Source organism: Lacerta agilis, chromosome 11 (assembly GCF_009819535.1).
Source record: "Lacerta agilis isolate rLacAgi1 chromosome 11, rLacAgi1.pri, whole genome shotgun sequence".
Classification (NCBI taxonomy): domain Eukaryota; kingdom Metazoa; phylum Chordata; class Lepidosauria; order Squamata; family Lacertidae; genus Lacerta; species Lacerta agilis.
Window position 1 is genome coordinate 54,609,149 of NC_046322.1, and position 144,179 is coordinate 54,753,327.

At 43.0% G+C, this 144,179-nt stretch overlaps 3 protein-coding genes across 3 annotated transcripts; all 3 read right to left on the bottom strand.

Annotated features, from left to right (window-relative positions):
- Nucleotides 1–5,067: 5,067 nt before the first annotated feature.
- LOC117054750 (protein starmaker-like) lies at nt 5,068–11,124 on the bottom strand. The gene is made up of 3 exons (XM_033163801.1): nt 11,086–11,124; nt 7,498–8,758; nt 5,068–5,385 (listed from the first exon to the last, which is right to left on the bottom strand). The coding sequence occupies exons 1-3, from the start codon at nt 11,122–11,124 to the stop codon at nt 5,126–5,128; spliced, it is 1,560 nt and encodes a 519-aa protein (XP_033019692.1). The 3' UTR covers nt 5,068–5,125.
- A 6,399-nt stretch (nt 11,125–17,523) lies between these two features.
- ISCA1 (iron-sulfur cluster assembly 1) lies at nt 17,524–21,299 on the bottom strand. The gene is made up of 4 exons (XM_033164344.1): nt 21,142–21,299; nt 19,838–19,891; nt 18,545–18,650; nt 17,524–17,881 (listed from the first exon to the last, which is right to left on the bottom strand). The coding sequence occupies exons 1-4, from the start codon at nt 21,220–21,222 to the stop codon at nt 17,733–17,735; spliced, it is 390 nt and encodes a 129-aa protein (XP_033020235.1). The 5' UTR covers nt 21,223–21,299; the 3' UTR covers nt 17,524–17,732.
- A 2,958-nt stretch (nt 21,300–24,257) lies between these two features.
- On the bottom strand, nt 24,258–71,132 carry TUT7 (terminal uridylyl transferase 7). Its single transcript, XM_033164853.1, is given in 44 exon segments — nt 24,258–25,251; nt 26,673–26,736; nt 26,884–26,907; nt 26,909–26,946; nt 27,553; nt 27,675–27,789; nt 27,791–27,835; nt 27,837–27,960; nt 27,963–27,991; nt 28,284–28,327; nt 28,329–28,398; nt 28,727–28,817; nt 28,890–28,958; nt 30,962; nt 31,469–31,560; nt 31,563–31,644; nt 33,831–33,853; nt 33,856–33,900; nt 34,579–34,683; nt 34,686–34,695; nt 34,784–34,873; nt 35,383–35,486; nt 36,747–36,804; nt 38,799–38,899; nt 39,134–39,220; nt 40,162–40,205; nt 40,207–40,273; nt 40,276–40,309; nt 40,869–41,187; nt 41,189–41,296; nt 41,298–41,907; nt 41,910–42,002; nt 44,308–44,488; nt 45,799–45,933; nt 46,995–47,114; nt 53,543–53,669; nt 55,745–55,814; nt 58,551–58,602; nt 59,282–59,370; nt 59,726–59,903; nt 61,372–61,488; nt 63,057–63,235; nt 66,646–67,161; nt 70,950–71,132. Coding segments are annotated over 43 exon segments (4,599 nt in total). The 5' UTR covers nt 67,142–67,161; nt 70,950–71,132; the 3' UTR covers nt 24,258–25,183.
- Nucleotides 71,133–144,179: the final 73,047 nt, after the last annotated feature.

Genomic DNA, 144,179 nt, shown 5'->3' on the forward strand with positions numbered 1-144,179 from the left:
AATATATATTCTTTGCTACCAACCATTAGGGGACAGTGTGCTTGGGTTTACGGGTACTAAACCTGGGGGCAAGGTGTTAGGGAGAAATAGCCCCCAGCAGCTCCACTGAGTGCTCAGTGGGCACATGGCTGACCGACTCTTGAGGTAGGGAAATCAAGATTTTACTATACAGTACAGTACGGAAGGGTGTCTCAATGTGTACATGCCATCTATTTAAAGTGCATGACTCCCCCCAAATATTCTTGGGAACTGTAGCTTAAGGATGCTGGGAATCATAGCTCTGAGATGTAAATTAAAGTTCCCAAGGTTCAAAAAGGTGTACCAGATTGCCTCTTATCGGGTCTGGAATATGCTACAACATTTTAAGATAAGATAAGATTTATTTATTGTCATTGTACAAGTACAATGAAATTGGATGCCAACCCATACAAACAACTTGGGGGGACGGGACAGTTTCAAGCTGCACATACATACATACAAACCCATCAAAACTCTCCAAGGTCATATTATCTAGTTACAGCATTTAAGATGGTTATGGCTTTTGGATAGAAACTGTTTTTTAAAATCTATTTGTTCTTGATTTTATTGTTCTATATCTTTTGCCTGAAGACAGTGTTGCAAAAAGACTATATCCAGGATGAGATGGATCTTGTAAAATATTTTTAACTTTTTTACGGCAATGGGAACAAAGATGGGAGGGAATGACCGATAATATCTTGGGCTTTGTTTATGACTTTCTGGAGCACCTTCTTCTCCATTACTTTACACATGGAAAACCAAGCACAAATACAATATGTAAGAATGCTCTCTATGCAGCTACGGTAAAAGGACACCTGCAGTTTCTCACTTAGATTGCTGTTGTTTTTTTTAAATTCTGAGAAAATAAGTTCTCTGCTGGGCTTTCTTTACCAGAACAGTGGTATTTGCACTCCAAGTTATACCCTGTTCCATAGTCACTCCCAACTTTGCTGCAGTTCCCACTTGTGTATGCATAATACATACCCCCCAACACACACACACAACACAATAACAAAAAATCAACAATGTATCCAGCTGGGCATACAAAACCTAAACATATTAAAGAATGACACCCAATTTAAAATCACAACCATATTTTTGTATAGTGTGATGAGAGATAGTTTAGCCTCAGATTTACAGGTATGTGCTATTTTTCTTCAATAATTAAATTCCAATTAGATTTTTTTTATGCCATAAGGATATAGTCCATATCTTTGTTTAACAATTTCCACTATTTTGCTGTAGGGATCCTGGAGGCACCCATGTCAAAAGTTCCTTTTGGCAAAATGTATTCATGGTGTATGCCCTCATATTTAGTAGGGATAACTGGGGAGAAATTTGAATATGTGTTTTAACAATCTTTCATATTTCCTGAATAACTTCATTCCAGAATAAAGGAACCTGTAGGAATCCCTGTCACCATTCATCCTACAGTTTGGTGAAGTATTGGAAGTAATATTTGGAAGTGCACAGTATTTATAAAGAGGTAGTGGGGCTTTGGGTTTGCTTTGTCATGAAAGGAGTCTTGAAGGAGCTTGAAACAACAACAAAAAGTTGTTGGTATCTCTTTAGCATTTATATAGCAGTGTGGGAGGGACTACAACCCCCCCCCCTCTCCCGCTGGCGAGCAGGGGCCAACGCCCTGCCGCCACTGAGGGCGAAACCTCACGCGGCGCACCTTTAAAACCTCCGGCGATACCCCCGCCCCCCCCAGCCCTCTCCTCCGCTCTGCGATTGGCCCCAAGTCTCAAGCCCCGCCTCTCCTTGTCCCCCTGTGGGCCAAACTTTTTTATTTCACCTGCCTGTCACTCCGAGCCGCGCTCTCTCTCGCGCTCCGGGGAATTGGGAGACCTGTGAGGAGTCGTCAAGGTGCCGCCGCCGCCGCCGCCGCCGCCGCCGTTGGGTTTCCTCCCCCTCCCAACGGTTTCTCCGCGGGCTACACAGTGAGTGTGACGTCGTGGCTGCGACCCTGGAGGGAGGGGTCGGGGTGGGTAGGTGGGGGTCCTGTATGACGAGAAAGAGAGAAGCAGCGGCAGCTTCTCCCCGCTTGTGAGGAAGGCGCTAGTGAAGGGGAAATGCTCTTTTTAAATAGTTTACGGGGGGGGGGAGTGTCGGGCGCTCTGGGGGGAGCTTCCCTTCTTTGGCTGGGGAAACGTTTTAGACTTCGCTGAGTAGTAGAGAGACACACACACACACACAAAATAAATAAATATTTTTTTAAAAAACCCACAGGTTGCCATGTTGGTTTCATTCGAAAACCACCCCCAGATGACGCTCATATAATAGTCCTGCAGGTTTGGATACCGTACATAGCAGCCAACTCCAAGGAGCCAAGGTCCCTTCAACCCTCCCCAAATAAAATATTTGAGGGTCTAGCCCCTGCCCCAAAGTTGATGAACATTGCCATTCAAATTGCATGTGTATTGCACCATGTGACCAACTGTGCCAGCCAGGGCTTATATTGATTGATTGAATTTATATACTGCCCTATACCTGGAGGTCACAGGGCGGGTCACAAATATTTATTGAATTTATATTCAATATTTACCTGCATTCTTCTTCTTATTCTTCTTCTTCTTCTTCTTCTTCTTCTTGCTACTACTACTACTACTAGAATTTATATACTGCCCTATACCCAGAGGTCTCAGGGCGGTTCACAGATATATATTGCGTAAAGGTAAAGGGACCCCTGACCATTAGGTCCAGTCATGTCTAATTTTGAAAAAGATTGTGAGCACTGAGGGAAATCTGTCCTGGAGGTCCAAAGTATAATGTCTGCAGGCATCAGCTTCCGATCCACGCAGCAGTCACGTCTCTTGACATCACCTGTGTTGTCATGTGTGGGGCAGGTGGGTGTGGTTTCATAAAAACAGTCCCACAGGCCAAATTTGAACCACCGGTGGGCCAGGTTTGGTCTGCGATCTTCAGGGTTGGAGATTTCTCATCCCATGATAGGATGAGTCACAATCATGACCCAGAGAGCCACACCTTTTCTCTTATTCCACCCCACCCCGTTCTGCTTGCTACCCCCTCCTCATCACGAACAATACAGGAGAAAGAGGGTCAAGGACTTAAAGCAGGGGTTGGCAAAGTTTTTGTGGCTTGGGCCAGTTCACGGTCCTGCAGACGCGGTGGGCCGGAGTGCGCGTGCATGCATGTGGAAACGCTATTTCCGGCGCTCCTTCCAGCATAGAGGAGGTGTGTGCAGGTTCCCATTGGCTGCAGGAGCTTCCTGCAGCCAATGGGAAGCTGGCCAGCGCTGCGGAAAGCGGTCCCTGCTCTGCTCCCCGCTGGTTTAGCGCGGCGCACGGGAGCTGACAGAGCAGGCAGTGGGGGTCCATGGGCCGCTTGTGGCCCATGGGCCTTAGGTTGCCGACCCCTGACTTAAAGCAAACAAGACTAGACACAGCTGAATCAGATGCACTTTTTTAGATTTGGAGCTCACAGTTTCAAGTCAATGTTCTATGGTGGCACTGGGGCACCCAATGCAATTGATCCATTACTGACCCTTCTCTTGTAGCCTGGCCATGACCCTCCCCCCCATTTCTCCCATCTGAGTGGCAGAAGCCTCTACAGGGTGCAGCTGTTGTAACCTGAGTTGCTGTATCAGCCAGTGCGGCGACATTCCAGATGTTTTGAGATCAGACCAATCTTATTTGGTTTGGCGTGTCTCAAAGGCCACTGACTTTAAGGGCCATAAGTACAGCAAACCACATAGGATTTGGCTGAGCATGGGTGCAATCACAAAAGCTTAAGAGAGCGAAGGTGGTTCTGCATAGGAATGACATGAGGCTGCTGCCATCTTGTGGCCAATTCAAGACACTATTGGTTCTGAGATTTGACTCTAGCCCTTGCAGCATGATGGATGGCTTTATTTAACTATTCTGTGCTAGTCTGGGATTCAGTTACGTTGATTTATTTACACTTTTTATTGCCTTTGCTCTTTGCACCTGCTGCTTTATATATCTGCATCACAAAGCAGATTGTTAGATTGGGCAGCAACACCTTAAAGGAAGATTCTCCATGGTTCTTCAAGTGTAAAAATATACATAATGAAACATCCATTAAATAACTTTTGATCATCAACAGATTATTAATGATAACTCTGGAACTTGATGGTTAAGTTGCAATATGAATTGCTATGTTTCTAGTTTTCCAGGCCATCAGTAACATGACAAAGTTATGACGCCTCTCACTTCCAGGCAATGTACTGCTTCCGTCATGTTCATTACTCAAGGACTTTGAATAATATATTTGGGAGGTCCCTTAGAAGTCATTGAGCCCCAACTCCCTACTCATTGCAAAGGAAACTTGCCTAGGAAGTAGAACTTACGGTACTCCATGAATAAGCTAGCATTGGAACTTCTCTCAATAACAAACTAGTCAACATGTTTGTAAGTGACATGGCTGCTACAGTGTTAAGTTCTTAAAACAAACACCTATATGTAGGGAGTAGGGCGGTATCTGGTTTTCAGTATTGCGATATATCAGCAGCTAAATATGCAATATGCTGATATATCACAGTGTCTCTTCACTCTGCCCTTTTCAGTGCCCTCCTCATATATATGATGCCATATATACATGTGGAGCTGAAGCAAGTCATGGGAGAAACAATGATTCTGTTTGGGGTCAGCTAGGCAGATTTTTGGCAATTTGATTCTCCAGAAGGGAAATGAGGACAGCAAACTCTCCCCTTGGTTGCGCAACTACACTGAAGGTGGCTGCAGCCAGATCCAAAATATTTCTGAATGTAAAAAGGCGAGGTCTTTCAGTGATCAGGTGGCCCTACAGAGAAGTGTTAATAAACCAAACACAAGATTGTCACATGATAGAGGCAGAGGCAGCAGCAAAGGATTATGCTTGGTCTAGCATGGGGGACCTGTGGCCCTCCAGATGTAGCTGGACTGCAACTCTCATCATCCTTGACCACTGGCAATGATGAGAGTTGGAGTCCCACAACATCTGACCCCGTTCCTGGTCATGGCAGATGCCAAAAAGCCCACAGGCACAAATGGCTAAGTAGCACCACACATCTCACCCAAAACCGAAAAGTGTTTAATGCCATTTCAGACAGATTTTCTCCAGACTGTCAGACACTGCTCTCCATTCATGATACCTGTAAGTCTTTGTTTTGTGCAAACAGGACAACCATATTCTCAGAAAACTTGAGAGAGTCATCAACTATCCAGTCCTTAGGGATCAAGGGGAGGACGTACTCCGTAAACTTGGCAAATGTGGTTCCTGTGACTCCGTAGCTGTAAGACGATTTCCTCTCCACGCCAATTGTTTTGGGTTTCTGTTTTGCGATGCCTTTGTATAACTTCCACTGTAGATCCCTCAGGCAATCAAAAGTTACATAGCCTGTTTCTTAAAAGAAAACAACAGATGCAAACATTGCTTTTATTATTCAAAAGGTGTGTGGGGGGGGGGGAGGTATGGCAAAAACAGATTAAAAAGCAACAACAAACAAACCAAGACAAGCCAACCTCAAAACAAAATAAAATAAAAAAATTCCTTCCAGTAGCACCTTTGAGACCCACTAAGTTTGTTCTTGGTATGAGCTTTCATGTGCATGCATACTTCTTCAGATACCTGAACAAACTCATACCAAGAACAAACTTAGTTGGTCTCTAAGGTGCTACTGGAATTTTTATTTTTAATTTTTATTTTTATTTTGTTTTGACTATGGCAGACCAACACGGCTACCTACCTGTAACTAAGCTGACCCCAAGAGTGCCAAACATAGCCCAGTGAGGAGGACTGAGCATGCCCAGTAGGCGTGGAATGTTGAGTACTTGTTGGAAAACAAAAACAGAAAATGGGAGAAAGGGAAAGGAAGGAAAGGAAGTGGCCTGGTTCTGCTGTTTACCGCTTACATTATCCTGGAGGTGGTCATGTCTGGTTAGCTGAACCCCTGGAATAGGACCACTCCTGTTGAGGAGAGATGATATACTACAACATTTTGTTGCAGCTCCCACTTGCACTACTACCTCTGCAACAATTACTGCTACTAATAATATATTTGTAATTTCCCCTGCTGCCCAGTTAAGAAGGGATGCTTTTATAGCTGATTAATTGATCAGTACAGTCATACCTCATGTTACGGCTGCTGCGGGTTATGTCTTTTCGGGTTGCGCTCTGCGCTGAACCCAGAAGTACCGAAACGGGTTACTTCTGGGTTTCGGCGCTCGCACAGAAGCGCTAAATTGCGAACGCTGCGGGTTGCGGATGTGCCTCCATCACGGATTACGTCCGTAACCCGAACATCCACTGTATATGTTTAGTAGGATTGTATGGCATGTTGGGGATGGGGCAGTACCTCTGGTGGGGGACATGTTGTGCTCTTTCTAGGGTAGGCTGTCCCCACCTGTGGCTCCTGGAAGCTGTTGGCACGCGACAGTGGCCACACCCTGGGAACAGCTTCGACTGGCTGGCTAAACCAGATGAGGGTGGCTGATGGGTCTCAGTGGGTTGGAGACTTCCCCTACATGCGAAGACAGGCTCTGGCGGATTGAGCAGACAAGACCAAGAGTGGGTCCAACGGTCGTCAAGAAGGCGGTTACTGCATGTGCTGTAGAGGGAAATGAGGGGCAACCTGTGAAGGTACCCCATCTGGTTGGCATTTGTCTGCTTGAGAGAGACAATGGATTTCGCCTCCGGGAGTGAAGTCAAACTGCGAAGTTAGCAGTAGTGAAGTGACCTCCCTGGGGCGCAAGCCTGTGCAATGTGTATGGAGGTCCTGGGAGACAGGGTTCTGTTTGAGAGATAGGGATGGAGATGGGAAATAGGATTTGTCTGAGGGAGAACTGGTTCTGAGAAGACTATAGCAAGAGGAAAGAGCCTCACAGCTTAGATGGGAAGACTGGGTTGAGTGTCTGGGAAAGTATACGTACAGACAGGAGTTAACTGGAGGGCTGAGTTTGAGTCAGGAGAGGTGGAAGCTGTGAGGATACTGTCTACTTGGGTCTCAATTCAGTCAGGAGGGGAGAGTTCTTCTAAGAAAAGAAGACTCCCAAACCAGTAACAAGGGGTGAGGTGACCCCCTGGGTTTGTAATACTAATTGGAATACCTCAGAAAGTGCTCCTCGCTCATGAAATTGTAAATTGTAGACATTCATTTAGCTGAAGTACCATGAGGTGGGTCTGTTATACTTAACTGGGGGCACTGAGCGGGGTGAATCTGCTACATATTAACTGGTGTTAGTGGTGGATGCTTTCATCCTGGTAGCAATCAGGCCCAAATAGTTTTGAAAGTCCATCTCATGGTCATGTTTATGATCTGAACTAAAGCTTTAACATCCAGTCTCTGCTTGCCTGGAGTCTTCATTTCATGCTTTTTCCATTGCCAACCATAAACTATTTAAATTTCTATACTTTGACTTAATCCTACTCATTTGACTATGCTGTAAATTGTACTGGAGTCTAAGAGCTCCCTTCATTCCTACTTGTACTGTACTTAACTGAATAAAATTTGCTAACCTCGAACTGTTGGTAGCCTATGAGTGGGTTGTTCTGCTAATGCAGGCCGAGAAAGTAGTTTCCTCTTTTGCAGTTTCAGTGTAAAATACTGTATTCTGCACAATATCTCTCCCGAAATACACTGCTTTTGAATGGCGGAAATTGGCAAGGACATGACCCTCTTGATTAAAACCAGGTAAGGAAGCAGATGTGCTGGTGGCAGTTCTATGAGGTAACGTTTCTGTTGCGTTCTAGAAATAACGCTTTTGCTTTTTAATTTAGACTGACTGGGAGGCACAGGTGCAGAAGTATCTCTGGCTTCTCGGGAGTCCTTAGCCAAATCCGGATCCCTTGAGTCTTTTGTCAAATCCGGATCATGTGAATCTTTTGCCGAATCAAGATCCTGCGAGTCTTTAGTTGAATCAGGATCCCATGAATCTGGATCTTGTGAGTCTTTAGTCAAATCAGGATCCTGTGAGTCTTCAGTCAAATCAGGACCCTGGGAATCAGAATCCTGTGAGTCTTTAGCCAAATCAGAATCCTGTGAGTCTTTAGCCAAATCAGTATCCTGTGAGTCTTTAGTTGAACTCGAATCAGAGTCAAGAAAAGTTTTAACCAAATCTGGATCCCAGGAGTCAACTTCCCATGAGCCTCTAGCCAAACCAGGATTCCAGGAGTCAGGATCCCAGGAGTCCTGTGCCAACTCAAGAACCCATGTGTAAGGATCCCAGGAGTCGTATGCCAACTCAGGACCACGCGAGTCTTTGGTCAAATCACGTTCCTGTGAGTCTTTATCCAAATCATGCGAGTCCTTAGTCAACTCAGAATCGCGTGCATCAAGATCCTGTGAGTCCTTAGTCAACTCAGAATCCCGTATGTCAAGATCCTGTGAATCTTTAGCCAAGTCAGATTCCTGTGAGAGAAAATCCTGTGAATCTTTAGTGGAATCAAAATCTTTTGAGTCTTCAGCCAAATCGCGATCCTGTGAATCTGTAACCATAACAGGATTCAATGAGTCTTCATCGAGAACCTGTGAATCTTGAGCCAAATCAAGATCTTCCTTTATAACAACCTCTTCCTGAGATGCGCCAAGGTCAATGTGATGACGTTTTGTGACCTTCAAGGTTATGCCACCTTCATGCTCTCCAAACTGTCTAATAGATTTTGTGATTGAATGGATGGCATGGAAAAGAGATGCATGGTTCTCCATAAAAGGCAGCCTACCAACATGCTTTGCTTGCCCTTGTTTAACACTTCCAGAGGTCATTATCAGTTCTGACACCTGCACAAAAAAAGACACGGTGCCCTTATATCAAGCAATGGCCAGAGGCATGTAGTCATAGATTTAAACATTTCTACCCTACCTTTTGATCTATGGATTCTACAAGCCAGTTAACGGCAGTGCTCAAAAGGAATGAAGACAAAAACCAATAAAACCGAATAAGCACAGGAACGCACAACGCAACAAATCGAGAAACAGCAGCAACAGTAATCTCTCAGTGTGCCCCGGAAGCTCTCCGGGAGAATGCTGCACCTTTGGTTGGAACCTAAAGGAAGAGATGGGAGTTCCACCCTCCTGGTGCCACTGTTAAAAAGTATCTGCCCACTATGGTCACCAACCATACATCTGACCTGGGGGAGATATAGAGCAAGGCTCCCACGTACCCCTGTTCATTTGTCATGCTGGCTGGGGCTCATGGGAGTTGTATTTCAGCATCATCCGGAGAGCTATCCATCCCTGCTCTCCAGGTATTCCAGGCTGGGAGCAATCAGGGTTCAGCTTATCACTTCTTCCAATGGTTTGAATGCAAGGAAAGGAAAAAGGAAACAACAAAGGAGGGCTTGCTACAGTGCAGAGTGTTTTTGTTCAAGGTCCCAGCAGCTCCCTTTATTCCCCCTTACCAATTTCCCACCCCTCAACAGCAATCCATACCCACTGAGCATGGGCCTGTTGGGTTTCTCTCTCCATTTTGGGGGAGGAGGTGGTTTTGTTTGTGTACACTGGTGTCTGTGTTAGGATTCTTGCTCTGTGTTTGCAGTCATGAGGTTGTTGTCTATCACATGATGGTGTATGTTTTCAGACAGGATTGTTTGGATTACTGTGTTTTCATGATGTGGGACTATTGTCCTTCATTCTTTCTCTTTGCTGTCTGGTGAGAAAGAGGAAGGAGCTGAGTCAGAATGCTCCGAGTGTATTTTATGTAAATAAAAGTAGTTTAGCCAGAATGCTGTGCTACTGAGTTTATTACGTGAACTGCTAACATGCTAATGCTACTTGGTATCAATCACTTGGTATCAATCACTGAGATGTTCAGGCTGGAGAAAGCTTTTGAAGTCATTTTATGTTAGAATCAGTATACAATAAGCAGCACAAAAACGGCGTACACAAATCTACCAAAGCATTCCACGTTCTGAATTCTATATTGGTAGTCCAACCAAAGAGAGAGCAATGCAAGAAGTCTAACAAAGAAGCCACAAACAGAAAACTCATTCAAGTTAGTGCAACAGGACAATTTCAGTCTTTAAATTTCTTTAGCCAGGCTCCTGTAGATATTGATGAAAATAAGTCCAGTCAGACATTCATTATATGAATAATCAAGAATTTCTATATCATTACTGAAAAGATAAATGAATACAGGAATCAATATTTACACTTCATATGCTAAGTTCTTGATTGTTCATATAATGAATGTGTAAATATTAACTAGGTTTGGTTTATATCACCAGTGAAAGTGTGTAAATGTACCAAATCCTTGATAAAGAATATTTTGAAGAAGGAGACTAGATGTTCTAGTTAAGATGAGATGTAACATGTAAATTGTAAGTATGGATTTTTGTATTTGTCTGTTCAGACACTATTTACAAACTTTGATACCCTTTGCACTGTATGTTTTAATACTAATAAGGTTTGATTTATCCCACCAGTGTATGTATGAAAATACAGTAAATCTTGGGAAAGAATTTACTGAAGAAGCCCCAAAATGTCCATGGGCGAAACAGGGGACAAACGCTGGCACCCTGCCTAACTTTTGTGTGTAACATCTTCAATATTTCATCTGATTGGACTTGCTTTCATCAATTAACATCTGTGCGTATCATCATTGATATTTCATCTGACTGGACTTATTTTCATCAATATCTACAGGAGCCTGGCTAAAGAAATTTAAAGACTGAAATTGTCCTGTTGCACTAACTTGAATGAGTTTTCTGTTTGTGGCTTCTTTGTTAGACTTCTTGCATTGCTCTCTCTTTGGAATATAGAATTCAGAACGTGGAATGGTTTGGTAGATTTGTGTGCGCCGTTTTTGTGCTGCTTATTGTATACTGATTTACCACGAGTATTGGCAGCATAGGTTTATTTTTTCACATTTTATGTTAGAAAGCTTGTGACAACCGGCTTGTTTGATCATCTGAAAAACACCAGATCGAAGGGGGGAGGGGAATGATGACTCTCCATGGATGCTGCTGAACTACAATTCCCACCATCCCTGACCACTGGTCCTACTGGCAATTCCTTTTTCTGCTTTTATAAATCTTCTTTTTAAAGGAAAAATGTGAGAAGAAAAAACTGCAGAACCGTCTGCTGCTTTTTCATTGTGAATCACTTACATTGCAGCTGCTCTTGGCTGGCTCATCATCTGGACTCATTTCAGCTTCACTTTGCTGAAAAAGAAAACAACTGAGCTCTGGAAGGCAGAAATCTGAAACTATCTCCCTTAGAAAAGGCCTGAAATAGGGCTTCCCACGTTCACCTTTTAATTGAATATATAGCATAGAGAGGTTAGATAACTTGGATTACACCCAAGTATTAAGTTTATATACTGCTTGATTGTAATAAAACCTCAAAGTTTTGCAAAAAGAATAAACAATAAAACTTATCAATAAAAAAACAAAACCAACCCAGTTGAAATCAACTAATTAAAACATTCAAAATATACCGGTAATTAAAAGCAAAATAAGCTAAAACCAGATTTAAAACGGTGACAGCTTCTATAACACAATATGTGGCAATATGAAACTATCAGAATTAATGGTTGGTTTTCTCCTGTGTATTGTTAGGCTCTTGCATGAATGGGTGTTTGCTACAATTTTAGCTATTTAGTTATTTAGTTGTTATTTCTGAGATTTAGATCCCTATTTTCACCATAGATGATCTCATTCCAGTAATAATCTAGAATGCAACAAAATATAAGATGCAGTTAAAACGGTTTTTAAAAAAGTTAGAATGGAAAAATAAAACACAGAAAACACTGATCACTATCTTGCTGTGCAGGCCGTCTGCACACATATTCAAAGCGAGTGGAAGAAGCTGGCACCCAAAGAGAGACAGCATTGGTGCCTGCCAAACCTTGGGGGCAGGAGGGTGTTGAACAACCAAGGGGCCATTACCCAGAAGGCCCTTTGGTGAGTAATGGGTTCTCTGATCTCGTGTGTTGATGTTATTATCAGAAGTGCTTCCTTAGCAGGTCACAAAGGACAGGTAGGACAGGACAGGGGCAGTGGCTCCATTAGGTAACTGGCTCCCAAGCCATTTTAGTCTCTCCAGTTGTGAAATTGACAGGTTTCACACTACAAATGGTGCCATTTAGAATTAAGTTTGATCTGGAATTTGTGATATATATATTTTTAGATTAGCTTTATCATTTTAAGTCACCCAGAGAACTATCCTTACCTGATGACTGAGAAATAGAACTGATGAATAAGAGATTTCCTAAGGAAAGCCCAACAATGGAGATGTTGCCAATTTTATCATTATAATCTGTGTGTGTTTGTGTGTATTAAAACCTCTTTTTCAACAAATCAGTAATAATTCTGTCTCTTAGCCATTAAAGTTACAACCTCTTTTTTGAATTTAGTATCTACATGCTTTGGTTTTCATGTGTTTCCCAGGTAAGTGTTTTGTTTATTTCCCCCCAACTCTGATAAAGAAAAAAATTAAAAAACAAAACAAAAAGGAAAGCTATAGATAAATTTAAAAGATGGATAAAGTGGAAGCGATTGCAGAATTCTCTTTTGCTTTTTCATTATGAATCACTCACTTGGTAGCTGAAGGGAAATACTGGCAACTCATTATTCTCCCCATCCTCTATTCCCTCGCTATCCTCAGCTTGACTCATCACAGCTGAACTTTACTGACAATGCAAAACAACTGTTCTGGGGAGAAAAAGACAAAGAGCGATATGCAGCATGGACTTCTTGAAGTTTAATGTTGCTACAAGGCCAGGGGAAATTCTAGCTGCTGCTTCATATTGTTTTAAACGCAATGTTGGCTTTTCTTGAACATGACACTTCGACTGGATTTAACATGTTGTGAATTGCCAAAAAACAAACCAAATCACAGCTAGAGGGGCAAATAGAAAAAAATATATAATTGAATATATAAATAAATACTGACAGGGTAAGGGCAAAGGACTCTTTCTCCAGCGTTTTACAAAGCCTTGAATCCTTAGACTGGGTGACGGGGCGGAGCCAGAAGAGTCGCGGCTGCAAGAAACAGACGGGGCGAGTCGGCGCTGCAGAAGGCGCCGATCCACTTGATCCGCGCTGGGGTTTTACGGGCCCGAAGGGAGCCCGATCGGAAGCAAATCTTGCTACCCAGAAGAGCAGCAGCAGCAGCGGGTCAGCAAGTGTTGCGAGGCCGGCCGCCGCGCCCCCGTCGGCGCGGGGAGAGGTTTTGCCGGCGTTTTCATAGTGACCCCATTATCACGCCACAACTTTTCCTTGCAGGGCGGCGGGGGGCACGGAGGAATGACGCTCGGATGCGGGGAAGGGAATCGGGCAGGGGCTGCTGCTTATTTCAAGGGTGCATCTGCCGTCGCATCGTTTCCGGGCCGCGAGCAGGGCTGTAGGAAACCGATCCGAGCATTGCCCTTCTCCAAACGGTGCTCCCGGCGGCGCGCCGAGTCCCGCCCGCCAAATGCAAGAGGCGCGGAGCCCGGCGCCTGATATATATGCACCGAGGAGGCAGGAGAAAAGACCCGGGGAGCCGCAGCTGCCTGGACCGGCAAAATCGTTGCGCTGCGAGGGATCTCGGGATTCCCTTAGGGGCCAACCTTCCAGTGGAGAGTGACACTCGGCCTGTCCCTGCCGTCGCTACTCGCTGCGCGGGATCCCGAGCAGTGCCGGATTTACTTATAAGCTAAACAAGCTCTAGCTTAGGGCCCCACTCTCTTGGGGTACCCCCAAAAATTTAAAGGCCCCCAAAAACCTGCATGTACACTTCCAAAATATAAGATAAAAAATAAATAAAATAAAACCTACATACAGCTGCAGTGTTTTGTGTTGTGTTACTTTGATAAACTACATATTTTGTTATGTGCAAATGGCTTTAGATACCTATTAGGTCAATAAATTACCATATAGCATACATTCAGCACAGAAAACAGCGACTATTGTTGACAAAGGACAGTTGGACATGTATTACCTTCAGTAGCTTAGGTCCTCATCAAACCTAAATCCGGCCCTGATCCTGAGCCAGAAGTTTTAGATGCCAAAATACAACCCGGCCCCAAAGTTTTGATGTTTATTTAGCTTTGCGTGTGCCTTACTTGCTCGGCGTTGGAATTAGCTAATGCGCCTTTATTAGAAGCCAGGCTTATGGGGCGTGTGCCTTGAGGTTGATGCGATGTCTTTATTAAATCCCTAGAAACCCCCGAATCTTTACACTGTAATACACAAAGCAACCACGAGAACAAAGCAGCGGGAGATGGGAGTGCAGGGTTTCACAATTGGCTCAGCCGAGAGAGCAGCAACTTTTGGCTCCTCCACTCCTTTTAACTTTTTCGATTCTGACTCATTGTTACAAGAACTCTGTAACTAAGAACTAGTGATTGGGTTTCCTTTTTTTCCTCCTCCCTACCAACCCATTTTCCTTGAGTGTTGCTTTTAGATTATAAAATGGAGGGCAGAGATTGTCTTACAGATACTTGAAAGCCATGCTGGGAGGAGCCTTGCTTTGGTTGAAGTGTAAGGTAAAGATCCTTAAAATAAAGCAGGAATCTAAAAAATTCATTTAGGATTTGATGTAGAAACTACAAAACGTGTTTTCCATGTTTAGCAAAAGGTAATATTTATTACAACATGTCAACATTACATTATTGCACACATGATAGATGATTAATAGTTACAATCTCTTAAGCTACTGCTAACAAAAAGTATTTCCAATTTGCGCATTAGGTATTTAAATACAATGTACTTTCATAGTACTGAAGTGCACACTTTCATAAAACACAGAATATACAACATTTCTAAAAATATTAAGATATAAGAGTACATCAATACCATTTTTACACAGTACTGTCTACATTCAGTGTCCTCTCTTCATTCATTAAGAAGCAGTCAAATACTGGGGCTGTTTCTCCATATGGAATTTTTGATTGCACTAGCCCAAAATTTCCACAGGGTAGAAATGCAGCAGTCCTAAGCAAAGGTTCTAAGAGTCTCAGACATGCTTTTAGTCACTGGCCTGGTTTGCACAATACATTAAGCCATGGTTTAATGTGAGTGAGTTTCACACTGGCTGGTGCACACTCTATGTAGTGTTTATTCTTCAATCCTGTTACTGACACACCAAATGAAACAAGCCAGAGTCTAACTTCTTGTCATCCAAACCCAGCCTCATGTGTTTCCTTCAAACCAACCATGATCACTAAGTGAAAACAAACCTTGGCGACTGCTCTTGGTTTGTTTGGGAGGAAACAAACCCCAAACCTCGATTTGGAAAAATTTGAGTCCTGAATCTTCCAACATACTGTTTCATAAGATGCACATGAGTTCTAGTGCGCCAACATGCCAAAGTTGCACAGAAACGCTTTTCCCTCTTTCAAGCATTTTTTAAGTTGCACATTTGGTAAAAAAGGTAAAGGACCCCTGGATGGTTAAGTCCTGCTTTCAGGTCGAGGGACCCGGTGTTTGTCCAGTGTTTTCCGGCTCATGTGTCCAGCATGACTAAACTGCTACTGGCGCACGGAGGACCATGACGAGTGCCAAGGCACACGGAAACGCCATTTACCTTCCTGCTGCAGAGGTACCTATTTATCTACTTGCAGTGGCGTGCTTTCAAACTGCTAGGTTGGCAGGAGCTGGGACCGAGCAACGGAAGCTCACCCCATTGCGGGGATTCGATCCGTCGACCTTCCAATCAGCAAGCCCAAGAGGATCAGTGGTTTAGACCACAGCGCCACCCACGTTGGGTTTAGTCCTGCTGGCCACATGACCTGGAAAACTGTCTGTGGGCAAATGCAGGCTCCATGGGCCTGAAAGCGAGATGAGTGCCGCAACCCCAGAGTTGCCTTTGACTGGACTAACTGTCCAGGGGTCCTTTACCTAGTTGCACATTTAATTTACTACGTAGGAAAAGCCTGCCTTGAGCTTTTTCAAGGAAGTCTGCAAGGCAGGGATTCCACAGCTTACCAGTTTGATCCACTGCCGAACTGTCCTCACAGTTAAGATTCCTGCACTCCCAATGTTTATCCTAAATGCCAAGGTCTGAATGGGTAGAACTGTGGCAACTGATAAGGTTATTGCACAAGTAATCTTGCACTGAAACACATGTACCACCCTTCAAACACTGTATATCCCTCTCACAACAACCAGTGTGAATGCCTGTCTATATAAGATAACTGCCAGCGTTAGAACGTTAGTTTTTACAAAGCCTTATGAAATACTGGGGTGAAAAAAATGGCTCTGTGTTTTCTCAAACTAATAAAACAGCCACCTTCTTATGTGCAACAGTATGTTAGCTGAAAGATCATATAAACAGGCTTTAAAAAAAATCATTCATAATATGAAACAGAATAAATCTCATTAAAATAAAAACAGTATTTTTTAAAAAAAAGAAATTACTCCGCCCTCCCTACTTGAACAGTCGTTATCAAAATTCGAAGTTGGTTTTACAAGTAAGATGTTTTGTTCTTATTTAGGTTGAAATTTGAAGACTTCTTAAAATTAACTCAGGCCACAAGCTGTTAGGGTAACAAAATCACATCACCCAGAAAAAAATAAGTGTCCTCTGCTGCTTGACAGGAACATAAAAATACAATAAAATATCTAGACCTAGGAAATGTAGGGAGTGGTTTTAGAATTAGCTTCAGAATATTTTTAAACTGATTAAAACAAGCAACGTCAGAGATACACCCACAGGCTTCTGCGTTACCTTTTTTAAAATCACAGTGACTGCATTGTTCCTTAAAATATTAGTGACTTTCCTAGTGGCAACCAAAAATTATTAATGCCTCTTAGAATAACATAGGATAGTGGGAGAGAAGAGGGGGCATATTATCTGCATGTGTATGCTGTCTGAAATGCAGATTAGATTGCAATCCTAGCCCTACTTAAAGGTAAAGGGACCCCTGACCATTAGGTCCAGTCGTGTCCCACTCGGGTTGCGGCGCTTATCTCGCTCTATAGGCCGAGGGAGCCGGCGTACAGCTTCCAGGTCATGTGGCCAGCATGACTAAGCTGCTTCTGGTGAACCAGAGTAGCGCACGGAAACACCGCTTACCTTCCCGCTGGAGCGGTACCTATTTATCTCCTCCACTCTGACGTGCTTTTGAACTGCTAGGTGGGCAGGAGCTGGGACCGAGCAACGGGAGCTCACCCCGTCGCAGGGATTCGAACCGCCAACCTTCTGATCAGCAAGCCCTAGGCTCTGTGGTTTAACCCACAGCGCCACCCGCGTCCCCTATTTACTTGGGAGTAAATCCCATTGAATTCAAGAGTATTTCAAAGTAGATATTGTTAGGATTGCACTGTGACTCACCTCAACTCTATTAGATCATATGCCACTCAAAATTCAGACTAACATTTGAAGAAAAAGTACTAAAAATAAAAAACTTTGTAAAATTCTGGTACGTGCTAGGAATATTTTAGCCTTAAAGCATGCATTAATGTTAAGCCTACAGTACTTGAATTCCTTCCCATCCAAGATTTAAAAAGTAGCCATATGGCCTTAATACAATATTTTTCAGTCTTGCAAAGAACTGACAGGAGCTTTTTGAAGATTGAAATTTGAAGAGGTATCTTACAGTAAACCTAAGTGTTCTGAGCTTCTGCAGACCAATTCCTCTCCACACTCTTAAACCCAAAATATGCAAGGGTTAGAATTTAACACACAGATTACACTTTCAAAACACTGTGCTTTTATTTTCCTGGAAAGGCAGCCGTATATTACAAAGCCTAAAGATATGAAAACACACACACCGAGTGATTACTTCAGAAAGCAGTTTTGTGGTCTTAAAAGTTATAGTCCTGGTGTTTTAAATGTTAAAGCTTTCTCCACAACCACACGTTCCTTTGATGTTTGGGTTATTGAAAACAAATTCACTGGACAGTTTGTCTTCTATATAGTCCATTTCAGTTCCTAGAAGTGTGAGTTGTGCTTTCTTTTCAATAAACACTCTAACACCTTGACAAAAAGAAGAAACAATTATGAGATTTGAAAGAGAGCAAATTCTGGACCCCCCCCCCCCCAATGCAAAATATTTGTGAACACATTATTTCACCCAGACAAGCTACAAACACCTCAGGCCTGTTGCACTACGGTTTAACACCCCCCTCCACAAATTAGATTGCCCCCAGCTCTGGATTACTTGGCTTAACTTTGTAGAATCGTTGCATAGTTTCCCTGCTCTAACTGCAGAAAAAGTGCTTTCTTCATAATTCAGCATAATTCTAGTCAGCTTGAGCTGATGCCATCTATTAGTGATTTATTTTCAATCTCTTGGTGGTCTCAATTCTGATGGACCATTTTTGTCCATTCAGAGCTGTGATTCAAAGCATAAACTTAGAAGTGCTGCTCCAGTATGTGAAACTTACCACATAAGAAGCACATTCAAATACTGGACCTTTAATGGCTAATTACAGAAATCAAGTCTGATTGGCGACAGCACCAAGTTTATTTGAGAGAAAGTCAAGTTATCAATGAAGTGGATTAGGGTTACCTTTTAATTTACAGACACCAAGTTTAGTGAGAAACCTGCACAACTGTGATTATATGGCATTAACAATATTTTAAAAGAGGAGTAAAAAAGGACTTACAATTATCTCTGGGATACCAAAACACACTTACCATCCTGTACTACTTCCTCATCAGAGTCCCCCTTTGATTTTGTGTATTCTAGTGTATAAGAAAGTCCATTACAGCCTCTTGTACGGACACCAACTTTAACGCCTACCTGAAACATAAGTTTAAAAAACCAGTAAGAAAACATTTTTAATTAATCTAAAAATTTCTTAACATCAGCAGAAATAGAAATTGTTTTCAAACATGCATAACCTCACCAAATTATTGCTTTTAATACAAATCAGCTAATATGATTGGGACATTTACACTGCTGCACAGAGTAGAATTATAAAATATAAAAATGTGTTTTTTTTAATGGTACAGAATGTTAATACAGCAAGCCTACAAGGCAACAGTCAATTAATCTACTAAAATTTCATGTCTGCATAGAAACGAAGGCCTGACATACTCTGGTTTCCCAATCAGGAAAAGGTAATTAAGTTTCAGTGACATCAACTGCACAATTTGTGCATGATTCAAGCCCGGTAGATTTCATAAGTTGCATCCAACTGTATCCACCTGCTGATAGGTTTTTTGATCCAGGAGATGCTTGTCTAAGTGTAAAAGGGAAGTGGTGGTTCCCCAAAATATTCTGCAGAAGTTTGAAATACCCTTTGAAACAGCACAGGAGGTGGTGCAGGGGGCTACAGGAACATAGAAAGTTGTCATACAGTCAGAACATGGTCCATCTATTCAATCTTGTCTACACTGAAAGATTGCAGATCTCCAGACAGGGTTCTCTCCCAGCCTTAACTGAAGATGCCAGGGATTGAACATGGAACCTGCATATAAAATGGATTCTCTTCCACTGAACCTCAGCCCTTCCCCAATGGAATCTGCAAGCAAGCAATCCACTCATTTCCTGCTTTCAAATGGAAGCTTTTTCTGGATCTAAGAGCCTTCTAGCAGCAGTGGGACACAACTGGATACATCCCAACAGCACTAACTTTTTGAGGACTGGGACAATGTACTTAATAATGAATGAATCGCATGTTGTTCCAGACATTCTCACATGATATCAAGAAGCTCAGCACGTTTCACTATATTTTTAATACATGTGAAAAAACAACAGTGAGGCTTCATCACTATCAACATGCAGCACTCTAAAACCATTATACCTGGAACAGCATTGCCTTTCTCCACTGTTGAACATGCAGTTGCAAGATTAGTATACAGTAGTTTCAAATTTAAAACACAAAGTCCATCATTCACTCTCCTAGAACTATAACAAACAGCAGCACATGTAAACGAATATTAAACAGATGAGTAATGTCAGGCATACTCTCCATCTCTACTTACATGGTCAGGTTTGTCTTTAAGCAGTTGTTTTATCTTCTGCACAGCAGATGGGGTCTGAAAGGTTTTTAGGAATAGCTTTGGATTAGATGAATACTCAGCTGCGTCTTGTTATCTTTAATCAAAACCTGTTTTTTTCCGACACCTCCAACCAACTGAGCTATCCAAGCTGACATCCTCCATATACAGATTGTGTGGTTGATGTCATGGATGCCAGTCCATGACATCAACGACACAATCTGTATATGCTAACCATAGTTAATGGCTTAGCATGAAGAACACACTGATTTTGACTACTTTGCTCCTTCCTGCTACCAAATAGGAAGAACAAACCGCAATCTTGGGCACAGTGTTATATCTAATCCGGGTGACAAAACAAGCCATATTTGTTCTTGCCTTACTGACTATGGTTGCTGACTACCCAACCAATCTGTGTAAGTTGGCAGGAAGAGAGAAGAGTCAGACACATGGAGGCCAAGGGATGAACCTAGCATCCTGCTCCCCTGCATGCATTCCTCAAAGAAGTTGTCCAGAATACAGTACGAGAAGAGGGTTTATGAAGGAAGGAAGAAAAAACATGCCATGCTACTCATACTGGGTTTGGCCTATGAAAAAAAATAATCCTTTCTCATATTCTTCCCCCACTTTGTAAAAAGAAAGAGAGATTCCAATGATCAGACACTGAGGATGACTAGGCTACATCTTCAATGGTTGCACGTAACATATTCAGTGGCTGGAACTTGTCTGAAGAGCCCTATGTGCTTTGTTTAGGGAAGTTTTAAATATTTGATGTTTTATCGTGTTTTGAATATTCTGTTGGCAGAGTGGCTGAGGAAACTCAGCCAGATGGGCAGCGTATAAATAATAAATTTATTAATAATAATAATAATAATAATAATAAGGTCCACCTTAGCGGAAACAAGTTTCCCAAGTAAAATTCCTTTAAAACAAAGGCTTGGGAACCCACGAGACTGCATGAAAGGGCCCTGCAAGATAACTTGCAGGAGGAGCAGCTCAAAATCTCCCTCCCTCCTGTGGCGAATGGCATCTCAGAGGCGACGAGGGGAAACGCTTCACCCCGCGAACTTCTGCCTGCCACCCACACTTCGTGATGTGGCCTCTAAGATCTGCCCCTCCCCCAGACCCCCTCACAGCCCCTCCGGACGTCGCCTGCAAGAACACGCCGCAACTGCGCCTGCGCAGTCCTCTTGTTTACCGGCCAGCGGAGGGTCGAGAAGCCCCGCCCCCAAGCGAAGGGGAGGCGCGCGCGCACCCCCCTTTCCCCACCCCACCCCTCAAGGACTGACCAGTGTAAGGGCGGCTCTAGTGGCCTGAATCTTCCTCTTGCTCACGGCCCGAACGGTGGCTCTGACCATGGAAGAGGCCATCTCTCCCGCTCCGCCCTTTCAGCCCCGTCCTCCGAGGTTGTCCATGGACACGGCGGACGGAGCGACGCACAGCTCGGCGTCACGGCGCGCGGGTGGCGTCACTGGAGGGGGCGGGAGCTTAAAGGATGGCTCGCTCCTATTGGGTACGCAGCGGGCCATTGGGAAGTCCGCCGTGAAAGAGGCGTCTCGCGTGCTCTCTCCTCCCCCCACGTCTTTCTCAGGATGGCTGACCAATCAGCGGAGAGAGGAGGAGCGGGAGAGGCGGGAAGAATTCGATTACGGCCCTAGAGGAGAGCGGCTCGCCCACTGCGGAGGGATACGAGGCCGAGGGGTCGCCGGGATTAGTCTATGGGCGGAGGTGTAATAGTATAAGCGGAGCAAACATACCCTCAGGGTGACGTAATTGGCACAATAACAATAGCAAAAACAAAACATTTGCTTTGTCTTATTTAAAACTCTTCCCCCCACACGCACTGAGATCAGTCGGAAACCCAGGTTGCATTCTTTTATTTTGGGGTGCATCAATCTTTGGTACACTTTGTTGTTGTTCAGTCGTTCAGTCGCGTCCGACTCTTCGTGACCCCATGGACCAGAGCACGCCAGGCACGCCTATCCTTCACTGCCTCTCGCAGTTTGGCCAAACTCATGTTAGTAGCTTCGAGAACACTGTCCCACCATCTCATCCTCTGTCGTCCCCTTCTCCTTGTGCCCTCCATCTTCCCAACATCAGGGTCTTTTCCAGGGAGTCTTCTCTTCTCATGAGGTGGCCAAAGTACTGGAGCCTCAGCTTCAGGATCTGTCCTTCCAGTGAGCACTCAGGGCTGATTTCCTTCAGAATGGAGAGGTTTGATCTTCTTGCAGTCCATGGGACTCTCAAGAGTCTCCTCCAGCGCCATAATTCAAAGCATCAATTCTTCGGCGATCAGACTTCTTGATGGTCCAGCTCTCACTTCCGTACATTACTACTGGGAAAACCATAGCTTTAACTATACGGACCTTTGTCGGCAAGGTGATGTCTTTGCTTTTAAGATGCTGTCTAGGTTTGTCATTGCTTTTCTCCCAAGAAGCAGGCGTCTTCTGATTTCGTGACTGCTGTCACCATCTGCAGTGATCATGGAACCCAAGAAAGTGAAATCTCTCACTGCCTCCATTTCTTCCCTTCTATTTGCCAGGAGGTGATGGGACCAGTGGCCATGATCTTAGTTTTTTGATGTTGAGCTTCAGACCATATTTACACTTTACTTGGAAATAAATGAGCTTCAGACCATATTTACACTTTACTTGGAAATAAATCCCATTCAATGCAGCGAGACAAGCCTTTGAGTAAAGGTGGAATGAGCTGCACCTCTTTTTTAAAGAGGCCGCCCGACATAATTTGGCGTCTCGTTCAATAGAATTGTTGAATAAATTAACTGGGAGGCCTTTTGACCAATTGCAGTAAAAAGGTAAAGGGCCCCAAAGGCGACTATGGGGTGTGGCGCTCATCTCCTTTTCAGGCTGAGGGAACCAGTGTTTGTCCACAGACAGCTTTCTGGGTCATGTGGCCAGCATGACCTAAACCGCTTCTGGCGCAACAGAACAGTCATGGAAACCAGAGCGCACAGAAACACCGTTCACCTTCCCACTGCAGCAGTACCTATTTATCTACTTGCACTGGTGTGCTTTCGAATTGCTAGGTTGGCAGTAGCTGGGCCAGAGCAACGGGAGCTCACTCCGTCACATGGATTTGAACTGCCGACCTTCTGATCAGCAAGCCCCAAGTTCAGTGGTTTGGACCACAGAGCCACCCACGCTCCACTGCCAATTGCAGTATCATGAATTCAGCATCATTAAGTTTTGGCAGACTGATTCCATTTCCTCAGGTCCGCTGTTGTTTTTTAGTTCCCGCAGCTTTCCAGAAAGCAGTCCCTGTATTAGTTTGCACAATCCATCCAAGATGAGGATATGCAAAAAAAAGTTATTTGACCCAGTTTGCAATACCTGCTAAACTATTCTTGATGTAGGTGGAGCGGGAATCCTTTCTGGGTTCTGGAACTTGGCCTTTCTGAACCTAGTGCCTTGTCTGGGGCTAAAGCTCCATTCTTTCTGATCACCACCTATGCTGGCTGGGGCTAACAGGAGTTGTGATCTAAAATATTTAAAAGACACCAGACTGGGGCAGATTGCTGTTAACAGACATCCTTTATCCTACAGCTATCTTTGAACCATAGATTCCAGAAGAAACCCAGTTTGCTGGGTCATAAAGGAGCTTATATGAACAAGGTTTTACTTGTACCGGTACTACTTTGAGGGCATTGTCAAAGGTGGTGTGAAAACCTATTAAACAGAACCAAGTTCTACTATGATGTAAAGATATTGGGGATGTGTGATTAGAAATGCTTCACAGTACTGGTAATTTTTATACTTCCATCAGTTGACCAGAGATTTCTACATACAGCCCAGTGACTAAACATACTAAACTTACACAAATTATATAACAAGCACCGCAAAGCAGGTCAACTGCTCAGACGCTTACTTAAATGTAGTCTGAGGAATTGTGAGAAAAAAGCCTGAAGTACAACCAAATGCAGAAATTGTCTGTGCTGTAGTACAGCACACACTTGGATGCATGCTGGCAGGAAAGTGATATCCCAAGGGTGAGTAACTTCTGATTTCTGTCCACCTGATTTGCATTGACTAATCTTCTCCAGATCAGAGATTGTCAGTGAAGCCGATTTACTAAACCTTTTACATCCTTTGAAAATCCAAACCAACTGAAAAATTATTAGCTTCAACTGGAATACCTGTACAGTTTACAGTACAAGAGGGGAGCAGGCTGCTCTTACTGGACTTTCCCCTCCCACCACGAGGCCATTCTACCACCAACTGCCCTGTAGGAACGATCCGGATGACTTGTTATATGAGGACATCATTCTCTCTTTTTTAAAAAAAAATGTAAAGTCTAATGTTTGTGTAACCTGCCTTGGAAGGATACATTCAGAGGATGAGTAACTAATAAATAAATCTTCTTTAAGATTCATACAATACAAAAAAGGAACTTTAAAGTTTTCACTTGGTTGGTTTATTTCAAGGTCATAATAACAGTGGCTTAATTTTTTGCTGTATATTGTTCCTGGAAAGGGTATGATGTACCATATCCAGAAAACCTGACATTAAGCCTTGATGACAATAAAAAAAGCAAATCCTTGTCTACTTCATGGTTCTTCTTCACTTTTCAATAAAGCAGAAGTGGATTCATTTAACTGCCAAATATACCTCTTGTTTCCTTATAGGAGTTTTGTGTTTTTGTGTGTGTTGCAGACAATGGGAAATATTACAGCAGCAGCAAACAGAACCAGCCCTCTCAGCCTCTCCGTACAGAAGCACAGCAGCATATCATACCATAAAACAACAAAGGGATTCATTCAATGGCACTGCTTTCTACAGAGATTTTACATAAAAGTTTACTTACGTCCATGTGTTAGCTCCCCACAGATTAAAATATTTGCAAATACGGCAGTAGCAATCCAGAAACATTTCAAAACACTTTACACAAGGATCAGTAAATGATCATAATTAATAAATACCCTTTTAATCCTTCAAATATACTATTTTGAGGAGACACTATATTTGGCTTGCACATCATTTAAAGTGCACTCAAAACATTCTGATCGAATGTAGAAACTCTTAGAAGTGGTTTGAGTTAGGAACCTCCCTGATCTACATGTTTTACCTAGTAAATACAAAAACATGGTTTTCTATTAAAATGCTCATCTATTAAGAGCTGGGATTCATGGTATGAACAAACATTAAAATCCATTGCTTTTTATCTTTAGCAATTTAATTAAAATAAAATGTGTTTTCTTTAAACTTATGTTGAAGATTGTTTGTGCTGCTGTTTTGTGAACCTGGAGGCTATAAAGAAAATAAACATTTAAGGAAATGGACGGTCTGTATTGCAACTTAAGAGTGCTTCAATCCCTCATGAATCTTGATGAGGCCTCTTCTGTGAAGCTTTTCCCTGAGTCATATATTTACTGGAAAGGCTACCTGTATATGGGGAGAAAGAACACAAAAATGAATAAACGGTAGAAAACCAAACTAGTTAACTTTTTAGTAACACACGTTTTTAGTTTACAGTATGCAAACTCAGCAGAGCCAAGAAAAACAGGGCACTTGGACACTTCCAGGTCTATTCCAAGCTACCCACCATGACTTTGACTGGAACCTCCTGTTACACATCTACACTAAAGCACCTTCTTTTTTTCTCTCTAAGCACATCTCTGTCATGATCTCAAGGTATATTTATCACCATCCAATGGCAACAGCATGCCTCCACTTCTGTATTCCTTTCTTGTGTCTGTTATTCAGCCCATACATTCTGACACTAATTTTTCTCTCTTAAAGATTCCAATCTAGCGCTGCATACAAAGCCTCTGTAGATGTCAAATATTACAGCAGCTATTGGAAAGCTGCAAGTGTCCCATTCTTTGTTGAAGTGCTTGAGTGGTGATGGCCGTGCAAATGCAGGCATTCTGGGATAAGGCTTTGTCTGGATCTATTTCAACTGATTTAAGGCCTGTTTTGTTATTTACTAGTGCTGTCTTGATCACTCGGATGGAAGGAGACGGGAACACAACTCTGTTGGTTCTTCTAGACCAGGGTGGGGAAGCTCTGGCCCACAAGACTTCCCCATTTGTCCTGCAGGGCTATTTTTGCCATGTCACACCCACCTATCCTACACCTGATAAACATGGCACCAAGAGTGGGACAGGTTATAATAATAATAATAATAATAATAATAATAATAATAACAATTTATTATTTATACCCCGCCCATCTGCCTGAGTCTCCCCAGCCACTCTGGGCGGGTCCCAATCGAGTGTTTAAAAACATACAGCATTACATATTAAAACTTCCCTAAACAGGGCTGCCTTCAGATGTCTTTTAAAAATAGGATAGCTGCTTATTTCCTTGACATCTGATGGAGGCGTTCCACAGGGGCGGGCACCACTACCCAGAAGGCCCTCTGCCTGGTTCCCTGTAACCTCACTTCTTGCAATGAGGAACCACCAGAAGGCCCTTGGAGCTGGACCTCAGTGTCCTGGCTGAACGACAGGGTTGGAGATGCTCCTTCAGGTATACTGGACCAAGGCCATTTAGGGCTTTAAAGGCCAGCACCAACACTTTGAACTGTGCTTGGAAACGTACTGGGAGCCAATGCAGATCTCTCAGGACCAGTGTTATATGGTCCCGGCGGCCACTCCCAGTCACCAGTCTAGCTGCCGCATTCTGGATTATTGCAGTTTCCGGGTCACCTTCAAAGTAGCCCCACAGGTAAAGAATGTGACTGGTGGAGTGCTATGCAAGTGACTTGTGAAGTCCTGTGAAGAATGATCCAGTACACCAAACGACTAGCTGATTGTTATGCTTGCAGAGTGCTATGCATAGGCCAATTCTAGTTCACAAACCTGACTGGGGACTCAAGAATATTCTTCCTTTCTGTTTCTTTTTTTCTTCTTGTAAAAGCAGTCCCTTAAAAAGAAAAGCCACAAGTGACCATTTGAAGATAGTTACTGCAAGATGTAATAGCAGCATAAATTTAAAATATGAATTGTGCTACGCAGACAAAAGTTAATTTTTTACTTAAAAAAATAAATCACACATGTTAAAACTGTTTACCTGATTCAATCGACCAGAGTGCTTAAACAGCACTGGATAAAGGGGACCCACATTGACTTTCAACTTCAAGGCACCTAGGAAAGTTAAAATCTAATGAGATTAAAATTTATCTGTTAAAACAAAAAAAATCTACTTTGGGAAGGTTGAGATGAATATCCAACAATTGCAGTCCCTAAAGGATTAAAAAAAATAATCTACCTATTAATTGGAACAGTAAAAAGCATGACAAGGTGAACTTTCAAAATATTTTTTCTCCCTTCAGGGCAGTTCTGATTTTTTTTTAAAAAAATAATTAACCCCCCCCCCCCGGCTTTGTATCTGACAACCACCAAGGCTGCCATTTGAAGTAGGGGCTTTCCTTGCCCCACGCTCCCTTGAAATATTGCATATCGTAGGGCGGCTTTTACACACACACACACACACACACACACACACAAATATATATTTTCCTAAGGGGGAAGAAAACAGCTTCGGAGGAGGAGCTTTTCAACAGGGAAATGGTTAAAAAGCTACCAGCCACTCCTAGAAATTAAACAAACATCTGAAAACATTTACTCTCTTTACTGAACAGTATTTCAGAACCACAACTTTAGAGATGTTTTTATGGGACAATTTACTGCATTCATCTGTTGTGGGAGGAGGGGGAACTAATTGTTTTGATAATGTTACGCTTAAGCTTATATCCTGTTTCTTGAAAATTAAAAAAAGCAACATCATATTGGTTGCCCTCTTCTTCAAAGAAAAGAAAAGGCCACAGGTGTCATTAAAATCCCCAGTTGACCTTCTTAAACCTGCTGTATACCTGCAGCTCCTTTGTGCTGAGGGCACTCTTTTTTAATATGTCCTTCCCTTCCACAAATAAAGCAACGCTTTTCTCTGTCTTCCTGTCGCTCCATTTCTCTACTGGCTGCTTGGAGTCTTCTCTTTTGCAGTTTCCATTGCTCCCTACCCATTTGTTTTTGTTAGGTGTACATATTTGCAATCTCCCATCTTTTAGCAAGACATCTCTTTCTGCAGTTTTAACGGGGGTCTCTTTTTCCTCTTTACTTCTTTTTTCTTTGTTTTCTGCATATCTTTGTTTTTAAGATCTTCACTCTCATGCCGTCTTCTGGGTCCTAAGAATGCATGAATCACAGTTAGATTTCTCTTAAGGCAGCCTGAATATGAAAAAAATTGTACTAAAATCCCCTTAAGGCTTGCTAAATGTCACACTAAAGCATTTATATGGTGCTAAGAAATACTACACCAAGGGGCTTCACATCCAGTGTTCCCCAGTTCACTCATAGTATTTCCAATCCACTAACAATGTTAGGAAATGGGAACATTATGTCTGCAGTCAGTAAAAAAACATTTGCACAATCAGAGGCATATTATCCTTCAGCAACGCAAAGTGTACTTACTTTCTCCGCATGGGACAGTCTTTCATGAAATGCCCAATTTTACCAACAAATCCTGCAACATCTATCATTTGGGGCCAGTTCGCCTTCTGTCAGCACTCTGGGTCAAAAAATATTCCTAATAAAAATACAAAATGTTAGCATTGAACTGAAATGGGGCAATTCTTTCTGACTAATATAAAATAAGCAACACTACTGGTTGCATATTCCTGGGTTTTAAAATTTCAGCAATGACTAGTGAAGCATCTAAGAGAGGGTTCCCAAAGTGTGGCTCACAAGCTGAATTCAGGTAGTTTGCAGTGAGTCCATATTAAATATTCATAATGATTTTAAACTTTATTATTATAGGTAATTTTATTTCTTATCTATATAATTCAAATTGTAATGCAGTTCAACACAACATAGAACATCTTAATAAAAGGTTGTTAGATTTCTAACACACTCACCATTTGGAAGAATATTCTTTAGGAAATCCTCTAACCGGGGTGCCAAACACCCTCCTACCATTTATAAAAGCCTTCATTATAAAGTTTGTCACTAGAGTAATCAAAACAAAACAATGATCAATTAAATGGAAACGAGTCAGATAAAAGTGTATCTCTGTACAACATAATTTATGGCAATCCCTTACTTTTCTTGACAAACCAGCTCCAAGATTGTGATTCAGGTCGAAAGGATCTGCAAGAAGAGTGTTGTAGGTTTTAAACAAAATCCATATTAAAATAGCTTGTGAACAAACAGAATCCAAAGAACAAAAAAACTAATGGGAAATGCTGGTTACATTTTTAACACTGAGCCACTTTCATAAAACAGATTTCTTTCCCTTCTCATGTACAAAGAGATTTTGATGACAAGAAGATGAAAAACCTTCAACAGATAAAGTAACAGTTGTTCAAACTGAAAAAACTAAGCCAATCATTTTATTGCAAAAAAATGTATAGAGGAGGAAAAAACAGTAGTACAGGGGAACCCCTACTTACTCAGGGGTTCCATTTGTGGCCACCACGCAGAGCGAGGTGGAGATTCCCCTGTTCCGCCCCCGCCATATCACCTTTCAGCGCCGAAAACAGCGCAAGTGTGAGTGGAAGTGTGCATGCTGATTGCACACAAGTCGGGAGACACCTGTATAGTAATTCACAGTCAGAGGGAGCAGGCAGAAAAAAGAACCCCCAGAAAAGCATGCCCGATCCTTGTATTTACTAGTTTATTAAGAATAGAGAGGCAGGGATTATATAGATAACACTGCACGGCCAAACAAGAACTAGTCACTTGGGGATTACCAGCATGAGCTCCCAACAGCTGGCCAGTAGTATTCCAAGTCTATTCAAGGGCAGCTAGAACAAATGCAATCAAGGCAACAAGATATGCCAGAAAGCTGGAGTGAGAAAAGGCTACCCTTCGATGTTCCATACACATGCCTAGCATGGCCCTTGACAAACCTCATAAGACACACAGAAGAGAGGATCACCGGAAGCAGGTTCAGAGTCCAATGTGGGCATACTACAAAACACTTCTATCCGTCCACTTTATATACCAATCTAACTTGGGGTCTCGGGATGCGGGGTGGCACTGCAGTCTAAACCACTGAGCCTCTTGGGCTTGCCGATCGTAGGTCGGCAGTTCGAATCCCCGTGATGGGGTGAGCTCCCGTTGCTTGGTGCCAGCTCCTGCCAACCTAGCAGTTTGAAAGCACGTCCAAAGGGCAAGTAGATAAATAGGTACCACTCTGCAGGAAGGTAAATGGTGTTTCAGAGGCTGCTCTGGTTTCGCTAGAAGCGGCTTAGTCATGCTGGCCACATGAACCGGAAAAACTGTCTGCGGACAAACCTTGGCTCCCTCGGCCAGTAAAGCGAGATTAGCGCTGCAACCCCAGAGTCATTTCGCGACGGACTTAACTTTACCTTTACCTAACTTGGGGTCTATTGGTGTTTCCTTCCCCTATATCTCACATTCCCATGTTTAACACAACGCCTAGCTAAAAGTAAAGGTAAAGGACCCCTGGATGGTTAAGTCCAAACAAAGGCAACTATGGGGTTGCGGCACTCATCTTGCTTTCTGGCTGACGGAGCCGGTGTTTGTCCACAGACAGCTTTCCAGGACATGTGGCCAGCAGACTAAACTGCTTCTGGCGCAACGGAACACCGTGAACACCAGGAGCGCACGGAAACACCACTTACCTTCCCACCAAGTGGTACCTATTTATCTACTTGCACTGGCGTGCTTTCGAACTGCTAGGTAGGCAGGAGCTGGGACAGAGCAATAGGAGCTCACCCCGTTGTGTGGATTCAAACCGCCAACCTTCTGATCGGCAAGCCCAAGGGGGCTCAGTGTTTAGACCAGTGTTTTTTCAACCTTTTTTGGGCAAAGGCACACTTGTTTCATGAAAAAAATCACAAGGCACCACCATTTAGAAAATGTTAAAAAATTTAACTCTGTGCCTATATTGACTATATATAAGTAATTCTCTTGAATTTTTCAATTTTCCCACGGCACACCAGGCGACATCTCGCGGCACACTAGTGTGCCGCGGAACAGTGGTTGAAAAACCCTGGTTTAGACCACAGCACCACCCGCATCCCATAATGCCTAGCCTACCTCAATCTCAATGTGTGGGGGCAGCTTTTTCATGTACTAGAAGCTTCCACAGCTGAGTGTCAAAGAATAAAAGTGAAATGTGGCACCCTTCCCAGAGGCATCAGAAGCAACTGTGAAGATGCATTACTGTCAAGTGGACAGAATGTCTGGGCAAGTCAGTGATCTCATCTGTGCTCACGCAGGCGGGGCTCTCCACTCAGTGCTGAAGCAGCAGACCTGGGGTGTCTTGCCGTCTCTTCCCAACCCCTGCTGGTAAGGGTGCTAGGTCCACTCTCTATTCAGCTGAGCAAAGTGGCAGTTGTGCCAAGGCACTGCTAGTCTACGGTCAGTATCCAATAACTGCAGTATAACAGCTCATGATACCGTGTTCATGCAGCAGCTCGTGGTGTATTTTTAAAACTCATTTGCCAGTACAACTGGCTTTGAACAGGTTGCTATAATGCAAATTCCTTCGAGCAGTTGCTGCCTGTACCGACAGACCTTTAAACTGTATTACGCCCCCACACAGAAATAAGCATTTCACCAAACTTGGCCACGTTGTGCAAATATATTTGTTGAATGATGAATAAAGCTCTCATAATTTAGAGGAATACTTCAATAACTATGTATTTTGAAGTCCACTGCTTCTTGAATGTTGTAAGCAAACTTTTTCTTCGGATGCAGATAACGTGCTCTTTAAAATCAATTCTTCAGTGTAGAAACGGAGAAGTCCTAGCCATAATTCACCAATGGATTCTTTGTTTTTACCAAAGTCTGGCCAAACTTCAGGCTGGAAGTGAAATATATATGTATATATCTTTTTCAGGTGTAGACAATAGCATGCAATTACTGATCGCTTGTCACTCTTTGCCTAGATGTGTGAATTGTTCCAACCTTTAGAAAGGGTCAATTGACAGTTATCTTGGGCTGCCAGGCTAAAGAGAAGCAAACCCCAGCTCTATCCAGGGGGCTGTTGGGTTGTCAAGGTATTGGATTTGTGTTTGTGTAAATTATTACAATTATCATAAGCCGCATTCAATTGAAAGGATGGGTACAAGTCTTCTACTAATTAAATAAATTGGAGGGTTCCTAACTGAGAGCTGCTAGTAAATCTTGTGCCTGCTGAGATCCTCAGATCTGGCTGCAATATTTTGCCAATCACGAGCTACCAAATAAATGATGGGTTAAAATGACCCCATCTATCTGATTGGCAAACATTACCAACATGAATTCTGCAAATAGGTGTGATAAGAATGAAACAGTTTTGATGGTTCATGTAAAGAAGGTTCCAACTGCTAAATATATACACCACAATTCAGGTTTGTAAGGGGTTTGTTAGGGTCTTACTTTTATTAACTCCCCAAAACCTTTGTAGTGATATTTTTGCACACACATAAACTAATACTTAAGTAAATCAACAATGTTCTGTGGGATAGCGTTTAAGTCTAATTAATGCAATGAAGGGGTTAAGACCAGGCTCCTGCCAGGCTTAGCTCACCTTGGGAATTACTAATACAGTGGTACCCCGCAAGAGGAATGCCTCGCACAATGAAAAACTCGCAAAACGAAAGGGTTTTGCGAGTTTTTAGTTGACTCGCGAGACGAATTCGTCTATGCCTGTTTTTCGCAAGACGAATTCGTCTGGCGAGGTACCACTGTAAGCCGGCGCCGCGCGACGCCGGTGCCGGTCGGGAGGGGGCCGTGGGATCACGCCCGCCCCCAAAGATGGCAGGCGTGATCCCACGGCCCCCTCCCGACCGGCAACGGAGCCGCACGGCGCCGCGTTTTAAGACTGCAGTGAGCGAACAGCAGCGCAGCTGTTTGCTCACTGCAGTCTTAAAACGCGGCGTGGCGTGGCTCCGGTGCCGGTCGGGAGGGGCCCCTGGACATTTTCCCCATAGGAACGCATTAATTACATTTTAATGCGTTCCTATGGGAAAAGGTGCCTCGCAAGACGAAATTTCCGCAAGACGAAGAGTCTTGCGGAACGAATTAATTTCGTCTTGCGAGGCACCACTGTAATCAAGCCTTTGTTTCCCTCTACCCTACATGTGAACTCCAGTGTGCAGAGAGTTCTGAGCTGCTGCCTCCAGCCACATGGCTCTAAAAAGCCTCTTTTTCAAGTTCCTGTACCAATAATTCAGGAACTTTCACCAGTTTGGAATTAAACTAAGTTTTACTGCCTTTGCAAAAATGAATCTGACCTCTGGACAGTTTATAAGTAAACCATTTTTCTCTTATCAAACATGTGGTCTTTTTCTATGCAAGGGAAAGAGGGAATCTTTGGAAGGAACTTAGAAGGGCATACTGTATTTCAAAGGTCTAACAGACTATATTTCCACACTTTGTTGACTATTTTTTATTTAAAATCTCTCACCAAATAAGACTTGTCCCAAACTCCTTTTCTATCTATGTTTTTTTCCTTGTCACCAACACATACTACATTTCACTGTGTATGCTCTCATAATATTTTCTTTCTATCTTGGCAAAAAGGCAGTAGATAAATGCAATGAATGAAGAAGATGAACAGAACTGGTTCTGATCTAAGTATCTGCTGACATAATATTAATGAATAATGTAAACATCATTTTAAGACAAAATAAAAAATAAAATAAAATCTTTCCAGTTGCACCTTAAAGACCAACTAAGTTTGTTCTTGGTATGAGCTTTTGTGTGCATGCAACACTTCTTCAGATACCCATTTTAAGAGGCCACTAGATCTTTAGGATCTTATGAGCACAGTACTGCCCTTTTCTCATTCACACAATTGAGGTAAAATGACACAATGTCCTCTGCAGTTTATAAAAGTTACAACTGGGACTCATGAAACACAAGGTAACATATTTGTTAAGTCTGAGCAAACTTACTTATCTTTTCCCCAATTTCCCATGGTCAGTTTGACCTCATTAAAGAGGTTAGGAGTGTTAAGTTTTCTAAGATACATAGCAGAGTTGTTTTCGTATTAGCCAGACTCACCAGTTCATCTGTTTTGTCAAAGAATAGACATTCCAGCCATCAACTAGAATTTCAGGTTTCTTTGGCTCTGGTAAATCTAAGAAAATAAATATTAAGACTATCAGGCAGGAGCTTAGTGCTTTTGAGATGTTTTCAAGTGAGTGTGCAAGCATAACAGGGTAGAATCCAATGCTGTGCAAACGAAATTCCAGTTCTGCAACAGGACTTCACTCTCCTCTCTTCCCAGCTCCCACTGCATCCCCAAAATCTGTCCCAGCAGTGCAGAGCATTTTTGAGTGTTTGTAGGGGCTATAAGGAGGAGGGCAAGGCGAAGTCCCTATGCACAATGTTGTACACACACACACACACACACAAAAGGTAAAGGTAAAGGTACCCCAACCATTAGGTCCAGTAGTGGACAACTCTGGGGTTGCGGTGCTCATCTCGCTTTATTGGCCGAGGGAGCTGGCATACAGCTTCCGGGTCATGTGGCCAGCATGACTAAGCCACTTTTGGCAAACTAGAGCAGCGCACGGAAACGTCGTTTACCTTCCTGCCGGAGCTGTACCTATTTATCTACTTGTACTTTGACGTGCTTTCGAACTGCTAGGTGGGCAGGAGCTGGGACCGAGCAACGGGAACTCATCCCATCACGGGGATTCGAACCACCAACCTGATCGACAAGCCCTAGGCTCTGTGGTTTAACCCACAGCACCACCCGCATCCCTGCACACACACAGACACACAGACACAAAACACAGGCTTAAATTGTGTACCTCTTGAAGAACAGGAATGACAGGAGGGTTTCTCTGCTGAAGGAAATAGAGCACCATAAGAGTATAGGCATAGGAAGATAGGCTGCCTCTAGATGCACAATATCACACATCTGAAAAGAGATGGGGGGGGTAGAAATTAGTGGGAAAACTTGACGGGTGTCCCTTTTTCTCCCCCAGTTAACTAGAACATTGATGTACCTTTGTGAAGACTTTCATTGTATAGCAGAGATATTTTACTCTTGGATCAATAGCTGCATAAGAGGACAAGAGTCTTGTGTTATGCAGAGCCTAGAAAGAAATAAAATTAGAATTTTGAGATGGATTGGTGAAGGAGGAGAGCAACTCTATGACTTGGAAAGCTCTCTGAAATACCTCAATCAACAGAAACAGAGCATTATTTCAGAAGCATGCAATTGGAATGTGGAATGCGCATGTACACCACAACCACAATTTCTTTTAACTTGCTATCTAAAAATTAAACAACCTTGTTTTAAAAAACACCAAGTGAATAAAACACACAATTTCATCAAAAATATGCTCAAAATCATAGTGTATGTTTGGACAGATTTTAATATGAGTCATTTCTACAAGACGCTGAAGTGACTACCTTGACATCTTCCCCCCCCCCAACTCTGTTGATCAGTTGTCCACATGAACCCCATTTCTGTTCAACATCAATGTAATTTGGAAAGCTCTTTTTCCTCCATAACAGAGACAGTAGCCTCATATCCCATTTGCTATGATCTTCAGTGGCTATTTGAAGAAGTGCTTGAATTTCAACTAGGAGATGTTCTTACCAATGTATTATACAAGCTGATGTCTACTTCAAGACCACTTCGTACGTGAAAGAACTTGACAATTGGCACTTTAGCAGTTGTTATCGGTAATATATTTCTTAGACCTATGGAAGTACAAAAATGCAGATTTAGGAAGCCTAGGGTTCCATGGAAGCTTATCAGGGATTCCTCTATGTGAAGAACAGTAACAGAAGACAGACAACTTGCCCACTACTATCGATCTTTTTCTGCAATTTACACCCACAGGGGAGTGCTGAGTGTATTCCGGAGCACACTCAGTTCAGGAAAAGAGATGGCAAGGCCTCAAAGCCCTGGCTAGCACACTCTACAAATGCCTTATAACGTGCCCCAAAAGTTTTAAAGCTATGGGCTACAATATGCCTGGGTTTTCCCATACATTTTGTTCCGTTTTCGACAATTCCACCCAGAGGCCATTTTCGGCGAACAAATCTCGCCTATGTCTGGCAGATTCCGGATGTATGGCAGCCCTAATTAACTACGACCAAGCTAGCAATGACAATGTTCTTCCAAAAGATAACAACATGAATCCACACAGATCTGTCCAGTGTACTTGTTTTTAGCTTTAGAAATATCTATGAAGTGCTAGCAGCCTGGCTACAAGAAGACCTGGCTTCATTATTATTATTCCTCCTAAATTTTATATCTTCATCATTTTATGCAGAAAAAGGCTATGTTAATTGTGCTCTATTTTTTGTTAGGTTTATTCCATCACCACCATTTTAGATCATTGGAAGAACAGACTTTATGGCAACTAACTTGCATGTTTTCGTTTTGACTGTGGGCCAATGGCTAAGGGCAGACAGAGTTGCAGATATGTGGGCTAACAGACTTTAACCATGTATTGCTATTATTATTATTGATTAAATTTTTATATGGACAAGTGACTGAAAGCTGATGGCAGTTAAGTCATGAAACACAGAAGCTACACGGGCCATTTGCAAATGGACCAATACTATCAAGTACTGTGCATCCAGGAGGGTTTGTAAAAAAATAAAAATTTGAATGTTAGGATTCTGTACCAAAAATCAAATGAATGCATGCTAAATCAGGGAATATGGCCAGTCCACCAATAACTAAGCTAAATACCAGATTTTTCCATTCACTTATCACATAAATGATATGCAAAGAGAAGTCAATGCAAGTGGCTTTGTGGATTTCAGACATACTAGAAAGCTTGTGGCTAAAGTGCATCAAAGGCCTGATCCTAAATTTAAACTCCTTTTGTGAGTGTTTTGTATCTGCAGAATCTGAAATTCACAAACATCCTCAGACAATTCATGTTCCTGTGTGCATGGTTTAAAAACAACAAACAAACAACAAACAAAATTTTCAGCAACAGTTACCTGAATGTTTCTTGAGCACTCTTCCAAGTTCTTCAATAATCCTTATACAGTCAAGTCCCTGTGATAAAAAAAGAATACATCAGAATCCTTTTTTAAAGCTTTAAAAACACAGCAAACGACAAAGCTTATTTGGGGCAATTCCCCAACAATTGCCAGCACTACAATAGGCAGATCAATGGCTACAACCCGCAGACTTAGTGAAGTTGCCCCAATGGAACAGGAAGCTACACCTGCAAAATGTTTTTGTTTGTTTGTTGGAATGTTTATTTTTCCTTTTAGATTTATGTAAGAGGCAAAACTTAATAAAAATTAATTATTAAAAAACAAAATTTACACCTGCAAAATGGGACTTCCTCACACACGTGCCCCCCATCACTTCAGAGGCCTGGTAAAACCCATATACAATGGTACCTCAGGTTACAGACGCTTCAGGTTACAGATGCTTCAGGTTACAGATTCCGCTAACACAGAAATAATGCTTCAGGTTAAGAACTTTGATTCAGGATAAGAACAGAAATTATGCTCTGGCGCCGCAGCGGCAGTGGGAGGTCCCATTAGCTAAAGTGGTGCTTCAGGTTAAGAGCAGTTTCAGGTTAACAACAGACCTCCAGAACGAATTAAGTTCTTAACCCGAGGTACCACTATAATGGATTTGGGAGGGATGCACAGAGAAAGACCACTCCCAATGTGGTGAGTAGAACTCCTTTGCTTACAGGACTTCACTGAATGTTACAGGAGGGTAGCCGTGTTGGTCTGCCATAGTCAAAACAAAATCGAAAATTCTTTCTAGTAGCACCTTAGAGACCAACTGAGTTTGTTCCTGGTATGAGCTTTCGTGTCTGAAAGAAGTGTGCATGCACACGAAAGCTCATACCAGGAACAAACTCAGTTGGTCTCTAAGGTGCTACTAGAAAGAATTTTCGATTTTGTTTTCACTGAATGTAACCCAGTGTGTGTATGTGGTTTTTTTTTAAAGGTCCTCTCATTCATATTGCACTTTTCTTCTATCATGAACCTGACTGTGTAACGGATCAATCCATACGGATTTTACCACCTCCAATTTAGAAAACGGCAAGCATAAACTTGCTGTTGCACCCAACATCTCACAGCCCTGGTCAGCTTTTCGTCTGGCTATCCAGGTAAAATGTAACAAAGGGCTTCCCACTGAAACCTTTCATAATTCCAGTTTCCTGTTAAGGCTAGGAGGGAGGGGGAGAACAGTAAAGGCTCTTTTTTCTGTTTCCTGCAAGAGACAGACCACGGCCAATCTACTATTGGGAAAATGCCTCAAGACTAGCCATCCTGAACAAGCAACAGCACTAACATGTACAGGTTGCCTGCAAGAGACAGGTGTCTTTTTTTCCCGCCTTTCCGTGCAATAGGTTGCTGTACTCAACTACACCAGATTCACATAACGAATAGACCGTTTTCAAGCGCAAATTGTTGTGACTTTGTTTACTCTCCTTTCCCACTTCACACATCTGAAGTAGTTGCCAATGAAAGCTGTGCAATTTTTTTTTAAACCCCAGGAATAAACAGTCACCGTGATCAAGGTGTCACTACTATTTCAGGAGCTATGTAGGTGGTTTTATCCTGGTGTTAATGTGACAACAGCATTGTATTACTGATACCCACTTTGATGTAAAAAAAAAAGTGGCTTTATCTGAAATCTATCTGGAATCTAAAAGAGTGGACCTGCTTTTATCAGAATCTTTGTTTTCTTGCACTGAATAGATTATGATTAACCAGACATGTCTGTGTGTGCATGTGGAAATTATATTGGGGGGGAGGGCTGGTGGGGGGGGGGGGGGGGGGGGGGGGGGAATTCAGAAAGACACTTAGTAGATCAGCATATGCCTTCCAGAGGAATGGGCTTCTGCTGGCACAATGAATCTCCCCTTCTTCTGCCCCCTGCACTGCCCCCCCCCAAAGATCTGTACTGGAGGTTTGGAGAACCCTCAAGAGAAGAGGGAATAGCCCACTGTGCAACTGAGTATCGCCCATAAAAACACTTATTTGTACTTGTCATGTTGCTCATATTAAAAAGGCTACCTCAGCTGTTTCCAGACCATCAACTGTCATACAAATATCGAGATCACTTTGCTTGAAGCCAAATCCATTCTTTGAAGAGCCAAATAAGTTTAATTTAGTGCCTGTAAAGGAGGGTGTATTTCAGAGAATTATTTGAGCACATTAGCATTCATTAGTAATAAATATTGGACAGTTAGGCCAAGAATAAAGAAAGCGAGCTGTAAGAAAATAAAGCATGTCCTGAAATTTTCTGCTAGGTAAGCACATTCTGCAGTAACTGGATTGAGATTAGTGACCTAAGGACATCATAAAAATTACTTTAGTACATTGAAAATAAATATAATCACAAAGAACACCTGGAAACTCTTGTCTGATGAAATTTTCAAGATTTTGCCGTATATATTCACGAGCCTGGTCTTCTATAATGTTTGGAGCAAAGTCCTCTGTGGAAGAGACAGCATGTATTCATTTAGAAGCAGAATTATGATAGCAAGTAGATGCACTAGACAGAGACTTTCTTCTATAATAATAATAATATGTGCCACATATTCATTGGCTGAAGGTATATAGAAATGAGGCATCAATATGAAATCTACAATGCAATACCCAATGCTGTTAGCCTAAAGTAACAGAACCAATTACAACTAATACAACTACATTTTTGGACAAAAGTTTGATTAGACTGTATCTTATATTGTGGTAAGACAAAGACATATAATTTACGTTTTATATTAAATGCTAATTAATATACAACTTCCCAATGGTTGTGTACAGTGGTGCCCCGCTAGACGAATGCCTCGCTAGACGAAAAACTCGCTAGACGAACGCATTCGTCTAGCGGGAGGCTGCCCCGCAAGATGAAAAAGTCTATGGGGCTGCCTCGCAAGACGAATTTTTTCCGCTTTTTTTTTCGTCTAGCGAAAACCGCGGTTTACATTGCCGCTTCGCTAGACGAAAACCCCGCTAGAGAAAATACTCGCAGAACGAATTATTTTCGTCTAGCGGGGCACCACTGTATTTTAAAATTTGTTTCGTGGGTTTTAAGCAGTACGCATTAGTGTACAGCCTTAGTAGTGGACCTGGTTTGGAAATTGCCAAATAGCTGCAAAACGGTGAGGAATGGCATGATTGGCAGCAGAGAAAATTGCAGGTAGGTAGAGGCAATTAATTCTTCCAACTACTTCAACTTTCTTCTGCTCTCATCTTACAACCCTACCTCCAGAAATCTTTTTCTCCAGTGACTGCAAACACACTCCCAAACTCTCTAAATGGTAGAAAATAGCCCAATTTTGGGAAATACTAAGAAAAATACTTGACCCTGTTTGTTTTGTACAAGTAATAATTTCCAAAAACTTTCAATTAAAATGAAGTTTACTCAACTTACTATAACACTGGATGCACACTTGATCCAACGTAATTAAGAAGTGGTGTTAATGGTGGCAAAGGATCTAGCTCAATTTTTTTGAAGTCTTCTGGACAGTCCCTCTTTAGATGCCTTCTCGCTTACATAGGCTACACACAACTGTAGGTGACTGTATCAAGAGAAAGGAAGACATACTTAAAACTTTTCTCTTCTCTGAACTAAATTACACTCTCAAGCTGCTAAATGATAAGTGGGGAAAGGCCTGGTAGGAGACAGCAAACATCACCTAGCTTAAAGTATAAATGGGGAGATAATGAATATATCTGTTATCAGGAATGGCCAGACCATGTTTCAATGACACTCTCTGTACATCAGCAACAGCTTATCGTATTATACAACTTCCAACTGTCATGTCATACTGACTGTGTTTAAAGCCTGCCATGCTATTTGCTCAAACCTGTGAATATTTTGACACGTGACAGAAACTCAAAAAACAGTCAGCTTGATTATGGATGGTAGAAATTATAATGCATCAATGGGATTTTTTTTTAAAAGAAAAGAAAAACTTGTTCCTCTAGTCCCGATTTATGAATCTGGAATTAAACGACATTTGTAGGACCAAACACACAGCCTCTAATGTGGATTAGTCCCACCTCTACAGATAAAAATGCAATGGAATGAAAGAACTGCAGCATAAACAGCATTTTACAATTTTATACTGTTATTACCTTGCCTTTTGTGAAAGAATATTTATTAAACTCATAGAAGAATTCAGATTTGCCACATTGGTCTATGAGCATGTTGCTTTCCAAAAGACTCTTCTTTTTCAGCATTCTCTTCTTTATCCAAATCTGCCCTGGAGGTTCATCTGCATTCTTCCTAAACTCACTGTCTTCATATTTGACAGAAATAAACAATTCTTCTTCTTCCGACAGAGGCTCTTCAACGCCAGATCCAGTGTATGTGTTATCCAGCTCATCTTCAGTATTGATAACATTATCAAGTTGTCTCTGGTTTATGATACTGTGAACTTCCTCCTCCTCTTCTCTCCTCCTCCTCTTCTTCCTCCTCCGAATTATCCATTTCAAATACTTGCTCCTGAGTTGCTGGTTCCAGTTTGATCAGGGAATCATCCAGTTCATCAGTTCCTTCTGTGCTCCTCATCCACGTCAACCTTATCGTCTAGTCCACCGCCGCATTCTAAACCAAACCCATCAAGAGCAGCTACCGTATTTTGAAAATTCTCCATATCAGAAACGCTGTCAGTTTCAACATCATGCTCACCAGCTGGAACGGCAAGATCTCCACTTTCACTGTCTTCATCCAAACCTTGATTGATACCCAAATGTGCCTGCCATTTTCTATCCCGTTCGTGCCCTTCTTCTTCTTCCTCTTCATTTCCACTCTCTGTCTCCTCGCAGCTCGGTTTATATTCCTCATTGTCGCCCGAAATAAATTCTTCAATTATGCAGTCCGAGTCCTCATGGGAAACACCTAAATGCTCTATATCATCTGCCAGCTGCTCTTCCACAAAGCTTTCAGCACCAAACACCTGAGAAGGATCCAACACAGGTTCCTGAGGAAAATAAGAACTTTTCATGCTAGCAGTTACACAGCTGTCCATAGGCGATTTCTCTGCCTCATCACGTGCATTTTGTGTGTCAGGGATGCCAGGTTTAAGAGTGCTCTTCTCCGGCTCTGAGAGTACCAAGGATTCAGCAGGTCTCTTTTGGTTGTTTTTTGTGCTTTGTTTATGAGGCAAGGCAAATACTTGTAAGTTGCCCGTAAGCAGTGAAGAATATATTCATAAACTAGTTGACTATTAAGGGTTCTTGCCACATTCCTCTTCACAGAGTAAGGATCTGGGGAAAACAAGAGTCCAAGTCAACTATATCTTACTGAAGGTGTTACAGTAGGTTTTAATACTATCATTCCCCCCAAGGTCTAGGTGAATAATAAGATTTCCTCTTGGCACTAAAAAGATCATAAAGTGATCAAGTGATCAAGTGAGCATCTCTGGGAAGCCCCTCTCCTTAGCAGACACCCACTTCACAGATTTATCTATCACATCTGAGGCATGAATAAAACACACTTAAAGCGACATAAACAGATGGCATAAACAGATGGCTAACCACTGAACTTAATGTCTTCTTCTACTGCAAGTATTATACGGACGTCCGAGCAAGGTTTATCCAACCCATTTTAGATACGTCTCCTGGGCTTTCAGAACAACGTAATATCTCATTGCTATTACGGATGAAAGCCCAGAAATCACTTACGCTGTCGCCAGATTCTGTGCAGCCTTGATAGATATACGTCGAAAGATGGTCTGTGATGTAAATCAACTTTTAAATAGTGGCCTAAAATATTGTTGGATCTATATTTTAGTAGCCTATCTCATAGAACCGATACCCGAGTCTAAATTTTATTAGTTATATCTATGTTTAATCAATGATTTTAAGGACATGGTTTAAGTCGGGCTGGATATGTTGAATATGCCCTCATCATGTAATGAGTACCCATTTAAACATACATTTTTTACATTGTTTTTATAAATGCAAATATCTTGTTTTATGCTGGTCTGTGACCGAATAAAGTATATTCATTCATTCACTGAACTTAAGAGAAAGCAATGAAGCTTTTTAGCCAACAGCAAGCTACATTAAGCAGGAGTGGCTAACCTTTAGCCCTCCAAGATCTCATTGAGAATACAGCTGCCACCAGTCCTGACCATTGGCTACTCTGACTGGGGCTGATAGGAGTTGAGAGTCCCAACACAATAAATCCTGCCCACCAGGTGATATGGGTCATTATGCCCGGACTCTGAAACTCTGCTCAATGCCTCATTGACAATAGGTCAAAATATTTTCATTTAGGTGAGCATGCTTGTTGAGTCCGACTGTCCTGGTTTTTGGGGGGTGCTACTGTTAATGTTCATGGAATGTGGTTATTACTTGAGCTTATTCTGCTTTTTATGGTTTTATACTTGAAACTGTAAGCCACCCTGAGGGTCCTGATAGGGATGGAAAATAAGAAAACTATTTTTATGAAATAGATGTTTACCAGAAATATTTTGCAGCAAATGATTCTCTCTAGAAGCTGCTTTACACAGCTGCTTGAGGTGGGGGGCGGCGGTTTGTGTGTGTGTGTGTGTGTGTGTGTAAACCACCTAATCTATACCTCCGAGTGATGAAGAAGAAGAAGAAGAAGAGTTTGGATTTGATATCCCGCTTTTCACTACCCGAAGGAGTCTCAAAGCGGCTAACATTCTCCTTTCCCTTCCTCCCCCACAACAAACACTCTGTGAGGTGAGTGGGGCTGAGAGACTTCAGAGAAGTGTGACTAGCCCAAGGTCACCCAGCAGCTGCATGTGGAGGAATGGAGACACGAACCCGGTTCCCCAGATTACGAGTATACCACTCTTAACCACTACACCACACTGGCTCTCAGTGATAAAACTGCTTACTATATTGGCACGAGTATAAGCCCCATTCCCCCCCCCCCAAAAAAAATTGGGCCATGAAAAGTTAAAGTGTGGCTTATATTCGCAACCTTATCACGTGGCTCCCCCACCCCCGGAAGCAGCCCGGGAGCACGGAACAAAGATATTCTTGCATTGCACTGGGTTGGACTAGATGGCTCTAGGGGTCCCTTCCAACTCATGACCAGCAGGTGCACAGAGGTGGCTTGCCACAAAGAAATAGCAGCCATGGAGACCAATGTAAAGGCATGCTCAGCTGAACTGTTGTTCCATGCGCCACGGCCAAAACCAAGAGTCCTTAGACAGTCGTAATGAACAAACAGAGAAAACAACTAAACTTAGTCTGAGTTTTCTCAGCTGTAGCTAATACTGACAGTAAGACCTGTTTGGCAGTGGAGCAGGGAGGTGGTGAATCCCCATCCTCCTTGGAGGTTTTTAAGCAGAGGTTAGATGGCCACCTGTCACATGATTTAGTTAAGATTCCTGCATCGCAGGGGGCTGGACTAGATGATCCTTGGGGTCCCTTCCCACTCTACAGTTCTAAGATTCTATGATTTGAGTGGTACCTGCTTAAGAAGAATATAAAAAGGGGGGGAGGAAAGTGTGCTTTAAATGCCAAACGATACACATTTCTCCAAAAGGTAATACCAATTGGACCTTCCTGCAAACGAACCACTTTCAAATACCTTCCACAGCAATCCGCTTTTTGGGCCAGTCCTTAGATTCGCGAGACACTTTTTCTTTGAGGCGTATGCTAATGACTAAGTCAGCCAAATTAAACTCCAGGGCGTAGAAACGAAGCAGTTCAACCCAGAGCTGTCCAACTGGGACTAAACACTGATGATCCGAATCAAATACTAAAGGAACCTGCCAATTAAAACAAAGGCTGAATTACCTCATTGGCCTAGCATATGCACCCCAAAGCCAAAAAAAAGGCAGTATCACACTTTGGCCTAGATTTTGAAGATTCAAGTTCAAGTGAAGCAGGAGAAAAAGAGCCATAATCCGGCATTTACCACGTATTTCCCTGTACTTTATTTGCATTCATCCACTGTAATGCTGGGACCAAGTAAGCATGCACCCCAAATGAGCCTACCAGGGGAGCGAGCAGGTGGCCTAGGAAGGCCTTCCCACACTGGGGAACGAAGGAAAGAAAGCCCTTCTCCTCTTCGTCTCTCCCTCCTTGCCACTGTCACCAAGGAATGGAAGCCTGCATTTAAAAACAGCAGACTTCCTTCTCTGGGAGGCAGCAGAACAGCACGGGGAGTTGAGGGGGAGACTTGCTCCCTTTCACCCACCACCAGTGGTAGCAGGAGAGCACAGGGATAGGAAAGCTGTTAGGTGATGCTTCTTTTGGCCGAGCTGTAAAGCAAAATAGGCAGAGGCAGCAGCCCCTATGCAAGGGCTAATAAATTCGCAGCTGTATAGTGCAACCCCGTACTCAGATCAGCAAGATGTAAAAAAAACATGGATTAGATAATAGCTAAGTTTTTAGGAAGGGACGTAGGTAGCGCTGTGGGTTAAACCACAGTCAGAAGGTTGGCGGTTCGAATCCCTGCGACGGGGTGAGCTCCCGTTGCTCGGTCCCTGCTCCTGTCCACCTAGCAGTTCGAAAGCACATCAAAGTGCAAGTAGATAAATAGGTACCGCTCCGGCAGGAAGGTAAACGGGTTTCCGTGCGGCTCTGGTTCGCCAGAATCGGCTTAGTCATGCTGGCCACATGACGCGGAAGCTGAACGCTGGCTCCCTCGGCCAGTAACGCAAGATGAGCGCCGCAACCCCAGAGTCGGACACGACTGGACCTAATGGTCAGGGGTCCCTTTACCTTTAAGTATTTTAGGCACCCAAAGACAGACAACAGAATCTCTATCAGACATGGAAGTAAGTAAAAGGTAAAGGGACCCTGACCATTAGGTCCAGTCGTGTCCGTACTTGACATCAAACATCAGATTATCAGAGCACAAGCTTCATTAGACAGGATCTATCAAACATTCTGACATATTTCTTCAAAATCATCAGACAGTACCTTCAACAGACATATGTATTTTTAAAAAAGTGTTTGAGGCAATATAAAAATAGCACAATAGTTTCTTCTTTAATTCTACATTGCTGCTACTTGTAAAAAATAAAAGTGTGTGAAGGGTTTAAAACTTAAATTCCAGTCTTAAAATTGATACCTTTCCCCGCTTAGGAGAAGTTTCCTTTGAAGAGCCAGGATCCTCAACAGCAGGATTGTGCTCCCAGACCACAATGTCATCTTCAACTTCTTTTAGATTAAAGTTCACCAGTTTGTTCAATGAAAACCCTCCAATCTAGCAACAGGAGGAGAGAAAATGATTAGAAGTCAAATTCCTTTCAGCAAGTTTCCCATGAGTCTAAGATTTTCCCCCCTGAACAGTCACTGTCCACTTAGACCCCATCAAGCTTCATAAAAGACTACAATTTTTTGTTCCAGTTCCTCACCATTTTGCACATACAATAATCTCATCTGACATTAATTTTGCTAGTCACAAGGCTTATAGATGACTTGGAATTTTTCTTATGAGCCAATATTGCTACCTTAATTTTTAGTTTTAAGTCTCCTTTTCTTCACTGTTTTCTTCTTTTTTTTTTATTAAAAAACACCACACACACCCTCACCTTCCTAAAATTGCACTCAAGGTAGCTTGTTCAAGATCATTGATAAATACAATAAATCATCTAAACATATAAAAACAGGTGCCAAACCAACATTATTGTTATAGCAGGAGTAAAATCTTACACAGGTGAATGGGTCGACTCTTCGGAGACCCTGGACCCAAAAAGCTGAGGGTGTTAAAGTTCAACATCAGCACTTTGAATTGTGCTTGGAAGATATGGTCAATCCCTGTTAATAACTCCATCATGGTGTTCTGAACTTGGGGTTTTATCAACCTGAATACTGAGATGCCATCTGCTAACCTCACTGTTCAGAGACAGACAGACAGACTCCAGGTAATTTATTAATTTAAGTAGCACTAGTATCAATGCAGGTCCTTGTGGGACCTCACTCTTAACTCTCTTCCACTTAACAATTTGGAAGAGGGTTTTTTTTTAAAAAAAAAAATCTTACATCATAACTGCTAGTTCACCTAGGAGTCTTTGGTAAAGAAGTTTCTCCAAAACCTTTCGAAACCTCATATATTATCTGCCAGATCAGATGTGAATTGCAAACCATGATTTCATCAGATTGGGGTGTATTAAAACTGTGCACGTGAGGAAAGCAAGAGGAAACATCTGAGCTTGTGGAACTCGGAAGATTCTCTACAGGCTGCTACTGTTTGAGATGCATTCTTTCTCTCTCTTCAATACCTTTTATAGATGTTTAAGAAACCTTTATGCAAGGCATGCTTACCCATGATCCTAAATATACAGGCAGAAAGGGTTCTTTCCTCTGTTGCAGAAAGAAAATGACCATTAAAGCAAACACATAAGGTGGTAAGCCACCCTCTTCAGGACGATCTGCACAACAGAGCTATAAGAAAATAAAAGAAAAAGAAAAAATTCATTGAAGAGCACTGAGAGCAAGCTTCAGAATCCTATTAGATGTGGCCTGCTGTTAAGGTAATGCTGCTATAGCAAGGAGATTAAGACCAGCCTGCAGGCTCACATCCTTCTACGCCCCACCCCACTTCGATGTATGAATTCCCCCCCACTGCTTTCATGTTTAGAGCAAAGATAGAGAAGTGTTACATAAGAACAGGAACTTTCACTCAGATAACTGTTTGAAAACCCACTTCTATCCACGGCTAGCCAATCATCATTGTAGCTATTAACACGCTACCGTTATCAGCTCTGAAAATGAACAGAATGGGAGAATTTACGCATCAGAGGAGGAGGAGGAGAGGAAGGTGTGTGAGATCAAAGAGCACTTCCGATCACCTAACTGTGATTATGAAAGCATAATGTCTGTACTTCAGTGGACTTCAGTACTGGGTACAGATCTCGGATCCTTGATTTGAGTTTTCTTTTTCTTTTTTTAATAAGATTTTATTATTTTTCCATAGAACAAACAAAACAACATTAAACCTACATATAAACACCATAAAAACATAATAAACAAGCAATAACCAAAAAAATATATACAAAAAACCATATAACAAAACAAACTTATACAAACCTTACTAAATCCTTATCTCTGTTTTTAAACTTGTTTTAACTTCTTAGGGGGACTTCCCCTGGTCCCTCCTCTGTCTTCAAAAACCTATATACTTTTAAGGTAGCTTCATTTCTTTTATCATTGACTTAAACTCAACATTCTAATATTTCTTAAAATTATCTAGACAAAAATATTCCTTAACTTATATTCTACATCTTATCATCTTCTTATACAGATAGGTCTATCCAATCAAATATTATCTTCTTTAACATTTATAACTCTACTTAAACTTCAAAAGCCGATTCTTTTATATATTTCTGCACAAACATTCAGACATTCATTTTAACATGATTAACTAGATAGTCTTTGAATTTCTTCCAATCTTGTGACACCTTCTCCTCCCTCTGGTCTCGGACTCTGGCGGTGAGGTCTGCAAGCTCCATGTACTCCATCAATTTCATCTGCCATTCTTCAATAGTCGGTATCTCTTCGCCCTTCCAGGTTCTTGCCAATAAAATTCTAGCAGCTGTTGTGGCATACATAAAAACACTCTATCCTGACTGGGTATCTCCTCATTGGTCATGCTCAAGAGAAAAGCCTCTGGTTTCTTGCAAAAGGTAATTTTCATTACCTTCTTAAGCTCATTTAAATCTTGTCCCAGAAGGCCTTTACCCCTGAACACGACCACCACATATGATAAAAAGTACCTTTTGACGATTTACATTTCCAACACACGTCCGACATTTTAGAATTCATTCTAGCTAACTTAACTGGTGTCAGATACCATCTATATATCCTTTTCATTACATTTTCTCTTAACTGTTACAAGCTGTGAAATTAATATCTTTCCTCCACAATCTCTCCAGTCATCCATCATAATATTATGACCAACATCTTTTGCCCAATCTATCATTGTTGATTAACCAACTCATCTTTAGTATGCCACTCTAGCAACAAATTGTACATCTTGGAAAGGTTTTTTGACGTTCGATTCAATCAGTTCTGTTTCCAGTTTTGATTTTTCCACCTGAAAACCAACTTTTTTAGTTAGTTTAAAATTTCGTGTACTTGATGATATTGCAACCAGTTCAGGACTTGGCTTTTGACTTGATCATAACTTTCAGCTTAATGAGTCCCTTCTTGTTGCAATATGTCCATATATCGCAACCATCTAGCAGACATTTTTGGTCTCTTGTAGGCCTAGCCTCCACTGGCGATATCCATCTAGGTGTCTTTCTCTCCAGTAAGTCTTTATACCTAATCCAAACCTGATACAAAGATTTCCTGATTATATGACTCTTAAAAGTTCTGTGAATTTTAACTTTGTCATACCAAGGTATGCATGCCAACCAAACATATTATCGTGTCCCTCCAAGTCCAACACATCTACGTTCTCTAATTTAAAACCAGTCTTTAACCAACAAAAGGCCGCTGCTTCAAAATAAAGTCTTAAGTCCGGCAGGGCGAAGCCTCCTCTCTCTTTAGAGTCTGTTAGGATCTTAAACTGATTCTTGGCTTTTTGCCCTGCCATATAAACTTTGATAAGTCCTTTTGCCACATCTTAAAACAGTCCATCTTATCCAAATTGGTATGGCTTGGAATAAAAACAGCATCCTTGGTAGAACATTCATTTTAATGGCAGCTATTCTTCCCATTCAACGATAGTTTCAATCTTGTCCATATCTCCAAGTCTTTTTTTATCTCTATCCACAGTTTTTCATAATTGTCTTTGTACAAGTTCACATTTTTTGCCGTGAGATTGATACCTAGATATTTTACCATTTTAACAAAGTGAGGCCAGTGCCCTCCTGTAATCTTTGTATCTGTTCTGCACTCATGTTTTTACTTAAAACTTTGGTTTTCTGTTTGTTTAATTTGAAACCAGCTACACGTCCAATTGTTCAATTAATTCTAAGGCTTTGGGGACACTGCTTTCTGGTTCTTGTAGGGATAGCATCAGATCATCTGCGAAGGCGCGTAATTTGTATTCTTTCTCTCCCACTCTAATTCCTTTTACCTGTTTCTCTTTTCGTAGCATATTTAAAAGGACTTCCAGGACCGTTATAAATAATAAAGGGGAAATAGGGCACCCTTGTCTTGTTCCTTTTTGAACTTCAATTTCTTCCGATATCACGCCATTTATTATTATTTTAGCTCTTTGTTCAGTATAATGGCTTTAATACCATTTAGGAATCTTTCTCCAACTCCCATCTTTTCCAAATTCTTTTTCATAAACTTCCAAGATATTTATCAAAAGCTTTCTCCGCATCAATAAACAATAGTGCTGCCTCGGTATTTATGTTTCTTTCCAGTTTTTCTAAAATGTCCACAATGATTCTCGTATTATTACTTATTTGTCTTCCTGGAAGAAAACCCGCCTGTTCTTTATGAATATAATCCTTCAGCACTCTTTTCAATCTTGTAGCCATAATATTTGCAAAAATTTTATAATCCACATTCAATAAGGAAATTGGACGATAGTTTTTTCATTTGCATTCTATCTGTATCTGGTTTTGGAATGAGCGTGATAATGCTTCTTTCCACGTTTCTGGTGCCCTATCTCCTTCTAATATTTGTTGCATACTGCCTTCAATGGCTGTGAAAGCCAGTCTTTAAGAGTCTTATAAACTTTGCAGTTAGTCCATCTGGTCCTGGGGCCTTTCCTAATTGCATGTTTTTAATTGCCTCCTCAATTCTTGGATCGATATCGGGTGGTTGAGAGTTGTTAGTCTGTCCTCTGGGACTTTCTGCAAACCATGTTGTAGCAGAAACCGGTCTATCTCTTCTTCTTTATCTTCTCCTCCTTGTACAGTTGCTTGTAGAATTTTGAAAGCACTTCCTGATTTCCTCCGGATTTTCCACTATTTTTCCATTTACTACCAAATTGCCGATGACGTTGGCCTTTTGTCTTTTCTTCAGTTGCCAGGCTAATAGTTTTCCACATTTATTCGCTGATTCAAATGATCTTTGTTTCATCATTTTCAATTTCCATTCTAGATCTTGGTTCATGATTTTAGCATACTGGGATTGCAAGTATTTGATTTCCTTTTGAATTCTTGAAGATTTGGGATGACCTCTTAACTCCTTTTCTTTAACTTAATTAATTTCAAAAGCCTTTCCATTTCTGCATTTTGTAGTTTTTTCTTTTTCGCTTTTTCACTTATGAGGAATCCTCTCATTACCGCTTTACTTGCATCCCATGCGATTCTTTTTTCTACTTCCGAGTTCCAATTGATTTGAAAATACTCCTTCATCTTTTTCATGGCTCTTTCTACCAGCTTGGTATCTCTCATCAACGCGTCATCCATTCTCCATCTAAAAGATCCCTTGGAAACCATTTTAAGTGTTACCTGTACAGGGTTATGGTCCGAATATGTCTTTGGGCCGATTTCTGCTTTATATATTTTAGATGTCAATTCGTTTGATATCCAGATATAGTCTATCCTCGACCATGACTGCTGGGATTCACTGTAGTAAGTTGCCTCTGTCTCAGTGGGGTTTTTCAATCTCCAGGCATCCTCCAGATTTAAATTGTCCACCATTTCAAAAAAGGTCTTGGGGAGTTTCCCATCATTTGTTAATTTTGTTCTTTGGGATCTGTCCATTAGAGTGGAAACCGCCCCATTGAAATCTCCCAGGCAAATCAGTTTGTAATCCAAATAGTCCAACAGCAAGTCATGTATTTTTTTGTAGAAAATTGACTTTCCATCATTTGGTGCATAAAGTCCCAGAATCAAAAGTTTTTCGCCTTGTGTTTTAATCTCAATTGCAATATATCTCCCTTCTTCGTCTTTGAATAACTGTCTTGGATTATATTTCTCCTTTGCATATATTACCACACCTCTCTTTTTGACCTTGTCTGATGATATGAACTCTTAGCCTAACTTTTTATTTTGTAGTAATCTTCTGTGTCGCCGAATTATATGGGTCTCCTGCAAACATATAATGTCCAAATCCTTCTTTTCCAATCCATGAAATACTCTGCGTCTCTTTGGTCTCTGGTTCAATCCCCGTACGTTCCATGTCAATAACTTCAGCGCCATATTCCTTTGTTTTAGGCCTCTCCTCCAGTCGCTTGTGCTAACTTATCTTCTTCTGGATCTTTGTCGCTTGGTCCTGGTATCCCCGGAGGTGGGAATACTCCTGGACGACTATATGGCGATGGCTCAGGCAGCCCTGCCTTGAGTTCTTCCAAGTGTTTATCCAGAAATTTCTGCTTTTCAGCCAGGGATTTAATTCTTGTCTTTTTTCCTTTGAATGTAAATGCAAGACCTTCTGGAAATTCCCAACTGAAGGAGATGTTGTTCCTCCTTAGTTCTGCAACCAAATCGTTATATGGAATTCTTTTGTCCAAAAAAAATCTGGGGATATCCTTATAAAAGATGACTTTGCTCCACTGTACCACCATGATTTGAGTTTTCTTTAAAAAAAAAAAATAGGCAGGAAACAGGGCTTTGAAAGTTTGGGCAATGGATTTTAGTGGACAAAAATAAGTGTGCTGACTTTGACTGCCCATGAATTGTTATGATCACACATAGCCAGGATTACAACAGAAGCTATCTGTTCCAAATTATGTCATGCCTTATGAATACTTCTGTGCTTGGTTAGAGATAGATACATAGGTGGAACAAGTCTCACCTCCAGGGTCTTCTCTGATTTGGGCCAAAAATCTCTTACAATCAGGACACATATCACTTGAAGCACCAAGCTACAGTCATACCTCGTGTTGCGAACGCTCCGTGTTGAGTACGTTCGAATTGCAGACCCCGCAAACCCGGAAGTGAAACACGGAGCGCGGATGCTTCTGCGCATGTCCGCGGATGCGCAGGAAAGTTCTGCGCAGTTCACGCATGTGCAGAAGTGCGATCTCGCGTTTTCGCGCATGCGCGAAAGCGCCACCTGGGTTGAGCACTGTTTGGGGTGTGAACGGCACCCCGGAACAAATTAAGTGCGCAACCCGAGGTACAGTACCACTGTATATAAATTAGCTAAAGTTGAAGGGGCTGCCTCAGGTTTCTACCATTTTCCAATCACTTGCTATGACCACTGTTTCAGAGTTATAGCAAGTTGGAGGCCACATAAATTCTTCAGAAAGAAATATGTTTCCTAATCCAATATTCAAATGCTACTAAACAGAGTTCAGGTGTTGGAAAATGTAGCTGCGATTGTCTAAAGCAACTTTCACCCCCTGTTTAAGAAATACATTATTTTCAGATAGTAGCTTACATGCAACATTCAATCATGAATCAGTGTCATGCGCAGAAAGGCTCAGCAAGCTCCAAAGTGTTAAGTACAATTGCTTAAATTAATTATATATACAGAACAAATATTTTAAAAAATATTAAAGGACAGAGTACACATTGTACACACAACCTTAATCGTGGCCAATGTTAGAAACTGAGGTATGAAAGCTAGGGGCTAAATGGCACCTTAAACCGAGGTTATGGGCGCAACAATGGAATGTCTAGGTGCGATTTTTAATAACAAGAATACAAAAATCTGAAAATGAATGAACTGCTGCTAAAATATTAAGTTCATTGTTTACATGGTCTAGGTCCTATCCCTGCACCTTCTCCAGTCTTCAGAGACTGGCTGGAAATGGGGAGGCAGAAAAAGGTCCTCCTTTCCTTCCACTCTGCAGTTTTAATCTGAAATCTTAGGCGCAGTACTGCGCCCAGAGCTCAGAAACTGCTCATGCTAATGAAATTCCCCATCGCAAAATGCGCCTAGAAGAATGGGCTTTTCAAACACTGATCATGGCAAACAATATGAGTATTTGTACTTTGCTACAAAGCCAGACTTACCTTGGCCCAGTGTCTAAAGGCAATTACCAGGGACACAAGAGGAGGTTCTAGTTTTCCTAGTTTAGCCAAGTGATTTGTTGTCAGACAGGCGTTTTCATTCCCAGCACTTACTCTGCAAACAAGGCCACTAAAATGATAAAAGACAGATATGTAAAAATATTTTCACTCCCTAGGAAAAGCAAACTAAGGGTGGAACTGAAAATGAGTGGATACTGCAGAAAACAGCGTTTCCTCATTTCTCCCAGAAATGTGGCAGAAATAAGCAAGATGTGGCATCACGACTACAATGTTGGTGCAACACATGCTCTTCTACTAAATGTTATTCAGGAGGTGAGGAAGAGGAGCAGCTGTGAAACTGGTATTTTCAGTGGCAGTCACTGAATGGGTGGTTCTATCTGATGTGTAATAAAGAATTAAATCACAGCCGCCATGATGTTTGTTAATTCACAGATGAGATATCTGCTTGAAGAGTGAGATTTTTCTATTTAGAGTTGAATCAGGCGGTTGGATTAACATGCAATAACAGGGGCCAGTGTTGCATATATATCAATCACAGTTGACATACTTGGGAATTATCGGATCCTAACTTATGGTTGCTTTATTATTGTATGAAAGCTCATTTGTATCCTCATTAGCAGGGTTTGAGGAAAGGCAGGCTAATGGATTGTCATCCTATCAAGGAAGCAGCCAGAAGAATTTCTGCTTAAATGTCTGTACTGAAGCTATAATAAATATATACATTATGACTGCATAAAACTCACTTGATGTGAGGTGGATTATGCTTAATTGCAGTCATTACTTGCATTAACCTTCTAACAGACAATTATGCTTTGGAACAGCACTTTAATGACTCTTAAAAACTACATTAGCCTACTTTTTAATAGATGATTTACTTACTTCAGTTGGTAAACAAGCGCTATCTAAATATAAACCATTTAATTATGCTATGGTTCTTATTAAAATATTAATAAACTGTAAGAGCTTTAAGTAAGTGGTGCTATGTAAATGGTTAGAAAAATATACCAGTGTATACCTATTTAATATTAAAGTTGTGCCAGCTGTTCTTGATGTTTCTCATAGCACAAATATGTCTACTGAGAAGTTCTGAGCTCAATGGGGCTTACTACCAGGTAAGCAGGAACAGGATTAGTCATATTCAGAGTAGTCCCATCAAAGTCAATAGACTTAAGTAACTTAAGTCATGTGTCTAGTCTGAGCATGACATAGCTTGATATTGTCTTAGGTAAAGGGACCCATGACCATCATGTCCAGTCGTGTCCGACTCTGGGGTTGCGGCGCTCATCTCGCTCTATAGGCCAAGGGAGCCGGCATTTGTCCGCAGACAGCTTCCGGGTCATGTGGCCAGCATGACAAAGCTGCTTTCTGGCGAACCAGAGCAGTGCACGGAAACGCCGTTTACCTTCCCGCCAGAGCGGTCCCTATTTATCTACTTGCACTTTGACGTGCTTTCGAACTGCTAGGTGGGCAGGAGCTGGGACAGAACAACGGGAGCTCACCCCGTCGCAGGGATTCAAACCGCTGACCTTCTGATCAGCAAGTCCTAGACTCTGTGGTTTAACCCACAGCGCCACCTGGGATAAGATATTGTCTTAGTAAGACACTAACCCTAAACTTATTTACAAGAACCCTAAACTTATTTACAAGAAACTACAGCTGGGATATCCTGCCAACCTAGCAGTTTGAAAGCACGTCAAAGTGCAAGTAGATAAATAGGTACCGCTCCAGCGGGAAGGTAAATGGCGTTTCCGTGCGCTGCTCTGGTTCGCCAGAAGCGGCTTAGTCATGCTGGCCACATGACCCGGAAGCTGTACGCTGGCTCCCTCGGCCAGTAAAGCGAGATGAGCGCCACAACCCCAGAGTCGGAAACGACCGGACCTAATGGTCAGGGGTCCCTTTACCTTTACAGCTGGGATAAGGCTTTATGCTTGCATCACACGTGGAAATTGATTCTTCTTCTTTTTTTGTTTCTTTTGCCCTTTGAAGGCAAAGGCGCAAAACTAAGTGATTCTTAGGGCACTGATGAGAGTGGAAGCAAAATTTGTTTGCTCACATTACTATGGGAATCAATATATTTGGAATGATTTAATACAGAAGCCAACAGAGATGTGTGGGTCTTTCATTTACGTTGTTAAATACTATACACACATACACACACACACACACAAATTTGCCATCAGAGACCTTTGTTTTTCTTTGCACACCACCACAGGCACTCTAGCATGGAAATCTGCATCAACATCAACAAAAGATTCTAAGAAGGGGAAAAAGAAAGCCACATTAATCATGGTACTGAAGAAAAATAAGATGCAAAATCTGTCTCACACACAGAAGAGCAGAGGAAAATCTTCTACGCCCTTGCTGGTCTTTTACATTCAAATGTATGCAATTTTCATGTGACAACTGCAGCCATCCCTTTGATGCTATAATGTGCTGGTTCTCCTGATAAATACCTCTTCAATAAATACAGGGTTCAGCTGTCAGTGGGCAAAACATTTGCCCACGGGAATGGAGCTTCAGATGGTCATCTGAATCCATTCTTAGACTGCAAACATTAAAGACCAGAAGAAACCCTCTAATGATACTAATAAATAATACTAGTTAGCAACAACAGCAACTGTTCCGCTTAAGCCACACAAACCCATGTGCCTGATCCTTCACAGCTTGACCAGTGGTTTAGGCCCTTAAAATGAGAGAGAGAAAAGCAGCAGGGCTTGCCTGTTCTTTCTCTCTTTTGAGTAAGTAAAATTTTGGGCACCGTAGTATCGGTGCCATATTAAATCATACACCTGAAGATTAAGGGACTTATCTAAGTTTCAATTTACACATATATTTTTTATTCATTCAGCTTCTATTAATTACCAAGGTATTAAAAGGGGCCACCAGCTACCTATTTTTATAAGCATAATGGAAACAGGCAAATGAATATTTGTTCCACATGGTGCTGATTAGGTGGCTGAGCTTGAAAAAACACCCGCAAAGCAAAGGCTCAGGAGTAACTGCTAACAGTAATCATAATAATAATTTTATTAATTATACCCCGCCCAGCTGGCTGGATTTCCCCAGGCACTCTGGGCAGCTTACAGCATATCTAAAAACACCAAGCGTTAAAAACCTCCCGATAAAGGGGTGTCTTCTTAAAGTTGTGTAATTCTTCATCTCCTTGACATTTGAAGGGAGGGTGTTCCACAGAGAGGGCACCACTACCGAGAAGGCCCTCTGCCTGGTTTCTTTGTAGCTTCACTTCTTGCAGTGAGGGAACCAGCAGAAGACCCTCAGAGGAGGACCTCAATGTGTGGGCTGAGCAATGGGGATGGAGACGCTCCTTTAGATATACCGGGCCAAGGCCATTTAGGGATTTAAAGGTGAGCACCAACACTTTGTGCTCAGAAACTGGAAGCCAATGAAGGCCCTTTAGGATCTTTTTAATGTACTTATTAAAGATGTGGAAGTACGTGATAAGAAGGCAAAGCATGTTAAGTTAACTGACAGGCAAGCAGAACCAACAAAATGTCCCGGGTAGGACCTTAAGGTCCTCAAATAATAATTTGTTGGAGGTCCCGAGCCACAAAGATGCTAGGTTGGCTTCAACTAGGGCCAGGGCCTTCTCAGTACTGGCCCCGACTTAACCCTGATGTTTCATTCCTTTGGTGTGATTGGTGGGCTACTTAAAAATGAGGCTGCAGTTTAGATTTAATTTTAAATTGTATTTTAATGAATTGTTTTGTTTTTGTTGTGATTTTATTGGTGTTAGCTGCCCTGAGCCCGGTTTGGCAGGGAAGGGCGGGGTATAAATAAAATTTATTATTATTATTATTATTATTATTATTATTATTATTATTATTATTATTATTATTATTATTATTAAAATGACGGGCTTAGACCCACAATAAAATGTGTGGCTTAGTAGTACGCAGGTTGTACTTACTGATCAGTTTGTATAACTGACACCTCTGTTGGTGTATAAAAATCCAGGAACGATTGTTTCAGAAAATGATGCACCAACTAGCATTAAATGCCAAGGACTGCCCGTGTTACAAACCTTTTTTTAATTATTGGTATTCATTGGCCAATCTGCTTTATTCGGGGTTCTTAAAAATAGTTACAGTGGAGTTTTGTCCACCATCTTAATGCAGATTTAGGAGTGAAGTGGCAATTCCTGATTCTAAGCTGTGGAACCAGCAGTCAATATTCCAGATAAATCGAAAGAGTACAAGGACATGAATTGACACGTGTCATATTGTGCCTTTACTCTTCCTGCAACAGGTCATAACCTACCAAGCCACCACACCAGCATTTATCGAGATGTTGGTAAACATGATCTTTCCACTCAATATACGTAAGAACCTAAGAGCCCACTTTATCAGGCCCATGGCCCATGTGATCCAGTATTCTGTTCTCGCAGTGGCCATCCGGACATCAGATCACTTCCATTTTCCTTCAATCTCCCCTTATAAACCAAATCTTTTAGCCTTTTCCTCATATTCTAAATGAAGCCTTAACAACAAATAGTTGATGGGTTGTGGTTGTGTTTGGCCAAGTGCATACTATAGAGGTGTTGCCTCTTGCTGCTACCTGATGCATGCTAACACCTAGGCCCCATCAGCTCTAAGAACCATTTGGCTATACTTTTCTCCTGTAGCCAAAATGTCTGAGGAGCTGTATGATCCATATGATTCCTCCATTCTTTTTCTCAAGCTATGGTTTGTTGGGCTTTGGATGAGCTGCTTTGAAAGAATTATAAATCAACCATCCACCATTCCAATCCAGACATCTATCTAGTACCACCTTCCACCACTGTGCTAATACTCTCTTCTCTTAGTTGCTGTATGCAGATAGGGACAATGGCAGCAATCATTAGATACATGCAGTCCTGTCCACTGCCTATCCTCAAGAGATATTTGTTTGGTGCTACTTGCACAGAAATGACATTCTCACCCGATGTGGGTGAGGACATGGCTAAGTCGAGATATGAATGAATGGGCCTTACCACTATTCTTCAGGCTCTCTTGTACAAGTAAGAGAACATCTGGTTGGGACATCTATAAAGAACAGCAAAACAATAACTATAAAATTTTAACATTTACTGATGTCATCATTTGTTTTGAAATATTAGCATAGTACTTCATGACATTTAACTTGGAAAAACTAGCTGTCTGGTGGTACTTTAAAAAGAAGAGGTGGCTTTAATGAAAAATAAAATAAAATAAATTATGACAACCAGACAATCATTCAGGTCATGTAGACATAGCAGTGACCTGTAATCAGAGGAGGAATGACCGCTGTGAAATATGCAGAAAGAAGAAACACCATGGTACATCTGTGTTAGCACAACCGGACACCCTCACTTGCCCCAGCTGCAACAAAACATGTCTCTCCCATATCAGTCTCACAGCCACAGCATGTGCTGTAACACTCCTATGGTTTGGCTCTTCCACTGTCTCTGGAGACAGATGGATGCCAACCAATAACCATATTAAAAAAGAGAGTCTCATTAAAACTTTAGTTCACATCAATAGTTATTTGAGATTTTGTATATGCATCTTTGCTATGCTTTGCTTTTATAAACTGCTCAAATTTATAACTTTCCCAAAGCTGCAGACATGCATGTTGATTTTTGTATTACCATTATGGCTGCTATGAACCATGTAAACTTAATTCCATAGCAAAGCTGCTAGAATCCACTTTATACAATATTTCCTGAAGAAAATGATTACTTACATTAGCTGGAAACTGGATATCTAGATTTACATCTGAGTTTTTGAAACCAAATCTGCTGCAAGAAGAGCCATACAGTCTTAGAGAACAATCTATAGTGAATGAAAATGGAAAATTTCAATTTGAAATGCAGAACAGGGGGAAATACTTTCTTCTCCACAAAGAGGTCTTGACCAGAGCAGATCCAGGAACAACAGGAGTTTACACTCCCCACATCCCTTCCTGGTTAACCTATGTTCTATCAATATTTAAAGGACTTGAATATGAATCTGATTTAGCGATCTTTAAGCACTGCTTACTGGTATTTTTAGCCATTATGCAGGCTTCTCCTTTAGCAGTTCATCTATTTTACAGCGTCGGGTGCATATTTTGCATCAAGTAACTAAGATACCATGGAAATACAACCCGGCTCACCATTTGTTAAAGACAATTATCATAAAATGTTACCTGGCAATTTCTGATGCAACACACTTTCCATGGCAGTTTTAACTCCAAGCCGTTGTTCAAAGTCTTCATTGTTTAAACCAAACTCTTGCACTACTTTCTCAATGGCAACACCAATAGCTTCAATCTGCAAAGGCGTTGGTGGAGGTAGGGCAGTCAGCAGCTGTTGCTCTTGCTTTTCCTTTAGAGATAATATGCAAGAAATATATATTGTTTTTCTCTCAAAATCATTTTAATAATGTAAAAAGTATATACTCTGGCACAGTTTACCTACTTTTATTTCTCCATATTACAGTCGTACCTCGGGTCACGTACTTAATTGGTTCCGGGTCGCTGTACGTAACCCGAAACGTACGCAACCCGAAAAACGCGCTTTGCGTATGCGCAAAGCACACCGATTGGTTCTGCGCATGTGCAGACCGCACAGAATGCTTCTGTGCATGCGCGGATCGGGCGTGGCGGGTTACACTTCCGGGTCACGGGAGTACGCAACCCGAAAATTACGTAACCTGAGGTACGACTGTATAATGGGGGGGGGGGGAAGAGAGAGAGAGAACCAATTCTAATGTCCCTGCAAAGAGCATTTCCAAAAGTATGTCCTCTTACTAGCTAAAACATCACAGATAATGACTGTTCCCCACATCAAACGGGGGGCGATGTTTGCGTGGTCGCACACAGCCCCCTGGATTCCAGTGTGATTCCTGGTAGTTCGTCTGGTGCCGCCTTCCCCCAGGCAGGGATACCTGGGGTCTCCGCCTATGTCAGTTAACCGCCCAATCCTGCCTGGGGAGGTGTTGCCAGGGGATTGGCCAGGTATTTGTATCGTGGTAACAATGTGCATAGCAGTTTGCAGAACCAAAAGGTCCCTAACTAACCCAAGGAGCTTACAACGTAAATTCAACATTGTTTAGAAAAAATGACAGCAAGGGTTAACAGGCATCAACTCGGCAAGCCAGATGCCTACAAGAAAAGAAAGGTATTCATGAGGTGGTAAAAAACACCAAAAAGAGGAGGGCAATCTTAAGCAGGGGATTTCAAATCTATACCTTGTCTTCCTGCTCATGCCCAGATCCAGCATGAACCAATTGCCCCAACTTGAAAGGCTTCCACAACCTTGCCCCTTTCTGATCTCGGTTCTCTTACCCAAGTACATCCCTGGCTACAACATTCGCTCCTCCATTTCAACCTCCCTCAGCTGCCTGAAGGTCTCTGGCTCCCACAAATGGCTCTTCTATTTCCCCCCTTGAGCCACCATCCGAAGACATCTTTTCCGGTGTGGATTTGGACTGCTGAGTTAATGACTTTTCTAATTAACTCCCTAGAGCAAGCATGGCTCACCTGCTTCAGCCCAAGGACTGCATTAGCTGGTGGCCCTCCCTTCCTTTGGCTGCAGGCCACTTCCTCTCCTGCTTCATCTCTATTGCTCCCTCCCCACTAGTTACAGGTCCCAAGGACAGAACATCCTGCCCTGAAGCAGGAAAGGTGGGAATAAGGTTGGTAGGAGGGGGCAATGTAGGGGCCCCCATGTTTAGCTGCTGCTGCTCATCAGCTACCATACTGACATGTGATATTTTCAGCTCTCTCTAATAATCTGCACAACACACACACACACCCAAAACCCCTGTAATGTTTCTACAGCTTTGACTCACCTTTATGTTTTTCTTGTGTCTTTTTTCTTTTATATGCTTATGAGCAAATGCCACCGACTCAATCAAAGTATCGCATAATTTGCATGTATATTTGGCTGTTGGGTAACTTCGAGGGCGCTAAGGAGAACACAATGTATTAAAATGTATTGATTTTAATTTATTTATTTCATAAAATTTATTTACCGCTTGATTGTAGAAAAAACAACAACTTCAAAGTGGTTTACAGAAAAAATTCAACTCTAATTTGAAATACAGTCGTACCTGGGCTCACGAATGGCTTGAGAGTCTAACGTTCTGGCTCCCGAACTATCGAAAACCGGAAGTGAGTGTTCTGGTTTCTGAACGTTCTTTTGGAAGCCAAACGTCCGACGGGGCTTGTGCAGCTTCTGATTGGCTGCAGGAGCTTCCTGCAGCCAATCAGAAGCCGCACCTTGGAAGTCAAATGTTTTGGAAGTCAAACGGACTTCTGGAACGGATTCTGTTTGACTTCCGAGGTACGCGTGTATACAAAAAGTTTAAACCACAATAAAATAGACTAAAACAAATTAAAGCTTCTACAAATATATCATTTCACAATGTTCCTGTCAAGACGAGTCACCTGGAGTTAAAGTCAAACCATTTGTCAGTAAACATCTAGGATCGTTTAAATAGCACTGAGAACTAGCATTTCAGTCCTATGGGAAAGTTATGATATGTATCACTGTTCATGCTGAACGGACCTTATTTCCCGTTCACTTAACAGCATGGTCTTTCCTGCACAAGCATGATACTCATATTGAAACATCTATGTACTACCTATTAAATCAGGGAGCTTTCCTGACTCTAAAAATTGCTTAAGATCCAATAATGTGCCTTTGATTCAGATTTGAAATGATTTTTACATACTCATTCCTCGGGCCTAAATCTGAGCTGCACATTGATCACTTCAATGTATGTGATGACAAGTGAGAATTTTATTAATAAAAATTACCCAGACATTTCATATTCCTGGATCAGCTCAACATTTAAGTTATGTGATTGGAATTTTTACAAGAGACTATGGATATGAGAGTTAACCACTTCAAAGGAATTCTTTCCTTGAGAAGAGAGGAGAGAATCAGACCTCTTGACGGACTAACTCTCAACCCACAGCCTCCTGAAAGTCTCTGCAACCTGACAGAGATGTGACTTTTAAGAAGGATCTGGGTAAGCCTTTCCATATTTTTATATATTCTAAGGACAGACCTTAGAATCATGACCTATGATGTTTAACATGAATTACATCAGATCATCAGTGTATCACAGAAATGGTAAGAATACTTGCATATAGCATTCCAGCTGTCTTTGCTCTTTTGATTTTCTACCTATTGACCATTTTTCTGAATGTTAAAAAAACCTTCAAATATTAATAAGGTACATCTACTCTGTCCAATGCAGGATTCATTAAACCCAAGTAATAAAATACAGGTGTTCGTCCAAATTATTGCTGCTCCTTATAATGAACAAGCAGCACTATCCCCTTGTAAGCATTTTCAAATACATAAAACTAATCTGTGGTTAAACATATTCCTTGCTTTCCCAAGCCCTTTCCCACCATTGTTGCTCTTCTCATTTACCAAGCACATTCCTAACTGGTATTCTTCAGTAACAACATTTACACATTTCACCCCAAAACAAGAATATATATTTACTGCAGAAATAGCTACCTTCCTCAGCCTGTAAATGAAGTCTCGCTTAAGTCGTTCTTCAGCCTGTTGAAGCCCTAGCAATTCTTTTGCTGTCAGTAAAGACTCGTCTATAACTGGCCCATCCATATCCTCCTCTTGATCATTTTCTTCTTTTCTTATCCGTCTTGATCTTCTTGGCTTCCTATGTTTCTTGGTTTCTTTTGAACAGTTATTAGAACAAAGTTGCTGTAAGTGCACGGCACAAATAACGACTGTCACCTTAGTGCATTTCCGCACCTAAACAAACCATTGCTGAGAAACCCCGAAGGATGAAACCATTCAAGCTTCAGATGGAATCTACAGTTGCGATGCAAAAACTCTTCGAGTTTGCAACCCAACAAGGGAAGGCACAACATATGGCACCTAGAATATGAAAAGATGTGCAGTACGATCCAATGCCCCCATTGTACCCAGCAAGACTTCATTTGCAACCCTATCCTTTGCTCACTTACCTGGGAGTAAATCCCTTTGCCCTCTGACTAGCCATATATAGAACTGTGCTGTTACTGTGCGTGGGGTTGCAGTCTTAAAGTATCACTGCTTTTATCCTCCTACAAATGCTGTTTTGGGAACCTTTTTAATGTACTTATTAAAGAAGTGGAAGTACGTGATTAGAAGGCAAACCATGTTAAGATAACTGACAGGCGAACAGAACCACCAAAATGATAAAGTACATTGTTACGGAGCGGATTTTTTAGTTGCACTCTAATGCCAATAGGGTTGCTGTGGACCCCAGAAACTGTTTGAAATACAGAAAGCCCTCAACGTACACAGGGCTTACTTGCACTTAAAGCCAAAGTTGCATATGGGTGGGACTGCCAGTTTTCCCCTCCCCCAATGCCTGTCCCCTTTTTTAAATTTTTAAAATTATTTGCCAAGCACATAAAGCTGAATGCGCACAAGTTAAATGTGTGCAAGTTGCCGGGCTTACTGTGTTTGCAAACCTTTTTTTGCCATGTGAACCACTTCACTCTGTGTACTGCGCAACAATTATTAGGTCAATTGTCCTGTGTTGTTTAATTCCACCCGTTTTTCCGTTTTGAAAAAAGTTTTAAGTTACTTATGGGTCCAATTTACCTATCTGAAGAAATGGGAAAGTGAAACTATCAATGCCTAAGCTCATTGAGACCCACCCCATCCCCAAGCAACTTCTCAAAACAGGGTAGGTAAACCTTAGCATTTTGCCTATATCAAAAATTCCATTTTTATGTGCTTATACCACTTCAAGAGCACTGGAATAGATTTTTATGTTTGCATGTGTATATCATATATATACACACAGAAACAGAACAAAACGTATGTTCCTATGCACACACAAAACTTATAAAGGACTCCAGGAGTTGGACCCAGAAGTCAATTTTAACACACACAAAAAAGTTCATTCTGCTCCAAATTGGCTTTTATCTTAACACAGTGCAGACTCAAAACACCGATTTCTTTTTTGTAATATAGGTGGCGATCATTTCTCATGGGGGTTCCAAACCTGGCCCCCACCTTGTTCAGCCATTTTCCAGGTCCAAAAGGACCCAGATGTTGGTGATCACACATCAATTGGATGCACCTAAAATGGTTGTCATCTGCATTCTTTGGAGGCAGGGAGGGCAGGCCTCCCTATTAGGCTATCAGGTACATTGCATCCCTTCCATTATTTACTATGAGTCCAGTATTTCAGACAGGCATCGTTTTGCTTTCCCTTTCATTAACATTTAGGCGGGAACCAAGTTTGTTTTCGTTTACGTTTTTGAAATGTGATACCACAACCTGTTTTGTTAAAGTAGAATAGTGTTGAAATCAATCTCAGGGTAGTATTCAGCTAAATTTTACTCAGAGTAGACCCACTGAAATTAGTGGCCATAACAAAATTCGATCCTTTAATCTAAGTGGGACTACTCGAAGTAAAACTTAGTTGTCAAATCACCCTTATCCTTTATTTTCAGATACAACTTTAAAGGGGTCTACTGAACCCCAATAGCAGAGAAGCAGTGTCAAAAAATGGTGGAAAAGAGTTAACTTGATATGATTTTATTTATTTTTTTACTTAATTCATTTCCATACCACTTTATATCTCAAAAAGTCTCAAAGTGGTTTGTTTTTCTTTCCAAAGTTTCCCAAACAGCTCCTGATCATTTGAATTGCATTAAAAAATCGAGATCACCTTAAAATTCTCTACTCAGCCAGGCACCTGTATGTTTTGCTTAAGGTGTGGGACAAATCTTGGTTACAGCTAGGCTTTTTTGTTTTTAAAAAATGGGAGGCAGCCAATGCTTCTTTAGCCCAGAATCTTAGGTGTGTAACCTGATCTATGTAGCATCTAGCAAAAATTTATTTAGCCTGAAATCACCGTCTTAGAAAGGAGTCTACAAAATCACCTTACAGCTACAGCATCTGGCCTACTTTTTGCATGTGTGTGTGTGTGTGTCTGTTGTTTGTCCTCCTCCACCAACCCCTTTATATAACACCTTACTTGTTGAAGAGTTCTGCAGAACTCAAAGCCTTGGTATTATTTTGTAACATTCTGGTTGATCCTAATAAAGGTATTACCCAACTGCATTTTTTTGGAATTTAAGCTTGTGTCTCTTAATATTTGTGACACCAAACAGAAAACAGCATTATCCCAAGCATCCCATTATCACACTACATTAATTTACAGCCATGAATGCAGGTGGAAATCAAGTAGTCTTTAAGTTAGGGATGGGGAATCTGTGGCCCTCCAGATGTTGAACTACAATGCCGATGCTAGACGCAGCTGATGGAAGCCATGGTCCAACTACAACAGAAGGGCAGCAGGGTTCCCATCCATGCCTTAAGTCAGAAATCAAGCTTTTACTTAAAAACACATTTTTATCCCTTAAGCGCACCCACTCAGGGCTTTGGAAGTAGCCATATGCCCCTGGCACCAGGGCACATTTGAGCTAGCTGGAGCAGGTGGCTGACGATGGAAAAATCTCAGGCGCATGTTTTATTCAATCCATGTAGGGTACAATACACCCCAAAGTTCTCTTGTGTAAGCTGGGCATGACCATCACCATTTCAGTAAGGATTGTGCAACACAGCTGCCCCTTAGATTCTGTCCCCAAGTACTGATTCTGCCACATGGACATTTGTGCAATACTTTGTAAATTTAAGGGCCTACTGTTCTGCTGTTTTAAATTTTAGATGTAATTCTTAAAATATTGGGACTACTGTTTATGAATCTGAAATATTCCACCCACCCCCAACCTTTTCTGGAGGGTTTCAGAGTTATTAGGAAGGCAGATAGCAACACAGCTTTTAGCCACTTACCTCACACAGGATACAACCGTGATTGCTACAAAGAAAACCCCACAATAGCTAAAGCAGGATATAGGATTGATATCAACCCAGTCATTCTTTGGTTGTTTTTAAGACTAGCACGTATTGTGCCATAACTTAGCAATAGAGCACTGTCTTGAAATGTTGTAGCATGGTAAACTTAATATTTTCTAAGGTTAGAAGATACCTAAAGACAATTCTTAAGACTACAGTCACCCCAGAACACTTGCGACACAGTTTAAAACACAAGAAAATGATCTAAAGGTGTTTATATTACCAGAATTTCCTTTCCTATCTGATAAATCGTCACTTGTTAAGTCTCTCTGCAGCTGCTTTCTTCCATTTCTGTTTCCTTGGCTCTCACACTCATGAGGAGAATCCTTCCTTGTCCTGATAACCACAGGAACCCGGGCTGTAGATCTGTACTCTCTCCAACTGTCTAAATTAGCATGATGGTTGTCAGACACCCACTTTTTAATTTGGTCTTTTGAGGCTTCATTTATTCTCATCCCTTGATTGTGAACAGTGTTTTTAGAAGAATTCGGGTGATTTGAAACACCGTGTGCTCCCTTTCGGGGACTTGTCCCATAGTGACCCAGTGCTCCCTTTCTTTTCTCAATCCCTATGTCCATCTTGTTGCCGTGTCCATTTCCATAATCATCCATTGCTTGGTAATCGTGACGTAAAGCACACTTCTGGAAATCCTCCTCATTTAAAATGCCCCGCTCCTTATTACGTCTGGCAAAGCACGGTTTTGCAGCATCTCCCATCATATTAGCTGTTCACTCTTTTCCTGTGGGGTGGGGAAAGAAATACATGTTCAAAACGGGACAGGCAGGGTGCCATGAAGAGGGCAGTGGTGAGTTTGACTATGTGGGAGACTTAGGTTCAAATTTCCACTAAGCTTACTGGGGCACCATGGGCAAACTACTCTCTCTCACCCGGCCAAGCTTTTATTAGTAAACATAGAATCATAGAACTGTAGAGTTGGAAGGGACCAGAAGGGTAATCTAATCCAACCCCGAGCAATGCTGGAATCTTTTATCCAATGGGGGGGGGACACAACCCTGAGATGAAGAGTCTCAAGCTTTTCCAACTGAGCTATCCCACATAAGAGAAGCCCAGGCCAAAGGCCCACCTAGTCCAGCGCTCTCTACTCACGGTAGGCACCCCAATGTCTACAGAAAGCATGCAAGGAAGAACTTGAGCACAAGAGCACTCTCCCCAGCTGTGATTCCCAGAAAACCAGTATTCAGAGTCATACTGCCTCTGACTGTGGAGGTAGAAGAAAAATATGTTACCCCTACATAAATCAATTATCAGATTTTGAAATATAGCATGAAATGTGTGATAGAAGAGAAATGGGTCACAGAACCAAGTTTATGCCAAGTATTGTGACCATCCAAGGTAGTCACACTAATACTGTAATATATACAGATTTATACAAACTGCAGCGGATTAGCAGCTCCAGCAAGACTATTGCCTTTAAGAGCTCCACTGAAGGGTGTGGATGGGTACACAACCAACATTCCTCAACCTCCATCATTCTACTGATGACCTAGAAAACATATGCAACACCCAACAAAGAGCACTGAACTCCAAAGACTAGTACAGCAAATAAGAAGCTGATGAGGCAACTAAATAGCGCTAGCACTTTGTACTTCAAATTACAGGACTTGCCTCTTGCTCTTGTATTAACAGAGGCAGAAGTTGGAGAAAAGGAGTGGCATCAGTCTTAACTCATCCTAGGATGAGTGTGCACGGCTTGCACCTGTGAGAATTACATACATCCACAGCTGTCAAAATTCCCCACCCCTCTGTCTGACAGGATTACAGAAAGCGGGCAAAATAACAGCACAACAGATAGCACCTTTGGAACATGAATTCAAAGTGTACTGTATAAAATGGCAAATAGAAAGAGAATTACTGTAAGTGGAAATAAAAGCAGGCAGCAACCAGACGTAAGCATTAAATCTATACATGCACCAAAACTGTAAGAGATTTATTTAAAGTCCAGCCTGTTCTATAATTCTTGAGACGGAGGGCATCACGTGCTAAGCAATTTAATGTGCATGAAACTTACAATAAGTGTGCACATAAAAGCTAGGGTTATTTTCCTTAAAAAGCAGGACTTCTCTTTCATCTTAAACTGGTATATCAAGTTAGCTGCTTTGAACACAACAGTGAATCCGTGTGAAATGATCACACCACAACCTTACACTAAGGTTACCAGATTTTTTTCAATGAATCAGGGGACAGCTTTCAACTTCAGCAGGAATGATAGGATTTTGTCAGGGGGCTGATTTATAAATCCGGGGACTGTCCCCGGGAAACGGGGATGTTTGGTAACCTTACCTTACACAGGAAGGGACCATAGCTCACAGCCACACAATACCTTTAAGCAATCCTATTCCACCGTAAATCATGTCTTCACCAAAGAATCACGGGAACTGTAGTTTGTTAAGGGTGCTGGCAACTGTAGTTCTGTGAGGGCACTCCTAATAATTTTCAGCACTACAGTCCCCAGGATTATCTGGGAGAAGTCATGACTGTCTAAGCATTTTAAATACAAGGTGTGGATGTGACTCATTCCTGGGCAAGCAGTATTTGCTAGCTCTTACAAGTGAGCAAACCAGTGAAGGAGGGTTGGGTTGCTTGTTGCCCATCTACGAACTGAGATGATTGCTGTGCTAGCAGCAAAGGAACAAAAGTGTATCTCTCCACATCCAACATGGAAACACAAAGGACTAGCAGTGAGGCGACAGATCACTCTGTCCTTCTTCCACAAGTGTGTCTGACAGAAGGCTCCCTCGAAAAACTAGCCTGCCAAGACCCAGTTACTTGTCGGTGTTTCCATTTTGGCTGCAGATGGGGGGCATCCCCTCCATGGCCAGTATGGAAATATAAGTTACTAGCCTCTTTAGAGGCCAATACAACAAACAAACAAAAACCTGCAGCCTAGGTACTTTTGTGGACTTTATTGTAAGGCTGACACTAGCTCTTTCCATAGGTCATTCAGCTTCTTTTTATGTACATTAACAGACTCTTCATGAAGATGAGAGAATATGATAAGGATATCCTCAGCACTTCTGTTTTCTAATCATTTCTGGAGTATAGAATATGCTAGGAGCCGGCCACTATTTTAATTGTCACACAAAAAGGCACAGCGACAGGGAAACATAATTTCCCTATTTCTGCTTCATCCTCACCTTGAGTCCACCCACTTTTCCCTTTAAAAGTGGTGGTGGTTACAGCTGCCAAGCAGCAAGAACAGCACATGCTATGTTTCAAAGTGTCCAACCAACAATAAACTCCAGCAGTCACCACTCACAAGGGAGTTGTTCCCTGGACCCATCAAATACATGTAGCTCAGTCAATATGTAATTACTAAAGTAACGCGGGTGGGGCTGTGGGTTAAACCACAGAGCCTAGGGCTTGCTGATCAGAACGTTGGCGGTTCGAATCCCCGCGACAGGGTGAGCTCCCGTTGCTCGGTCCCAGCTCCTGCCCACCTAGCAATTCAAGAGCACAAAGTGCAAGTAGATAAATAGGTACCGCTCCGGCGGGAAGGTAAATGGTGTTTCCGTGCGCTGCTCTGGTTCGCCAGAAGCGGCTTAGTCATGCTGGCCACATGACCCAGAAGCTGTACACCGGCTCCCTCGGCCAGTAAAGCAAGATGGGCGCCGCAACCCCAGAGTCGTCCGCGACTGGACCTAATGGTCAGGGGTCCCTTTACCTTTGTACCTTTAAAGTAGAAGCCAACAGGCAGAGCTTTTTAACACAGAACACTAAAGAGCACCTCTGAAACTTTCCTGCTTTGTCTTTCACGTATGAATGCTACTGCAGGACAGAATGCAGATAAAACCTATTACTGCACTTAATCAAATGTACACTGAGGCCTACATTACTTTATAAAAATTGTGCGCGCACACACAGACAAGCAAGTAACATTTCAGTCCCTATCGCAAACAGATGTAAAATCTCTTATGAAAAAGAGGCAACTTTCCAATGAACAAACCGATTTCTGTAAACCTCCCAGAGCCCCTTTAAGGATCGATGGCCAATCTCGGGAGTTTCATCCTCCCCAACATCTCCTTAAGGCGAGTGGTGATCACATTTGAGTATTATTCGCCAATTAAATGCTCGACTACACAGCCCAATCCATATTTTTTTTTTCTTCCTGCGGCCAGGCGGGCAGATTTTAAGCTGAAGTCAGTGAAACAACAACACACGGGAAAACGCCTAAGGCACCGAGCGGGGGTGGTGGTGGTTGTCGCCGTGGGCTCCCCTCCCCTTGCCCAGGATGAGGTGACTGGGGCCACTTTGGGCCAAGCGGAGGCCCAAAGGGGGGGGGGGGAGGGGAAGAGCCCTTCAGGCCCACTAAGACCCCCCCTTCCCCTTTCCCCGGGCGCAACGTCGGACCGTCCGTCTCCCTCCCACCCCCGAGAAACTACCGGCTGCGGGTGCGCGCTACCCCGTCCCCATCCGGGAGCCAGTCCGTGCCTCATTGCGGGTGGGGGGGGGGAGACACAGAAAGAGGCGGCGGCGGCGGCGGCCGGACGTCTGTGAGGATGAACTTACTCGGTAACCGATCTAACCGCCCTTCAGACCGCAGCCTCCTCGCTTTCGCCTCCCCGCCCTCGCTGCCACGGCCGTCGCACCCGGCGCCTTATCGCCGCTCCATTGTACCGAGGCGGAAGCCGCCAGCAGCAGCAGCCCCCGTCGCACAAAACCGTCCGAGATCCTTGCCCCCACCCTTCTCGTTCCTCGTCCTTCCGCCCTCCAGCTCCGCCTCCTTCCTCGGCCCCGCCCCTCAAGCAGCGCCCGTCGCCCATCCGGCGCGCGGTGTTTACCTCACGATCTGCGGGCGCCATGACACGAGAGGCAGGGGAGCCGCCTCTTCCGGCTTCCGAGGCCGTCGAGAGGAGCCTCACCGTCGGAAAAGGAGGAGGACTGAGAAGGCACCAAGGCGCGCTGATGAAACAAACAAATCCCCCACGCCTGCCGGGAAAAAACAACAACAACACACACACACACACACACACACACTACACACTTACAACTCCAGCCACATGGGCGGGGTATAAATAATAAAAATTATTGTGAATTATTCTACGTAAATTTATTTGTATACCGCCTTTCCAAAAGCATGCTCAAGGCAGCTTACAACATGAAAAAAAAATCGCATAATATTATTCATTGAATAGATTTCCAGTCTGCTTTTTGAGGGGGTTACAACCCCTCACAAAGCTGTTGGGTGCACAAATTAGATGGTAGTAGAAAAAGATACAGAAGGAGGAGCGGGGAGGACAGATTTCTCCCTGCCCTGCCTTTCAGTGTGGTTTTCTCTGGATTACTCTGAGGGGTATAAGGCATTCATCCGATCTGCTTATCTAATGGCATCTCATGCTGTCAGGCTCAGAAACATATTATTTAAAACATTCCCTGCCTTAGTGTCCATACTTTCAGCAGAATATATGTGACGTATATGTTCGCTTTGCAGTTGTTACTTCAAATGCAGGGGCATCAGTGGCAGGTGGGTATGAGGCTGGCCCTTGCATTTATTGTCAACTTGCGCGGGAAATGTATCTGCTTTAATTATTGTTGAAATATTGTTGAATACTGGCCACAATTAGCTAAAGGGGTGGGAAGGGGAGAATAATCAGTAGATGCTGTGCCAGTCGTGTGATGGCAAGCCGCAGAATTCTAAATTATAATGTGGCTGTGGAAGGGATAAAATTGTATTTCACCATCACTCACTCATTGTGATTTATGTTCAGGGGGACCTGTAATTTCCGTGGAAAGAAGGCATGAGCTTCAGTAATGTTGTTTGGTTGTGTTCAACAAATGGCAAAAACTACAAACATGGCGTGTCTAGAAGGGCCATAGAGTAGATGAAATCCAGTATTCCAGCTTTACTAGTTGTTGCTGTTTTTTAATAGGATTGCCTGATGGCCTTCTGATTTTTTTTTTTAATGATTTACAGCCTGTTCGTCTACATATTAAAGTAGAAATAGCACAGTAATCTTCAAAATAAAGGTCTTTGCGAAATAGCACCACACCCAGGCAGAAACTAGGCCAAACTAGCATACAGTATATGAATGACTCTTAACCTAATCTATGGACTGATTAAAAGGACTTAGATGTGACAGTGTCTCCTTGGAAATAATGGCCAAAATTGCTTCCAAAACATAATCACTGCTCATGGTGTGTTTATAGCTGGCTTTTCCTTTAGATCTGCTGTCAGAGCATGCGTGTGAAGGCTTGAGATACTGACTAGTACGTTATTATCCAAGGGTGCAAACCGGCGCACAGTGCTGCCAACTATGTTGTCCTGCCTGAGATTAAAACAGTTTTTGATGGGTTCTTGAAGGTAAAATCTATGTTGAATGCTCATTTGCATTCTCCCCCTTCTCTTCTGAACAATTATATTAACATGAAAGAGAGGGAGAGGTGCTTTAAGCCTCATGCATGTAAACACTACAGCTAATAGGCAAAGATAGACTTTAAAGCTAATTAAGAATCACACATGGGGTGGGGCGGGGCACACAAATTAGACATTTTGATTGAAATGCCAAAAGGTGGGATTTTGCCACCACTTGCAAACACATAGAAGGCAGACACCTAAGTGCAAGTATGGCCATTTATAACTGACTAAAATTATTATTTCCAATGCATCAAACATGAGATTTTAAAAATGTACTGTATTGTTTAATATAACATAAAAATTGTAGGTGTGTGGCCAACTTAGAAAAGGAATCTTCTTTCTCTGTCACACCGTAGGTAATGCCCCTCCTAAAATGATGTCTACTATGTTGGGCTTATAACTCATTCATTCATGTGCAAATATATGCAGATTTAGTTGATTGTTGATTATTTATTAAATCATGCAGTTAATACTAAAAATAATAATTAGGCTATAGCTGAACTATAAGAGAAACCATTGCCTTTAGCTGTTCCCTTCAATACTAGAAATACAGACCTAGATTATTGGTAACTTTGACTCTTCTAAGTTCTGCTTCTTCACTCTCTGTAGTGGTTATTATCAGTGCTATTTTTCTAGAAAAGAGGTGCCGGAACTTCCCTTGTTCTCTTATAATGACAACTGTGCCCACCAGAGGTGCCAGAACTGAGTACCAGTGAGTTCAAGCTGAAAAAAAGCCCTGGTTATAATCAATCAATTTTTGCTAGGAATGTTTCCTGAACCAGCAGCAGAATATTGGAAATATTCAAGGAATGTTAGATTCCAACACTATATTTGCTCTCTTGCTCACTTAGCGCAGTGTTTTTCAACACTAGTGTGCCGCGAGATGTTGCCTGGTGTTTCGTGGGAAAAATTGAAAAATTACTTTATATATAGTCAATATAGGCACAGAGTTAAATTTTTTTAACATTTTCTAATGGTGGTGTGCCTCATGATTTTTTTCATGAAACAAGTGTGCCTTTGCCCAAAAAAGGTTGAAAAACACTGACTTAGTGTACATTTGATGCTGATGTGTTCAGATCACTACCCTGAGCAATGAAAAGTCCTGAGGCACAACACTTACGGGTGTTCGATTTCCACTGGAATGCTTAAGAGTAGGTTGGGTGGAAAGAGGAAGGAAGGAAAGAGGATAAGGCTCCTGTACCTCCTGTCAGAGAGGGAATTTCAGTAGGCGAATATAAGCGAATTCCCTCTTCTTCACAGCTATTAAAGGCACAGAACTATTAAAGGCACTCCTTTGCATTTGGTTACCCTTTGAGTAGGGCCTGCGTTTAAAATGGAAAAGTAGAAGAGCAGAAGAGCTGTCCTCTTTGGTATCTGGCCGCCCCACATGTATGGAAAGAGGATTTATGAGGATGAAGACAGATTTCAATAGGAGGTCAAGCTAGAGATACTGGCTCACTTGAAACACAATGTTTTGTGATGTAAAGGGGTGAGGGAACTGCCCCTCCGTCACTATTCAGTATCCCATACCACAGCATCCCATACCACTACAGTGGTACCTTGGTTTACGAACTTAATCCGTTCCTGAAGTCCATTCTTAAACCGAATCCGTTCTGTAAATGGAAAATCCCAGGTGTGGAACTGCCCAGGCACCTGGCCCTTGGGGATAAGCCCACTGGTTTCTGCGGAGTTAAATAAAAGAAGTCCAGCCACTGGAGCAAGGACAAGACAGGGTTTATTGCGCAATAGGTTACAGTCAAAACTGCACACCCAGAGCAGCATTACAAGAACTTTTAAAAACTCCTATCATATCCCAGAATACAGTTTGGAAACATCATTACTACGTCACGAAAAGGGAAGGGTTATACATGATTAACATATAGGAAAAACAAGATTAGCATATGGGGGAAACAGAGCAATATCAGGGAGATAGCCCTGGGCCAATGTGAATTGGTGTTAAGTATTGGCAAGGATACCTTGAGCACTTATCTGGGAGAGAACAATGGGATTCCAGCTGAGGGATATTAGCCCAGTGGCTTCCTGAAGCACCCAGAGATTACCTGCTGAGGCATTTCCCTGTGCACGTGGTCTCTCACCTATAAGGGCATCACTCCATACCCCAATGAGTTTGCTCGGGAGGAGACTTTGCTTGGGTGACCCCCCCCCAATAATTTCCGTAACAGTTCTTAAACCAAGGTGTGCTTTCCCTAATGAGGCCACCCGCCGCCGGTGCCCTTCCACCATTCAGTTTCCATTTGTAGACCAAGGTAAAGTTCACAAACTTTACATCCAGTTTTGCGGAGTTCGTAAACCAAATCGTTCGTAAACAGGACTGTTCTTAAACCAAAGTACAACATAAAAATATATCACAGTGGTTTACAACATTCATAAAACCTATATGATAGAAGCATTAAAAAGTTTAAAATAACATGTCCAGTAAGTTAGTTTCTGCCCACACTCACACATCCCTCTCTGCTTTCCATCCAGAGTTCATGGACTCATTTTAGCCAGACAAAAATATTTGGGGTGCAAAGCTGGACCAGTGAGTGGTGTATCTTGGGGAGATTTCTGAAGGCTAGAAGTCTGCATTTGGACCTGAAGTTTCCTACTCCTCCAACTGCAAGATGATGGTGGACCATGGAATAAAATAATGGAAAACTGTAAAGTATAGTTCTTGGAATGAGCTTTCGTGTGCATGCACACGAAAGCTCATACCAAGAACAAACTTAGTTGGTCTCTAAGGTGCTACTGGAAGGATTTTTTATTTTTTATTTTGTTTTGACTATAGCAGACCAACACAGCTACCTACCTGTAACTGTAAAGTATAGGTGAGGGACACAAGCAAAGCTGGGACGGTTTGGGGGTAGTGTTCCCAGTTTCATTTTAATGGTAATTGCGACGAATCCCCAGCGCTTTCAATAAATTTGAAACAAATTTAAAATTTTAATAAATTTGAAAGACGAAGGAAGTCCAATTTGAATTCACCCTCAAATCCTTCCATCCTTGTTTTAAACAGCTCTATATTTCTGGACTTCTTAGAAATGAGAGCCTAATTCCAGCTTTAGTGGCCTATTATCATAACCCATCAAGGCTATTTGAATGAACAACCTCTTACCTACAGTAAAGGGCCTCCCTCAGAACGGATCCCCACTGTATCAGTTTGCCTTCTCACCATGGCAAATTTGTGGCACTCTAGGTTTTCTCCCCCCTTGGCCCTTTGGTGTGACTCTAGGACACAAACTATCCTCTTTTTCCTTAGGTAAGTTTTACCCTCTCTTGAGTCTTCTCCTCTTTGAGTTTTGATACACTGCTAGAACAATTAAGACAATTTTTCTTGGCACAACAAGGATGAATTTTATTTTTTTGCAAACATAGTTTTTAAAGATTCATAAGGTTACAGTCTTAGTTGCATTTATACATCAATTCCATCGAACTTTTACTTCAAGTTACCCTAATCCTAATCAAAACACCCACTATCCTGGCCCCACACCTTTCTTCTTTTTATCTTTCCCCTCTACGCTCCCCACTCTCTCCCCTTCCAACTGCCAAAACGGCTGTTCCCTCCTTTTTAAACCCTAAAGGACGCGCTGTCAGTTAAGTTGGAGGTGGATTAACTATTACTAAGCCAGAGTGTAATGAATCTTCCATTTGAGGGCTAATCCGTTACAGTAATCATTATAGTATCACAACATTGTTGTGAGATAATACATAAGTTTCAAGAGTTGTAAGTTGTAAGTCTCTTTCTGTGTCTGCCAACTCGCTTGCTTTCCCACTAAATCATGCAACTGACCTACAAGTTCATTTCAATCTGGGTACAAATCTGATTTAGAATGGCAAGAGTTTTAAAATCAACAATTCTCACTAGATGGCAGCAGATTCAAGATAATGTGTTACAAGGATTGTATCGGTAGCTGCAGCCCAAATGTAGATTTCTGACATACCTGTATATTCACATCACATTGTGAAACAGTCCCTCCCATTTTATACACAATATAATTTATTTTCAGTAGTCAGTTTCCTATAGGAATATGAATAGCTACCTGTAGCCATGCAGGACGTGGGTGGCGCTGTGGTCTAAACCACAGAGCCTAGGGCTTGCCGATCAGAAGGTCAGTGGTTCGAATCCCCGTGACAGGGTGAGCTCCCGTTGCTCAGTTCCAGCTCCTGCCCACCTAGCAGTTCGAAAGCATGTCAAAGTGCAAGTAGATAAATAGGTACAGCTCTGGCAGGAAGGTAAGCAGTGTTTCTGTGCGCTGCTCTGGTTCGCCAGAAGCGGCTTAGTCATGCTGCGCACATGACCCGGATGCTGTCTGCAGACAAATGCCAGCTCCTCAACCTATAGAGCAAGATGAGCACCGCAACCCCAGAGTCGTCCACGACTGGACCTGATGGTCAGGGATCCCTTTACCTTTTTACCTGTAGCCATAACATATGTGCTGAAAACAGTTGTGTGTAAACTTGAAAGCCGCTCTTGACCAGATATTCCCAGCGTGAAATACTAATTTTCATATTTATGAGTTTGTTTATTACTTTATTAAATTTATACTCCACCCTTCATCCCAAAGGAGCTCAGGGTGGCAAGCAACAAGTGACAAAACAATAATAAAAAATTAAAACATGCATGTAAAACTATCATTCATCAGAATCCTGGTATAAACAATGCTTTTTTCTGGTGGAACGTGCCAGAACGCAATACTGGGACCATTTCTTTGGTCAAATCCAGGAAGAAGGGATGAATGAGGTGCCACTGGGCTGCAACTAGGGTGCCTCCTTTCTGTGGGGAGAAGATGGTGCTCATCAAGGAATTGTGAATGGTGGGAGTGCTGAGGGAGGGGAGGGAGGTGCAGGTCATGGGCATCCCTCCTTTCCAGCCGCTCCCTGTTAAGGGGATAAAAGTGTGAAAGGCCAAAGTTCATGAGGGAGTTAAAGAGACCCATTCCTCCACATTGGAGAGCACCAGCCTTGGCATTTCACACTCGCATCCTCTCCACCACTGGCTTGTAGTGTTTTTGCAAGGTTGTGTGAGGAGCTGAGAAAGCAATGGGGAGAGAGGAAAAACCCCTTAAGCCAGGCATGGCCAAACTTGGCCCTCCAGCTGTTTTGGGACTACAACTCCCATCATCCCTAGCTAATAGGACCAGTGGTGAGGTATGATGGGATTTGTAGTCCTAAAACTGCTGGAGGGCCAATTTTGGCCATGCCTGCCTTAAGCTGAGGGATGCTTTAAAGCTGTGTTTCGGAGCTGCTGAAAACTTTGCGCAAAGCGAGAGCCAGTTGTTAAGAATCAAGCAACAGGGTCATAGAATTGTAGCGTTGGTAGGGATCCCTGAGAATCACTGTCCAGTGTTTCTCGAACTTGGATCCACAGCTGCTGGTCTGCAACTCCCACAATTCATTATGCCAATAAAGGCTGGATGAATGAACTCCCATCATCCCTGACCACTGGTCCTACTAGCTAGGGATGATGGGAATCTGCAGTTGATAACAAAAAGCAGGAAGCGATTTTGAGAAGACGAGGGTAACATCTTCATGGTGAATACCGCCACCTTTTATTCTTTGAAAAATGCACTGGATATAAGATTCACAAAAAAATCCTAAAACAAAATAAAAAATATAAAGCTCATACCAAGAACAAACTTTGTTGGTCTCTAAGGTGCTACTGGAAGGATTTTTTTGTTTTTTTTTTTTGTTTTGACTATGGCAGACCAACACGGCTACCTACCTGTAACAAAAAAATCCTGTGCACTAGTTCCATGTAGCACTTTCTTCATAGATGAACGGAAGGGGCTTTTTGAGTGAGAAATAAACTGTGGCTTTAGCCACACTGTGGCCTGTTCTCCCAGTGGGCTCCCCACAGCTGAGGCTGCTGAACAGACACTTGGGCTGGGGTATTGTTGGGGGTTTGTCGCTGGGGGTGAGGTTGTTGCTTTTGACTTTTTTTGTATCTTTAGTCTAGATCTTGTTGTGATTCACGTGGAGATGGTTCCGTTTGCCTGTGTATTCGTAATGCTTTATTTATTGTGACTAATTTTGTTATGTTGTAGTGAAATTATTTTTCTCATTTGTCAGCTGTCTTGAGTTTGAAATGTAGAAAGGCAGCATACAATTAAAATTACATATATGTATGTATAACATCAAGAACAGATTGTGCTGTTCTTGTTATTTTTCTATTCCACTGAAATCGATGGGATTTGTTGTGTTGTAAGCTGTCTATTTGTGAGCTTGATTACAGGTTGTTGTTGTTGTTGTTTGTTGTTTTTAAGGCACAGTGGCAAACATTTCTGATGCATGTTCCACAAAGGGGAAATGATTCCCAAATGCGTCAGTTCTGACAGTGGCAATGATTTTTCAAGATATGTCCTCGCCCTATAAAAGCCTACCTCTCTTTCCTTATAGCAGCTGATGTATTCATGGAAAGTTGCAGCTGCAATGGAAAACCTTAAGTCATAACTCCTTCCAGCCATCTAACTGAAGCACATATGTGTAAACTAGATGTGTAAACTATTACGGTTTTATTTTGCCAGACAGTTTTGCAGACCTCATTTTCATTTTCTTTGTTTCTCTTTTTGCCCGTTGCCATGTTATCTAATTTCTCCAAAAATATGGCAAGTTAAACACAAGGTGTTAAAAATACGTTGGAGTGAGTCTGAGTCATTTCCCCCCTGCAAAGTATATACAACTGGGATGGGAGTAGGAAAAGAGCTAATTAAATATAATTATTTCTAACATGTATACATAGCCAATGCTAATTGGTTCTGCTGTAATGGACTGTGTTAGTTTACTTTGGCCAGTAATCTGGGCCCATAGTTCATTGCAATTTTGCTTTGGTGGTGGAATCATCATTATGGATGTATATGATTAATTACTACAAAAGTACACTGTCATACCAGTTGATAGTAGAACTTTGGGACCCTGATCCTGTTAAAGTTAGTACTCACAATGAAGCCCAACTGGAATGAAATAAAAAAAAGTTAGACCTGACTAACAAGGCCCATTGCTTTCAATGGGAAATGCAAATCTGGGGTGGGTAACGCGTGGCCCTCCGGTTGTTGTTGGACTACAACCCTGAAAGCATTTTATTTGGAAACATTTGTTTCAGTGGTACAGACCCTCCAAGTGTCCCCATTTCCCAGGGACGTCCCTCATTTAGAGAAGCCATCCTGGTTTCTGAATTGATACCGAAATGCCCTGCCTATCCTTAGGATGTCCCCATTTTCACTGGAGAAATGTTGGAGTGTATGGAGTTATCCAACCTCCAAGATGTCTGAAGGCAATCCTGTATAGGGAAGTTTGTTTAATGTTTAATGTTTAAATGTGTTTTTATATATGTTGGAAGCTGCCCAGAGTGGCTGGGGCAACCCAGTAAGATGTGTGGGGTATAAATAGTAAAATTATCATTATGGGATGGGACGTCCCTATTTGCATTGGAGAAATATTGGAGGGTATGGTGGTACTTTCTACTACAATTTTTTTCTGGATCTGCAGAGGCTAACCAGATGCACATACACCTTTCAAAGTTTTTGAGGATGAGGCAGTTGGGCAGCTTCCTATATATAGTGATAAATAAATAGGCACTTGCTTAAATTCCTTCTTGTTCAGTACCTGTATTGGTTTTGTAAGGTCCCCAGTTAAGCTCATGAGTGACCAGCCGAACTCCGTAGCTTCCTTTTAATGGTTTTATTGTCCAAAACTATTTACAGTGCAGAGCTAACAAATCACGTCTGTCTCATCCATCAGCAGAATCCGGAAGTGCCCCTTTCTGGTTTCTCCCCCAGCATAAGAATCTAGGGATACGAAATCCCCTCCTTCTTTCCCTACATGGCACCCCTCTGCGCAGTTGGGGGGACGGAAGTGGCGTGCCTCCCTCTGCGCCAGCGGGGTGTGAGGTCTCTCTAAAATCCCAAGAGCCTTGGCTGCCAGTTCCCTGAACCGCCTCGCCTTCCCTACTTGAGGCATCGCTGCGGCTGCCGCTGGAAGAGGAGGTGCTGCTTCTCAGGTGTTGCTGAGGCTCTCTGTAGTCACTGAAAAATGACAACACTTGAAAATGCAAAGCAGCCAGTCCTATCTTGGTTGTTGTTTAGGAGTGATGGCTGGGGATTAGAGCAAGCATTACCGCATAGGTTGCTGCTGGCTAGCTCCTCTTCACAGGTGCCTCCTGGAAAAATCAGTGCAAATGACTTCTAGATGCACACTATTTTCCAGAGGAATTATTCCAAAAATACTGTCATGGAGGGAAATATTTCATTGGAAGATCACAGTGTTCCATTGCTCTGCAAAGGAAGGAGGGCGTTGGAAGCTCCTGGACACGAAAGGAACATTGCAATGCACCACTGTGTACCTACAATGAGGAATCTGTGGCTCTCAAGATGTTGTTGGACTCTAGCTCCCATCAGCATAGTCCCTGCTCATGGATAATGGGAATTGTAGTCCCTGGAGGGCCACAGTTTCCCCATTCCAGTTGTATACCATAGAACAGGCCTACACTGCTTGAGATCTACCCATCCAAACCAAGCATGCCCTACCAGGGGCTGAACAAATCTCCTTTGTTTTCTCCCTGCATCAATCTGCAAAAACAAAGATTGTCAAGCACATGGCAGGCCCCATTGTACATGGCTGGAGGGGTTTGTTAGGTTTAATGTGTTAACAGTTGTGCAGACCTTTCAAAGGCTATCTATAGTTGTGGTCTAAATGCAAGCCCCTTATGTGATCCATTTTTCTGGCCAATAGGACACCACCACCACATTTGATAGGACCCACATAGTATCTCTGCTTAGAAAACAAACTTTGGTTAAAAGGGGCAAAGTTATGACAATGTGAGATTACCCACCACGAAGTTGAAATGACCCATGCTTCATTCTTCCTATAACGGAAGAAATTCCAGAAGTATCATTAAATGAAGAATTTGACATTAGAAGATAAATATGCAGTTATGCTGACCTGATCTGAGGAAAGTAACAAGATTTGGCCTTGAGTTATCTTTACTTAGTTTGTCCTCAGGCACAAAATACCAAGAGGCTTTTGTTTGTAACCTAGGATTTATTTCTGCTTCCACTTTCTCCTTTCTTTGTCTCCACCATAGGCCTTTAGGTAAGTGGCATGAAAATACAGTCAAAACAACACTTTTGAGTTGCAATTGAAAACAACCTAACAGAAAATTCTAGACTGTGAGGCTTGTGACAGTTCCCAAAGCCATTCCCTAATTTTAGGCACTGTTTGAGAGCAGTGTCAGGGCACTTACAGTTTGAGCATGCATTCTGATTTGTTTTCAGGGAAAGTAGACATTGGCTATTTAATGAGCATTCATTCTGAGTTGCTGATGGAAAAGTTAATGACATTATGTCAAAGCAAAACTTAGCATTACACTTTCCAGTGCATTTCCCCATCACTTTCTGCGGGGATTCTTTGCTGGAGCTTCCCACGTGTAAGTATAGGCTACCTACACGTGGGATTCCAGTTGCCAGGGATGTGCGGCCAGCACCTCACATGCGTCTCCGCATGGGCGCCGGCCAAGCCTGCGAACGAAACGTACCGCTGTTCGCCAGGCTAATCTGAAGGTGCGTGAGTCGTTCGGTTCAAAATGCCTCGAGAAAATAGCTACAGATACTTGCGACCTCCTGAATTACACTAAAGTTACACCTAAGCATGAAGGCTAAATAAACCCGAAATTTTTAAATAAAGATGAAATAAAGACAGACACGATACTTCTTTTGAATGGCTTTGGCTGACCCGCATAGGCTCTTACACTTTACTAAACCTATCACTGTTCTAAGCTTTTCCTAAGCTAACAAACCCTGCACCGCCAAAATCTTCCGCAATGCTAAAATTGACCTTCCAACCGCCTTCCCATTTATAGGGGGAAAGATTGAGGTTGCTTCCAAACGATCTGTTTATTAAGAATCTGAACTGATTTATTTGCACAGAGTTTCTTGGCAGGTTATAAGGTGCCAACTGTTTATTGAGCATTAATTCTGATGTTTTTGTGGGGAGGTTATATGACACTGTGTCAAGCAAGTGTAACTCCACACTTTGCAGGGCATTTTCCTGTCACTTATTGCAAAAGATTGGGGGTGGGGTGGGGTAGTCAGTTTGTTGTTATGTTATCTTTAATTAGGCAACCTGAACTTACCAGTATGTGACTGAATCTCACTGGAGAGTAGCAACTGTCTGAAAGTTTCTTGCTTTAGGATCCTGCTTCAAACATCACTAGCCTTAAGTTTGTACCACCAGGGGGAGCAGACAAGACATAAAACTTACATTTCTGTTATGTTCTTCTGTAAAAATGGAACATGGAAATTGGGGTTGTTGGTTGTTTTTTTTTAAAGGTAACATAGGGGTTGGTGTTTTTCTTTTCCTGAGAGGCGTGTTCCTTTCTGAATTGCATGTATCTAATTACCAAGTGGTTATCTGCATGGTCTGTGAGGGGAAAGCCAAAGGAACCCTTCTGGATTCTGAAGGCAGTACCTGAAAATCACTGGTAAAATGTGCATCCTTGAAAATGTAGCCAGAGTGCTGTAGTCGTGTCAGTTACGTCCTTGCATAAGGGTAGATCTGTATTCAAATCCTGATTTGGCAATGAAGCTAACACAGTGATCTTGGCTGAAGTCAGTATCACTCTTCCTCAGGGGCGGAGGAAGCTGCCCGGTTGCCAGGGGCGGCAAACCCGGAAGCACCCAGGGGGTGTGGTTTTGCTCCCAGCACGCATGCACAGCGTGTGTACGACACATGCGTACGACACACATGGTGCATGTGTGCTGGGAGTGGCGTGGCTTCGCTCCGTGGCTTGCTCGGGGCCCGCCAGCGGTGTACAGTGCTCTGTAGCGCCGCGCTGCTGGCAGGTGAGCCCAAAGCAAGCCCGTCCAGGGCTGGCCCTCTGGCAGCGTGCCACGTCCGACGCATTCGTCGGACGCACGCTGCGCCTGTGCGCTGGGAGTGGCGCGCTGCCGGTGGGCCAGCCCCGGACGGGCTTGCTCTGGGTCTGCCGGTGGTGCGCAGCGTTCCGTAGCAGCGTGCTGCCGGCGGGCAAGCCCCGAGTAAGCCCGTCCAGGCGGAGGCGAGCCAGGGAGGGTTGCCCAGAGTGCCACCGTCTCCAGGATGGTACCCGGGGCGCCCCGCCCCCTTCGCCCCCCTCCCTACACCACTGCTCTTCCTTCACTCAGAATGAGGAGCGAGGGTCACTTGGAACCACTGACCTGCTGACCTGGCTCTGTGGTGTACATCCATTCAAGATGGCTGCCTTGGCTAGTGCTGAAGCTAGTTTCCTTCCATTCTGTCCTTTGACCCGAGCTGGGTGGTGTTGCACAGGCTGAGTCCAGGCCTGGTATCCTTTGGGTCATTGGCTCAAAATAGACTGTGGACTTGAAACCTGACAGAGCTCTCAGGATTGTGAGACCTTCAGGCACAAATGGTTTGTGAGCTACCATTCCTTTCTTGTGGCACTTCCCCCCCCCTTCTAATTGTGGCTCCTTTCCTCTCCATGCTTTCCCATTGTTGCTCTCTTCCTGCATAGCTGTCAACTCCCCCCCCTTTTTAAGGGAAATTCCATTATTCTGAATAGGATTCCTCATAAGAAAAGGGGAAAGTTGACAGCTATGTCTTCCTGCCCTCCTCCCCCATTGGAAGTTTTTTTTCCACAGTCTTATCAGCATGATGGTGCTAAGAAAGTCTGGGGAAATGGGGGGAGGGGGTTTGCTCCAAAGCCCCTGTTACCATTGCAGGAACCTTGGAATGAGTTCTCATTTTCCCAGTGAGAGGAGTGCCTGGAGGCCACAATGTACAACTGCCTCTGGCTCTTTTAGTATGATGAGGTTGCTACTCTCTCTAGGTGCTGTGGAAATGTTTAGGGAGGCAGGAGAGGATATATTATTTTATGATATCCTTCCTAACTTGCGTCAGCAAGTTCTATAACTTAGCAGAGTTGTTAAACAATCCCCCTTTTAAATGACACAGCGGTTAGCTAGTTGCAGGCTCGTCTGAGCCTCACTATTTAGGATTCCTGGTACGATCCCTTTTTATATCCCTCCTAAAAGAATAGACACGACCATCTGATTAAAACAAAATAAAAAAATTCCTTCCAGTAGCACCTTAAAGACCCACTAAGTTTGTGCACACGAAAGTTCATACCAAGAGCAAACTTAGTGGGTCTTTAAGGTGCTACTGGAAGGATTTTTTTATTATTATTATTTTGTTTCGACTATGGCAGACCAACACGGCTACCTTCCTGCATCTGATTAAAGTTAACATAAAACTAGTTTACTTGCAACCATCCAGTTCACGATAAGATCCCTGAAGGCAGACTTAATTTACAGAACAACATGGAACTATGTGAACTATCCCATAACAATCCCATCTTGTTTCGTGGTGCACTGAAAATAATTTGGTACTAAATACCCAAAAGACAGTAGAAATGGTAATTGATTTCAGAAGGCGCTCTTCCGTTCTGCCACCACTTTCCATTCTTGGTAACATGGTTGTAGTAGTAGAGTCCTTGAAGTTCCTGGGCTCTATAATTTCTTATAACTTAAATTGGTCAAGCAACATCAATAGTATTATTAAAAAGGTCCACCAGAGGCTGTATTTCCTGCGTCAACTAAGGAAATTTAAATTGTCCCAGGAAGTGTTGATCCAATTCTACAGAGGCATCATTGAAACTGTTCTCTATAATTCTATAACAGCTTGGTACGGTACAGCCTCCAAGAGAGACAAGAAAAGGCCCCAACGAGCTGTAAGAATTGCAGAAAGGGTAATTGGTGTTAGCTTGCCTTCAATAGAGACAATTTATGCTACCCGAGTTAGGAAGAGAGCAGAGAGAATTGTAGCAGATCTTTTACATCCCGGTCATCATCTGCTTGATTTACTTCCATCTGGACGTCGCTACAGGACTTCATATACAAAATCGGCCAGGCACAAGAATAGTTTTTTCCCTTGTGCCATTAAATTGTTAAATTCATAGTTGTATAGCTTAAGGGGAGATAAAATATGGGTGGGGTTTCTTTGCTTCTTTGTATTGTGAAAGGAAAAGTGTCTGTATGTTTACATTGCAATGTAGCCGAAACAAATTCCAAGTATGTTGGAAAATGTACTTGGCCAATAATAAATTATTCCTATTCCTATTCCTATAAGGGAAATAGTCTCAAGTGACTGCCACTCAGCACTCACTTCTCCTAACTCTCAGGAACACAAAATGGAGGACAAGAAGAGCAGAACATGGAGGCCGTGTGCTCCTCTGCCCAAGAACAGGCCACACCCACTTTAAATCACATGCGAAGGAAGTCTGTCCCAGCTCAGGAGGAACTAGCAAGTTTTCTCCTGAGTGACACAAAGCATTTCCCAGCATGTGCATTGTAGGAATGTTGTGTTTGACTGCAATACGTTTTTACATCCCACAGGTGCTTCTCAATCTAGGAAATAATGAGATGCCCCAAGAGGCCTTCTTGGTGAGCTCCCATTTCAAGATGCCTTCAGACAATGAAGTGCAACACTCCTATGCTCCCAAGGAGCTAATGGGGCTGTTTCTTCTAGCATTTCTCCCGTCAGGAAATCAGAGATCATCCCATACCACAGATACCTCTGGGATTATCTCCCAATTTCTTTCTTTTCTATTTTTTCCTTCCAAATTTCATTATGCTTTATTATACTTACTTACAACTGTACAACATAAACTTGAGTTCATAGTTACCAATAAACTGATACAAAAACCCTAACATTTTAACAATAAATTTTCTTCCTAAGCATCAGACTTCCCGTCTTTTCCATATTTTGTTCTATTGAAACCTATTGCATAAATAAAGTACAAATAATTATATCATTCTCTTTTTGTACGAATTGTTTACAGAGGTTATTCAAAGGCTATTACAGAATTTAAATCACAACAACTGTTCTCAAGTTATTTATTGAGAACTTCCCAATTGGATGTGAACTCCTGCTTTGGGTTATCTTTGATCCTCCCTGAAAGGCATATTCTACAAGTTTCAATGGCCACTCTGTTTTGGAGGGGACTTTGTTGCTCTTCCAGTGTGTAGCAATCCTTGCAGCTACTGTAGCATATAGGAAAACCTTTGGATTATCTCCCAATTTCTAATGGAACAACAGGCAACAGAGTGACTTTTTTTAGTTCTGTCTGTCTCACAGATGCTAGGACCTTCTCTGGATCAGTGTCTCCAGTTGATCAATGAAAGATAAGGCTACCATTGTCCACTAGGCACGACAGCTATGTTCTATGGAGGTATACTGCCACTGTGGGAGGTAATATGCCTCTGAATGCTGGGAAGAGCTGTGTTGTACTCATGTTCTGTTTCGTGGGCTTCCCATAGGCATCTGGTTGGTTGCTGTGGTATTGCTGGACTAGACGGACCATTGGCCTGATCCAGGAGAGCTCTCTGGACCTCAGCAGGTGACCTTGATGCCAACTTTGCACTGCCGTGAGCTCTGTGAAAGAGATGAAAATGTATTAAATATTGTTGAACCTGATGCTCTGCACAAATGCTTTCAGATGCCCCGGGAAACAACTAATCTATCAATGATGATGATGATGATGATGGTTATTATTATAATTTATTATTTATATCCTGCCCATCTGGCTGGGCTTCCCCAGCCACTCTGGGCGGCTTCCAACAAAATATTAAAATACAGTAATCCATCAAACATTAAAAGCTTCCCTAAATAGGGCTGCCTTCAGATGTCTTCTAAAAGTCTGATAGTTGTTGTTCTCTTTGACATCTGGTGGTAGAGTGTTCCACAGGGAGGGTGCCACCACTGAGAAGGCCCTCTGCCTGGTTCCCTGTAACTTGGCTTCTCGCTGTGAGAGAACCACCAGAAGGCCCTCGGCGCTGGACCTCAGAGCAGGGGCGTAGCAAGGTAAATTGGTACCCGGGGGCAAAAAAATTTTTGCCACCCCCCGCCCAAGCATGGGAAGGTCAGGTGATACCCGGTGCGGAAAATTTCTTGTCAACCCCCCCATTGATTCCCCCCCCCCGCAAAAATTGTTTTACGTTATTTCATATTTTCTTACAAAGGAACAATAACAAGTAATAATAATAAAAAACCTTTTATTTATATCCCACCCTCCCCAGCCGAAGTCAGGCTCAGCGTGGCTAACATCAGATACATAACATTGGTATAAAATCAAACAATAATTAAATTACCTCCTAAAAACACTTCAAAATCAAATTAAAGTCTAATTAGATGGCTATCCACAGGGTTAGGGTTGGGAACAGTAAGTGTTCTCTGAACTGAAATTTCAGCCTTCATGACATAGGAAAACAGCCAAGTGAACAGCAATTTTGGTGGAAGAGGGTCAACATATTAACCAATATGCCTGAAATTTCATATATAGCTATATAATCCCTAGTATAGTAAGATAACACCTTCGGAGCAGGCATTTTCAAAACAAAATTCAAATTTTTTTTTAAAAAAAATTGTTTTCCAAAAAAAATTGTTCCTTGATCATTTGTCACTCCCTCCATTATGGAACTCGGGGCCGCTCGCCCCCCTTGCTACGCCCCTGCCTCAGAGTCCGGGTAGAACGATGGGGGTGGAGATGCTCCTTCAGGTATACTGGACCGAGGCCATTTAGGGCTTTAAAGGTCAGCACCAACACTTTGAATTGTGCTCGGAAATGTACTGGGAGCCAATGGAGGTCTTTCAAGACCGGTGTTATGTGGTCTCGGGGGCCACTCCCAGTCACCTGTCTAGCTGCCGCATTCAGTGTTCAAATCATAAATTTAGGGAAGGAGGAGAGCTCTTAAAACTGAACATTGCAATATATGTTTAGCTTCAAATTTCCCTGCTTTGATATTGTTTCTAAAGTGGTAGCCCAACAGGCAACTGTACCTAGCTTGAGACGTTTTAATAAGGCAAAGGAAAATCTATTAAAAAAAAACCTGAATATGTCCCCAAAGCCTTATTAAGCATAATTGCCATTTAATGGCCAGCTGTAGTAGTGAATCCTGTACTTCTAGCACCCCTGCAGGCTCCTTCCCATATAAAATGCTCACTTCAGGGAATTGGGGGAGGCTGCGGCTTGAACATCACTTCTGGCGCACAATTTGAATAGCAGCATCAGTAACTAACGATGTGCTGATTCAGAAAATGCATTGCACATGTGGCTTCTTGTCAGCTAGTGACAGAATTTAAAAAAGATTGCGCTGCTACTTGTCCACCCTGGGCATATCTCATGCCACAGAAAAGGCAGGGAATGTGGTTGTCTTTGGCCTGCGTTAACAAGTCTAAATCCGTTCTCCAATTTCTGTGTCTGTCAGGGATGTGTCAGGCTTGGCTAACGTGAAGGAAAACCCATGATTTCACCCAGTTTGTTTCCAAAACAGGAGGGACAGGAATCATCCTAGGCAAGAGCAAGCCTAACAAAAAATCTTTGAAGAGGAGTCAGGAAATACTTTGCGCCAACCCAGTAATTTTGGCTGTAATCCTCTGCACGCTTACTTGGGAGCAAGTCATGCAAGAGACACCTGCTGAAATGCCATATTCTACACAGCTATTAAAGACGCAGGAGCCCCCTTCTCTTTTGTATCTGGGCAGCCTACAAATAGCCATCCCTGTGTTCCAGCAGGGAGCCCCCCAAGATGGCCTGTTCCTGAGATATCTAAGGATGACTTTGTACAACCACACAATGAGAAGTAGACTTACTTTTAAGGCTCCTCTGATATTCTCAGAGCTTGACTACACATTACACATTCACCATGCAATGTCTATTTAGAATTCTGCAGTCTTTAGTCCTATTCAGTCATCAAAGCTCCCACGTAGGGTGGTGTGGGAATATGTTTTGTATATGCTTTAATTAACCAGGTCCATTTATGGTTATCTATGTTTGTTTATGTTTACTTAACGATATCCTTCCGCTTTGGAAGGAAGAGTGAAAAGGGGATCCGACAGGCAATTCACTGCCTGGATCCCTCCGCGGGGAAAAAGGCTCCAACTTTGAATATGGTAACGGTCGTTAGTCTTCTTCCCGCCAAAACTTAGCCTGGTAACAAGTCTGTAATTGGTTGTTATGCTTGTTATGAAGTTGGTTGTTCTTCTAATAAACAGCTGCCGCTCCCTGTTTGGGTGTGGAGAAAGTGCGAGGCAAGCCCAGCTAGAACATCGTTGCGTGGCAAGCCTAGGTAGAAAGAGAAACTGAAACCAACCACGCAGGGTAGCTAAAGCCTTCTTCATCAGACTGCAGTCTCCGTTGTTTTTATTTCGTTTTCCTTTTGCACTTTAAAACCTTTTATTTGGCCGTTAGTTTTTGGCCACCTTTTAGTTTAGTTCTTTTATTTTGCGGATCATCTTAAGAACTCACAGACGCTCGCAGAAGACTCACGAGGCATTCATCATCCGAACTCACAAGCTCAAACCTTCAGGTTCCAGCCAGCGGACCCTTTTTTCACGGCGCGGTGGGAGCAGGGCTCCAGAATTATCGGCCATCCCACCCGCAGGCTGGCCCCATAGCTGGTGCCCAAAAGGCATCGGCTACCCCCACAGGGTGGGCTAAGGAGGTAGCAGACATGTTAGAGTTGACATGAGGAGGGCACCAGTTTTTGTAGTCCCGCGGCTGGATTGTTTCTGTTTGCAAGCCATATATTGAAACTCTCAGGCAAGTGGGGGCTTTTTCTCTAGGCCCCTGGGATATACACAGGGTGCCTAGCTTAAGTGAGTGACAGATGCCGACAGGGTGCATGGGGGGATGGAAAGCTTCCCTTTTCCTTTTTTGCTCTCTCTGGCAACAGCTGAACATGCACTGACAACACACCTTCCATTACCAATATTTTGAAACCCCAAGTAGAAGAGCACCTCATACTTGCAGCCCTCTAATATAATGAAGAATTCACACAGCTGCAGCAACAACCATGTAATTATTTAATTAGTTTTTGACAGCTTCAAATTGCACATACAAAGGAATGCCTCAACCACATTTGGAAAGCAGCCCAAAAAAGATTTCTTTTCTTTCCACACATGACTTTAGCAATAGTCAATGCAAAACTTTGAAATTTTACTGTATATAGAGACTAAAAAAAAAAAAAAAAATCTGCCACATCCTCTATTTGGTTTAAATTTCATCTGTGCATTCTCTCATCAAGTCAAAACCTGTGTATAGAAGTTTGTTCTCCTATTTCTTCTGATTGTTGAAAACTCGATATAATTATTTGTAATCATTGTTTATATAGTACTTGACATCTTCACATTGTTACAGTTCAACACATTCATTAGCACTTGTGAAATAATATATTAGGGCCTCTCCAAATTTCTTTTTATTGTGTAGGGGAAAGTGGGGCACGTTGAGCCATTTTTTACTTTAAGCTCTACACACCTCAAAACAATGCACATAACAGAAAACAGTTGCATTTAATATTTATTAGGTACTATTCCAAACAAAATCAACGGGGTAATGTTTCACATTTGATGGAATAAAATGACAAAAAAATCACATTTAAGTTTTTCAAAATAATGGATCAATGTGCCCCAGTAGTGGGGCACATTGATCCTTCATTTGAGGCACATTGAGCCATTCCAATTTAAGAGCAAAGAAGGCATTTTTACTACACAGTATAAACTTCCAAAAGAGTTTCAAAAATATCTCAAAGTTCTTAAGAGTCAGCATCACTTCAACTTGTACTCATTAAGTGAACATGGAAATGTTACCATCTTAGAAGCACGAGCAGTTCCTCCGAAGCAGTATGGTTTAGGCAACTATTTTACAATATCCTCAAAAGGAATCAAAGCTTCTGGTTCAGAAGAGGGAGTGAACTTGGGCTGGTCATTCACTTTGGACAGAACACGTTTTAGAAATTTTACAATGAAGTCCCCATATTCATCAGTTCCGGTAACTTCAGCAACATAATGGGAAATTTTAGTTTTTCCTAAAATCTTCACAATAACAAAGTTTCCCTCTTTCACATCAGTCTTGTTGAATTCTATATTTTCTTCTTCCTCTAGTTCATCTTTAGAAAAGGTTTCAAAATCAGTCGAGTCACTTTCAAGCAGCTGGTTCGCATTCAACTTTTCTTTCATAATTTTTGACACAGCCTTTCCTGCTTCAATGTCTCCATCACTTTCTGATGTCTCATATAAATTTATTAATTTAAACATTTGAAGAAGTGTAAACTAACAGAATATAACACAAAAACTAATAAACTATGAATGATATTTTCTATGGGGTACATTGATCCATGATCAATGTACCCCATTCCCAATTGGATCAATGTGCCCCACATCACCATTTCAGACATAAATCTATTTTACACAAAACAGGCTGGCAGCCATGACAAATATTTTAGTACATACTGCAGCTATGAGCTATGTTAACTATGATCACATAAATGAAAACGTATTTCAGCTACCTTTACAAATTTTAGAGTTACATGGTTCACAATACATATAATTTTTTTTACTAAAGCTTACCTAATTTAAGAAATCTGGATTTTTTTAAAAACTTCTTTGAAAACACAAACACAAACACAATGACAATATGTAGTATCACTGTTGTTGTTGTTGTGTTGCCACAAACTTTGTATAAAAGCTAAAGTACGGTTTTAAAATGGAAAGGATCAATGTGCCCCATGGCTCAACGTGCCCCACTTTCCCCTATTCATGACGACTTGTGCTCATGATGCTACTAGGACAGTTATACGCAATCCTGCTTTCAATATTATTTATGCCTGGGACAGTCATACCGTTTTATTTCCTGTCAGTGCATATTCTGTAACTTCCTGCTGAAATCCCATTACTCTTCATACCACAAGTTTTCTGGGGTGTTTCCCCCCTCCCACTTTTATTGCTCTATAGTCCTTCTGAGACTAAATAATAAAGCAGTACCCTACCTTACCTACCTCACACGGGTGGCACTGTGGTCTAAACCACAGAGCCTAGGGCTTGCTGATCAGAAGGTCGGCGGTTCGAATCCCCACAACAGGGTGAGTGCCTGTTGCTCGGTCCCAGCTCCTGCCAACCTAGCAGTTCGAAAGCACGTCAAACTGCAAGTAGATAAATAGGTACTGCTCTGGCGGGGAGGTAAACACTGTTTCTGTGCGCTGCTCTGGTTTTGCCAGAAGCGGCTTAGTCATGCTGGCCACATGACCCGGAAGCTGTATGCCGGTAACCCCAGAGTCTTCCGGGACTGGACTTAACTGTCAGGAGTCCCTTTACCTTTACCTTTACCTCACCTCACAAACCACAAATCAGGTCTACAAAGATAGTAGCAAGGAGCAGAATTGTGTGAATGTCAATTTTGGTTTCTTCCCATTTCTCATTTTTCTACTTTTTAAGTTTTCTCCACATTTCCACATCTGTTTGCTATATTTTAAATATATAAAAAGCCCCCTTGAGAATTTATCAGCATTTAAATGTAAATTTATCCTAATATACACATTTTTGTCTGCAATTTTGGCAACAATGCACATTTATGTAAAGCAATTTTCCATAGCATGCATTTTGCATGATATTTTCACTGATATATGCATTAAATATGCACACTTTACACTAGTATATGCAGAAAAGTATGAATTTTGAAGGATGGCTGTGTCTCAGTTTGCATATTGTTTTGGAACATGTAAATTAGGTAAGCATGTCTGTAAAGATGAATGGAATCAACCCCCCCCCCCAAAAAAATCCAATGCATGGTTTCACTGAACTGACATGGGACATTCTACTCAACTCATGTCCTAAGGACTGCAGCTTTAAATAGCATCTACTTAATATGCCAGTAATCAGTTCTGCCCCAATATTGCCTTTATTCTGATTATTCTGAATAAGGAATGATGCCTCAGTTGCATTTCCATTCCTCACACATAATAAATGGTTATTATTCTCAGTGCTGTATAACTAGGAAATGTTCCCAGCAAAAGGCCAAACCACGTGGAACACGAATGTCTTTATATTTTGTAAGAAATGCAAAACTCGGAACAGGTTTGTTGAAAGGTTAAATAGAGTTTGAAAAATGTTTTGAGTTATATTAGGACTAATTTCAAGCAAACCAGGACTGGTTCATGGTTTCGAATAGAAGCCACATACAATTTGTGGTTTGGCAGCGCCTGAGATGAAGTCTAGTGGTTCCCTGCGAGCTTCATATTTGGGGTTTTATCACAAAGAACCGTCTTGTTAACCTGTCCCTAAATCCATATATTTTAACCCTGCGTAATAATTGTGGTAAGGGGGAAAAAAAAGTTTGGCAAGGCACTCCCAAGTGGAAAACCCCAGTTTTGATTCTATTACTATTTTTGACGTCAGCAAAACTGAAGTGATATCCGCTCACTGAGGAGATTTCTCAAGGTTTGTACTGTCAATTGCTGTAAGTAACTCACAAATTCCACACCTAATGTCATGCCCTGTCCTGTGTAGCATTCCAGTTCTACATTTCTTAGCGCTGCCATTAGTGAGTCATAAGAACAGCTACTAATCTTACTGTGACTTCCCTTATAGCTAGAAGTGGCTGGCAAATCGACCAGCCACCACCCATCAGCCATTGAGAGCTAGTGCATTATAGTTGCCAGACTCTTTGATTTGGACCCAGGGCAATGTGGTTTCAAATCCTTGCTCTGTGGCTAGCCTTGGGCAAATCACCACTCTCTGCCTAACTTGCCCCATAGTGCTAGAGAAATGTTTACTGGGCAAAACACACACCACATTTGGCCATCTTGCAATGCCCCTTCCGCAAATAGGAAGGAGGGGGGGTTGCAGGCAGGTAACACGAGCCCTGCACGTGCTCAGGGGATGGGGTCATCCCCTGGCACTAATTGGCCGAGCCCTGGGTGCGGTGCCCGGGCGACTGGCCAACTGGCACGGTGGCTTTGGGCATGACTGCTGCATTTAAGCAGGACGCTTCCAGGGCTCGACCTCTTGCCCTTCCTGCTCCTTTCGTCGCGTTTCCCCGGCCCACTCTCCCTTTAGTTTAGGCAGGATTTGACGCTGCTATGGACTACGGTTGGTCGCCGTTGAGGGGCCTGGTAGGAATTTTCCCACTTGGCAAATTGGCTCCACCTGGTGGTTTTCGCCTACCTCGTAGCAATTCGTCACAACTTTGGTTTGGCGGATTAGGCATTGGATCTTAGGGTAGGTTGATATGGTGGGGGGGGGGTAGGTTTGGCCATCACCTCCCCCCAAAAGGCTGAAGGGTACTTCGATAAAGGAGTTTGGTGGGGTGTGGCCACTGTCCGGAGCCGTAGAAGGTGAGGGCCCCAGGCACGCCCCATGCCGGTGATCGCAGGGTCCCTAGCTGATGTGCAGCAGCAGGGGCTCACCCATCTGTGGTTAACCCTTCCCGGACTGCCAGCACGACGTACTGGAGTCAGATATAGTCGGCTGATCCAATGCCTAAGCCAATACCGCTCAACAACCGTAACCAATAAAGTTGTGGCCATTTATTTGCCCATTTGAACCTTACATATGGTGTCTTGTGTCTTATTTCTCTGGGGGAGGGATCGGGTCCTTGACATGCAATAAGGCTAAGCCCCTAACCTTGTACTCACTACTGAAATGCTTAAAAAAAATCTAAAGTGCCCTGAGAACAATGCAGAAAAACTGAAGTGCCTTTCACAGAAGAAGAAAAGGTAAGGTTGGAGAAATTGGAGGACAGATTTTGGCACAGCACTAGTACTATGCACCTTGACTTATGTGGGACACTATTTGCTGCTCCATATCAAACACCAAAACATTTGGCCCTAAAGCAAGGATGGGAACGTGTGGCCTTCAGATGTTGCAAAGACTGAAACTACTGCCATCCTTGACCATTGGCCATGTTGGCGAAGGCTGATGGGAGCTGGAGTCCAACATCATCTGGAGGGCGATAGGTTCCCCAGCGCTGCCTATAGTGAAACTAAGTAATGGGTTATACACAAAGGGCTCTTAACTTTGGAGCTGCCACTGTCTTTAAAAGATTGTCACTTAAGAGCCGCTCAACTGGTTCTTGGTAGCCACTCCACATGTTTCTGGAGCAACTTCCTATGGCCAATCCAGTAGCTTTCAACGAGCACCATTATTAAGATTTCAAAGACATGGAGTTATGGTTTATTATTTATTATGGGACACAGCTGGTAACACGTTGTCTGAAAGCACCTGTGTGGGCATTGTTGAATTATGAGTTTCATCCATCTTTATTTTGGCATTGGCACACAGCATCACCTTTTGGACCTCTGCTATTGTGAATAGATATTTGAAGGCCTGGAAGAAAATGGGCTGGGGTGGAGGAGAACACTTTCCCCTCTCCCCGCCCGGGCTTTCACGTTTCTCATTGTGAGCAACAGCAAGGGTAGGCATGATAGAGTTAGAGTAGAGATGGGAGAGGGTAGGAGAAAATGGAGGTAGCAGGAAAAGAGTGGACTAGAAGCCGGGAGCATATTGTGCCAGCTTTTGTGCATTGGGATCCAGCCCTGCATCTGTGCCCCAGCTCTCTGCCATACACTTGTTGATGTTCTGCCCAGAGTAACATGGTGGCCTTAGTATTTTCCAGGCTTCTGTTCCCGTCTCACAGCTCCCTTTGCCAACTTGAAGTCGGTCTTGATGGCTGTGAAACCCCAGGCACCCAGATGCAATCCTTTCTCCCTATTCTAGTTCAAGGAGGTGATGGTGAGCTCTTGCTTAAATAAATAGCCTGGAACCCTCCAGGCAGTACAGAAAATTCAATATCCTAAAGCAGGGCTGGGAAACCTTTAGCTCTCCAAAGGTTATTGGACTTCAGCTCCCCCCATTCCTAACCATTGGCCATACTAGCTTAGACTGATGGGAGTTAAGAGTCCAGCAACATCCGTAGACTACAGCATGTCGCACACAGTGACACACATTTCTCTGTCTGAACTCATTGTTTGCAGTGTTACTTTTCTAGCACTCCTTTCATTGGTTCCATAAAAAGTTACAAGGTCCGGGTGCCCCAAGTAAATACGTTTCTATAAACATTCTCAAGTATGACCTGCAATTTAGCCTCAGTTTTGTCTCCTGTGGCAATGGGCTCACAGTCTGGGCTGAACCACTTAAGTAATGCCTGGTTCTTAAGACACAGGGATTACAGTAGAATTGTGCAAGTCACCCTGCCCCCCCCAAAATAATCCATTGAAAATTATCTTAAAATATACTACAGTAGAACTCAATTAAGAACAAGCATTTTCCCTACTCTAAGCTGATAAGTGGGAATGCTGGAAAGCAAAGTAAAGTTCATAAGATGTGCATAGAGAAATTGCTGCCAATGATTTATTTGGGGATTGAGTCTCCATGGTTATATTTTCCAGAATTAGTCAAGATTAGAGACTAAGGGAAGGTATTGCACAGAAGTGATTTAAACCAGAACATTTTCTACTAGGTTTGCCAAAATGTCTCTCTGAAGCATTGGCCCATCTGATGTTCATGATTACCCAAATGGGAGAAGGGGAGAATTAGTCAAAGTAAATTGCTTGGCTCCTTCATAGCAATTCAACTAGGCCAAAGTAATATGCCTGTACAAGAGACAAGACGTGCTGTGTGTAGATGTTTATACACTTATGCTAGAAGCCTCTGAGCCAAGATGGGCAAATGGGAGTGCTTTGTGAGTACAGTCGTACCTTGGATCCCGAACGCCTTGGTACTCGAACGTTTTAGCTCCTGAATGCATCAAACCCAGAAGTGAATGTTGAATGTTCCGGTTTGCAAATGTTTTTTGGAACCCGAACGTCCGAAGGGGCTTCCACGGCTTCCAATTGGCTCCTGCAGCCAATCAGAGACTGCACTTTGGTTTCCAAATGTTTTGGAAGTCGAACGGACTTCCGGAATGGATTCCGTTCGGTTTGCAAGGTACCACTGTATAACAGAAACATTCTGGCTAACCCCAGTTGGAAAGAGGATGCTGAACTTACCTAGCAGGGCAGCTTTTACATGCTACTGTCATAATCACATCTGGAAAGTCAATGAATACCGGTATATCTATCCTCGGTTCCTATTGGGACGCGGGTGGCGCTGTGGTCTAACCCACAGAGCCTAGGGCATGCTGATCAGAAGGTCGGCGGTTTGAATCCCTGTGATGGGGTGAGCTCCCGTTGTTTGGTCCCAGCTCCTGCCCACCTAGCAGTTCGAAAGCATGTCAAATGCAAGTAGATAAACTCCGGTGGGAAGATAAATGGCGTTTTCGTGCGCTGCTCTGGTTCGCCAGAAGCGGCTTAGTCATGCTGGCCACATGACCCAGAAGCTGTACGCTGGCTCCCTCGGCCAATAAAGCGAGATGAGCACCGCAACCCCAGAGTTGTCCGTGAATGGACCTAATGGTCAGGAGTACTGAAAGATACTCGGAGTCGAGTGTGAATTTCATGCTCTTTATTCAGCTCATAGTAGTGAGGACTCTAGTTCCCCCAAAACGTTTGCTTTATATACACTATTTACACAATGGGCCCCACGTGATTGGCTAATTCCGGGATACTCCTGTATGCCAATCAGAGTGCAGATTCACTTCCACCTGGAGCTGGATTGGGTGGCTCCTGCGGACCAATCAGACTGCTGCAATCTCAATCCTATTGTTCTGGGACCAATCAGACTGCTGCAATCTCAATCCTATTGTTCTGGGACCAGTCAGACTGCTGCAATCTCAATCCTATTGTTCTGGGACCAGTCAGACTGCTGCAATCTCAATCCTATTGTTCTAGGACCAATCAGCCTGCTGCAGTTTGGATCCTATTCAACTCAGTACATAACACCCCTCCCCTCTAAGTTCCAGTCCTGCCTGGGAGGTTGCATCCATAGTCCTCAAGGTACGCTGGTCGCCTACGTGTGCGTTGCGGCCTAGGCTGTTCCCTGGTCAGGGGTTCTGGTTCTGGCTCGTGTTCCGAGGCTGCTGGTTGTGATGGGGCTGTTTGGTCTGGCGCAACCAGCTCGCTCTGTCGTGGCTCTGGTTCCGGTGCCCTTTCGGCCTCTCGGGTCCTCTCAGTATTTACTGATTCTGCCTCCCCTGCCGGCCCCTCCTGCTCTACGGGTCTCAATGCCCCACTGTTCCCTTGGGACTCCTCTGACCTGTCCTCCTCCTGGTTTTCTCCTGGGAATCGTCGCCGTAGCTGGTCGCAGTGGCGGCGCCAGCATTGCCCCCCCTCTGTTAGCACCTCGTATGACACAGGGCCCGTCACCCTGGTGACTGTGGCGGGTACCCATGCTGGGCCTGCCCCAAAATTCTTTGCGTACACTGGATCTTGGGCCACAAAGGCCCGGGGGTTCCTGCCTTCACCCACCACTACCTCATCCTGAGCTCTGTCGGGGTGGAGGCGGTCCAGTCTGATTGCAAGGCGCCGGCCCATTAGTAGCTCAGCGGGGCTCCGGCCAGTCGTTGAGCTGGGGGTGCTGTGCTGTGCTAGAAGGAATGTGGCAAGGCGGTACTCCCAGTCCCCTTGCGTCATGCGGCGTAGGGTGTCCTTGGTGGTCCGCACCATGCGCTCTGCTTGGCCATTGGTGGCAGGGTGGAATGGTGCTGAGCGGATGTGGCGGATGGCATTCTGCGTTGTGAAGGTCAGGAATTCTTCTGACGTAAATGCGGTTCCGTTGTCTGAGACGAGAGTGTCAGGGAGTCCATGGGTTGCAAACAGCCTGCGTAGTACCTTGATGGCTGCGGACGTAGAAGTGGATGGTACCAGTGCGACTTCCAGCCATTTGGTGTAGGAGTCCACCACTATGAAGAATGTTTTCCCCTGGAAGGGGCCCGCGAAGTCCATGTGCAGCCGTGACCATGGTGCTCGGGCGGACTCCCAGGACTGCACTGGGGACCTTGGGGGATCTGGGCGGGATTCTTGGCAGGCCTGGCAGTGTTTGACCCAGGTCTCTATCTCTCCGTCAATCCCTGGCCACCATACATAACTCCTGGCGAGGGCCTTCATTCTCACTACCCCTGGGTGTGTCTCGTGAAGGGCTGCAAGGACCCTTTTGCGAAGGGGCTCAGGAACGACGACCCTGCTTCCCCATAACAGGCACCCCTTGTGGGCCGACAGTTCATGTTTACGGGTTGTGTAGCCAGCGAATTCTGGCCCGGGGCTGCTGCTGGGCCATCCCCTCCACACCCAGTCCAGGACCCGGGAGATGACCCTATCTTTCTTGGAATGGTGTGCAACTTCTTGTGCCTGAATAGGGCGGTCGGGAAGCAGCTCCAGGCTCATAACCTCTTGTGCGGGTGCTGGGTCGGGGCCTGTTTCTGGTAGTGGTAGCCTGCTGAGAGCATCTGCGTGGCCCATCGCTTTCCCAGGGCAGTGAATCAGTACATACTGGTAGCCGGCAAGGAAAATTGACCACCTGAGGACACGAGGAGACAGCACTTGGGGGGTCTGCTTTTCGGGGGCAAACAAACCAAACAACGGCTTGTGATCAGTCACCACGGTAAAGGGCCGCCCGTACAAGAAATCATGGAATTTTTTTACGCCCTTCACGATTGCCAGACCTTCCTTGTCGATTTGCGAGTAGTTCCGCTCGGCTGCGGTGAGTGTCTGGGAAAAGTATGCCACTGGCACCTCTCTTCCATCTGGGAGTTGGTGTCCAAGGACAGCGCCAATGCCGTAGGGTGAGGCGTCGCATGCTAGCACCACCGGCAGCCTCTCGTCGAAGTGTGCCAAGACCGAGTTTGAGACGAGCAAGTCCTTGACTGCCTGGAATGCGGCCTCCTGGCGCTGGCCCCACACCCAAGGGGCCCGCTTGTCCAGGAGTCTGTGTAGGGGCTCTGCTACTGCTGCCTTATGGGGAAGGAAGGCATGGTAAAAGTTCAATAGCCCCAAGAAGGCCTGAAGTTCAGTCTTGCCCTTGGGCGCTGGGGCATCACAAATGGCCCGTACCTTGTCCCCAGTCGGGTGGACCCCTTCTGCATCCACCATAAATCCCAGAAAGTCCACCTGAGGCACTCCTAGTAGACACTTTTCCCGCTTTACCTTGAGACCCGCCGTCTGGAAACGGTGCAGAACGGTGCGAAGGCGGTCCTCAAACTCCTCTGCCGTGGGCCCGGCAATCAACACATCATCGAAGAAGGGGGTGACGCCAGGAATCCCTTTAAGCAGCGAGTCCATTAGATTCTGGAATATGCCTGGTGCCACGCTGACACCGAATTGCAGCCGCTTTACCTTGAACGCTCCCCTGTGCGTCACAATCGTCTGTGCCTCTGCTGTGGCTTCATCTACTGGCAGCTGTTGATAGGCTTGGGCCAAGTCCAGCTTGCCAAAATTTTTTGACCCAGCCAGGGTGGCGAGGACACGGCTGACCACTGGCACTGGGTATGCGTGGGCCATGAGGGCCTTGTTTATGGTACATTTGTAGTCTGCGCAGATGCGGACTGAACCATTAGGCTTGACGGGTGTGACGATCGGGGTTTCCCAGGTGGCATTAGGTACAGGCTCCAGCACTCCTTGCTCCACGAGCCGGTCCAATTCCTCGTCTATACGGGGTTTCAGGGCGAACGGGACCCGGCGGGCCTTGAGCCTGACAGGTCGTACTGTGGGGTCCAGCTGTAGGGCAACAGGGGGGCCCGTATACTGTCCCAATTTCCCATCGAAAACCGCCGGAAACTCCTTGCATATGGCGTCCACATCCATTTGTAAGCTAGTGCGGTTCACCCCGGTGACGGCTAGCCCCAGTGGTCCAAACCATGCCAATCCCAGTAAGCTAACATAGGAGCCCTTGACCACGAGCAAGTCCAGTTGCCGCGTCCGCCCTCGATATTGCACCCTGAAGGTCCCCACCCCCATTGTGGGGACCTTACGTTTCTGGAAGTCCCGGAGGGTGAATGGGGCCGGCCTGAGTTTGGGACCCCCACTAGGGCACAGTTTCCTTAAAGTCCGTGCCGAGATTATGGATAGGGTTGAACCTGTGTCCAGCTCCATGCGGCACGGGGCCCCCTCTATCTGTACCTCTACATAAATTTTCTCTATGTTGGGGTGGGGCAACTGGTATACCTGGTAGTCCGTGGTCTCCGTCGAGTTGCCTTGGTGCGTTGGGCCCCGGGACCTGGGGCTCTTGGGGTGGTCATCTGATGCCTGGCGTCGGGTGGGCCGAGCCCGACACACCCGGGCGATGTGGCCTGATTTTCTGCACTGCCTGCATTCGGCATTGCGGAAACGGCAGGTCCTCCTCTCGTGATTCTCCCCGCAGCTTGCGCAGTTCCCTCCTTCTGGTCGAGGCAGCTGTGGTGTGTGCACGGCTTGAGTGCGCTGCTGTACTCTGTGCACCTCCTCCCTGTCTGATCCTGAATCGTCGATGAGGTCCTCCTGGTGGACCCTTGGTTGGGACGGCACACTCGGCCGTGCCTCTTGCATCGACCTCTCGGCGGCTTCTGTTGCCAGGGCCTCCTCCAGAACGACCTGGAACGTTAGGTCCTTCTTGGCATAGAGGCGTCGTTGCAGCTTCTCGTCCCTCAGGCCACCGACGAGGCGGTCACGCAGCATGTTCTCCAACTCTGAGAAGTTGCAGAACCGAGCGGCTTGGCGGAGGGAGGTCACAAACCCCGTTATGGTTTCCCCAGGGGCTTGCCGCTTTGCATAGAAGGCATTTCGACGAGCCACCACCGAGGGCTGTGGCGAGAAGTGCCCCTTCAGCCGTTCCACTATTGTTTTGTAAGGAACGGTAGCGACATCATCAGGCGCAAGGAGAGCCCGGGCGATTTCGAATGTCTCCTCTCCACAGACGCTGAAGAATATCGCCCTCTTCTTGGCATCGTCGGTGACCCCTTTAGCTTCTAGAAGAAAGGTGAAACGGGTGGCATATCCTTCCCAGTCTCCTGATGCTGGGTTGAACGGCGAGAAGCTGCTGTCTGTTGCCATCTTGAGTTCCTTGGGACCCGGAGCTGAAGCCTGGATACACGGTGCGAGGCAGCTGTGCGGCAGGTGGCGTTGCTGCGGTGCTGTGTGTTGCAGTCAGCTCAGCGGGATCCCACCTTCGTCGCCAGTGAAAGATACTCGGAGTCGAGTGTGAATTTCATGCTCTTTATTCAGCTCATAGTAGTGAGGACTCTAGTTCCCCCAAAACGTTTGCTTTATATACACTATTTACACAATGGGCCCCACGTGATTGGCTAATTCCGGGATACTCCTGTATGCCAATCAGAGTGCAGATTCACTTCCACCTGGAGCTGGATTGGGTGGCTCCTGCGGACCAATCAGACTGCTGCAATCTCAATCCTATTGTTCTGGGACCAATCAGACTGCTGCAATCTCAATCCTATTGTTCTGGGACCAGTCAGACTGCTGCAATCTCAATCCTATTGTTCTGGGACCAGTCAGACTGCTGCAATCTCAATCCTATTGTTCTAGGACCAATCAGCCTGCTGCAGTTTGGATCCTATTCAACTCAGTACATAACAAGTACCTTTAGCTTTAGGTTATTATTATATGACAAGTATTGACTTAAATATTGACTCTGGCCCAATCAGCGAACAGTGATGATGGAAACAGCTGGAAGTTGACCGTTTTATTTAATGTCAGCCAGTTTTCTGCAGCTCCAAAGTTAGCTTGTCTTGCAGTGGCTGGAAAAGTGCATAAACCCAAGGGAATACCTTTCAAGCTCTCTGTTATTAAAGAACAGCAGCAGCAACAAAAGTCACTTTGCATAATCCACCCCTGGATGGAATCCAGATGTTCTTAATTAGCTACAAGTACATTTTGCCTCTGTAGAGTTTTTCACTGAAAATGACAGTTTAATCCTACTTCTGTTAAATCTGTCAAAAGTAGAGCATTGCTTAGCATACTATTGGGTAGATTAGACATTAGCAATCCCCACGTAAAATGACAATGGCCACACAAGCCAGTCATTTTTAATCTTTGTGTCATTTATGCTATGATGGTTCAGTTGTTACAGACAAATATTTAACGGTTCATCTCTGAAGGAGAGGGAAATCTTGCCTGTATGGAAGCCTTGAACTGTATCCTTAAAATCACTGTAAACATAATCACTTAAAGGATGTCCTATGTTCAAGGGAATTTCAGAAATAAACACAGACTGAGTTCAAACTGGAGAAATTCATGTTCCAGTGGTTGGATCATGGAACTGGGATAGATTGGTTCAACCTCGTGATCATTTATCTACTCACTGCGTGCCTTTAGGTCAGGAAAGAGGAATCTGTGATCTTCCAGATGTTAATAGATAATAGTTGTTAGATGTGCCTCTTACCTATGGATTAGGCAAAAAAGACAATCACGGGAATAACCAAACAACAAGTAAAAATCCACAGCGTGAAAGATCCCTGTAACGAGATGAGCGTATATTTATATAATAATCAATATATTTAATGAGCAGAGTTGCTCAAGAAAAAATACTCCAAAACGTTGTAAACTAATCCAAAGGAAAATTAATAGCTCAACAAACTTATCAAATAACTCCAAATGCCCCAAATAACTTCCAAACAACCTTGACGAGTTGCCGGCTAAAAATCTCGTTTCACTGTTGTGATCTATCAGTTTCCTCAGAAGGAGAAAAAAAGGGAATTATGTTTGTATGACTGAAGATAGCTTAGTTGCTATTAAATTTAGGGAAAGGATAAGAAACTTCAATCAAAAAGAGCACTCCCAAATAGTGAGGGATAATTATCCCAACTCCGAATTCTAATTTTGCTTCATTCCGAAGGATAAAACCTAAATTTAAGTTCGAAAACAAGCTCCATAGCTTGTAAGACACGTCGGCAAGGGGCTATGTAAGATCCCACAATCTTATTATTACGAAGCTATTGCGAATCACAAAAATTTAAAAGGAAAGTCACAGCTATGGCTCTTGAAAGATATAAATGAAATATAAAATACTATAAAAAATAGTACAGCATGCTGGATTCTGTAGAAAAATACTGCTAAAGTGGTCAAATCAATGGCCACAGCCAAGTCTGTTAAATATCTCTTTGTACGACTAAAGAGTGCAGGTGACTGACTACCACAGAAACCAATTGTTGATGCTATAAAGAGGCCTTGCCCTGGCTGGAAGTAATGTCATTGGTGTGTATAAGAGAACCATAGTAGGGTTGTCAGACCCCCAGGTCTGACCTGAAGTCTCCATGTTTGTCTGGTCACCCCCCCCCCCCCATGTGGCAGTGGGAGGGAGGTTGGATCTCCAGGTGACTGAGGACACCTTTCATTATTTATTTTAATTAAGAAGAGTATATGTGCAGCTTGCAAGCATCAGCCTGGGGGAGCTGGCTGAAAATTATTGCATAGAATCTGTGGAGGAGGGGGCAGCTTGCCCTCCTCTCCTCTCCCAATGAACCTCCATCTCCAAAAGTCAGTGGTGGGAGGGAATGCAGAGGCAGAAAAAGAACTGATCTGGGATCAAAAGGAGGAGGAAGTTATGAAGGCTTGGCATGAGGTGTAGAGCTGCAACAACAAGCAGAGCATGTGAGGAGTTGGAGCCAAGCCCTTTAGCCACTCCTGGATAGCCTTTGGGGACTGGAGTGATGACAGGAGTGTACCCTGGGGGATCTGGACTGGAGGAGGTATTATTCATTTATTTTCCTTTGAAGTGGAATACAACTAGGTGGATCAGTGTGAACATCAGTAACCTTTCAATGAAAACTAGATTAAAACACACACACACACAATATAGTTTTTAAGAGATGCTTGACAGAAAGCAGGGGTGACTCCTACTGAAGTTCTGTTGGCAAGGATTTCCACAGGGCAGGACACTAAAGACTTTTAAAAATAAGGTCCGTATAGTTAAAGCTATGGTTTTCCCAGTAGTAATGTACAGAAGTGAGAGCTGGACCATAAAGAAGGCTGATCGCCGAAGAATTGATGCTTTTGAATTATGGTGCTGGAGGAGACTCTTGAGAGTCCCATGGACCGCAAGAAGATCAAACCTATCCATTCTAAAAGAAATCGGCCCTGAGTGCTCACTAGAAGGACAGATCCTGAAGTTGAGGCTCCAGTACTTTGGCCACCTCATGAGAAGAGAAGACTCCCTAGAAAAGACCCTGATGTTGGGAAAGATGGAGGGCACAAGGAGAAGGGGACAACAGAGGATGAGATGGTTGGACAGTGTTCTTGAAGTGACTGGCATGAGTTTGGCCAAACTGCGGGAGGCAGTGAAGGATAGGGGTGCCTGCCGTGCTCTGGTCCATGGGGTCACGAAGAGTCGGACATGACTGAAAGACTGAACAACAACAACATTTATACTTTTCAGATATATACATTTCACTAATTTTATATTCATTTTGACATTTTAAAACTTGACTACCTTTCCCCTCTTTCTGCGGTTCTTTAAATTTATTTTTACTATCTTCTGCCTATCCAAATTAACTTAACTTGTTCATTTATTTATCTTCTTTATATACATATACTCTTCTATAGCTGCAGGTTATTACAATAATCCTGCCAGTGTTTTTATCTGTTTACAATTTATCTGTAAATATTCCAGAAACCATTTCCATTCTTTTATAAAAAGTTTGTTATCTTGATTTTTTATTCTTCCAGTAAGTTTCACCATTTCACACTAAACACTTGGTTCCTGACCCTCAGGGGGGAAACACAAAAAGTGCCCCATCAGAAGTTTTCAGGCTTCATACAGTATACCTTTAGAGTACATTGGAAGCACATTATTTCTCTCAAAGAATTCTGGGTATTGTAGTTTGTTAAAGGTTGCTGGAAATTGTATCTCTTTGAATGGTAGCGATTGCACGTAGGGATTGACTCCCTCAGTGTCTGTGAGGCATGTGGTCATCGTCACTAGCTCAGCTCCTGACTGAAAATGGTGGTATCTGGCGTTTCCAAGGATGCTTGGAGCATATTTGTGATTCATACTCCATTTTTAAAAGATTTTCTGGTTTGTATGCTTCTCTCCTCCTATATCATATATAGGATATGATGGCTAATCTGTCAGTTTAGTTATGGCCTCTCTCCACCCACCTCTCCAGTATAACTAGAGTAGAGCCTTGCTCTGCCCTGGTTTTTGAGAGTGATAAAAATAGACAAACATCTGTTTATCTGAGTGTGTGAATTCCTGCATTTTACAGAGACCATTTGCAGGAGAAAAATCAAGATCCCAAGTTGGGCTGAATGGATCCAATCAAACGTCAGATTCATATGGAGGCATGTAGTCTCTTGAAGAAATAAGGGTAATAAAACAGAACTAGTTAGGCCTAGCTCTCCAAACTCAGACCTTTCAAAGATACTTTTTACCTTTTGAAGACAAAAATTGGAACCTTATGGCCTATTAAAGCGATGTGCGAGAACCAAATGTCAGCATGAATGATCAGTCAAAGCTCTCCTTTTAAAGCCCTTAAAAAAGTTGCATTCCAGTCTTTGAGCTCTTGGGAGAAAAGTTGGCTAAATTGCTTCCCGTTGTTCAGATTTTTAAAAACACCATGACAAGAGGCAAAGTTAATAGACTCATGGAACTAGGCAAATAAAACATTTTGTTAAGAAGTCATATAACAAAAATACTTTTGCTCCAAACTCTTTATGGGGGGGGGGGATGTGGGGGAAAGAGAAAAAGGCCTTCAAAGTTTTTTGGGTTTTTTTGGGGGGGGATGTATAGGCATAAATAATGTTTTACAGCATAGCCCTTTTGATAGCATGAACAGCACTGTTGCCTTGACAAGCTGGTGTCCTAATTCAATAAAGGAGTTAATCACGTGTGTAAATCCAACAGTGATAATAAATCACCCTAGCATTTGCTTAAACATAAACACATGCTTACATTCTAAGGGGTCCAAAGGGATCAAGATAAATTTAAGCACGGTCCAGGTTTGCCACAGAGGAAACTGCTTCACGTTTGTTGCCCACTATATCATTCCTCTTCCCAAAATGGCAACATAGGGCAGCTTTTAATCAGCTCCATGCTGAAGTCTTTCTGGCCTCCTGGAGTCCAAAAAAACTTGATTATAGCATTACCTAGGGCTCTGTTGGCATGCCATGTGAAGCCACAGTTTGTTCATCAATGGGAATGAGCAGCATGAGTCCCATGGAGTTCCTCCTCCCTGCTTCCTGCTAGTGCTGAACCATAGATACAGTAAAACTAGTGCCTGGCTTGCCATGTTGTCTGAATATGGACTTATGGTTTGTTTCTCATCAAACAAACCAAAAGCAGTACCCAAGATACTATTTTATTTTATTTATTGAGTTTATATACCGCCCTGTACCTGCAGATCTCAGGGTACTATTCTGATGGGCTTTTACTAGTGATGGGTACAGCAATAAGCTTTGGTTGGTTTCAGTTACTGAATAAGTCAATTGCCCATTGTCCAATGCTAGTATAATCAGTGGACGGTGACCCTCACAAAGCTAGAATCTTATCCCTTGGAAATTAATTTTTTTCTAACATGTTGCATCACATCCATCCACCCACACTTGAAAGAATTGCCCTTTCCTGGATCATGAAGGCAGCTTGTTGAGTCATTTTCCCATTCACTGTTTGCCCCCAATTAACAAGTAAGCAACACCCAATTAACATATTCATAACATATTCATATATTAACATATTCATAACAAAGTGCTCCAGGAAGGTGCATTTCAGCTACTGAAGAATTGTGCACAAATGTATCCAAAATGGTGCTTCTTTTGTGTAATGTATATTGGTGTTCTGGCATCTGAATGCAAAATACATTATGCATCTTGGCAGTTATGAGGAACATTCCTATGTAGGGTCTACATTCTGTGGCTCTTTCCTTGAAAATACACATGACCAGTGGCTGAAAAAAAGATCAGGCCCTTGATTACAGGTATTTTCATACATCATACACAAAGTTTTTCCACAACACCAACACCAACTCAAGGCTGCAAAAAGTATTTCTGGATTTGCTCTAAAGCTGCAAACCTAAACATAAAAGGTAAAGGTAAAGGTAAAGGTACCCCTGACCGTTAGGTCCAGTTGTGGATGACTCTGGAGTTGCACGCTCATCTTGCTCTATAGGCAGAGGGAGCCGCTGTTTGTCCACAGTCAGCTTCCAGGTCATGTGGCCAGCACCACTAAGCCGCTTCTGGCAAACCAGAGCAGTGCACAGAAACGCCGTTTACCTTCCCGCCGGAGCGGTACCTATTTATCTACTTGCACTTTCGAACTGCTAGGTTGGCAGGAGATGGGACCGAACAACGGGAGCTCACGCCATTGCGGGGATTCGAACTGCCGACCTTCCGATTGGCAAGCTCTAAGCTCTCTGGTTTAGACCACAGCGCCACCCACATCCCTTAAACCTATACATACATACATACATACAGGTAAAGGGACCCCAAACTGTTAGGTCCAGTCATGGATGACTCTGGGGTTGCGGCGCTCATCTCGCTTTACTGGCCGAGGGAGCCGGCAGACAGCTTCTGGGTCATGTGGCCAGCATGACTAAGCCGCTTCTGGTGAACCAGAGCAGCACATGGAAACGCCATTTACCTTCCCGCCACAGTGGTATATATTTATCTACTTGCACTTTGACGTGCTTTTCAACTGCTAGGTGGGCAGGAGCTGGGACCGAGCAATGGGAGCTCACCTCATTGCAGGGATTCGAACCGCCAACCTTCCAATCGGCAAGCCCTAGGCTCTGTGGTTTAACCCACAGCGCCACACTTTTCACAGTTCAAACCATGATCCAGGCAGCTTAGAACGAGTCTATTCAGCAGCCTCAGCTTTTGTAGCTGGAGTCAATCCAGGCTCACCTTCTCAGGGCAGGTGGGAAAAGGCCTGCAAGGCAGGGAGCAGGTCTTCCCAAACTCACAGCCAAGAAGCACACTTGCCTGGAAAGAAGTATATTTGAATTAAATGGGATCCACTTCTGAGTAGACCAGGTGTGGGGAACCTTTGGCCCTCTTGATGTTGTTGAACTACAGTTCTCTTGAGCCCCAGCAAGCATGGCCGATGGCCAGGGATGATAAGAGTTGTATTTCAGCAATACCTGGAGGGCAAAAGGTTGGCCACAACTGAATTATAAGTAGGACTGTATCCAGCCTGTAATCTTACACACATTTACCTGAGAGTAGAACCCATTGACCACAACAGGCCTTGCGTTTGAGTAGACATGCACTGGCTTGTGGTTTAAAAGTGATATTTGTAGTGCAACATCATAGCACAGTTGCTTTTTTTTTTTTGTAAAACTAATAAAATCAAATGTTTTTAGTAGTCTCTACTGCAAATGATCCCTAATAACTGTACAGCAGATTAAATAGAGCTGGAATAATCTGATTGAAATGTTTTTCTTTTTTAACTTGGCATCGTTCCTCACCTTGCTTCCTTGCGTAAAATGTTCTGTACCTGTGCCAGTCAGGAGTGCAAATAAACCGATTGCCGCAAGGGAGTTTGCAAAAGGTTGTCAAAATTGTTCGGTTCAATTTGTTCTCAAGCTTCAGGGATGAGTTATGCTTACCTGTTGCTACCTGTGAACGCTTCATACCTGATGGCAATATGCATCGGCTGTGGTGCCAGGTAGGCGGCTGAACGTCAGTGTCAGGTTAGCCGCTTCATTTGCCAATTCCCCCCCCCCCAAAAAAAATAACACGGTGAGGAAAAGCCAGTGATGCAACTGGGCCACAATTATTCCAAAGTACCAACCAAACTGGTTCCTCCACCTGCCCCCAGCGAAGAGCATGCGGAATAGAGTTCACTCCCACTGCTGCTGCACATCAGATTAAGCAAAACGCTCTTGCATTCAGCATTAGGGATATGCTGCTGTATTATCCAAAACAATTACTCAAATTTGGTTACAGCAGAGCTTCCTAAATTGGAGGGTGGGAGAGAGAGTTTTAGCTCAGTGGTAGTGTGGGAAATGGGTTTAGGATTAAATTTGTCACTTTAGATCTAAACCATGGGTAGGCAAACTAAGGCCTGGGGGCCGGATTCGGCCCAATCGCCTTCTAAATCTGGCCTGCGGACGGTCCAGGGATCAGCGTGTTTTTACACAAGTAGAATGTGTCCTTTTATTTAAAATGCATCTCTGGGTTATTTGTGGGGCATAGGAATTCGTTCATTTCCCCCCTCAATATATAGTCCGGCCCTCCACAAGGTCTGAGGGACAGTGGACCGGCCCCCTGCTGAAAAAGTTTGCTGACCCCTGATCTAAACCTTCTATCCCAAGTTTGTGGGAGAAATACAAAAGGAAAAACTGGCTATGAAGCCTTTTTAGCAGACTGAAGCACTTATAAACGTTGCAGTTTATGAAAGCTTAGGAATTAGGCTGATTTTATCCCTTTCATTTGTGGTCTGTTGACCTCCCCCTCTTCACCCCCCATTGCAGAGAATGAACCACACCTTTTTCTATAAGGTGAAATTTACATTGCAATGTAGCCAGCAAATACAGTAAAGTAGTGTGTGTGGGGAAATATTTCTAGATTGTGATGTTCTATAAGAAAAAAAGGGGAAGGGCTGCAGCTCTGTGGGGAAACATTTGCTCCCAGGCCCAATACTCAGCATTTCCAGATATGACTGGGAGAGCTGCTGCCAGTCAGTGTTGACAGCACAGAGCTAGATTGCGCAATGGTGTGACTTGGTATAGGGCAGCTTCCTGTGTTCTTAAAATATATGATGTTTGCTTCCACTAGGTGGCAGAAAACCCATTCCTTACTGATGAAGCCTTAGCGGGCACCACCAATATAATGCTAAACTGATTATGAATACATTCGGTTCATCAAAGTTTTCTCATTATAAACAGGTTTTCTTGTTTTATGGCTGCAACTTTTATTTATTTTAAAATTGTATATTTTATTGCTGTAGCCTGCCCTGCAACCTTATCTTGTGGTTAAAAAAATCTAATAAAATAAACATATAAATAAGGAAATAAATTGTGTTCATTGCCTTGATAGGCATGAAAGCGTTTTATATTCAATGTTGCATCAGCAAACCAAATAGTATGGGAAACAGCCTTACTAGAAAAATTAATCAATAAACTGAAACTGACATGGGGACAAATAGAAGAAGACGCATTCATCCCATTATGGTTCCCCCTTATCATATACACAGCCCAACAAGACAATGACAAAAATCCACCAACAGCATACAAATCAATATGGCTAACCTGATCCATAACACCCACCCACCCCACTCTCACACACATGAAAACAAAGATCACCACAACAAATGAACAACCATACCCTAGGCCAACCCCAATTTCTCTCAACCACCAAAGAACAAAAGTGAATATATAGTCTGGGCAAACTACAGAAAAAAAAAAACGCTGGAACCTGGGCAAAATTGCAACATAAACGCTATTAATGGCATTTTTATGAGAATTGGGTGTAGAATAACATATAAAAAATTAGACAAAATTAACTGACAGGAACACTGAGAAATCGTGATTTCAAAATGGCCAACCTGCTGTATCAATTGTATTGTATTTCGATTAGTTTTCTAAACTTAATTGTGTGTATCCTATGTTTTTTAATTGTTGATATATTAGAAAATGTTGAAAACAGTCACGTTCTTCTAGCTGCGGACAATATTGATCACAATATTCTTACACTGAATGGTGAGAACACATTCCATGGTATGGGGATGATAGCAGCAATAACCCCAGCAAAAACCTTTTCTCGTTGTATTCCAAGAAAGAATATATTGAGCTGTGACTGAAAAGCTGCTGCATCTATCAACATTCATGAATATCGATTTGCATCCAGTACTCTCAGAGGCATTAAGTTTAAAATATTGCCTGATATCTATCCCACAAATGTCAAAGTAGATCTGCTGTGGAAACTGTCAAGGAACTTTGAACAACCAATGCCTAGCTGCTCTGGAATGATGCACTTAATACATAATAACCAAAACAACCAGAAGGTTGAGAAATCATCAGTACTTTTCCTACCTATCATTGATATGAAACCCACTGAAATGACTTGCATCCTGTCTACCTTAACATACCTACGAGATTTAGCTCTTAAGCACAATATACCAACTATCATAACATTTGATCAGCCACTCTTTTGGAAAGCATCACAAATAGTTCATTCATCATGTGATGGTAGTGCTCTCAAGGACATCATTCTATTGCTTGGTTCCTTTCATACTTTCATGAATCTTATTGGGGCCATTGGTACACTCATGGCAGGATCGGGCCTTAAAGAAATCCTAGAAGAGATTTATGGGGGAAATTTATGAGTTTGGTCAGACTCATGTTGGTAGCTGTGAGAACACTGTCCAACCATTTCATCCTCTGTCGTCCCCTTCTCCTTGTGCCCTCCATCTTTCCCAACATCAGGGTCTTTTCCAGGGAGTCTTCTCTTCTCATGAGGTGGCCAAAGTACTGGAGCCTCAACTTCAGGATCTGTCCTTCCAGTGAGCACTCAGGGCTGATTTCTTTAAGGATGGATAGGTTTGATCTTCTTGCAGTTCCCTGTAGCTTGGCTTCTCGTAATGAGGGAACCGCCAGAAGGCCCTCGGCGCTGGACCTCAGGTAGATTGATGGGGATGGAGATGCTCCTTCAGAAATCAAGCTTCTGTTCTTTTCTGCATCCATATTTGTTCAGTCATGGAATTAAACTCAAAATATTTATTCCATGTCACCATCCTAAACATAGATAAATCCTCCATACTGTTGTTCATCACCCCAACCTCCAGGAACTTCCACTTGGAAAGGATGATTGAAATTAATAGATTTTGCATGCAAGTGGGACCCAGGTGGTGCTGTGGGTTAAACCACAGAGTCTAGGGCTTGCGGATCAAAAGGTCGGCAGTTCTAATCCCTGCCACGGGGTGAGCTCCCGTTGCTTGGTCCCTGCTCCTGCCCACCTAGCAGTTTGAAAGCACGTCAAAGTGCAAGTAGATAAATAGGGACCACTCCGGTGGGAAGGTAAACGGCGTTTCTGTGCGCTGCTCTGGTTCGCCAGAACCGGCTTAGTCATGCTGGCCACATGACCCAGAAGCTGTCTGTGGGCAAACGCCAGCTCCCTCGGCCTATAGAGCGAGATGAGTGCCGCAACCCCAGAGTCGGCCACGACTGGACCTAACGGTCAGGGGCCCCTTTACCTTTTACTGTGCCTATGCTGCTCTGCAAAATTTCTTCTTTTCAGCTGGGAGTTCATTAATTTCCCCAGCCAACAGCAAAGCGCAAACAACGTGAGGAACAGTTCAGCTCATTCTCATCGGTGAGGCGAATGTGTTATGGTGGTGTGGGTAAATTCTTGTGTATCAGTCAGAACAAGTCTGATCACTTTCTTCCCTGCTTTACATCTCCCAGGAGCATTTCACTGATAGTGGATTAATGTCCTAACATTTTAGCTAATTAGTGTAAAACATAATCACCCTTGTGAAATGAGATTAGACAACAGCAGGTGAAGTCAATGTAGATGTTCAAAATAATTTTCTGCCCTTTAGAGCACCTGACGAGCATTGCTTGAGTTTAATTCTTCAGAAGTGGGGACATATGAGAAGACAGGTGCGGTGTGGAAAGAAAGAGAGGCAGGGCACTAAGAAGGATATCCCCCCCCTCCTTTTGCTCCCCATGCTTACTTGAAACATGGAGCCATCTTTGAGGAGAGTGGCCATCTCAGCTGTCCCTGCACTCTGGCCAGAAGCAACACGCTTCAACAGAGAGGCTGTGCCACTATTTCATTTATTTATTAGTCTTCTTGTTTATTTATCAATTAAACATAATTAGCCACTTGTCACCAAATGCATCATTGCTTTTAAATTTTTCATGCCTCGTAAGCCCTGCCGTGATTAAAAAACAAAAAACTAATCTGTTTCAATAGTCAATGTATCGAATTTCCTGGTGGCATACAGTACATGTATCAACAGCTTTTATTAAGCCAAGGGGATTTTTTTAAAAACAAGGGGGGGGTGTTATGGAAATAATGGGGGGTGGTCACCTAAGCAAAGTCTCCTCCTGAGTAAACTCATTTGGGGTATGGAGTGATGCCCTTAAGGGGACCCATCTCTCTGCCATGATCCAGTAGGCGAGAGACTACTTACACAGGGAAATGCCTCAGCAGGTAATCTCTGGGTGCTTCAGGAAGCCACTGGGCTAATATCCCTCAACCAGAATCCCATTGTTCTCTCCCAGATAAGTGCTCAAGGTATCCTTGCCAATACTTAACACCAATTCACATTGGCCCAGGGCTATCTCCCTGATATTGCTCTGTTTCCCCCATATGCTAATCTTGTTTTCCTATATGTCAATCATGTATAACCCTTCCCTTTAGTGATGTAGTAATGATGTTTCCAAACTGTATTCTGGGATATGATAGGAGTTTTTAAAAGTTCTTGTAACGCTGCTCTGGGAGGGGGGGCAGTTTGACTGTAACCTATTGCGCAATAAACCCTGTATTGTCCTTGCTCCAGTGGCTGGACTTCTTTTATTTAACTCCGCAGAAACCAGTGGGCTTATCGCTAAGGGCCAGGTGGCTGGGCAGTTCCACACCTGGGATTTTTCTTTTACAGGGGGGAATCCTACATTGTCATATGAATGTGCTGCAGAAAGACTTACCTTTGGCATGAACTCATTCGGTGTTAAATTGTTTGCCATTTGTCTCAAGAACCAAAGTGGGTATGTTTGTGGGGCGCATTTGTTCACTGAAATTGTGCTGAGTTGCGTGGCCAGAGGCACCCTCGTGCTGAATATTACACACTTTGAACAGCTTTGCACGACGTTTGCAAACTGTTCTGCTTTACCTCTGCTTCCTTTGTGTCAAGAGAAGCTCTGTAGTCGAACCAAAGCTGACTCACTTGCAGCAGCAGACCTACATTTTGCGGGGCCCTAAAGCTTGAACTGTAATGGGGGCCCCTACACAACCAGAAACAAGGTCTGGGTAACCACTGTCACCTTCAGTGGGGTGGTTTAGAACAACCTTTACAACATCTGTGCTACTGAGTCTGAAACCTTTGACAAAATTGATTTCAGTCATGCATTATTATTTTTAAAAGCAATGTGGACTAAAGTTGCCTCTGGGGCCCCACAAGGGTTAGGGGCCCTGAAGATGAAGCTTCATTAGGTTCATAGTAGATCTGCTCCTGCTCACATGTTTCACCTCTGAAGATTTAGGAGTGAGTCATTCACCTGACTACCAATTAGAGTCCCTGAAGAAGTAACACACAGGTTATTCGGAAGGACAGGATACAATTTATGCTACCCGAGTTAGGAAGAGAGCAGAGAGAATTGTAGCAGATCCTTTACATCCCGGTCACCATCTGCTTGATTTACTTCCATCTGGACGTCGCTACAGGACTTCATATACAAAATTGGCCAGGCACAAGAATAGTTTTTTTCCTTGCGCCATTAAATTGTTAAATTTGTAGTTGTATAGCTGAAGGGGAGGTAAATTATGGGTGGGGTTTCTTTGCTTCTTTGTATTGTGAGAGGAACAGTGTGTGTATGTTTACATTGCAATGTAGCCGAAACAAATTCCAAGTATGTTGGAAAATGTACTTGGCCAATAATAAATTATTATAAATTATTATTATTATTATTATTATTATTATTATTATTATTATTATTATTATTATTAAAATGAGGAAAAAAATATTAAAAGGGATTTGAAGGACATGACCCTACCTGCAAGTGTGGTCTCTGTGTTACTGCATTGTCAATTACTTTCTTTGCAGGTATGCAAACACCTTCTGTATATGCAAATAGCATACTTTTAAAACATGTATTTTTTTGTTTTTGTTTTGCCTCCCACTTTAGATGATTTTTAAAAAAGTTATTTTGTACTTCTGCATAGCTAAGGGTTCTCTTGATAGCAGGCCGATACTGTCCTCTTGCTGCTTAGTAGCACGTTTTAGCTCTGTTTCTGTCAACGCTCAACACATGAGTTTGCTGTTAAAGTGAATGATGTGGCCATGATTCTCAGAGGCTAAAGAACAGCAATCTGTATCAGACATACCTAAGTGTATCATAATCATCTTATTATGATATAGACTTAAAAATTCAGAATGCAGGACTGAGTCTTAGTCGGCTTTTGATTTCTATGTCTCCACATTGTTTGCATGGTTTTAAAGGACATGGCAGGTGGTGAATGGAAGACCTCAAGATACGCAGGATACTACAATCTGATACTTTCCTTTCCTCCTCTGGTCCCAGCTGCCTGCACACTGTTTTCTTGTCCCTCTTCACTAACAACATGCCATAACAAATTTGTGTTGGTGCTGCAAACCATCTTGGGGGGTGCACAGGGTGCCCCCCAAGAAACTTTGTGGGCTCCATTTGAGAAAGGGATCATAATTTGGCAAGCAGGTGCAAGAATGGTAACTTTGCTTTGGAGATGCACAAACAAGACTCCTCTAACTGTGGACTGGCATAGTCTTGACCTGCATATCTTTGTTGTTTGCACTGGATCCAGTTCCTAATAAGAAAAACAACATCAGCTGAAACAGACATAAACAAACCAAGTAATTCCTGGGCAGATGTTGCAAAGAATAGTGTTGCATTAGAAATGAGCCAAACTGATTTCTGAATCTTGGCATACCCACATCCTTCGTACGGTATCTTTCGATGAACGAACTGAAGCTTAAAGCGCTGCAAGAAGTTTCTCAGCTGTACAGGGCTCTTCCTACTGACACCGGAATTGCAAGCAACTGATATGTTCAATAGTTTTATTTGCATTGCTTTGTTGGCAGAACTGCTCTTTCCAGAGCCAGCAATAAAGCTACTCTTTTGCCTTGGGGACTTTTCAACTGTTTATGTCAGGAAACTTTACGGTTTCCTGGCACTGTGGAGTAATCATTTTGGTTAAATCTCTGGGCAACACATAATTATCATCAGGTCCGCCTTCGCAGGTGGGAAACCAAGAAGTGCTGGCTTTGGGCCATGTGGGCTATAGTTATGCTGATAAAATGCTCATCTCAGGTTTGAGGGACAGAGGCTCTGCACTTTTAAGCAGAAGAGGTTGAAATTCAGCAGACAAAGCCCTTACCCTGCATGGTAAAAGCTGTTTTGGGGAGCAAGAGAGTAGCAAAGACCATTATAAGGGGAACAAAGATGTAATCCAAGCTATAACAGGACTAGGGAGCCTGTGGCCCTCAAGATGTTGTTGGATTACAACTCCCATCATCCCTGACAATACGTTCTAGCGTCTCCTGTGCGACAGCCGCTGTGCTGATCCTTCCGCGCTACTGCGCGCAGAAGGATAAAGAAGATCCGGCCAGAGTTAGAGTTGGGATCCCTCCGCTATCGCCAAAGCGCGCCAGGAAGCCTCTAGTTAATGGCTATAAGGCTGTTTCCCGCCCGGAAGGGCTTCTTAATGCTGAGTTGCAATTGGTTGGTGTTATACTGATGGCGATGTACAAAACGCTAATAAATAGCCCCTGCCTCAGTTTGAGGCGACGGAGAGCTCGCTCGCTATCAGTGAGTGCACTACAAGCTCTGACTGCAGTCTGCTTTATTTTGGCCTCCTTCTGCTACTTCGGCCGCCTTTTGCTTTTCTTGCTGCCTATCACCTCTTCAGCCCTTCTGCAATTCCTAAAACTCCTCACGACCTTCAAGACCCTCATGACCAGTTGGAGCAGGCTTCTCCAGCAACTGGTTATCCCAACAGCCATGTGGACTGGAGCTGGTGGGAGTTGGAGTCCAAGATCATCTGGAGAAGCACACAAGTTCCTCACCACTTCTACTCAGATCTCAGTACACTGTGGCTGAAAGCTGGAGTATTAAATGTGATAGTGAGAAATTTGGCCTGCTACCTCTTGGCTTCATCCCTGTAGTAAAAGCACGGAGCATCTATCCATGATACATAATGGCCAGCTGGCAACATCATACATCAGCGCAATGGTGACGTTCTCACAATCCAAGTCAAACAAAACGTCCATTGCTCATTTGTACATTGAGCAGAACTCTGCCACATTGGAAGGAATAAATGGATAATTCTGCTTGCCTTGAAATGTTTAGTAGCTATTTGCCACCCATTGCTTCGCTCTTTGTTTTAGTCCTACTATCATTTTGATCCTGAAGAACTGACCATTCCGAGAGGACTACCTTATGAATGAACAAAGAAGACATAAAAATACTGAATTCTGAGTGACCGAAAAGGAAAATGATTTCTTCTTTCTTTAAAAGATTATCTTTAATTATTTTCAGGCAGATCTGTTCCATAGCCGGACATTGAAAATACTGGCTGTTCTTTGCATGCACACAACTTAGCACTCAAACTTGCAAGGACATCCTATATTGCATCGTCACCCCCGGGGGACAACAAAAATGGATTTTTATGAACCCTTATGATCACTAAGAGACTTATTAATGAGGTTTTTTAATGATTTTTTTTTACACTGCTGTACAGTGGCCTCACATTTTTTGAGAGGGTAGTATATTCTTGCCTTTCTAAATGAAGAAAAAGATGAAAATAGAATAGAATAGAATAGAATAGAATAATAATTTATTGGCCAAGCACATTTTTCAATATACTTGGAATTTGCTTTGGCTCCCTAGAAAAGACCCTGGTGTTGGGAAAGATGGGGGGCAGAAGGAGAAGGGGACGACAGAGGATGAGATGGTTTGACAGTGTTCTCGAAGCTACTAACATGAGTTTGGCCAAACTACAGGAGGCAGTGAAGGATAGGCGTGCCTGGCGTGCTCTGGTCCATGGGGTCACGAAGAGTCGGACACGACTGAACGACTGAACAACAACAACAACAACAACAACAACAACATTACAATGTAAAATACATTATACAAACAATAGTAATTTACAGAGCAAGAGCCGAGGCTGCCCTTCTCGGCGCCTCTTAAGCTGTGGCGGTTGAGTGTAGGCCCGCCTCCTAGGCCCGATGGAGTTGGCCGGAGGAGGGAGCGGTCTTCCCAGACACTCACAGCAACAGCAGCAGCAGCAGTTACATCTAACTATATTTCTTGAAGGCTCTGCAACAAGGATGGGGAACTTGTGGCTCTTCAGATGTTGGATTTCAAATCCCATCATCCCTGGCCGTTGCTGGCTTTACTGGCTCAAGCAGATAAGATTGCAGTCTAACAACACCTCAAAAGGCCACAAGTCTACTAATGGTGCAGCAATAAAACTGACGGCACATTTGCAAAGCTAAGCAGGGTCCAGTATGGTTTCAGATTGGATGGAAGACCACGTGTTGAGAGTCCTGAACTGCAGGGCGTTGGACTAGATGACCCTTCCAACTCTACATTTCTATGATTCTAAGTTCACTACAGCAACTCTCCCAATTTTTTACCCCAAGACATTCTCCCATCTGAAGGTAATTAGGGAAATTAAGGGAAATCCCCCCTTGGATTTTTGTCATCTTGGAGTGTCTTATGCTGATGATCTTTCTAACAGTCCAATTACCCAATTGTTTCTTTTCTAGCTTTGTCAGAGAATTCCTACACAAATGAAATTACTGCAGTGCTTGCATTGGGAAGGCAAAATGTTGACATGGTTAGCTCAAAATCAAGCCCTTGTGGGAATTTTTTGGGCAATTGCTGTGGGGTGGGAGTGGGGACTCTGGACAGGGGGAAAAAACCTTGCCAGAATCTAATGTCTAAATTGGCTCTGAGCTGAAGTGCTTTTTAAGTTACATTGGAAGAAATGTGGCATTCCTTCCAGCTGTTGGTGTCAGTGAATGAGGAACAGTAACTTAAAATAATTCTGGGATATGCGTTTTTGTGGCAGAGCTAACCAGTCCTTGATGGAACAGCTCCATCGTTTTACACTAACCAACTGCACTATATTAAAACCAGTCAGAGTAGAAGTAGATTTTTGAAAGAAAAAAAAAATCAAACTAGGCCTTTTTCTGTGAAAACAATAGCAGCAGCACAGTTTTGGCACCCCTGCTTATCCCTTGTTTGCTTAAATTGTTCTACCAAAGAAAAACAGCCTGACACAGTTAGCATAATGAGAACAAACTTTCCTTTGTTTAAACTCTCTTGCATTCTTTCAAGGCATTCCTTTGCCGAGGAAGTGAAACCCACATTTTCTTCCATGTTACCCTTCCATGTCTCTTAAGAACCACTGAACTCTCTGCTGGATTCATGGCGTTTCTCTGCAGTATGCTTTGAGGGGTTTTTTGCTCAGATAATGCGTGCACAGTGACATCAAGGAACTAGACACTTTCACTCTGGTTCTAAAACATATGAGCTAATGGAAACAGTCAGGCTTGTGCTATTCAGCTGAACTGAAACTAAATCAGAACCAGATGAACCTGGCCAGCTCAACAGAATCGCAGTCATAACCTTTACGCACAAGTTATTGGGTGTGTTAACTAAATACAGCCTTCATATCACCAGAGGAAGCTGAATATTCAGGCCCATCTTCAGTCATGGCTCTGTAGATTATCAGGACTCCAAGACCCGGATTGTGCAGTGCAAAGACTGGGCAACACACAAAACAATGGGAGTGCCAAAGCCATACATAACAAATCTGCAGTTTACTTTGGAATGACACTGTTTTTCGGATCGTTATCTCAGGAAAATTAATGCCTTGGAAATGTCCACATTCTCAGGGTTTAAAAACTTTCTGTAAAACCTCATCAAAACTTTGCATTGTGCGCAGGGATGGATGAATCTGCCCATTTCAGTACAGGTCCCTACAAACCATTGCCCCCCTTTCCTGAACAAAATAAAAAATTCTTTCCAGTGATACCTGAAGAAGTGTGCATGCACACGAAAGCTCATACCAAGAACAAACTTAGTTGGTCTCTAAGGTGCTACTGGAAAGAATTTTTTATTTTGTTTTGACTATGGCAGACCAACACGGCTACCCACCTGTTACCCCCCTTTCCTGAGTCAGCTACCCTTCCTCCAATGCACCCTCATTAGCATCCTGTCAGTCTTTGACACCTGCCCCTTGGCATGCAGGGAATTGAGCTTCCCAAGAAAACATGCACATTGAACCCTTGACTTCTCTTTCTCAGTTGCATTGCATATTTACTCAGTGGGAAAGAGAGATGTGTACTGCACGTACTCGGAAACATTATGTGCTTCATTTATTAGTTTGTATGTGTCAGTGCTTTGCTGTGGGCACCATGCTGGCTACTCTGGCTCTAATCCAACCAGGAATGGCCTCCTCATTGATGTAGAACAGGAGTCAGCAAACCTTTTCAGGAGGGGCCCGGTCCACTATCCCTCAGACCTTGTGGGGGGCTGGACCCACCCTTTGCCGAAAGCACCCCCCTCCTGAAAGCACCCCTCTCTCCTGAAAGGACCCCCCACTGCCACCACTCACGCCGCCACCACCTCGTCTTCGGCAGCGTCATCATCCTCTGCCTTGGCCCGCTGGCCTGGCCGGCGGAAGCAGCCTCCCTGCCACCGCCACTTCCTTCTGCTCGGCTCATGGCCATACGTGGCTGCTTCAGTGGGAAGGAAGGGGCGTCGCCCAGAGGTGTCCACGGCTTTGGATTGGCTACAGGAGCTTCCTGCAGCCAATCCGAAGCCGCACCAGCATCGCTGAAGTCAGTCTCCGTGCGGCGAGGCCTCAGCACCACGGTGGTTTAATGCGGGGACTGACTGAGCGGGCGGCAGGGTCTGCAAGGTTCGTGGGCCAGATTAACGAGCCCGATGGGCCACATCTGGTCCCCGGGCCGTAGTTTGCTGACCCCTGATGTAGAACATGGCCATTTTAGTCAAAATGTAAGTTGGAAATTTGAGATAGGATTTCTCTTACCTTTAAATTTAATTTTGCAACCTGTTTGCTAATCAAGACAAATCAGGAAAGGAAGTGCAGGCACTTTTTTGGGGGGGGGGGAAACTGTGACGCTTTATGTAACATTTATTTTCCCCAAGGGGATTTATTTCCATCCATTCTGCATATGTTAGCAAGCATGATTCGGACAGCTGCTCCGTGTATCCAGAGCAAGGGCAGCTGAAACTCATGAGAAACAAGAGCCAGTCTTCAAATCAGTTATGATAACCACCCTAACCTTGTGTGATCATGTTTCTAACTACTCAGAATGTGTGTGTGACAGGCCCTTTGTCTTGCTGCTTCCTTCAGCCTAAACTGGGATTCAGATGCTTCCTGCATGAACTTTAACATCTGGAGCCATCCGGAGCAGTTTCCCAAATGCTACTCGCAGCCTTGAATTTTGCAACAGCCCAGCAAAACTCATTGACAATTCCAAAAAGTAAAGGGCATGTAGAAATTATTCAGAGCCATTACAGAGAGTGCCAAAGGGGGAAATACCTACAAAGGTGTACATAAATTAACATGACAAAATAAGCGCTCCTGTGGAGTGAGAACCACAATGTTGTAATCAATATAGAGGCTCCATGTGGTGCCTCAACACTTTCCATGCTAATTTTATCTCCAAAGGAATGGTTACTGATTTGGTGTTAAAGAAGGAATACACAGCAGACTTCTTTAACACAGCACCTCAGTGCAACATTTCTGTAGCCACACCTTCCTCTTCCACTCATTTGCTTTTCTACTTATGTTAAAAATGAAAACAGTCACACTAGGTTTGGGGAGGAATTCAGTGTAGGGTGGAATCTAGACATATAAAAAATAATAATTGTGAAAATGCTTTTTAAAAAAAATGTTGTGAAAAAGAGATTCGAATTTGCCATAGCTCACCATCGCCATCTAGTGTCATCTAGTGTATAATGCACTTTACAAAACACTTAAAACGTTTTATTTGCAGCTGCATAGCTGAGTCCTAGCACTAAGGAGATTGTTCCATCAGGCAAACATAAATGCTTGTGCTGATGGAGTGATCTCCCCTATCCTTGGCTTGTGCACTGTTCTGGGGGTTCTCCCAACCCCTCTGATCCAATTGGGGGAAGGCACAGGGACAGATTTTACTTTCTTGGGCTCCATGATCACTGCAGATGGTGACAGCAGTCACGAAATTAAAAGACGCCTGCTTCTTGGGAGGAAAGCAGTGACAAACCTAGACAGCATCTTAAAAAGCAGAGACACCACCTTGCCGACAAAGGTCTGTATAGTTAAAGCTATGGTTTTCCCAGTAGTAATGTATGGAAGTGAGAGCTGGACCATAAAGAAGACTGATTGCCGAAGAATTGATGCTTTTGAATTATGGTGCTAGAGAAGACTCTTGAGAGTCCCATGGACTGCAAAAAAATCAAACTTATCCCTCCTTAAAGAAATCAGCCCTGAGTGCTCACTGGAAGGACAGATTCTGAAGTAGAGGCTCCAGTACTTTGGCCACCTCATGAGAAGAGAAGACTCCCTAGAAAAGACCCTGATGTTGGGAAAGATTGAGGGCACAAGGAGAAGGGGATGAGAGAGGATGAGATGGTTGGACAGTGTTCTCGAAGCGACAAGCATGAGTTTGGCCAAACTGCGGGAGGCAGTGAAAGATAGGGGTGCCTGGCGTGCTCTGGTCCATGGGGTCACGAAGAGTCGGACACGACTGAACGACTGAACAACAACAAACAGGGACACATGAGGGCAGTGTTGTTGTGCTAGCAGAAGTCCTTATGTGGGCTTCCACTACTGGGACCAGTTAGTTGAATCTGGCCCTTTGTGTTTGCACAATACCGTGAGAGGTTTGGGGTGCAGGTGTTGACACTGACAGTGTCATTCAGATTTTTTTGCTCTTCAGAACAGGGGTGGGCAAATCTGTTAATTTTAGTTTCGCATTCTTAAGTGCAGTTCTCCACCTTATACCATCAGACTGTGATGGTTATTTTCGTGAAACATTTGCCAGCATTTTAGTGCTCGTCAATATATGTATTTTTAGCGTACTTTTTCCCAACATACTCTGAAAAAGGAGTCAATATTTAAAAAATCCAATTTGGTGATGATCTGTTGGTATCATTATAGGAGAATGGAAATATGTGGAGGAATATTTGAAGAAAGAAGGAGTAGAAACAAAATTGGTGATCTGCTTGGAATGACTGACATACAGGGAAAGGTAATTATGGATAACGACGGATAGGTATATAAAGATATTTTGTAATAAACTTGAATTATTAAATAAAGCATAGACAATAACTTTAGTAGGAGACACGAAGAAGAACTTTAGGAAGTCATTTTATTTTAACTTTTTTTCTCCCCCCCTGTCTTTTTTTGAGTTCTATTTTTACTTGATTGTGTAATTGTATGTAATGATGTGATTGTGTAATTGTCTTTTGTAATTGTGTAGACTGTGTTTGTATTATTATTTGTATTATCTTAAAGAAATTTCAATAAAACTTGTTTTTTTAATTTTTTTTTTAAAAAAATATTTTAAAAATCCAGATTGAGAGAGAAGAAAGTGTTGGGAAGGCACACTTCAGAGTAGAACATCTTATGGACAATGGAGAATGAATGGAGATACTGGAAGCTTACTATTCACATTAAACAACAGCATGGATAAGCCCTAAAACAAATATTTTTCACCCCTTTGGTGACTTCTCAGATATTCCCATATAGTACTTTTAAATTGAATTCAATGCCAGACAGACCTAGGGCAACAAGAGAGTGGAAAATGTGGTTTTTAAAAATGCAACACTTACTCAGCTGGTATTTTACTGTTTCTGCTACCCCTTTCTCCTTGATGCCTTGCATAGGTACATACCACTTGATGCACTATGAGCTGCCGTCTCTTGTGTGGAGGGTGGCACATGCAGCAAATGGATAAAAGAATTCCTTCCAGTAGCCCCTTATAGACCAACTAAGTTTGTTATTGGTCTGAGCTTTCGTGTGCATGCACACTTCTTCAGATACCAACAGATCATCACCAGATTTGAAGTTGTTGTGGGTAAGGACAAAATGACAGGGTTTGGTAGCAAAGTCCGCTGTGGTTTTATCTGAAATGTTGTTCCTTATAGCTTGTAAACCATCGTTGTGTGGGATGTTGGTATACAGAGATTCCACATCCATAGTGACTGGAATAGTATTGTTAGGAAAATTATTCAAAGATTGTATTTTCCTCAGGAAATCTGTGATGTCATGTACGTAGCTGGGAGCACTGATGGCATATGGGTTCAGAACAGAGTCCATATAACTGGAAACCTCCACTGTAATAGTGCCAATACTTGAGATGATGGGGTGTCCTGGATTTCCTGGTTTGTGTATTTTAGGTAGAAGATAGAAAGTTCCTGGTCAATGTTCCGCTGGTGTGTTAGTGAGGATCTGTTCTTGGATGTGTGGGGGTAGCTCCTTAACAATCTTGTTCAGTTCTTTTTTGTATTCTTGTGTGGGGTCTGAGTCCAATTTTATGTAAAAGGTGGTATTGGAAAGTTGTCTGTGAGCCTCCTGGATGTAATCAGTTTTGTTCATGATGACGACAGCTCCACCCTTGTCCGCCTCTTTAATTATAATGTCTGGGTTGTTCCTGAGATTATCTATGGCTCTCCTTTCAGCATGGTTTAGATTTTGTTGTAAGCGGTGGTATCTGAAGAAGTGTGGTAAGCGGTGGTATCTGAAGAACCTTTTAATGAGGGTGAAAGAGGAGAGCGCAAAATATGGTCTGAAGCTCAACATCAAAAAAACTAAGATCATGGCCACTGGTCCCTTCACCTCCTGGCAAATAGAAGGGGAAGAAATGGAGGCAGTAAGAGATTTCACTTTCTTGGGTTCCATGATCACTGCAGATGGTGACAGCAGTCACGAAATTAGAAGACGCCTGCTTCTTGGGAGAAAAGCAATGACAAACCTAGACAGCATCTTAAAAAGCAAAGACATCACCTTGCCGACAAAGGTCCGTATAGTTAAAGCTATGGTTTTCCCAGTAGTAATGTACGGAAGTGAGAGCTGGACCATAAAGAAGGCTGATCGCCGAAGAATTGATGCTTTTGAATTATGGTGCTGGAGGAGACTCTTGAGAGTCCGATGGACTGCAAGAAGATCAAATCTATCCATTCTCAAAGAAATCAGCCCTGAGTGCTCACTAGGACAGATCCTGAAGTTGAGGCTCCAGTACTTTGGCCACCTCATGAGAAGAGAAGACTCCCTAGAAAAGACCCTGATGTTGGGAAAGATGGAGGGCACAAGGAGAAGGGGACGACAGAGGATGAGATGGTTGGACAGTGTTCTCGAAGCTACTAACATGAGTTTGGCCAAACTGCGAGAGGCAGTGAAGGATAGGCGTGCCTGGCGTGCTCTGGTCCATGGGGTCACGAAGAGTCGGACACGACTGAACGACTGAACAACAACAAGGTGCTACTGGAAGGGTTTTTTTTTAATTTTGTTTCGACTATGGCAGACCAACATGGCTACCTACCTGTCAGCAAATGGATAGGCAGCTTGTCAGTTGCCGACTAGATGGCAATGCATGCACACTGCAGAAACTGCAGCCACCAATTTTGCTGCTTGGCTGCACATACCCAGTTCTCAGCTAGGTGACTGCAAACACTCAGCCTTCCTGTTCCTCCAGCCTGGGTTGACACTGGGCCTGTTGGGGGGGGGGGGGGAGAGAGAGAGAAGAAATTTGATACATTTGGAAGCTTCACATGCACAAGCCCCTGGGAGTTGTGCAAGAACATCTGTACCTTGTGCAACTGCCATTCATTTCACTGGAGTCTAGATAGAGGAAGCTGTTGTGAATTTTGCCCTGGTTTTTAACGCTTTCTTATAAACAAGGGAAATAGTTTAAGCCAAGCGGAGCGGCACAAATTTAAAAATAAATGCAAATTGTGATATACTTTCTTGCATGTTAAATTTATCTCTCTTCTATATACCAACAAAAGGCTGCAGAAAGTTACAAAAACAACACCCCTCTCTCATCTATGCTTGCATCAAAATTGAAGCCATACCAACCCCCGTCTTTGAACATGGGAACAAATCTTTCGCTATTATTTAAATCTGAAAATAAAACATCCCAACAATTTATGAGTGGAAAAATATCTAACAGGATCCAAAAAAATCAGAGTGGGCAGATTGCAGGAGACTGGAGAAAGACTTAAAAACGAATTCCAGATGTTTACGCTATAGAACATTTGAGCATTGTTTTTAAAAAATCTAATTATTGAATATTTGCACTGGGTTATGGTATTGGATAGTATATGACAATGTTTTCCTGAGAGCAAGCCCACTGAAATGAATGACTAAGTTAGGGCCATGAATTTCAGTAGGTCTACTCTGAATAAAACTTGATTGAATATCACGCAAGGGATTTAGCTGAGTATGACTAAACTTGGATATCAGTGAGAATATTTTAACAGCAGTGCTCTTAGAAATCCTATGAAATCTTTGCTTAGAAAAATCTAGGCTTTGTCCAAATCTAGTCTGGATACTGCTTTGGAAATAGCTTTGTATTTTCTGTTCTTGGCAAGTTATTGATGTACTCTTGTACTGATGTAGTCACAGGTGGGTCTGCTCAGAAATTCAATTCTCATTTCAGACTGATTAGTGATATATAAGGTGAGGTGAATTATAAGCTACTTTTGGCCATTGCTGGAGATTGGCCGTAGCTCAGTGACTGAGCATCTGCTTTGTTTCCCATGTTCCTAAATCAGCATCAGTGGTGAGCTCCATTTCCTTATTTAAAACCAGACTTCTTCATACCATCAAGCCCAGGCATAGGCAAACTCAGCCCTCCAGATGTTTTGGGACTACCACTCCCATCATCCCTAGCTAACAGGACCAGTGGTCAGGGATGATGGGTGTTGTAGTCCCAAAACATCTGGAGGGCCGAGTTTGCCTATGCCTGATCTAGCCGCATTTGGCAAAGGTGTTGCCCCTTTGACCACTTCAAGTTTCATCCTAAGCATGTTTTCCTGGAAAACCTGCAACAACAACAACAACAATTTATTTGTACCCCGCCCATCTGGCTGGGTCTCCCCAGCCACTCTGGGCGGCTTCCAACAAATATTAAAATACCGGTACATTAAAATATCACAGATTAAAAACTTCCCTAAACAGGGCTGCCTTCAGGTATTTTCTGAATGTCAGGTAGTTGTTTATCTCCTTGACCTCTGATGGGAGGGCGTTCCACAGGGTGGCCGCCACTACCGAGAAGGCCCTCTGCCTGGTTTGCTTTGCTTCTCACAGCTTTGCTTCTCGCAGTGAGGGAACTGTCAGAAGGCCCTCGGCGCTGGATCTCAGTGTCTGGGCTGAACGATGGGGGAACCCCTGAACAAACATCTCACTGGGAGAGCATCTGTTTTGCATGCCCAAGGTCCAAAGTTCAATCCCTAGCATCTCTGGGTAGGGCTGGGAAAGACTCCCTGCTTGAAACCTGGAGGCACCTGGGTTCCTGCAGTATCTGGAGTCCTCAGAACAGATTGTTGTGCTGTATTGTAATTAGTTTTTTCATTAATCCTCTTGTGCCTTTAAGACAGTCTTCCATACAGAAACTTAGCATGTGGAGCTTCTGTAACACGGGCATGGGAATTCTGTGGCCTTCCCAATATTGCCAGACTACAACTCCTATCTTCCCATCAGCCCATGCTGCCTGAGGCTAATGGGAGCTGGAGTAGCATCGGGAAGGCCGCAGGTTCCCCACCCCTGCTTCCATGATCTCAGCCATGCTGAAATATAGCAGGTGAAATTTTCCCCAGGGATAGATAGGCTAATGCAATGGGAAGAGTTCCCCCTGCTCCATTACAACATCGGAGGAGGCCAGTAAAGAAAAAGACAATGGTAATCCTAGGACTCAAGATGGCGGCACCACCACCAAGGTGCATTGTCTCCTTGCCTTGTGCACTACATACAGCTAGACACATTGGGCAGCCTTTCCTGGGTCAGGGCCTGTGTGATATACGTCAGGAATTTGTGAGCTGAATCCACCATGAGTCCGAAGTCTAGTGCCAGAAAACATGGGCCCATGTGCTTATGTTTATCTATGTGTGTGTGTGTGTATAATTATAATATTTAAATGAAAGAGCATACAGTGTAATTAAACATCAGGCAAAATCTACTGCTGTAAAAACAATGTTTTCAATTAACTGTGAATTTATTATTTCACATAAGAGCTTTGTGGCCCAAATGGTCAACACATTGAAGACTTAAAGTGCTTCCAAATCCAGCATTTGAAGCCTTGAATATTTCTGGCATTCTATAGATGCCCTTGGATTTGCGTCAACTCATAAAACGCTTTCATGGGGGGCCATCTCTTATGTGTTTTTTGAGGTACAAATCATTCTTAGAAGAAATGTCGCTTCTCACTTTGATGCAAATTAAGAAGTCCTGTCTTGTTTGTTGATCTCTTTGATTTATGGGTGCCTTTCTCAGGCAGTCGAATAAAGACTCTTCAGAATAAATTATCATCCAAAATATACTTTTTATAGATCTCATTGTTTGGAAGGCTGCCTGGAAATGCTTTCCACCATTTGAGCTTAATATTGTGGGAGACAAATAAACAAACAAACAAACCAAAAGGATAAAAGAAACCAGAGCAACTCAGTTGCCTGAATCTTTTCTGCGCAACAGTTTGAGGGAAGTCAAGATATTTTCAAAACAAAGTTAATTGAACTCAGGAATCAATGAGACTTAAGCCATGACTAATGTGTCCCACTGATTTCAGTTGGAATTAACAAGCTGCATACACACTAAATCTTTAAAGCACATATTAACCCACATATTCCCCTCAAAGAATTCTGGCCATGGTACTTTACTCCTCACAGAGTTACAGTTCCCAGCAACCCTTAAACTACAGTTGTTCTGAGCTGCAGGCCCAAAGGAGGACTCCTAGGAATGGTTGGGGGCAGGGATACCAAAGAAGGATGTCATAATCATCAGTATGGCTCATTGTTGTTGTTCAGTCGTTCAATCGCGTCCGACTCTTCGTGACCCCATGGACCAGAGCACGCCAGGCACCCCTATCCTCCACTGCCTCCCGCAGTTTGGCCAGTTGCTTCGAGAACACTGTCCAACCATCTCATCCTCTGTCGTCCCCTTCTCCTTGTGCCCTCCATCTTTCCCAACATCAGGGTCTTTTCCAGGGAGTCTTCTCTTCTCATGAGGTGGCCAAAGTACTGGAGCCTCAACTTCAGGATCTGCCCTTCCAGTGGGCACTCAGGGCTGATTTCTTTAAGGATGGATAAGTTTGATCTTTTTGCAGTCCATGGGACTCTCAAGAGTCTCCTCCAGCACCATAATTCTCATAATGGCTCATGCTAGTGCTTTATTAAAGAAAGGTGTAGACTTACAGCAAATCAGCCTGCCAGGTCTCCTAGGCTTTTCAGACATGGGACGGACACTTCAGCAAGGAGGTGGCTTGTCTGCACCCAAGCAAACACATGTATATTCTTTATACACAAAGCAGCATACTTGACTTTGTCTAGGGCTTCCCACTGCTTCACCTGCCCAGGTGAGGACATAGTGGCAAATACCCAAGTCATACAAATACAGGTGAAACTCGAAAAATTAAATATCGTGGAAAAGTCCATTTATGTAAGCAATTGTTTTCATTAGCTACTAGAGTTTAATATATGAGATAGACTCATGACATGCAAAGTGAGATATGTCAAGCCTTTATTTGTTATAATTGTGATGATTATGGCGTACAGCTGATGAAAACCCCAAAGTTGAAATTGTTGATTTGGGGTTCTCATCAGCTGTATGCCATAATCATCATAATTATAACAAATAAAGGCTTGACATATCTCGCTTTGCATGTCATGAGTCTATCTCATATATTAGTTTCACCTTTTAAGTTGAATTACTGAAAGAAATGAACTTTTCCACGATATTCTAATTTTTTGAGTTTCACCTGTAGGTGAACCCTTAAGTTATCACCGGCCAAAGTCATGGAACCTATGTCATATCATCAGGCATCCAGACGAGCCCTGATCATGAGACACAAATGCATTCATGAAAGGAGGAAGGCAGAGTCCAATCGCTGCCACTAACCAAGGTGCATTCACTGAATGGACTTCGTGTAGGCCTCATGCACGTACAAAGAGTACATGTGTCAGGGATCTGTCTTTTTTCACGGTCCCTGAGCAAACAGAGAGAGAGCCTATGAGAGTACAATTTGTATGTGTGTACAGACCAAGGGTCACCGACACTCACTTCCCAATCCTCCACCCCATGTTGCCGCAAAAGGTGTCAGTAAATATACCCTCAAAATTCTACAACATACAAGAGATTGCTCTTTCTCCTCAGTTCCTGTTTGCAGTGTCTCATGCTCTTCTGCATTGAACAGCCCCCCTTAAACACATTTCATTAGAAGCCAGTATTGGGCACCTACCCACCATTCCCTTCTGAAGGGAGGAGAGGTGCAAGGAGCTCCGCTCTGTGTGTTGGCAGGATGGTGGCTGATGTAGGTGCCTTTTCACCATTGGTGAAGATGGTTGGTGGTGAGGGCATGCCAACACTCTATTTGGTTCCTGTCTTCTTTTCCTGCTCTTTAAGGTGTGGCAGCCATTTTGTGTTATGTCACACACCACCTTGGCAGCCATTTTGTGACTGTCACCCATGGCACTTTCTCAAAATTCCAAATGTGCCCACCGGCCTCTGAAAGTTGCCAATTCCTGGGGCAGATAGTGAAGTGAAGGTGTGCACCTCTTTTGCTGTGCCCCCTGCCATTCTCCAGTTCTTGTTCCATGTGTGTACATTGTACAAATGTTCATCATGCTCCTAAAACTGGGATGTACCCGAGATGTGTTATTTCCATAGGAGTACCGAGATTCACAGGTACATATTTCAATTTAATAAACCCCCAGCAATTCCACATGTCAAATATATATTGTCAAGAAATTAGGCAAGCTGTTTCCTTACAAAACAATAGCGCCATATCTATTACGAAAGCCAACTAGTGTGTTCCTGCATCAAATTCTTATTTGCCACCAGCCCTCTGTTCCTTTTCGGTGGAGCTCTGCCAATCTGCCCTGTTCTCCTGCTTCGCTCTTGTGCAGTCCCTGAAAGTGAGCTTTTCATGGGCTGTCTGTGATTAGACAGTAGGGTCTCTGTAAGTGTGGTCTCATGTGAGCAGCTGTATGGGCTTTCCCCCCTTTCTGTAGAGGGAACTTGTCATTAAAGAACTGAGAAGATGAGTGGGTGGCACCTTGGGCTGTTTTTCTTTTGCTTTAGACGCTATGATGGCGTTTGCGCTCGTTGACGGTGCCCGCAATTCACTTGTGCTGATGAAGGCTGCTTGACAGCTGCATAAATCACGCTGCTAGATGCCCCAATAGATTGCCGCGTAAGAATTTGTACCAGACCACCCAAGCACAGAGCTCAGGGGCTAGCCTGAGTCACACCAGCCTTGCACAGAAGTACAGTAATGCAATTCTCTTTAACCCTTTCTCCTTTTCACTTGAACTTCACATCATTTCCCTTGTCAGGGACTCAGGCTTCTTTCTGAACTCTGCGTTGGATTTCAGGGCCTGTCAGGCAAAGGAATTGTGCTACCCTGATCTCCTGCCCCTGAACCTCCTGTTTTAATTGCTGTTTTAACTGTGCTCACCGTTGTGCTGTTTTAATGGGCTTGTCTTATTGTGGGTGTTTAATGTTTTGATGGAATTATGTACTTTGAGAGAGAGAGAGAGAGATGATTTATTTAACCACTTGGAAGCCACATTGATGCAGTATAAAGTAATAACAAAAGTTTCTAATGCTTTTTTTCTAACATCAGTGCTTATGGTATCTCATATATTCATCTTCTTAAGGGGTTGTTAGCTTTCATTTTTAAAACAAATCCAGACAATACGGTGGAGGTAGCAAATGGGAGGATCTGCTGTCTCAGAGATTTTTGTTTCTAAAAAAGCTTTCAGAGGGAATAGTAATCCTTAAAACATTTCATTGCACTGTCTGATGTTGAGCAATCTCTCCTGCCTTCTTCAACAGTGCCCGTACCTGCACTGTGCATTTAAAGCAGTGCCATATCACTTTAAACATTTGTAGCTTCCCCCGAAGAATGGTAGTTTGTTAAAGGTGCTGAGAATTGTCATCAGAGACCTATTCCCCTCACACAGTTACTATTCCCAGAAATTCCTGGGAAGATAAAGGGATTGTTAAAGCATCAGGCTTCTTTTAATATCCCTGTTTAGTGACTACACCAATCTCTCTCTCTCTCTCTCTCTCTCTCTCTCTCTCTCTCTCTCTCTCTCTCGTAAACACTCATTCAGCAACGTCTGTGCAAACCTGTTGCTACATAAACACAACCTAGCATTGTTTCATTACAATATTTGCTATAATGTGTAAATTTGCAAATATTGTTTTTTTTTTAAAGAAAGAAAGAGGGAGCAGGGATGGAGAGGGGGAGCGATTATCACTGAAATTTTTTTATTGCTAAGAAACCAGGTGTTCCTTAATCACTTTAATATGCTAATTGTACAGCAGCAAATGTGGCTGAATAGACTGCATACATTTAACAGCCTGCTTAACTCACACTTTTGAAACATGTTTGTTTAGGGTAAGGTATAAAGAGCTGAGACAATTAACAGTGAGATGATCTGCATAAGGATTGTTTTCTTTAATTCCCTTCGGTTTATGTTACTTTGTCACTGAAGCTCCACTAATCTTTTGCATCCTGCAGAGACAGCGTAAGACATCAAAACTTCCACTGTCTTATGGATAAGTTATCCAAAGAAAGATCACCACTTACACAAACTTTCTATGTTGATCCTCCTGGGTGTTTTGAACTTAGAAGGGTTTAAAAAGAGAGAGAGAGCAAGAGACAGAGAGCAGAGGAGAACTCTCTCTTAAACTCTTTCATCTAGATTTTAAGTGCTACAAATTCGCTACAAAAAAAGACATTTTAATTCTACTGTGAGTGCATCAGACTTTTTATTTATATTGACGCCACTCAACAATGGCTTCAGGTTGAGTATATAGAACTGCAATCATGATAGATCCTCATCCCATTCCAACACAGGTCAGAATGACTTGTTACCCAACAGGGGTATCCTATCCTAGGGCATCCTATCCACAGCCAGGATGTTTTCAATTATGCATCTTTTAGCAGAATTCTTCTAGACCCTTGTTGGGTCCTGCTCACCAATCTGTTCCATGCACAGATAACCAATACTAACACAATGGTCCCAGTCCATAGATCCTTACATGAAAATATGGGCTGCATATAGATTGCTGTTGACATACAAGCATCTTCTCTCCAAACCATTAGTCAAAATTGCTAGTTTTGAGAGTGCTCCTTCTTGCACTGTGTAGAAAGGAAAGCTCAACTGCCCATTCTCTTGGGTGTAAGAAGGTAGCCTGCAAAGGGAAGTCCAAGAGCAGCAACATCATTGGATGAGATTGGAAAAACACCTCTCTTCTGTGTGTTCCAGAGTATGAAAATCAGTTGAATGCTTTCCTAAAATGGTGGACTAAGGAATGCACTGTTATTAAACTTCTGAAAATGCATCTTCTTTCAGTACAGTCCATCTATCATTCATTGCTACAAACAACAGCCAGCCTTAATATTGATATTGCCAATAGTGATGGTCTATAAAGTAAACCGGAATTAAGATTGCCGGAAAAAATATCAACAACCTCAGATATGCTGATGCTACTACCTTGATTGGCCACCTCATGAGAAGAGAAGACTCCCTGGAAAAGACCCTGATGTTAGGAAAGATGGAGGGCACAAGGAGAAGGGGACGACAGAGGATGAGATGGTTGGACAGTGTTCTCGAAGCTACTAGCATGAGTTTGGCCAAACTGCGAGAGGCAGTGAAGGATAGGCGTGCCTGGCGTGCTCTGGTCCATGGGGTCACGAAGAGTCGGACACGACTGAACGACTGAACAACAACAATAAAGTATCCAGGAAAGTGGAACCTGAGGCTCTTCAGATGTAGTTGGACTACAGCTGCCATCAACTCTGACCCTTTGCCATGCTAGTTGGGGCTCATGAGAATTGGAATCTAACAATATCTGGAGGGTCCAAGTTCCCCATCCCTGCCTTAAAACCACCTGGTAGCAAGATACCGGAAAGACCTTCTGTCTTCATATGTGTAGCAGCCCCAACCATTTGTTTATTGTTACATGTGGGCTGCAGAAGTTCCACATGTGTACAATACATGTGTACATGGATCACCATGGCTGAATATGTGTGAACCATTGTGTTCATTCTCAGGAGAGTTTGAAAAACCGAACCAACAACTATAACATGCTACATTGGAGGAGGTTCTGTGTGGCAGAAACAAGGACCTCAAGAGAGGAAACCAAAGATGAAATTCAACACTCTTGAGGAGATGGGCTAAAATGTTTTGAGAGCTCGTCTTTGAACCTGAAGTTCACACAGCTTTGGAAGCCTCCTTCAGTTTTCTTTTGGATATCACAGTTGTTGTTCTTCCCTCTAGTGTTGCACTGAAAAGTAACATCCAAAGAAAACAAAAATTTGGTTACTTGGCGTTCAATCCAAAGCCTACACACAAAAGGAAGTTGGATTGTCTTCAGAAGTGGTAACAGGGAGAGCCAAATCTGACATCAAAGTAACACTCTGATTCTTAAAAAGAAACCAAAAACACCTTATCTGAAAAATAATACAATATTTGGTTTTTTTAAAAACTGTATGCACTTAAAAAATGTTTTCATGCCTTCCAATATTTGATGCTTTTAGCAGATTGGGGTTTATCTGTTGCAGCGGGTCAAACTGACATACTGTGCAGATGAATAGATTGGAAATTTTCTGCCTAACCACGAAAAAGAGACATGTTGTTACTATTAATGTTTTTTTTCTTTTAAAACGGAATATCTGACTCATTCTGAAGCTGATACTTCTGTGTTCCCAATGTTCTTGTGCTCTGAATTTCAAGAAACAGGATAAGAAATGACCAAATAAAAGACATCAGGAGGCCCAGTTTCTGAAGGATAGCAACAGCAACATGCATCGACAACAGTTTCAAAGAATATGTTATATTTCAGAATCTTAAAAGAAGTTGGAGTTCTTATTGTCAAATACACTAAAAAGAATCCAAATAAGAACTCTGGCCAATTTTTTTTAACCAAACAACATACCAGAACCAGACACCATATACAATTTGTACACTCTATCATATAAAACAAGGTAAGGAACCAAATACTATAAAAAGCTACTTTGTTTCATACATAAGTACGATACTCTAAAACTTTCTATAACTCTTGTGATGTTGTTGAATTAAATTTCATTGAGTGAATGAAACTTTAAAATTCAGTTTAAAATTCAGCTTAAAATTCTGTTTTAAATTCTGTTTAAAACTTTGATATGACCTGCTTGATGCTGCTTAATAATGATTTTGTAATATCTTAAATGCTGAAACTTAAAATACTGAAACTTGATGTACTCTGAACTATGTAATATTATTTGATATTATTTGATACTGCCAGCTGAAGAAGGCATCCATGCCGAAACGGGGCCCTGTCCTGGTATCCCTGGTTTACATCTGACACGCATCGGAGAAGCTCTGACATCTATCTCTAAAAGACTCTCAAGGAAAATTCCAATATGAAACTACCTTTGATTTAAGACTGTAACTCTTTACAGAATTAATATTTTATTTGAATTTACTCACGAGTAAACGTATGTTGTTTGGTTAAAATTTTTTGGCCAGAGTTCTTATTTGGATTCTTTTTAGTATATTTCAGAATCTTGCACAGTAAACATGGTTTTATATTGAAGATCCAGAAAGAGGAAAAGGACAACTTCAGTATCTGTCTGCTGCAAACTCTTTTATCTCTTAAATAACTGTCTATTTTAGTGACCTTTTATTGTCTCTCAGAGCCAGCTTTAGATGTTCCTACAACTACATTGCAAAAAATTATGGTAACCTTTCACACAACAGAAGCAGGGAAACCACACTTTCCCTAGAACCTGCTGCCTTGTGGCTTCATAAACATCATGTGGCTTTATGGTGATGATTACTCAACTGCCATGGCTGCATCTAAAGGCCTTGTCCAAATCTCTTGTCTGAATCTCATGGCTGGAGTCAACAGTTCTAGAGCCCTTGTTGAGAGCCACTATGATGACAGACAGTGTAATGTACAATGATCCATAGATGGGATAAAAACTCTGTTCCATACAATAATTAGGACGGGAGCTGTGGGCCTTCAAATATTGGTCTACAGCTTCCATCAACCATGGCCTCTGACCATGCTAACTGGGCTAATAGAAGTTTTGGTCAAACAACATTTGGAAGGCCACCGTTATGGAATTGCTTCAATCCTTTAAACAATACTAATGTTTTAACTCCAACTGAGAATCTCCACCATACAATGATTTATTCCAGAAATCTTCATTCTATTCTGGAACATTAGTTCTGTGGTGATGACTCACACAAATCAGTGCTCAAAGTGTGAGTTCTGAGTCAGTCACACTATTTCCTGTGGTACTTTAACTTTGGTTAGGAGGCCTTTCATCCAAATATTGTCTTGCGCAATCAGAGGGTGGCAGAGAGCCATAGTACAATCAGAGGGAAATTTAGCATGTGGCTACCATTAAACCTAATGGGAGCAACTCACATAATTACCCATATGCATTATATAGTGGGGAATGTGTCACTCGCAGCTAACTCTCCAGGGACTTACTGTTCAAGCTATATGGCTGTTTCTTATCATCCACGGTTCATGAGGATGGAAAAGGGAACACATCTCATTAGTCCACAGACAAACTTTCTGAATATCACCGGAATGTGTCATCAAATGAAACATGTTGCTTTGGGTTCACAGAGTTTAACCCAGTAGTAGCCAAACTTTGTGGGGCATGCAGAACAAATCAAGTCACTCCTTAGGTTTGATTTGTTCTCCACTTCTCCACAAGTTTGGCACTGTTCTAGTGAGCACTATGGCTAGTGCATATGAAACTGACCAGCCATGAACTGGGAATTTTTTGCTTCTAGTCTGCTAATCCTAGGAGAGACAGCAGTGCCCGAGTTGAGAAGCAGGCAGATGTTTAGGCTGGATTCTGTGGCATAGCCAAGCCCATGAACCCTTATCGCCCTGTCCAGAAGTGTCGAAATTTCTATACCACTTGTGTCACCCATGCACCAGGCTGCCTATCCATGGATATAATACATAACTTTGATGAATGTGTTAAAATCTTGAGTTCCCCCAAAGAATCCTGGGAACTCCATTTTCTCCCTCATGGGGCTAAAATCCCTGGTATTCTCTAAAACACACACACACACACACACACACACACACACCCTACAGTTCCCAATAATCTTTGGGGGAATTCATGTGCTCTGAATGTGCATTGAATATGCCTTAATGTGTGGTGTGGCTCCACCCTTAGTTGCAGAATCACTTTTGTCCAATTTAAGGCAGCTCCTTTAAGCACTTGCATTGGATATTGCCATAGATGGCAAATGACCATTTTCTATCCAATATACCATCCAAAACTCCAGAACAACAGCGTAGAAAAAATAATCCATGCAAACCTTTTGATGCAGCACTTTCAAAATGATCATGGGATCATTAGTTTGCTGGGCTTTTTGTCTCCAATAAGGAAGGCTCTCTAAATAGTTAGGGACTCTATGAATATGTTGTTGGTGGCAAAACCTACCAGCTAAGGTACAGCACCTTGTCATACGGAAACTAATTTTCCCTGATGTGCTCCCAACATAACCTCACAGTGGGGCAGTGAAATAATTTAGACTGTGGACTTAATGGTCTTATTCTCACACTGTTTAGATGTGAATGTGTATTTCAAAATGCAGGAATCCAAACTTGCTCTGTTTGGGAGTCCTCCTGCTAATTGTGCTGAGTGCGGTTCAGAACTCCTGCCCTTCAACAAATGACTGCAACTGAAGGGCATCCTTCAAACATTGATAGCCCTCTTTACTTTGTTGGCCTCCTGCTAGCCAAATGCGTTCTACTAATTATGTTCTACCATAATTAGAAGAACCTGAGCTTTACATCACACTTGCTGTTGGCTAAGCTTACAGCAGTAAACTGAAGCTTAAAACAGGCACTTTCTAGGCCAGCTTGCTCACAATGCCTTGCTCTGAGAAAGGACAACTCCAAAAGACTACATACAGCTTTTCCAAGCGGGCAGAACCACCAGAAGCGAAAACATGAGTCATCTTAAGCCTTCAGTTGAGCCAATGCTACCAGCAATATCTCAGCCAGCAGGGGCTACTGGGAGCTGCTGTCCAGAGTCCTGTTTTGCTGCCCATGACCAGCACATGGTGTGGAGGTCAAAGCTAGAATCAGGGCAGGCAGTGAGCTAGGAAGAGCTAAAGATTAATGAGTTCAGAATGGAGCTGTTCACCCAACAAAGGACCCAAGGAGACTGGTGGACATATAATCACTGCCAGATCCTCTGCTGGGTTGCTTGTAGCTGGATCTTCTCTCAATTAGATCCCTGGCAACACAGCCATCTGGCAACCAAATGGGTGCTCCTCCAATCACTCTGGGCTTCCCATTAATTCCACTGCCACCTTCATACCTGAATCCTGGGGTGGGATGGGGCCAAAGGGGAGATCAGGGAGAGGCTCAAGATTGGGTTGAAAGGATCCTTGAGGGGGGAAGGTTTCTCCAGCATCTGGGATGGGTGTTATATCTTCACATCTGCCTTGCCTTGCTTTGGACTGGTTTTGGCTTGGAACTGGAAGAGGAACTGATAATTATTACAACTCCTCCTGTGGGTCCCAAGCACATGAAAAATAGAAGAGTGGGCAGAGTCACCAGTGGAAAGCCTGGGGGGGGGGGCAACCAATCCACTCCTACCCCCAATCTGTTGTTTGAGGGAAGGGACTCACTTTGCTTAGGGAGAGGGCTGACCCTGGAGCCTTACACTGATGTCAGTTCCCAGATGTCAGTTTAGATGCTGGTTTATTTATTTATTTCATTTATTTATTTCCCACATTTCAAAATATGAATCATTTGGACATAAGCTAGATCACATTATGCCAGCTTTTCCTAAAGAATATCATGGGCACTCCGAGGGCCAGCTCCGAGGGCCTTCTGGCAGTTCCCTCACTTCGAGAAGTGAAGTTATAGGGAACCAGGCAGAGGGCCTTCTCGGTAGTGGCGCCCGCCCTGTGGAACACCCTCCCATCAGATGTCAAGGAAATAAACAAGTATCTGACTTTTAGAAGACATATGAAGGAAGTCCTGTTTAGGGAAGTTTTTAATGTTTGATGTTTTATCGCATTTTTAATATTCTGTTGGGAGCCGCCCAGAGTAGCTGGGGAGGCCTGGCCAGATGGGCGGGCTATAAGTAATAAATTATTATTATTATTATTATTATTATTATTATTATTATTATTATTATTATTATTATTATTATTATTATTATACACACTGAAATCAAGGTATGTTACATCCATAGCATTCCACTGATCCACTAAGAAAAGAAAAGAAAGGAGATTGGTCTGACATGACTTGTTTTTGAGAAACCCATGTTGGCTCTTAGTGAACACAGTATCCTTTTCTAAGTGCTCACAGACCAACTGTTTAATTAACTGTTCTGGAAGCTTTCCTGGTATTGATGTCAAGCTGATCAATTAGTAGTTCCCTGGGTCCTCTTTTTTCCTCTTTGCAAAGATGGAGGCAGCATTTGCCTGCCTCCAGTCTGCAGGGACCTCACCTGTTCTCCAAGAATTTGAAAAGATTATAGACAGAGGGTTTCTTTGGTATCGTTGGATACAGTTCATCAGGCCCTGGAGATGTGAATTCATTCAAAGTAGCTAGGTGTTCCCTTTCCACCTCCCCCCCACCCCCGCAGGAGAGTCAGAGGTTTCTGCATACACCACCCCATCTCTCTCTGTCCATCCAGGCAAGCCAGAGATCTTTCCACAGTTCAAGGACACATTCCAGTAAGGCAAAAACACTAAATGAGGGTGCTGAGAAAAGCCAGGGAAGAGCATTGGGATGGAGAGGGGCATGGCAAGAACCCAGAGGGACAGCTTGAGGGGGGTGGAGGCTGCATTTAGCCTCCAGGGCCTGAGATATATATAATTTTTGGTTGGGACCAAGACTGCAAGCCCAAGACAGCAGACTGCTTCCGTATCATGCCATTATTTGATGATAGGAATAAGTTTTGTTAAAGCACCCCTGGCCCAGCAAGTGAACTGAACCGCTTGTGGGCAGTGAAGAATCTGACACACAAGCAAGTACTCAGTGAGGTGTCCTGTGGTTACCGCAGTTTGAAAGCTCAAAAAACGAGCCTCCTCAGATTCTAGAAAATTATGGCAAGCAATGGGCTTGGTTTAAACAAACCATCTCTCTTGCTCTTCTCTGACATAGACGATGAGTGGCAGAACAAGGCTTAACTTCCCTTTCACTTGTTCTTAATCCTTTGTTTAGGAAGCCTCTGCTGTTGTGATAGAGGTTTATGTAGCTTCATCAAAGAAGAAAGATCCTCTTCAGCATGACCTCACCTGTTTCACACACAGAGCGAGTGAGAACGAGAGCTGTCTAGTGACATATTGAAGGGATTTAAGATTTTCAACAGATTCTTCTCTATTGTAGTGCCAGAAGAATCAATCTTGGTTTCAGCTGAAGGTTATAAACATTTCTCTCACAGTAGGCTGACTTTTGTGTGTGCCATGATATTCTCTTTTACTAGACAGAAAAGGCGCTTGGTTTTCTTTTAAGTTGTGAACCACCCTGAGATCTACAGATGTAGGGGGGTTACAAATGATGATGATGATTATGAAGATGAAGAAGAATTCTTCCTTAAGTAGCAGACAGTCCAGGATCAGCCCTATCATTGGGTAGCATGAGGCAACCACCTAAGGAAGCTGATTATGAGTGTCACCAGAGAACACTAACTGATCAGCAGAATTTATCAAGAGATGGACTCTCTTTATTGGCTATTGGAAAGGAAAATGCAGTGACAACATCACCACCACCCCATTTTTCCATCCAATTTAATATTATCTTCCCCCACACAGCGGATTTCAAAGCACTTCTAATCTCTAGCATATTTATGAGCAAGCAAAGGGGGAAATAATGTGATTACGAAACTCAGCCATCTAATGCTATCTTTATGCAGAATGAGGAATGCTGAGTCTGATTTTTTAAATGAAGAAGAATAAAGATATTTCTTTAAAGGTCTGCACCAGCATTTGGAAATTGGCCTGTATTTGATTAGACAGCCAGTGCAGTTGTTGCAAAAATGGTGTGGCATGGTCTAAATGCGTAATATCTGTTGTTGTTGTTGTTGTTGTTGTTGTTGTTGTTGTTGTTATTTTTCATTTCAGCTGACATTTTTGAGGGATGTGTACAGCTTGCAACTGCTTTAAAGTGGCTGAGCTTTATGCCACATCTGCAGAAATCAAAGAAAGCTGGTGCATGTGTTTGCTCACTAGCTTCAAAGCATCAGAGCCCAATTACTGGAAGGTGTAACTAAAGACACATTCCTGGCATTTCTCTGCAAAAGGCCCAGTGGTCAAATCTATGGAATGTGCCTGCAAGTAACAAATTTCTCACAGCTACTATGATAACTATGTCTGTTATAAAGGTAAAGGGGCCCCTGACCATTAGGTTCAGTCGTGTCCGACTCTGGGGTTGCGGTGCTCATCTCGCTTTATTGGCCGAGGGAGCCGGCGTACAACTTCCGGGTCATGTGGCAAACATGACTAAGCCGCTTCTGGTGAACCAGAGCAGCGCACGGAAATGCCGTTTACCTTACTGCTGGCGCGATACCTATTTATCTACTTGCACTTTGACGTGCTTTCAAACTGCTAGGTGGGCAGGAGCTGGGACTGAGCAACGGGAGCTCACCCTGTCGCGGGGATTCAAACCACCAACCTTCTGATCAGCAAGCCCTAGGCTCTGTGGTTATATTCTTATTTAAATTGAAAAAGAGAGAAATGAGACCTGTGTTAAATGTGCAAGGATAAATGTGATGTCTGCCAAACTTTACTTAAATTATGAAATAGTATTTCCAGTATTTCAAAGTGTATGGGATAGAAACTGAGAACCTAAAAGACAAATTCGTAAGCATATTGATGGGCTGAAAGGTGTCCAAATGTCTCTTTGGTATGGAGTGGAATTTTCAATCTCTCATCCTTCCCACACCCCTCTGTTTTCTTTTCTGTGCCATTTCTCTTATTCTGCCTGTACATGTGATTCTCTTCCCTTCAACTCACAAACTTTCTTCTAGCTGCTATTTTCAATTTCTCATCCCCTGTCTTTTGAATTTTGGCCCATACCAGAGATACACACGCATGTCCCCCAACCTGGTATCTTCCAGATGTCGTGGAGTCGACTAAAACTCCCACCATCCCTGAGTAATGATGAGATCGACATGGATTTATGGGAGCAGTAATCCAAAACATCTGTAGAGCACCATGTTGGGGAAGGATGATTGGATTTTTTTTGGCATTTGTGTGTATGCTTCCAGAGCTTCAAGGTATTATAGAAGACATAAGATATTGTACAAAAATGTTCTTTTTGTTTGTAAGAAGCAAAATATGCTATGTAATCCTATGCCAGGGGTCGGCAAGGTTTACCTCGCCTGGGCTGGCTCATTCCAGTGAAGATCCCTCCGTGGGCTGGGTTGCATGAGCACATGAGCACTGACGTCTATGCAGACGTGATTTCTGGCGCCACGGAAGCGAGTCCCCGTGCCATGCTGCGCCAGTTTAGCACACTGTGCAGGGACTCGCCGAGCAGGCGGCTCAGTTCAGGGGAGGCTTGTGGGCCGGTTAAACAACCCCCGTGGGCAGCTTGTGGACCATGGGCCTTAGGTTGCCGACTGTTGTCCTATGCAATGGAACTTCCTGCCAATGAAGTGTTTCTTACCATTAAAACTGCATGAAGTAGGAGCCCCATTAAAAAAAAAAACATTAAAGAAATGTCCATTATCTATTTGTCGTCATCCACAGTTTTACTTCATTCTGTGACGTCCTCCATACCAAACTATTACAAACTAAAAAGCCTTATCATCACTTTGATCAATTACCAGAGCAA

Bases quoted from the DNA above. Each gene is read 5' to 3' on its own strand.
- LOC117054750 (XM_033163801.1), bottom strand. From the start codon at position 11,124: ATGAGTCCAGATGATGAGCCAGCCAAGAGCAGCTGCAAT. The intron at 8,759-11,085 runs GTAAGTGATTCA...TTTTTTGTGCAG, and splicing joins CAGCCAAGAGCAGCTGCAAT to GTGTCAGAACTGATAATGAC. The intron at 5,386-7,497 runs GTTAGCAAATTT...TTTTCTTTTAAG, and splicing joins TAGGCTACCAACAGTTCGAG to AAACAGGCTATGTAACTTTT.
- ISCA1 (XM_033164344.1), bottom strand. From the start codon at position 21,222: ATGGCCTCTTCCATGGTCAGAGCCACCGTTCGGGCCGTGAGCAAGAGG. The intron at 19,892-21,141 runs GTCAGTCCTTGA...AAAACCTTTCAG, and splicing joins CTAGAGCCGCCCTTACACTG to ACCCCATCTGCTGTGCAGAA. The intron at 18,651-19,837 runs GTAAGTAGAGAT...CTTATGTTTCAG, and splicing joins TTAAAGACAAACCTGACCAT to GTAGGCGTTAAAGTTGGTGT.